Source organism: Sturnus vulgaris, chromosome 3 (genome assembly GCF_052056855.1).
Source record: "Sturnus vulgaris isolate bStuVul1 chromosome 3, bStuVul1.hap1, whole genome shotgun sequence".
Classification (NCBI taxonomy): Eukaryota; Metazoa; Chordata; class Aves; order Passeriformes; family Sturnidae; genus Sturnus; species Sturnus vulgaris.
The window spans coordinates 27,235,873-27,380,051 of NC_142245.1; the positions used below are offsets into that span (position 1 = coordinate 27,235,873).

General features: G+C 44.5%; 2 protein-coding genes and 2 long non-coding RNA genes across 20 annotated transcripts; 1 reads left to right on the forward strand and 3 right to left on the reverse strand.

Moving 5' to 3' along the window:
- Positions 1-15,249: 15,249 nt before the first annotated feature.
- LOC148224241 (uncharacterized) lies at positions 15,250-62,833 on the reverse strand. Of its 15 annotated transcripts, none has more exons than XR_015802222.1 (6): positions 62,759-62,833; positions 48,092-48,176; positions 46,974-47,088; positions 27,246-38,430; positions 21,096-21,191; positions 15,250-17,310 (listed from the first exon to the last, which is right to left on the reverse strand). It is a non-coding gene; the product is annotated as an uncharacterized LOC148224241 (long non-coding RNA). The 15 variants fall into 15 exon arrangements; XR_015802221.1 differs by having other exon boundaries at positions 48,092-48,181; positions 62,759-62,827; XR_015802226.1 differs by lacking the exon at positions 62,759-62,833 and adding an exon at positions 62,037-62,612.
- A 3,014-nt stretch (positions 62,834-65,847) lies between these two features.
- SIX3 (SIX homeobox 3) lies at positions 65,848-81,812 on the forward strand. Of its 3 annotated transcripts, none has more exons than XM_088161256.1 (3): positions 65,848-67,117; positions 69,519-69,678; positions 81,482-81,812. In XM_088161256.1, the coding sequence occupies exons 1-3, from the start codon at positions 66,351-66,353 to the stop codon at positions 81,497-81,499; spliced, it is 945 nt and encodes a 314-aa protein (XP_088017382.1). In that variant the 5' UTR covers positions 65,848-66,350; the 3' UTR covers positions 81,500-81,812. The 3 variants fall into 3 exon arrangements, with proteins under 3 accessions (XP_088017382.1, XP_088017383.1, XP_014738631.1); XM_088161257.1 differs by lacking the exon at positions 81,482-81,812 and adding an exon at positions 70,095-71,019 and having other exon boundaries at positions 65,853-67,117; positions 69,519-69,705; XM_014883145.2 differs by lacking the exon at positions 81,482-81,812 and having other exon boundaries at positions 65,873-67,117; positions 69,519-71,019.
- Positions 74,425-76,348, reverse strand: LOC148224242 (uncharacterized). Its single transcript, XR_015802847.1, has 2 exons — positions 74,776-76,348; positions 74,425-74,697 (listed from the first exon to the last, which is right to left on the reverse strand). It is a non-coding gene; the product is annotated as an uncharacterized LOC148224242 (long non-coding RNA).
- Positions 81,813-129,378: 47,566 nt separating the features above from the next.
- Positions 129,379-133,740, reverse strand: SIX2 (SIX homeobox 2). The gene is made up of 2 exons (XM_014877249.2): positions 133,150-133,740; positions 129,379-130,585 (listed from the first exon to the last, which is right to left on the reverse strand). The coding sequence occupies exons 1-2, from the start codon at positions 133,707-133,709 to the stop codon at positions 130,282-130,284; spliced, it is 864 nt and encodes a 287-aa protein (XP_014732735.1). The 5' UTR covers positions 133,710-133,740; the 3' UTR covers positions 129,379-130,281.
- Between the last annotated feature and the right edge of the window lie 10,439 nt (positions 133,741-144,179).

Genomic DNA, 144,179 nt, shown 5'->3' on the forward strand with positions numbered 1-144,179 from the left:
CTTGGAATTATTGGCTGCGTAGAATGTTACAGTAGAACACAAAATCTTCTTGTCTGAATTACTGTCACCATGGAACAAATTGGAAAAAATATTATTTTGTGTCAACCAGTTGCACCCCACTGCACACATGGATGTCTCTTAAAGCCATCAAGATAATATCTGAGCATGTAATCATAGCTGGAACAGTAAGGAATCCTCTTTTTCTGCAACAACCAAACAGCACATTGAGCCCACAAAGACATGACCAACACTGTCACTCTCAGCCAAAGTTAGAAACTAGATTTCTGCCTTATGGCCTTTGAGATATCTTTTTTTCCTCCCAAATGTGCAGGCAGGAAATTTCAAAGACAACCCTAGCATACTGAGTAATTTGTGTAGCTAAGGCTAAAACTGCAAGCTTTGCAAGTCAGTAGAAATTTCAGGCCAAAAACAAAGATGGCCTAAATTATGTTTAAGAAGTATTTCTAGTCTATACAACTGTCCATTACCAGTTCTTTTTCCAATCTTCTTCCTATTATATGGATTACAAATGTAATCATTCCTGCTGTATTTACTATACTAAAAAGTTTAATTGCTTTAACCAATCTGGCAATATGTATTTTATTCAGCATTTGATGTATAACTCTTAAACCGTACCAGCTATATATATATATCAAATTATGTTTCTAGCTAAAACTCTGCTTCAAGGAAAGCAAAGTGGCTTTTTTTTTTTTTTAAATCTTAATTTGCAAGATGCTGAATGCTCTAAGCACCCTAAAATATGCGATGGGTGCTCAGCACCATACAGGAAATCCTCAGCTCTTGACACCATCCATTTATTTTCTGTTCCATCAACAAGTTTCTGTTACCCCTAATCAACAAAACAACTCCATATTTTGGTTTGGCATTTTTTTCTAATTTATGACATTTCCTATTTTGGTCAAGTTTTGTTGGGGAAAAGAAAAAGCAAACACAGCTTGTAAATATAAGTTGCCTTTACTTTCACCATGTTTTCTTGCTTATGGTCCTGACTTTAATATAAAGTTTTGTTGTTTAGTTCTGCTTTTAAAAGCAAACCAAAAATATTCTACACTGCAAGAAGTCTGTGGGTACCTACATGGAACAAATGCATTTGTTCTCTAAGTGGTCATTTTCCATAAAAGCACATTAAAGTACAATTTATCCAGTTTACAAAAACACTGTAATATTTCTGTGTTTAGCATTATGTTCATGGATGGATGACTATTCTACAACAGAATGTAGTATTTACTGTACTTGCAATTTTCCACACTTTCTGGCCACCAGTAGCTAAGAAAGATGAACTGTGAACAAGTCTAATAGATCCTGGTCTATTAGTACACTGTAGTTTTATTTTTTAATAAACTGGCTGCAAGCACAGAGAAAGAGCATCACTTTGTTGATTTAAATGAACTTTTGCAGCCCAGAATCTGGACTTTGTTTGTTCTGGGCATTTATGAAGCTGGATTAATTATTTGTTACTTCTGTTCAAATATGGTTCTTGTTAAATTGATTCAGGGCAAGATTTTCAAAACCTCATTGCTAGGAGCATTGCTGTCTGGACAAAAGGAGAGGGGAAAGGAGCTGTACTGGCTCAGGAACAAGACAGGGATCAGAGAATGGTTTGACTGTTTTGGTGCACAGTTTGTGTTTCTAGGAACAAAATTACCCACTAACAAAAGCAGTTGCAGCCTAACAATAGTGTTGAAATTATTTTGCCATTAACATAGATAGAAAACATTGTGACTTAAAATTTGCATCAAGACATAGACCATATTCACAGCACCCTTAAAATGCTGAATGTAGCATCCTACTGACTAAACTCAGTCTTTGATGAAATTTCTGGTACATCCAAAGGACTATTATTTGTACTCTCTGTCTACAAATTAGCACTTCAGCCTCTTCTGAGACCAGCAGACCACAGCAGTGTGGACACAATGCATCCAAGCATTGCTATTGTAGGCAGAAATCCAAAGACCTACTTCCTTCAGGGAAAATTGCACAAAATTTTTCCTACTCCATTTGTGCTGGTGCATTGCTTGGATTTGATCAGTGTATCTGAGTTGTTAGTAACTGTTGTCTTGAATGCCTATGTGTGTTTTTAGTTCCAAACAAAGGGGGGGGGGGGAATCATGTGGTTTGATATATTCTGGGATCTCTTCCCACAGATATTGAGAAATGGAACATCGTAGATCAAAGGAAGGAAGCCACGGGATTATGCAAGATCCATAGTGGTGCACCCCCAGCTTTCCTAGCAGCTTGTTTCTGAGATACAGATATTTTGAGCACTAGAAGGGACTCCCCACGTGTAGAGAGGGTAGTACCTTAGAAAGCTAGTGAATTATGCATAGTTTTTAAAAAGACTTTGTCTGCATTTTGTCTTCGTGAAAAATACTATCGTTTTCCACAATTTTCTTTTCTTTTGAGATGCAATTGTACATATTTTTAGTATCTCATCACTGTTACAGGGAAATGGACCAAGCTGGTTGGGCAAGATTTTATAACCTTGTACAAACAGCAAAACTGAAGGTCATATGAAGTAGTGCTACCATGAGCAATAGAGAGTCAGTAGTAATTTAATTAGCTGCTTATAGCAGTCATAGCATGAAAAGCCAGCTGTGTAACTGCAGCCTTTACAATTTCCAGCAGAAAAGTAACACCAAAACAAACTCAAATATATTCTTCAGGATTCTCAAGTCTAAGGGCATTTATTTGCCTTTAGTAACATGAATAGTAAACTCCCCAGAGGAGTTTGCTAATGACTACATACACTTGTTATATTACATATGCTTATGATGTTGGATTTTAAAATAAATAAATAGAGGTGTGGATGTAATGAAGGCTTTCGGCTAGTGTGGAAATGGAAATCCAAAATAACTTTGAGTTTTCACCGCATGGAAGTGTTTTTGAAAGGTTTTTGAACATAGATATGTTCCCCATAGTGGGAAAGTGGGAAAGCAATTGATCATCATTGTAAGAGCTAAACACGGCAGCAATATTCGTCATAGTAGAAGCAGAAATGGAAGCCCAGAGGGGACATGCACTGTGGCAGTGCCTCATGGCAATTCCTGGGCAGTCTGAGGTTCCTTCCTGTCTTCACTTCTTACCAGTGTGACCTAAAGAGCCAGAGGAATGCTGTGAGGTATGATGCTGTTGTGGGATATTTGACAATAACAACATCTTCTGGAAGAGAGGGAGTTCAGGGTTTTTTTTTTATTCCCCCCAAAACTACCAGGTTGGTTTCTACTTTTTGACAAGAGCAGTCTTGTGTGAGCTCCGAGGTCGAAACAGGCTTTGTGCTAAACACACAACTTGGTTTGCTCTTCTCCTTTGGATACTTCTCAGTGGCAAAAATAATATTGCCCCTCATAACCCTGCAGACACCACTGGGAGTACTGGGAGCTGGAACTGTCACTGCCAGCCATGAGAGATTCACAAGTGCACAGCTCATTTTTGGAACTAATTAATTATGTCATGAAAGGGAGATTTATTCTTCCCCCCTCCTTCCAGCCCCCACCTTCCCCAATCCTTGTTAATCTTGCTTTCTGGATAACAGGGGGAAAATGAGGAAGGTGTTTAGCAGTCTCAATTGTCTCTGTGATTCAAACCACAGGATGAAGCCAGATAGCAAAACAAGTGCAGATCAGGCAAAGACTGCTGGCTCTGCTTGTGCTTTCTCTGCAAGAATCAGTTTCAAATATTAGGTGCATTTTTTTTTCCTGTTGCAATTAACTAAGAAAAATGTTTCAAAGCTGTATAATTAAAGGCCAGCATTTTATTCGATTTTAAAATAGCCTTTATGAAATCTACTCCTGCCACTGGTAATTACAATGTACATCTTAATACACCTCTGCTAGGCCTGAGCTGGAGATAACAGTCCTGTGTGTATTGCATTTGGCTTGTGCATAGAAGGTAAAATCCTTTATCTTATCTCAATCTCCAAACAACCAGCCTCTCTTCCAATTCAGCCCTAATCTTCTTAGTAAATAATACTGATATTTTTCACCATAACAAAAATGGAGCTGCCAGATTCAGACTGATAACACCTCTCATTTACACACCATTCTCTGTCAAAATCTGCCTGATTTTTCTTAATCTCTTTAACTCATCAAAAAACACTTTTTTGCATTCAGCCATGGTAAGTTCCTTGCTACCAAATAATATTATTATAAATAAATCTTGAATACAGCTGCCTCTTTGGGTAAATACTGGAACTCTGCTCTTTTCCTGGCTTCTTTCCTTTCATAGATAACAAATTATTTTTGTTGACTTTAATTTTGCTGTAAAATTTGGTATTCTAACAAAATTACCTAAAAGGATTGTTTAACTGAGATCATGCCTAAAAGTGCTTTTTTTCCCCCACAGGATGTCACCTCAGTTCACTTCTCTTGAGAATGCTGTCTTTACACTGCCATCCTTTCCTTTGCAATGGCTTATCTTTAAAACAAGGGAAATGATAACCTAAATATTTGGAATTTTATAGCCCATTAATTATCTCTGTATGATTTCTTAAATTGTAAAAAAACACTGCTGAGAGAACGGCAGGGGAAAAAAGTGGATATCAGGACTTCTGCTTACAGTGACTAAATGGAAAGAATGTACTTAAATGGGACTAGCTTATTTCAGCAGCCACCTGAATTCTAAGTGACACAAACATTGGGAACCTGTCCTAATATGGCAAAAAAATCCATGTTAGTAAACATTAACTCAGTCGTTTTAAACCAAACCTCCTTCCACTCATTGCTGTGCAACAGACTGCAGGATATACCACACCACCAATTTTGGATTTCCCCAATCAGAGAAAATAGTCTGAAAATCTATAGCAGAATATAGCTCAGCATTTCCAGATGTTACAGCTGGCAGGAATAGGTATTTGTCTTCTGTAGAGCCTGTGGACCTGAAATGCTAGTTCTTTCCTCCACTAGAATTTGGTGGGATTTATTAAAAGCATGGCAAAACAGGTTTTGTTCTACTAACTTTAAGGAGGTTTTTCCAGGGTCATTTTTACACCACTCTTTCTTACTTATTAAAGGTTGCAGAAGTGTTTTTCAGAAGCAAGGCTGCACATGTTCATTATGAAGTTATGGGATCCTATTTCAAGGCTTGAAACGTTGCTGATATGCTTCCAAAGTGCTAATTGGGCTATTTTAATTGGAAAACACCTACAACATCACTATCCAGGTCAGGATTATGGAAAGGATGAATAAGATTCTTTAGATAATCTGTCATCATTGTATCAGTCTGAGAGAGGTAAGAGCTTGTGATACAAATGAGTACCTGATACCTTGTAAGGCTGGTGTGGAATGAGGTGTGTAGTTAGCAAGGGATGGGGAACGTGAGTCTTGGCCAATAGATGACCACTGGCAGGGCTCCAAAACTGGTCCCTGGCTGCTGTGGACCACTGCTCTTGCTTCTGTTACTCATTTGGTCACAAAGGTGTGATGCAGTGCCGGAGTTCTTTAGAAGGATGCGCTATATGAAGCTGAGACAAAAAAAAGATCCCTGCCTGACAGGCTGACATTTAGGTCCAAATATTACATATATGTTCCCTGAAAGATGTAAGTAGTTCCCTCAGTCTGACCAGTTGTTAGTACTGACTCCTGATAATATCCATCACACAGGATACACAAAGGGTCAGAGTCTTACTATAGACTTAAAACAGAAAGCTTACATCCTGAATGTGAGTTAAAGTACACGTGTTTATTTTCTAATGACAGCCTCAGCATTTATAGGCATCCCTGACTGAGTTCTTGTTGGTTTAGTCTTTATTTTCTCTCTCATTTTGATTAGCCTTCTCTGCACCTGGGCCTGTTTTGATTTATCTTGCCTGAGACTGTTTAGCAGGACTGTATTATCACTTACAGTGAGATCTCAGCAGAGATTTTCATAATGAAGCTAGTTGTCCTTTATACACCTAAAATACACCTCCTGACGCATTCCTTGTGTGCCCTTCTTTACTGCAGTATCTCACTTCTTGCTCTCAGCTGTACTGTGGCAAGCAGCTAACCCGGGGTCCCCCTCTAGCTCAGTCTTTTCTAACTGATTCCTAATTTTTGTTATTAGTTTCCAAATGCATTATCTTCATTTGGGGAAAAGTGACTAGCTTCATTATCTTCAAAATACTACTTCTCATCCCTTCCTATTACACCTGTCCTTACTGTCATCCAGCCTTTTTCTGTGTGATATTCTTCTCTCCTGTGTATTGATAGTGCCAACCTATGCAGTATCACCACGTTCCAAATATTTGTGTCATGATCTTAATTGAAATAAGAAGTAGATCAGACCCAAGACTGATCCATAAAGAATTCCACTGCTAACTGGTAACCCTCACGTTACTTTTCCTTTCAACACTATCTTTTGCTGTCGTTCCTTGAGACAGTCTTTACCTATCTTTCAATTCCTCTACTAATCCCTATCTTCTCCAGCTTAACAAATAATTTCCCATGTGGCACCATACCATACGTATTACTGAAGTCTAGATAGGTGACATTGACTCCTTTTCCTTTGTCTAGAAAATCAGCTATCTTATCAAAGGAAGCTATTAAGCTGGTCTGCCTAGATCTCCCTTCTTTTATTATATATCCTACTGCACTATATCCAATAGTGCACGATATCCAATAATTCCTTTACCTCCAAGCCTTTATTTATCTGTTCCTTGTTCTAAACATGTTCTAAAATGTGGCAAACTTTAAAGGTTAGGTTAATGAACCACTCCTGGCCAAAATATTATTTTTTCCCCTTTCATTTACTATATTTTATGTTCTCTGATCATATGGCACTATTTTTTTATGCCTCTAGGGTTTGTTCCCACTTTTGGCTTGAAAGACAAACTTCTCAAGTTTTTGACTTCAAGAAATTCAAGGTCTAATTCTAATTCAAGTCTCTCAGTTGTTCATCATTCCACATGATCTAAAAACTCAATTGCATTAGTTCTCTCATTACTAGAGAACATTTGTTCTGTAGTAATAAGTAAAATATTAGTTGCAGCATTTTCCAAAAGCCTGTCACTTAATTCAAATTGCTTAGCTCATTACACGTTTTTGTCTTTCATAACCAGATTTTCATTTGGCCCATAACAGTTTTGATGATGGGTGTTAGTGTTTTGCATTGATATGAAGAGGTGGTTTTTTGCTTCATCCTTCATAAATGATATCAAATGGATCCAGATTACTTCAGACAAGATATATAGGAGTAGTGGGGGATCTGACTGTGAAGGAAAGGAAGCCTAGAATTCCTATGGGATGTTTTTCTAAGGAAACTGAATAAAAATTGGAAGTAAAATTGGGAAAATATTTTCAAGTTTATGCTTACTGCATTCAATTGTTTAAGACTACCCAAAGCAGGGCAGGAATATAATTTGCTGAACATCCATTCATGTGTACATTCGTTTTTACAGCAGGCAAAAAGAAGGACACTATGAAATAAATGACAAAAAATCAGGACTAACCCTGAGGTCTCAAGTCACATTGCTTCTTATTCTGACTTGAAAATCCCACATAAACTATCCCGATTTAAATATAAGTTTGACTATGTACTCTCATCTCACTCAGCATTAACAGAGTTTTCACATGAATGTCTGCAGAAGGCTGGCCAAAGGGCAGATCAGACAACACTCCTTGGATAAGCTTACACTTGCAAACGTTTCTTCTTATTTTAATTTTTTTTTTTCAGCTACTCCATTTGCCTAGTTTTATTGTTCTCCTCTTCCCCAGTAAGCTGTTAGTTAAAGACTATGAATCCAGTTTCCCCTCAACTATGAGTACAGCTTCCCTGAATCCAGTCAGGGAGATATACTCCAAAAACAAAATTATTGCAGCACTCTGTGCTCTTTTAAGCTTCTCAGGAGTTCCAGAGTTAACTGGTCTGTATCTGATATAATGTATGCCTGTTTCAATTGTGTGTGTGGAACTATTCTCAGCCGTACAATCCATGTATGGCTGGTGAGCTGATTTACAGAATACTTTTAGCAATTTTTCTTAATGTGAAAAAACTAAAGCACATTCTCAGTACGGACAGAAATGTGGATGTTCAAAAGTTCATTTCCTGACCAATATTTAAGGATCAAATGCTGTTGCTGATTGGACTGGTCCCGTATTTTTAGAGACTCTTCCACATGTCAAAGAAGACAAGTGAGCATGCAGCTTTTGCATATACTTTCCAAACTTTGAAGTTTCTGCTGCATTGCCACTGAGCAGGAAACATCCAAGTTCAAGTGGGATATAGGATTGTTTTCTAAATCTTACAGTCAGATTAGACCCCAGAGACGTGATTACGTAGCTTTATTCTCTCAGTCCCCATGAAGTTGTGTTCTCATATCAAATGTGATGTGTTTCAGCTTACCACCTACTGTACAAGTATTCATCTCATTGTTAGAAGATACCAACAAAGTGGTGCTTTGTTTATTTTTACAAGTGTCAGTTATTTTTAGCGGTAGTGTGAGTGTGACACTACTGCCTTTTCCTGCGAGTCACGGGAACATGAAGTTCTACATAACATTCCTAAACATTGTAAGGATGAAAGAGCCTCCAGGCTTTTTGTTAAGATCAGGATGGCATTTTGTGTTGTGTCTTGCTTTTGAAGAAGGCTATTTTTGCTGTGAAGTGCTGCTCTCTTCTTTTAAGAGAAGTGGGTGTTCTGAGTGCGAGTTTCGGTGATGGCCCAAAGGCACAAATGCTGATGAGAAAGCAGAGCCACAACACCGTGAGCTTGGCAGGCAGGGAGCACCAGCCCTCACCTGGAAGGCTGCTGCCATCCAGAGTGGTCTGGGACAGAGGGACATCAATGAGCCAAGAGGAATGCCAAAAATTGGTGAGAGGGATTTGTAAGGAACCACCGCCTTGAGAAGTCATGGTTCTGGTGAAACCAAATTGCACGGCAAACGGTCAGCTTGATTTCACCTGAAGTTTCTTTTGAAAGAAATAAAGGAAAAAATATCAAAATAATTCATTTTAACATTGTTTGGGGTTCATTTTTCACTTGAAATTGTTTTTTGCTTTTATTTTCTCTAATAAAATTGATTATATATTGCAGCACAGACGCAAACATTAACTTTGAAATGGGGTATCATGAATGATCCTGAGTGTTTTTCAAATAGTTCTTTTCAAGAAATTTTGAAATATCTGTATTTTAATCCTGGCACAGAATGAAACTCTTGTCACCAGAGCTCCTTCCGCATAGCCTCAAGGTAAGTTTGCAGCTGGTCTGGGAAGTAAGTATTGAATTTGGACTTGTCTCTCTGACTAGCTCAGAAACACTCATGTTTCTGAACATGGTTTCTTACATATTCTGTGATTTCTAAAAAAATCTTGATCTATGGTTCTTTAAAGTCACCAGAAACCTTTTCCTTGGCTGGAGCTTGGAGTATAGACACAAAACTTTTGAACACCTCAGTAGCATCACTATCAGTATTTCTTTAGTAGGGTGATACACAAGGAACTCTGGAAGACATTTGTAAGTAGACGTTACTGGAAGATGAGCTGAGTTGAGTGATTAAGATCCTTCTGGTCTTGACTTTAAGTACAAATGAAATTCAGACTTATTCTCCCTGAGCCATTAAAACAGTATGCAGTTGTGGCTGAAGTACTCCTTCTCCTTAATTTTTTTTTTCTTTTTTTGCAGTGATTTAGCAAAAATGCATTTTGCATTAGGACTTTCTTTCACACTTGTATAATTTATGCTGTTAGGTGGCCAATGTTTTTAAAACAGCATAGCTGTCAATTGCTTGTGTAATGGCACATTTTGTAATACTATCAGATGACATATAACTTGTTTAATTACATTGCAAAAATATTGGAGAGAATTGCACTATAATTAAATGACAATAATAATGAGACCAATATTAGCTGCTGCCATGAATTATGTAAGAATTATATATTTTTCAAAAAACCTTGCCTAGTGATTGAAAACACATTTCATTCAAAACTCTGCTGATGGTTTTAATATTTATAAAGATATCAACCTTTGAATTCACATTCAGATGTTTATACCATGCCCAGAGAACATCAACATGTGAGAAGTTTGCTCAAGCTCTCTGAGGTTCCTTTAAAGACATTTTATTAATTACTTAAATATTGTGCATTTTTGATCACTCTTTTTGTTTGTTTCATATCTCGTTGATTGACAAGTTGTTAAAAAATTCAGGCCTGATAATCTAATAGAATTGCATTTCCATGTAAATTTTTTGTTGACTGTTGAATACCGTTCAGTGCTATTGTCTCTTGATGAGGGTACATCTCTTCAATATAGTCCAATTAATGCCTTTTTCAAACAGCAACACTAGCACTAACTTATTTTCACTTCTGTAATATCAGCACCTACTTACTTTAACACCGCAGCAAATAACTTCTGTTGTGTTTTCAACAGTCAGGTTCTGTTTTTGCCTGTACCAGATCAGCCTCCCATGGCACAGGGTCAGAATTGGATTTGATCAGGAAACCATCCTTTGCAAATCTGTTGGAGTCCTTTGGAGAAACCATGGAGAATTTGCACAGAGGGGGTCAGCTGATAAAGTTTTGGTTTTTATTTTCAACAGCATTGTTCCACAGAGGCTCCTAAGGAATTAAACCGACATGAAAGAAGTGGTAGGAAAAGAGTTTTACCCTCTTATGCTTAAAGGAAACATAGTCTGTGAACGACTCATAAAATTTTTAAACAAAATAATATTTCTGATGAAGTCTCATAAGTTTCTCTCAGAAACTTATTTGTAAGGTACTGCATGTTTGTAAATTATTTAGAAAAGCAGTGGATGCCAAGGTATCTAAGCATGTTATTGGTCTGAGTTTCTCAGGAATGTAAAAAAACTGTATGTGAGGAGCTTCAGGAGGAGGTCATGACACCACATGTCTGAGTAATAAAATGCTAAAGAAAAGCTGTATTAAAAATATATAAAGTCATTGGCATGGACTTCAAATCCTGTAACTTCACATATAATGGGAAGGGAAGGGAAGGGAAGGGAAGGGAAGGGAAGGGAAGGGAAGGGAAGGGAAGGGAAGGGAAGGGAAGTTGATTTAACACTTGTGCTCGAGGAACCAAGAATTTCTCAGTCTAGGAGATAACTAAGTGGGATGTGATGGAAATGTTTAAAATCACAAATGGTGTGGAGAGTTTTCAAGGGTTTTAACAGTGGAACAGTTAAGGGGAACACATGAAATAAACAAATGGGAGTACAAGAAGGCAAAATTATACTCTTTTCTCAGTTCATAAAGTGCTCTTACTCATTTGTACAGCATATTGTGGATGTTCACATTGATTCAAAGCAGTCCATGAAAGCTGTTAAAACAGAGGAGTCACCTCTGTCTCAGAAGTCACTGAGTTGCCAGCTGTTCTAAGGTGAGAAAGCACATCTGTAAAGCAATGCCCTGGGCTTGCACCATGTGAATTGCTGTACTAATCGACTTCAACTGATACCAAACAACTGGTGCCAAAATAACTTCATGAAAAGTGCTGAGGGAACATCAGCCTGTTAAAACTCCCTTAAACCTTTAGCTGAGTTTTGTACAAATTCTTGATAATGTCCTTTTTCTGTAGCAGGTGGTAGAGAATAGGTAATTTCTGAACCAGACCTCAGAAAATTAGCACAGATAGTGTCAGATCTTAAATGTTCTCTGGTTTGAAGAAGGTGAAATTATAACCACAACCCAGAATGGATGTACAAGCTGCAGAGCTTCTCTTTTGTCCTTGTTTTATACTGTCCCCATTGTATAAATTACCAAGGCTGGATCCTATGTCAGAAAAGGCAGCAGGACAGGAGGGTTCAAGTTCTGTGAAATGCAACCCTTAAAATTTCAAAGTGAGAATAAAAAGAGAAAAACCTAATTCTAAAGCTCAAAAAATAGTCTAATTGGAAAAATAGGTTAAAATATTGCAAGCAACTGTTTTCCATGGTGGTGCTATGCTTGATCTTGTAGTATGATGATAATGTGAGGGGAAAGAGTTAACTGGCAGACTTGCAGAATACATTTTCAGAGGAATAAATGATAAGGTAAAGGTTAGGTGCTCATTTTTTAGAGCTGTGGAAGTGGCAATAAAATGGCAGATGAAACTCAGTGCTGATCAGTGATACACATGAGAAGAAACAGCCCTAACTTTATATATGCAATAAGGCAACTAGCACTGGACAGGCAGCTATTAAAAGAGGGAAAATGCTCTTTCGAATGGTAATGCTTTTCTCAGATAAGAAATGTCCTTAGGTAACAATGTAAATGGAAATAAATTAAAACCTGGCTACTCCAATGTTTTGCACTAGTAAAGAGAGAAAAAACAAATAATTGCATGTCAGGATGTTCACTCACCAGGTTACACAAGGAGCATGAGCCTATTTTGGAACCAGCCTGCTCTCTGCTTATTATCTCCGTCAGACATTGCAAATATGCAAAATACTCTGGTCCGTGTTGTTTTTGAAGGATGGTTAAAGCAGATGGATGAATTGGTTTCGGTGAAAATAGAAACTGGCTTCTAATCTGGTCCTTTATTTTTTAAAGTGCTCTCTCTCTGAACCTATTTTTCTGAAGTTTAGTAAAATCTAAGATTCACATGCTTCTGCATTTCCTGTTTTTGACCAATAGAGGAAACAGAAACACTGAAATACTGTAAGATGTTATTTTTAAAATATTTACATTCAGCCAACCAGGAAGTTCTGGAAATCTTGCAAGAAGTCTAATCCTGTAGGCTATGTAATCCGAAAATGGTCGCACGAGTTTGTCCAGTATTTCAGGTATTTATAGTCCTATCTGATGAGGATCAAACATATAGAGAGAACTCTCTGTTAGTGTGAAAAAAAAAAATTTGGCATGTGTTGCCTGTGAAGAGCTTAATTCTCTGCTGGGAAATATGCAGTCACCCAAGCTGCAGCTGAGTGCCAAATGCCAAGGGGCCGTGGGGGAGGCTGGGTTGCCACACGGGATGGGAAGGCTTGGTGGAGGAAACTGGAGCTGCAGCTGAGGACACCCATTGCTCTCTGCAGGGTGGCAGGGAGAGCAGGATATCGGCACGGGAGGGATGGATGGATGGATGGATGGATGGATGGATGGATGGATGGATGGATGGATGGAAGGAAGGATGGATGGGTGACATGTGGAGCCCCAGTAAGAGGATTACTGGGCAGCAGAGGAGAAGCCATCAGCAGCAGTGCAAAGGCTGGGATCCTGCAATGCAGGATGTGTGTGGGACAGCAAGTCCATACATGCTGTGTAGCAGAAGGCAGAAGACCCAGGGAGCTGAGGAAAGTGAGATATGGAGAAAAAAGGATTAGACCAAGAGAATTTTGGACTCCAATGACAATGTTGCAATATATCCAAGGAGTGTCACTCTATAAAGGTGTGCCATGAGGTGGGCGGCAGTCAGGCAATGAGCCTACAGGGAGTGAATGTCAAAAGTAAATGTGATTTACTTTGAAGTATGATAGAGATCAACAATTTAGAATGGAGATATCCATCTTAGAGAAAGAAAGGAATGGACCAAAAAAAAAAAAAAAAAACAAGCCTTAAGTTTATGTTGCAATATTCAACTTTCTTCTTCTGTACTTCTGGCTTCTCAAGGGTATTCTGCTCCTTATCCTGCTGGAAATGGCTATTAAGAGTTGTCCAAGCAGGAGCAAAAAGTGCATCAGTGAGTGGTAGAGTACCAGAGTAGCTGGTATGTGAAAGCTGATATTAATTTAGGGATGGTACTTAACTGCCTGTGTATTTTGTGATTTACTCTTTAGTTCAAACTTTTTCATACCTTGATTACTGATGGTATGAATGTTAGGCTAAAGCAAGCCAATGAACTGTTCAGATATGTTTAACATATTGGAGGTGGATTTGCTTCATGTGACTGATGAAATGTATTCCATATTGTGAAATATCATATGTTTTAAACAAGTTTTTATGGGACTCTATATGGAAATCTCTTCTGGAATAGGATGAAGCCTGCTTTTTTCTATGGCATTAGTAAAACATGAGAAAAACATGAGAAACTGAAAGCACAATAAACCCCAGAACATTTTGTATCATTCACCAGAATAAATTTTTAAGCTGTTTCATCATCTTGCAGACCAAAAAATGTGCCTCACATCAGCTCCAATCTTGTGTATTTCAAAAAATATCTCTTGTAGGATTAATATGTATGAGCACATTGAACTGTCCTTCAGTCGGATATGTAGTGAATGGGAAGGGAAAAAAGGAGGAATTGTTTTTGTTAGTTGTGTCTAAATAACAATAAGAGAACTTGAAAATCCTATGGGCTCCCTAAAACTTGGGTAGTAAGACAACTAGCAGCAGGAAGCCACCAAATCCCTTACAAAAAGGTCCCCTGCCTTCACCATTTCTCTGGGAAGCACATTCTTGACTTCCTACTCAGCCATGCCTGTGAGGCAGAGACCTTCCCCTCTTGAATCACAGGCTATCTGGGATCTCTTTAGAGCCACTGCATCCACACTGCATTTCATTTCCAGGAAGCTGTCACAGATACCTTGAGTCTGTGAGATTATCACAGAGCTCATCATTACCAGTGCCTCAAGAGATGATATCTTCCCCTATTCATAGATATCAGTCCTTAATCGTCTGTCTGTGTGTGTATTTCACCATCGGCACAGCAATACACTCTTATGGATGGCGTTGAAAAGCAAGTCACTTCTCAGCTGGGATGTGACACACTGTTTGAATGCTGGAAAATTATCTAGCAGTGATAAACTTTTATACCTAGAGATTGCCCTTCCCACTACATACTTCATTGCTCATACTGACTCCTTCCAAATGACTTAAACTGCTGGAGCCACCACCAAACCACCAAACGTTCCATTTCAAAACTGCAGGTTCAACACATTGAGCAAGAGTTGCCTTCAGAGATGCCCCTGTTAAATAGTAAGGCCAGGCTCAATCAATATCTCTAAACAGCATTAAATGAGAATTAAACACCATGCAATTGCTTTGAACAGTAAAGTGAACTAGAGTTTCTCTCCAGTATTTGTTAAATTTTGTGTCAGTGAAAAGATTTTCTATAAGCTTTTTAATGAGCTGTACTTTCTGCATGGAAAAACTTTCACCAAATCTGTATTTATGCTATTATAAGTAATACACACAAATCAGAATAGTAATTCCTGTAATAATTAGGCTATAGTATATAGCTTTAATAAACATAATGACAAACATTTTTAATCTGTTCACAGTGGGGTTTTTTAAATAAATATTTTAAACAGGGAAGTAGTTATTTAAGGCAAAATACTATGGAAGAATTTTGGGAAAGAGTGAAAAACGTTAGAAGATACTAAGTGCATGAAAAATTATGACTCATGGTTTTATTGCCTAATAATAAACTAATACAAAGTTGCTTCAAATTTACAAAATGCTCTCTGAAGTTACAGGTCTCCAGAGACCCTGTCACAAATCAGAGATATTTTGATAAGGTGAAATGGAGAAAGAGATGTGAAAAGACAGAATAGAACTATTACCAGTAAGTATGAAACCAATTAGCCATCTATCAGTATGTAAATAGACTATCCTATGTATCAAATAACCATGCCACGAATCATTATTTGCTTTTGTGCTCAAAGTAGAAGTCGGTAATGACTCTCAACAGCATTTCAGGCACTCATTGCCTGCTCAGAGGCAATATGGTAATATTAAACACAGAGGAGACAATGGCAGTGGGCAGTCAGTAGGGTACAGTGTGGGCAATGCAGAAAAACTAGGATGGAGAATTAAGAAGGCATTGGTTGGGCTTTGGAACAACTGGAATTTGATATGGGGGAGGAGGACTTTGGTGAAGAGATTTAAGACAAAGACTCCAAAGTGTGGGAATTGGCTTTGTATGCAGAAGCAGGGATTTGAATGTCAGGGAAACCAAAGAGGTGGAGAGTGGGTGCAGTGGGTGTCAAAGCAGGTGATGGTTCAGAGTTTTTGATCACAGAACCACCAAGTGATTAAGGATGAAAGGAACCACCAGTGTGGTCATCCAGTCCTGCCTCCCTGCTCAAGCAGGGTCATCCTAGAGCACATTGCACACAATTGCATCCAGACGGTTCTTGAATACCTGCAGTGAGACAGACTCCACAGCCTCTCTGGAAAATCTGTTCCGGTGTCCAGTAACCCACACAGTAAAGAAATTTCTCCTCATATTCAGATGGAACTTTCTGTGCATCAGTTTCTGCCCGTTGGCTCCTGTCCTATTGCTTGGCATCACTGAGAAGATCCTGGCTCCTCTTGACACCCCTGATTCAGATACTGATAGTCTTTGATCAGGTCCCCTCTGAGCCATCTCTACTTGAGGCTGAACAGGCCCAGCTCCCTCAGATGTGAGATTTTGTCAGCAATAGAGAGATTTTACATATTATCTGGACACAGATACGGCAGAAGTGTAATGCAGGCTGTATGCGTGGCTGGAGAGTAAGTCAAAGACTGTCCTCAGTTATAAGTCTCAGTGTCAGAGAAAATAGTGGCACAGATAGTGTGGAAGACATCAAAAATATTTGAGGAAATATGAGGGGCTTGTTTTTTTGTTGGAGACAGGCTAAGGTCCAGGGTTATGTGGATGAAGATAAGATAGGATGATACCTAGCAGAAATAAATTTCTGAGCCATTGCCTCTTAAGTGAGGCTTGTTACACATTTGGCTGAAGGAAAAGTTTGTGCTAAAAAGAGACATAAGGAAAGAACTATGAAAACAAAGACAAATATTACTTTGTGGTGGAGAGGATGTCTAAAGTTCTCCAAGGATACATGAAGGTCATGATGATAAAAGCTCAGCAAAGGGTTTATTGAGAACAGTTCTGTGAGATTAAGGAAGTCATAAACATCTCAGTATTGGATCACTGGGGATGAGTTAAAGCAGAAATTGATGGAGAAGTTTAATACTCAAAGTTTTGTCATGCAGGAAGAACACAGAGTTGGAAACTATCTTTAAGAAATGGTCAGTGGATGCATGCAATGGAAAGTAAGCAGAAAACTGGGGAAATAAGAGACAGCAAATATGGCTGAGAGTGGTGGGAGACAACATGAGCAGAAGATATCTGGAGGTAGAAAAGAAGAAAGAATAAAGTAAACGACAAAACCAGAATTGCACTCTTCGTTGCAAATTAACCACGGCTGTATTGATCAGTTTCATTTTCACTCTGTAGCAGAGTTAAAACTTCCATCTGTGGAAGTCCCTGGGATGGGGAAAGCCTAACATCCTTTCCAAATCAACAGAATTTTCCTGACTGAGAAGGTAGCAAGTGTTTTCTGTAAGTGGATATATTTCACTGTTCCCTTCACTGGTATCTTGAGTAACAATTGCTGGCATTTTGTCCAGAAATCAATTTGTTTCCATATGAAGTTTCATAAAACAGGGGTCTTTTTGCCTAAAGGAAAGAAAAAAAATTAAGCCAGTGTTAGAAGGAGTCTTCTCATTGAAAATGGACATGCATATTAAAACCTAAAGCTGAGATGCTTCTAAAACCTCACAATTTCTAAACATACATTGAAGACAATGTATACAAGGCACAAAATCAGGAACCCAGAAATTTTTAATCATTGATTCACATATTCAGAAATGAAACACTGCTCCACTGGCTGTCAGATGCACCTGAGAAGCACCACCTTTGTAAAACTGTGGCACTCCACCTGAGGTGTTAGGAGAGAAGAATAGCATATCCAACTGAAATTACAGGAAGAACTACGGGCAAAATGTAATGAGATGATCAGTGAATGCAAATGAACCCTCTCACTTATGACTGTGATAGAATGACTTCTCTGAGTAGTACAAAAATTTCACATAGGTTTTTAGGCCAATAGATAAGAGCATATTGCTAATTTTAAAAGACAAATTACTTGAATAATTATCCTCCTCTTTGAATATTTTCTTAATTACTCTCAGCCATATCTTCAGTTTTAAAGCAGAAAGTTAAGTGTAGGACTGACAAGCTAGAACATGTTAAAACTCTGCAGGTATCCAAGTCAGAGCTGCTGATAACTGTAGGACCGGTATGTGGGAAAACTTCCATTTACTTTCTAGATTAAAAAAAAATAAAGACCAAAGAATCAGGCCTTACATATTAATTATTCAAAGCTTACATTTTTGTACTGAAGAATCAACCAGCTGAGGGTGTGCATGTGTGTGTAAATATACAGATAGCCAGGGGAGCAGATAGAATAAAAATGCTTTTTTTCTTTACTGGCCGAAGTAGAGACTTTTCTGTCCCTGATCTCCAGGAGGTTTTGCTCATACAGCACCAACACCAGTTGTTAGCTGTCCCTGACAGTGGGCTGAAATGCACCAACATGGCAGGAGCTGGGGACAGGTGGCACTGAGCAGAACAGCTCTGCCACACAATGATACACTTGAGCTTTGACAGAAGACTAACCCAGTGTCAATCATCCTGTCTTTGCCTATCAAATGCACATCCTTCCAGAGGCGCCTGTGGTTGACACTGGCACCCCAAACATAGCAAAAGGTTAATGCAATGACATTTCAGAGATGACACATTGTCAAAGGCCCAGCAAAAATAGCAGAACCAGGCTGTGTTTGGGAAAAACTGGTGTGTTTTACAGGACACACAGGGCGACAACATTCCCAGAGGGGATAGGTTGGATAGAAATACCCTTGAAGGACCTTGTTCAATGAAATCAGGAGTTGGGAATGGATAACAGCATAATAAGATCTGGCCAGGACCCTGAGGTTCTTTCTTTTCCCATCTGTGGAGAAACAAATGTCCTTTTGCCAGAGCTCTGGCTAACCTTTGCCAGAGAAAAGTGCAGGAAATAGAATGGCAAAACTTTTGGAATCTACAAAGCAAGCCCTCCATTTAATTACAGGGATTTCCAGGGCAGCTTATGACTATAAAATGTATAATAACTTATTTTCCTTCTTAGGTAAAGATGTGTGGCACTCCCACCCATTTTCAAAAGGGATAATTGACAATTAAAATATTTCTGGAAAGGCAAAAACTGCATATTTAGAAAGTCATATTTCAATATGTATCCCTACCCAAACAGATGCTATGTGCATATTTTAGCGTTCAATTTCGGTTGCTCCCTCCCTATCTCCATACATTTTACATTGTTTCCATTTTTCCTCTGGCTTGGTTGTTTTTTTACCTGTCTCGTGTAGAAGGGCCCCTCTCCTGGCATCTTCTTCTAATCTCACCTCAGTGAAATGCAATGTGAACATTCATATTTGTCTCATTACTGTGAAGAGCAAGTATGTTGGGAAGAAAGTCAAATTATTTTCTTTGTCCCTGATCATCAGCAAAAGAGAAATTGGAGCTGGGACTTTTCTATCACTTCCCATTGACTACAACTAAGCTCTGTTGACCTATTGCAGTTACAGATAAAGTCAGTATGTCTTATTCATTTATTTGTTATTTCTCTGGCTTGTTTGTTTGTTTGTTTTTGTTTATTGGAACTTCAGTGCTGTCTGAAGACATAATAAAGTCATAGGCAATCACTGGGGCTAATGGTAGAAGAGGAAGCTATTTCAGAAAAATTTGGGAGGTGAAATAGAAATCAAAATGTCCGGTGATAAAGGCAAATAAATTTTATAAAAAGAGCAAGGTTAGAAGGCAGCTGTCTCTTCCCTGGAGACACTGGCAAGGATTTAATGGCTGCTGTTATTGAGCCTGAGCTTCTTTTCCTTGGCATCTGGAGTAAAACTTCCAGTGACCTCAATAAGAGTAAGATTGGAGTCAATATAAACTCTTAATGTTGTCTCCTGCAAAGCAAAGTGCCACAGACTGGCCTTGCTTTGTGCACTGATCATCAGCTACTTTATCCCACCAATGTACTTTTAAAAATGCAAATATTAGGAAGTGTAATTTCCATTCTAATGAGTGTTCCTACTTTAAGAGATAAGCCCAAGCCAGATGTTCATATACAAAAATTGCCCTTGAAATATAGGGTAATGTCTTGTTTTGACAAGACATTACAATATGCTCCGTGGTCAAAGGAGACAAGTGGTCTATCCCTGGGAGGAAATCCCTTCCTCTGGTCTAGGAAAAAAATTCTCATTCTAGGAGGTGTTTTGCCCTTTGGGGTTGCCCAGCTCTCTTGCTTGGCTATGGAGGCAGTCTGAGCAATGCACAGTCCAAACACCTAAGGTGTAGGCACTAACATTCAGGTGAATTAAATCTTAACCTGTACTGAAGTTCCACTACAATGAATTTTCATCTCCCACATTCATCACCTTTCATGTCTTAATCACTGTCCTGTAATAAGATTTTTGTTTACTTCTATCACAGAAACATCTACAGGAGAAATTTCTGCATCTTCCAACAGTTTTTCTTTCTTCCTCTTTGTGACAATTTCAGAAAGAGAGATCATCATCATTTACCAGCCAAGGATCTGTTGATTAAACTATTTAATTAGACATGAAGGCAGGGAGTTATGTCCACACAGCACATATATAGCTGGGTGATGTGTGTTCATACCAGTGGATTATTTTATTTCCACATGTGTGGAACAGTGTACCTTAACAGGTGGTATAAGCATGCTTAGAGTCCTACTGGTAAGAGAAGTGTGGAAATTCTTATTTCTCAGTCTTGCTCCAGGTCTGAAGGCATTGACAGTGGCCTTGTGCTTACCCATTTTTCTGGCGAAAATATTCATGTTGTAGGTGACAAGGAACTGTAGAGGCAGGCTGCAGTTCAGTATTCACTTTTAAGGATAATATTAACACAAAAATATCCGGCATCTAAAAAAGTTGATGTCTATCCTCAAAAAAATCAAAACGTTTCAACTAAAATCAGCCCATCTGTCAGGTCCAAGCAGGAGAGATCCAGTGGTATTCTTGGACCTATTTACATTTAAGAAATTGGAAATTATGTTCCAGACTAAAGAATACATTGATCGCTCTCTTCTCGTGCTTGCTTATGGACTGAGAGATCTACACAATTAAATTATTGTTCCTCAGGAGATGATTCATAATCTCTAGAGTCAATAAAGTTTTACATAGCTTCAGGTTGAAGGCTGTACACTAGCAGTAAATATTTTCTCTCTGAATTATGGAATGTTTCTATAACTCAGCTCAACATAATTGAGGTGTTAAAACTCTCCTTCTTTTATGTTTGTCTTTGTCTATTCTGAAATAGTCATGAAAGTTTGGTAAAGGGCAGGTTGCCCATCCTTGTGCACAAAAAGATTTATGACTTACCATTTGTTTCTTGAAGAGAAACTGTTCTGGCTGCTGAACAGTTCTTCAAGGCAAGCAGAGGGCATTTCTGAGCTTCATGGGCTTAGCTTGCTGAACCTGCAGGTCACAGATGCTCTTGTTTCAGCATTTCATTGTCATGAGAAAAGTGACAGAGTTAAAGGTCTAAGTCATTTGCCCTAATCAAAGTGTTTCCACTGGATTTTCCTGTTTGTGTTTTATTAAGCAGTGCATTTAATTTTGGAAGGAACATTTCAGGGTATACATTCTTAAATTTTGCAAACTGATTTTGGAAAAGAAAAAAGCCCTTGTAGGACTATTCAGCCAAAGAGAGATTTTTTGGTGTAAGATGAAATCAACCAAATAAATAAGGCAACGTGCAAAAAGAAGTTTATAGCTGCTCTCCTCATTGACAAAAAAACCCAAGAGTTATAATGTAATTATAGCTTTATGTCGCTTTTAGCAGGGCTCTTGCAGCCAGTTACAGTCTCCTGTGTCTGTTCTCAGATGTGCTTACACAGTCTACATGTGTTCTGGGCCTGCATTGCAAGCACCAGGATCATCTCTAAATGAAGGAGACATGACTGTGTGTGCCATGTAGAGTCAGTTTTCCCTGGGTTGTTTACTCTCTACGGATATATTATAATGATTAACTAGAAAAGCTGCTACTGAATGAATGTGTAACTTATGTGTCAGGATTTGGGATTGTGAGCTTCTCTTCAGGGGCTGTGAAGCAGTCGGATGCTGCCTGAGAAGACTCTTTGGACCTTACCAGGCCCTGAAATTCTTGGAAGAATTCCTTGGCAATGGCTGAGAAACTGGGTACTTGTGCCTGTTCAGTCTTCCAGAGGGTGGTGTTTAGACAGACCCTTTATTGTGTCTTGTTTATGCATTTTTTTGGTCTGCAGAATATCAGGAATCTTTTAGACTTAGCAATGAATTTTAACTTTGAGTCGCACTGCAAGGAAGTGAATGCAAGTGCCTTTATTAATACAGATTGTGCAGCTGGACAGATGTAATGGCATGAAAACAGCATGCTGCTAACTTGCTTTTGAAAAGAAACTTGAAAGAGTTTGTATACAGTGTGACTATTACATTGTACAAAATTTTCTTTTGAAGAGATGAAAAAAATATTGTTATGCTTAGGATTTTCATCTGCCTATTAACCATTCCAAATACAGTCCTTGTTAAATATATGGGATGGCAAGCTTTTTACAGAAGGAGCTTCTTTTAAAATTGCTCAGGCACATAAAAGGTTGCCTTATTCTACAGACTAGATGTCAGCTAACTCAGAACATGATTTTGCATTAGGATTAATTAATATTATTTTTCACAGCCTGTGTAGCAATTCTTTTCTGTGTATACAAAGAAAATGTATGCATAATTGAAACACTAACTTAGAGGGATGTAGTATGCAAAATCCACTACAAGGTCAAATCCAGCCCAAACTTCCTTTTTCCTTTTCATTAATATTTTTAGAAGGAGTCTTCAAACTTGTAGGTGGTGACTCAATGGGATTTGATATGAAGATGTGACACCTCATCTTAAATTCCTTAACCACATTTCTTAAGTTGACAGGAATGTCAGGAAGTGTGCCTGATAAGGCTTGCTGTCCTCTCCGAGCTGACTAATCATACATGAAGTCTTGGCAAGAGATAACCAGGTTACAGTAGAGCCAAAATGACATCACATCAACTCAATTTCATATCCTGTAGACACCAGTGCCTATCACCACTCCAGGTTGCTAACATCCTTGACACACAAATGGTATTTTCAGTCTCCGATGTCCCCCTTTTACCCTGTGTCTGTCACTCTGGGGTAAATCAGGAACAAATTTGTCACTAAATGTAAAGAACCATTAACTCACGGACACTTTGTCATCTGAAGCATAATTTTCTGTGCACGGCTTGCCAATCCCTGAACTCTAGCTATTTGCATAACAGTTTGCTGTACGAATTTATGACGGAGGATAGTGCTGAACTTGTTAAAATTCCATGTGAATCTCAGCACAGAAAATGGACTGGTGCTTTAAATCTTGGAGAGTTGTTCACATCAATAATGAATTTCAAATAATTTATTCACTTCAAGTGTAAGTGGTTGGCATACAGTCCTTACAGCTGGTTTGTTGAGATAATTGATTTCCATATAGTTTAAAGATGGGGAAAAGAAACATATGACAACTACAGCAGGTTTCGAGGCAATTGTGAATGCCATATCAGTTTAATTATAGCTCCATCTTTAGCTAACATGGGTTCTGTCCTATTGGAATGAAAATATCCCAGCAACTTGAAATGTAACAGTGATGAATTTTTTATGTTCTTCTACCTACCTTGTATGCTCGCTTAGGGCACTGTTACAAGTACACTTCTAGCTTTTTTCAGTGGATAGTTAACATGACATGCAAGACTGGTCTGCATGACACAGATAACTCAAGGGAATAGCAACAAAGTAAATGAGATGCATTAGTATCTGGATGTGAACTGGGGGATATAAGTTCTCAGAACTTCTTGTTTAATTTATAGAATTGGTTTTTTTCCCCTGTGCATAAGATTTCAGAACGGTAATCGTATTCAGGAAATGAGTTGTTCCCACTTCAGGTACTAATATCAATATGTAAAAGATAATCATTAACCAGATGTACTACTCAGCAGTGCCTATTATATGTAAGCAAGCTAGCTGAGGTGATAAAAGAAGCTTTTACTTAAACTGTAGTTATATTGACCATGGAGACACTGGGAAAACTGTGAGGTTTTTTGTTTTGGTGGGATTTTTTAATTGACCCCTCTATGCATGAAACAAGGGCTTAAAGAAACAAAGAGTGTAATAAAAATTTGCTTTACAGCTATGAAACACCCCCGTTGCTGAGGTCCTATCTGGCTGCCCCTACGTGGGACCATTTTAAAGGAGGTGAGCTGCACCTCCATATTCCCACAGGGAGGACATGTAGAGGAGCAGAGAACCAGGACTGCTAGAAACCCCAAATATCATTCCATTATTTCCTTTCAGATAAAAATTGATTCACATAAATTGTAAGTAGAGGACCTTTGTTTCATTCTTACTCCATTAATTCCTAAGTTTCATGGTGTAGTAAAAAAAATAACAGACAGAGTGTCCAGTAAACTTTCAAGCAGTCGGGAATTCCTTACTCTGTTGTTTCTACTTCACCTGATGTAACTTCCCTGATTACAATCAGGGTCCTGTGCTTAAGTTCCAATGTTAAGTTGAAGCAATTCCTGTGGGCTGAGGCCATAGTTTTGTTTCAGTTTAATAGAAAAATTATGAATATATCACAAATATTTTTTCTGGAATCTGAGTATGCTGGAATAAACGAGAAAGGACTCCCCTCTGAAATGAGTTATAAACTGTAGTGGTGAAATACAGGCTTCAATGGTCTAGCTTGATATTGATGGCACAACATTCCCTGCCATTAACTTTTTTTAACATATATATACAAACTTTTATTTTGACATTGTTAAAGACCAGAAAGCTCCCCTCCAGCTTCCAAGATTTCTTTAGGGGTAGCTGTTGAGGAACTGCAATTTAAGGCAAAATACTTGGTAAAAAAAAGAGAAAAGCCCAAGTCTTCGGATATTTACTTCCAGCTCCAATTCCAGAATATTAGATTTCTTTTAAAATGAAGCACAACAAGTAAGATGCTCTAAAAGATCCTGCAGGTCGCTGACAGTCACCATATAAATATTTTGGGATACACAATTGCATTACAACTTTGCTCCCTGTTTGTGGCTCAAATATGTAGCTTTGATTCTGTAAGTGTGCATTATGAACACATATTCATAATTTGGGGTTGGAGCTTGGACTGAGTCTTGTCCCTGTGGGGAGCCACACCAAAACTATCTTATCTGTCTTAAAGACAGTAAAGACAGTTCTGGAAAAATGACCAAGAGCTCTGGGGACTTAAAAAGCACAAATTGGCACACAGATGCATTAACACTAGAAAGAGTTAAGTAAAAAAACTATAATGGGGGCTCTATGCAGAAGCAACTCTCTCCAGCATCTGTTTTTACCATACAGCAGACAATTTTGATTGCATAAGAAATGCTGGGGGTTGATTCTGTTTGCAAGAGGTTCCTGAAATGTATCAAGAAGTGGAAGTGAACTGGAAATTGTAACAGAGAAATCACCAAAGTACCACCAAGACTTCCTACAGGAGAACAAAGTTGCAAAAATACCCTTTCACTGTTAAATACAGGCTCAGGTCTTGTTGATATGCCTGGAGTGGCTTGTTATGGGCAAGCAGGAATTCTGCCAATGGAGATAAGATAGCCAAGTGTGAAATCTACTAGAAATAAAGGAAGTATTCTGCAAAAGCACTGTGCCAAGGGATTTAACCTTCTGCAACTCTGAATGTAGTCAGGTGAGTGGCACACTCTAACTAATAGATGCCAACATATTTTTTGTGTTTCACACTTTCACTACATATTTCAGGTTGCATTTTTGCCTCCCAAACTGGTGAGCTAACTTGAATACTATATAGATAGAGGAGACTGACACTTTCCTTTTTAGTCATTGACAGTAATTCGTAACACCCTGCTTCCTCCCCTCAGCCTTCACAGGGAGAGAAGGGAAGAGCTGGAAAACAGAATCTCTCAATCTCCAGTGATGGATGCTTGCATAGCTCATTGACTTCAGAGGGGATGTGGCCTGTCCAATCATGTAGTAACTTTAGTAGCTTTTAGGACAAATTTTTGTTAGGCCTCAGAGTACCTGATTTACTTGCTATTCTCAGCCATTGAACAGCCATATCCTATCCCAAAGGAAAAGGCTTAAAATCCCAGAGGTATATGTTTTCAAATATCATAAAACAACATTCCTTGTGTGCCATTTTTGTGTAAAACTTGTCACTATATCTAAGAAAAATAACACTATTAATTCTGTATTTTAAAGTCTACATAGAATACAAGGAATTGCACATAAATTTTCTATGACTTCCAAGATATGACATAAAGTGAGTCAGTGACAAGACTTTGTCCCTCTTGGAGTTAGTGATAAATGCCCTTGAATGGTTTGAATCAGATTCCAGACTTCCACCTCTTATTTGTGGTGATGAAAAGTATTTCTTGATATCCCAGACCTGCAACTACAAGGTAGAACATGTCTTTTCAGCTTTTAGAATGTGCTGTGTACCATGGCAAGCTGTCAGGCATGCAACAGGGTTAATCTTTTGGGAAGTCATTGGATAATTATACCCACAATTAGGAAAATTGCATTCAGTAAAAAAAACAACTTGGGCGCATTTGTTGCTTTCCTTGCTGAAGGCAACCCTGGCAGTGTAAGCCTTGAGAAGCTCTGCAATTGCAGCAGAGCAACAAGAGTGGCAAAGTTTGTAGGGATAGGTTGAAAAGCATGGATGTTGATGGGAGAATGACCTTTTGGGCACTTGAACCACACCCTGAATTGCCCCTAGCTTTAGCCAGGACTTTTTTACTTCCATGTCCAACCTGAGCACTTGATTCAGATCCATTGTCCCAGCCAGGTGACATCTTGCTGCCTACTGTCTTTCATTCGAGTGTTTCTATATACAAATAGATGTCATCTGCTGGCTCAAAATCTTAATATTTCCTTTCCATTTCTGGCCAAGAAGTGGTGTTTGATTGTTCTAAGTTGCTGAGAGAATAGTCAAGTGTGTTGCAGAAAGGATGTCAAGACAAATTCATATGAATGAGAATTTATTAGCAGACTCCACAGTTGGTGGCACATATAAAAAATAACGAAGAAATAAAAGAAGTGGGGGGAAGGAGGGGTGCAGAGACAAAACTTTCCCCAGAGGCAAGCTGGAAGGAGAAGCTGTTGTTGGCATCCTGAGACAAACAACTTCCTCAGGCATCCTATCCAGGGCAATAGGCGGTTCCAATACCATGTTTACCCTACAGCAACTACATTGTTTTGTTCAGGACTCTCTCAAACTCCCTACTGATTGTTCCCATTTCCAGTGCAAGCTTTGAGCAGGGGGAGGTGCTGTATGGCTGGTTGGTTGGTTGGTTGGTGAGCTCTGTATTTTTGGGTCCTTTGGTTTAAACCAAAGTGACAACCAGAGGAAAGACAGAGGACAAGGAGTGGGTGATTTTGACAGTTACTTCCACTGGAACATGCCATGCCAACACTATAGGAGTACACAGGCAATATCCCACCGACCTCCAGGTGGATTTTCCTGTGGTCTCAGGAAATCCTGACGCCACTGTACAATTTCCATGGTGCCAAAAGCATCGTTCATCCCTTCCAGCGCCATGCAGCAGAAGACAAGGAATGCTGTGTGTCCCTTTGTTATAAAAAACATCCAACTTTTCAACTTGAGCAGGACACACCAGTCACTGCCCACGGGGAGGACAGGTTGCTGTAGGGACTTTTGTTCACCTAAAATGCACTTGGATGTAGGCAGAAAACTGTTGCTGGTGACCATTTGCACACCTGTAAATACTGTTAAAAAATAACAGCAAGTTTATCAGCAAATGAATTGGTACTCCTGAAGTGCTTGATTAGGTGGTGTGAAAAATACATTAACAAATCCTGCACATAATTCAATTGGCTGTTGCTTAATGTTTTAGATTACAGAAAAAAATGGAAAGCCATGTTTGTCATTGAATATTTACCTCCCTTTACCCAGACTGTGTTGTCTGAAACTTCTCTGCATCAGAGTGTAAAATATTGTTTGTAGAGTAGGGGACACAATGCCACTGCTTCTATGCTAAATATTTGTGTTTGGATCATAGTGTACACAGACTGATATTTGTGGTGATGTTAAGAACCTCAAGATGTAAGAGAATAGTACCATATTTAAATAGAAACTGGATAGCAAAGTTTAGTGGTTTATATTGCAGAAATCCCTGGAAGTAAAATAAAGAATTATTAAATAAGTGCATTTCACTCATCCATATACTGAAATAACCTAATAACCAAATAACTAACTTCACAATTAGTCTGTTAGCACAGAACCGTGCTATGGTGGACATGATAATGGAAGCATTTGACATGTAATCCTTATATTTCCTCTTTTCATATGGAATCCTGCTTATATAGACCATCACACATACAAAAAAAATGCACATTAAACCTGTCTTCTCCTTCCTAATGCATCACATAGAGCAATATCAAAAAATGGCTTTTATCCATACATTTCATTTGATAAAAAATAAACACCCGAATGTCCATGAGCAAGAAAATAAACTAACATAGACCTTTTCACTTTTGCTCTTGAAACTCCTTTACTTCCAACCCTTTGCATTTGTAGTCACACATGAGCTTTGTCTGGGCTCTGCTGTTGCGTTGTGCCAGCTACAGAGCTGCATTGGTGCAATCTGCATGGCAGTGCACCTATGCAAGGTGCAACCTGCTGGCCCCAAGGGACTTTGGCTACCAAGACTGTGATGGAGGCTTAGACACACTTCGTGGCCTTTCTCCAGAACATTTCTAACTTTAAAAATTTTGGTTGATTACATCTGTGTCTCCTGACACCTATTTAAGTGAAACCAACAAACTAACTAGAAACCACCCAAAAGAACCCAAACAAAATAAAAACATGCAGAAGTGCTGGTTTTGTGTTTATACATGAGCAGGAGGCCATGATTGACTTCACATTTGTTTGCATAATCCTAACTAATGTTATTTATCTAGATTATTTATTATTCACAGACCTCTGTAAAAACTGGCCACATACACCATCAATATGTTTGCACTTCTACATCTGCAGTGATGGATTCTGACCAGCCTTTCAGAAATACTTCATAGCCACTTCATCCTAAAAACAGCATCTTGCTCTTTAAGGAAGAAATTTGAGCTCTTGACCCCGTATTCAGTCATTCCTTTGTATTAATGATTTCAGATTAATCATTAGAAATTGTCATCTCCACATAAGTTTACAGCTTGTAACAATGAATATTGTGTAGAATTAACTTTTCACAACTGGACCTGTGACACTCATATTAGGTATACAAAATCTAAACACATAAAAAGTAATAAAATAAATGTTTAGTTGTCTCCTTTTTACTTGTTCTAGTGATAAAATTTCAATATCTTCTGGTAGTTCTGGAATAATACAGAAAACATTTCACTTATCAATGAATATTCTGGTTTGCTGCTTTGTTTCTAATGAAAAAAAGCAGCAGCTAAGTATAGAAAGATTTAATTTCACTTTTATCATTCACTTGCAAGAAGTTATTCTCCAATTACTTATTAGCTGTGGAATAATACTGAAATTAAAATGAGAACTCCAGTCAATATTGCATGCATCAAAAATGATGAAAATTTTCACTTACTGAGAACTGTGAAATGTTTATTCGTTTTCAGACACAGAATCCTCCAGGGAGTGCTACAAATCCACACAAACTCACCTCACCTTCAACGTTGCATTTGGAGCGTTGATTTAGATGGAATATGTGTAAAAACTCCTGTCAGCAGACAGCTCTCTGTACATCTGGAAAGGCTCAAGAACATAAACTCTTGCAACATGAGTCTGGAATAAATTATGCTCACCTCACAAATTCTAGATCTGCTTGGTCCACAGTAACAAAGGAAAAAATGTTGTGTTTTAGAACTGGGGAACCAGAGTTTATTTCATCATCCTGTATATGTGTGTGTAATTTTAGACCGATTTTTTTCCTGAGTAGCAGAATGTTAATGAAATCAGCAAAGAATTGGTGAAAGTAGGACATGAAGTGCTGCATGAAGGGCATGACTGGTACAGCAAGTTCCCTGAGCTACCTCAGAGCCGAAGGTAAAGAAGCTGCCTTCTCTTCAGGAACAAAATGAATTGAGCTTTTTACCCCGCAGCATCCTGCTTAGTTCAGATCCCTTAAAGCTACTCTGTGTTCCCCACAAAAATAAAAGCACTTCTAATTTGTATCTCATAGATTATCAAAAAGATCATTCATATTGGAAGAAAACAACAATAAAACAACAAAACGACAAAACAACAAAACAACTTTTCCCAATATTCTGTCTCCAAAAAACCAAAGTAATTATATGGTGGTTCATCACTTGCTACCATTATAGACCCAGATTTTGCATTCAATAGGTGTTCCAGGATTTGCCTTCCATTAATTTACTAACTCTTTATTAAGTTTACTTAATCTTTAAAGATTTGCAACAACTTGTGGACATGAACAAGTCTCACACTTCAGCTACCTAATCTGTGAAATAAAAGCTCTCTTTCATTTGGTTTATTCCCTGGTTATGTCTTGTGTACCACTTGTTCCTGCATTGTGATAAATTGTCAATAATATTTCATATTTACCTTCTCTGTGTCTCCAGAAGAAATTACATTCTGTGTTAACCCTCAGTCACTTCTTATCCACATAGACACCTTATACTCTTTAAGACATTCTCATTCAGAATTTAATCAATGAACTGACCATTTTCTTTGTCTTTCAGTGTATTTTTCTAGGTTTACCCATATTGTTTTTGAGATGATGTGACTGTACACCACAGGATATATATCAGCAGAACAGTTTCTGATCTGTTCTCCAGTATTTTCCTAATGTTCTTAATTGGATTTGCTGCTGTTGAACACAGGGCTTTATTATAGTTATCAGGCTCTCCAAGATGTCTCTCCTGAAATGAAACTGTTAATTTAGTGATCACAGCCATGTAGATGTGTTCATTTTTTCTACATGCATTGTCATTATTGAAATAGAATATATTGACTATTATTTTATTACCCATGCACTCATGGAATAGTAGAATCACAGAATAATTTATGGAAAAGACCTTTAAGATCATCAAGTCCAACCATTGAACTAGCACTGCCAAGTCCACCATTAAACTGTCCCCAGATGCCACATCTAAAGTCAACTAAATGCCTCCAGGAATGATGACTCAACCACTTCCTTGAGACAGCCTGTTCCACTGCTCGACAACCCTTTCCATGAGGAAATGTTTCCTAATATCCAGTCTGAACCTTCCCCTGGTGCAACATTTCCTCTTGACCTATCACTTATTAGTTAGGAACAGGGACTGACCCCCACATGGCCACAGCCTCCTTTCAGGCAGCTGTACAGAGTGATAAAATCCTCCCTCTGTGCTCCTTTTCTCCAGGCTAAACACCCCCAGTTCCCTCAGCCACTTCTCTTCAGGCTTGTGCTTCAGACTCTTCCTCAGCTCCCTCGCCCTTGTCTGGACACACTCTGGTATCTTAATGTCTATCAAAAGGTGTGTATCAAGAGGTTTTTTTTGTTTCTTTAATTCTTCACATAAGTCTTAGTTTTTCTATCTTGGGTAATTCTGTTCCGGTGGTACAGCAGTACCCTGTTCTCACTAGGAAAACTGGCCATTTATTCTTTCTTCCTTGTTTGGTTTCCTCACACTTTTTCCCAATGGTAAACTTGCTGTGTTTACTTATGAAAGAAGTCTGATTTCTGCTTGCAGCTACAAATACTGTTTCAGGCAATGAAATATAAAATTAATCTTCTTGTCATTTGCCCCTTTTTAGTTTCTTTACACATTATTTTTTATATAATTCTTACATCCTTTCTACTTCAGTTTTCATCTCTAGCACTTTTCCCCCCTGTGTCTTTGTGTGCATTTTCCCATCCATCCAAGTTCCCATACAACATCTTCTCCTGTTACCCTTTCCTGGATGACCTCAACCCTTTCCTCACTACTCACATCTCTTCATGCAGGCTTACTAGAGCATCTGCATCATTTCTCCCATTCCACTCTCCATCTCTCACTAAAAATAGCAACCAGATGTAACCTGTGCATGAGCTAAAGTCACTGAGTCTGGAGAAGTCTCTTCCCTGGAGTAAGGAGAGTTTGGAGTCAAGTTTTCTGTGAAATCAGGCTGACTTATGTATGAGGCTGGCTTACAGACACTGCACTGCTATTCCCAGCAGATTTAAGGAATAGGAATATTCCACTTCCCCTCTCGGGCTGTTTGACCAGGTGGCTTGGACACTATGATAAGAGGGGAGATCTGCCCCAATGGGTTGAGGTGCACCAGGCTGAATCACACTTTTCAGATTCATGTGCCTCTCCAGGGAATTACATGCAGGAGGTGAGTAGCTCTAGGAGGAACGTTGCAAAATCTCAGGAATCCGTGCTTTTCCTAGTATTTGGCAACTAAGGGATAACAGAGCTGCCAGGAGATATAAAGAATGAACAGAGCAGTGCCCCAGGCAGGAAGCTGATTAACTCACCTGGGCATGCTGCAGTTGACTGTAGAGGCAGCACCAAAACACAGAACCCCAAGCATTGTAACCACCCATCATGTGGAGCAACAGAACTGGAACACTATAGTGGAATTTCTTTACAACAGGATGGAGCCTTCCCACATGATGGCACTTCTTTTCTCATACTTCAAGTTTTGATCCTCTTAACTGCCCTTTTTAGTGCCAGCATTTCCTTTTCTTCCTCATATATCAAACATCCTTGTTTTATCCAGTCATCACCAGGGAGCTCTATGGGATTCAAGATTCTGAGTATACAGAAAATTTTGTGGGATGGGAATATCTGAAGATGGGTAAGAAAGTGGAAAAGACCATTTCTGTGATGTAGCTTGTTACCTTTACCATTCTCAAAGCCATTTGTCAAGCACTGTCAAATAACAGTCCATGTCTACTGGACTCTGCTCTTACACTCGCCTTACTCCTCCAGTGGCACTGAAACTAGCAGAGATGTCTTGTGGGATGAGATATCCTTCCCACCAAATAAATACCCTTTGTGAGGAAGAGTGATAGACTGAACCTCTTTGGCACAGAGAGGCAGTCTGAGGACAGCATGGGGGAGTGAATGTGTCACAATCGACCATTTCAGTGAAATAACTGAGTCAGCTCTTATGTGCTAGAAGTGGAAATGGCTGTAATGACCACACCTTGTGGCCACTGCTCTGCTTTTGCCAAGGGTTGTGTTCTATTGGGTGACCTCCTCTTCAGGGTAGGCAGAACACTTCTGCTGTTGCACTGCTTTTGCACACAGGTTCTTTGTGCCAAATAACATTTCATTTTTGTTGGAGGTTCATGGTTACTGTTTCTTCAATGCCTCTCAAACTATTTTGCCAAAGCCATACATCCTCTGCCATCTGTCAGGTGGGAAGAAGAAAGAATGTGGCTTCCACTATACTGAAGGAGAAGGGAATATGTCACCACATAGATGAGACAAATTCACATCATCACCTCACAACAGCTTATTTTATGTGATAGGTTACAAACCGTAAGGGACTATTATATCCATAGTGTAGAAACTGGAATGTTAAAACCCCATAGACTAAAAGTTGCATCAGTGTTATGAAGCAAAAGGTGCTAAAGCCCTTTCTGGTCAAATATACCAGCGACCACAGTAATACAGTTTTTGTAGTGATTCTTTTCAGCCAGTAAGCTAAGTCCTTATGGACAACACCCACAGTTTATACTTCTCATAGGAGAAAAGGTGTTTTATCTTTTCTCTAAGCTGTTTCCACATTTCCGTATGCTTCCGGTTATTTATCTTAATTGTGGAAACAAAAACAAATACACTACATGTAAAGAAATGACTTGACCTTCCTTCCATAGGCCACATCCTATATTCTTTGTGTGCTCCAAAGCTACCTTGCACTCTGATTAACTTGACTAGGAGCCGTGTTTGTGTATATTCTCACACAAAATGTATATATAACCTGCCCTCACATGGCTCCACAGGGCTCAGCTGAAATCCCAGAACTTCAGCTGTAGTATTAATCATGCATTCATGATGGAATGTGGGTTGCAAGAAAATATTTAAGAGTCCATATAAACTTTTCTTTAAAGTATGCAATCCCTAAATATTTGGGTTCATATTATAGTCCTTTAGCTAGGATTTATTAGACTATTTCATATTTGCCTTTCTGTTTATTTTGTAAAAGTATACTTGACTAGCACACATTTTTATGCCAGCCTTGCTTTGCATTTTTACAGTCTGCTAATTAGACCATTTTAACTAATTTGTTTGCATTTTGTATGAGCAAGTTGGGCTTTTGGATTGACTAATGTAATTGCAGCCAGTTTCTGCCAAATACAAATTACTCTTTCTAGTGTGAGCTAGAGAGAAAAGTAAATATTTAATAGCCATCAATACCCTTGCAGCATTCTAGAGTGTGCTTTTTTCCTATGGAAAGTTTAAATAATTTCTTCAGTGCTTGATTGCACTTTAATGTTAAGAAATTATTTTTTAATCTTTTTTTAAATAATAATGAATTAGACATTTTAGCATGTCCGCAAGGGTTTTATTTCTGTGCACTTTGCAGTTTTAAATTCCAAGCTTTAAGATCTGGTACTTTCATGTTTGAAGTTTATTTGCTCAGCTTTTTATGTACTGAGTACCATCCCCTGAAAACATTTTATTGGGATGTACTTGAATTTTAATGTTTCTAAGGGGAGGAAGACAAGTCTTATAGCAAAGTTAAATTGTGGGAGTTTTGCTTGCTTTCTCTTCCCTCCCCCCAAAGGAGCATAGCAGAAGACAGGAACTGGTTACCAAACATCAGCATTAATTGTATCTGTATTTTGAACAGCAAGTCTTACGTGCTTCTTCTCTACACAAGTGTACATAAAGGCATAAGAGCCCCAGAGCCTTAAGCAGGTTAAAGCTCCCCAATTTCCAGCCTGAGTGCTCCTGGGGTACTTGCTATGATGTAGATTGAGAAGAGCACCTGCTCACCAGGGCAGGGCAACCTTCTTCCTTTTCCTCTTCTTCATGCCTCACTCCCTCTGTGACCGAAGCAGAGAACAGGAGTGTGTCTGCCCCACCCAAGGGGCTGCCTCTGCAATGTTATACACAGAACACATTTCTCAGGTCAGGGACATCATAAAAGCTCAAGAGGTGTTGCTCTGACAAAATTTGGTGATGTGCTCCACGTCCTGCTGTGCCCTCCGCTGTGGTAGCTGCGCATTTTCCCTGGTGTGTGAGTGCTTCAGTCTCTACTTTCTTTTCCCACATGAAGCTTTAAAATGCATGAGTCCCACAGGTCTTAGTCCATAGCCTAAGAAGTGGGGCAGCTGTTGTTTTCTGCCACCCACTGAATGTGGGAATAATCCGTGGAAAGCAGGAGGGTTTGAGCAGGAGTGGTGGGTACTGGTTGGCTGGTACCTCGGTTGTGTTTTTAACCTTGCCTTACCTCTTGTGCAGCTGCTACCAGTCCCAGGATGCTGTGGGAAGCAAAACCTGCCTTTGCTCATCTTTCTGTTTCATCTGATGAAGCTAAAATGATTAAAAGATCAACAGTGAGATCTAGCGCCAATCAGAGAGAAATCAAAACACGTTTTAGCCAAGGCCTTGACACATCAGTACTCATTTTATTTTCAGATAGGGTGTTAACGTCATGTCATGCAACATCCATAATTATTAATTAACACAGTGAATATATAATCGCGTCCAAATTACAACAGAAGTCCATATCATCAGCAGGTTATAGAACCAAGTTCTGGATTTCATAATCCCAACAACTAAATTCTTTCTCTCTGTTTCATTCCTGGTACAGCAAATGTGTCACAGAACATGAAGCAACAGGTTTTTGATGTATGCTCCATCACTGTCTTCACAATCCTCTCATCACATGCTAAGAACAGGTGCACTGCAAAAAGTAACACTTTTTTTTTGTTATTTTCATGGCTTAGATGGATGGGCAGGTGATTTGATCAGTGAACATATCATGCTGTTCTGAGAATGTTACTATTAACAGGCAGTCTTATCTGTCCTCCTGGATAAGTTTAATTGTGACATTTTGTTAGTAAAGCCGTTCTTGAATTTCCTGGATTTCTGCAAGCCCCACAAATATGAGTGGCAAATTTGAGCATAAGTCTGTAGTAGGAATTGTCTACTTGGATTATTTTTTTAATGTAATACTACATGTAATACTAAAATTCTATACTGAGAAGCTGTAATTAATTTAACTACATTTAATAAAAGTAGATTTAATACTAAATTTCTGATGTGTATTCTCCGTTATGGATGTGGTTGCTCTTTGGGAATAATTCTCTGTGATCCTTATATACTGAATTTCTGGAGTAAGTGTGTTTTCATGAAAGACACAGGGAAAAGTACCTTCCTGTGTATCCTTATATTTTCTATCTTGGTACCAGTATTTTGGAAATTAGGAGGATGTGTTATTAAATGGATTTGATTATGTACTTTTCTAAGTGTGCCCATCTGAACAAATATTGAAGAGCTGGTGTGATTTTGGTACCCCCGAGAGAAGATAAAAAGATGGAGGCTTTGAAGATGTTGGTACCATCGCATAAGAGGTCTGTCCAAAATAACTGCACAGATCATCTTCAGAAAAGAGAAGGAAGTCAGGTAATTTTCTCACTTCTGACCATTTTACAGTTTTTCCATGCCTATATTCCCTTGCTGCTAATAGGATTATTCACACAAGGAACACTTTAGCCTTAAGCAGTTGGCCTCCACACTGATCCACAAGTGAGCATGTCAGCTGGTGCTTGCTGTGATGCAGAGAACAAACTAACCAAGAACTGGACTGGCTCTGTTAGAAGTCCTAGATAACTGAAATTTATTTTAATCATTTCTGTCACAGGAAAGTATTTTCTAAAATGTGTTATGTCAAAACATCCCAAGAAGTGACATGTAATCCAAGGCACATGTTTTATTCTTGGTTACATTTGCAAATTGAATCTCAGTACTTTCAAGGCATTTTGAATTTAAAGTAATACTGTTAAATGCTTGTGTTCTTAATACTTAACTGAAGCAGTGACACAGGAGTATTCAATAAAGGACTTCAGTACAATAATTCATTTATTCACTGAATACCTTGTCTTAACAACTGACAACTTCTACAGATCTGATCCCTCTCCAGAGATTTAGTCATTCTCCAACACACAACAGCAAGAGATGAGGAGATGATAAAAAATTTATAGTACTTTTCATATTCAAATAAATATCCAACATAAAATACAGGTGCTTTTCACCAGCTACATCACAAGACCTTTCAGTGTTTGCTCTCTGTTTATCAGCTTTTTATTTCTTTAAAAGCCTATGACACTCAATGTCTTTACAATGTCAAGTCCTGGTAAAATTTTGTAGGGAAACAAATCCCATACTTTTAGCTTTCTAAACCTACAATGTTGTTTCTCACACTGACTCAGCCTGAATGCCTCTGTTGTGCTAGGTTGTCTCAGCAATTTTCAGCATTTTATATTTCAATGCAAAATAACTTGTTTGTAACTTTGTCAATTTCTAAGGCCAGTATTTCTGCACTTGAAGAGTAGCTTGAATGCAAGGGGCAGCGCATCAGTTCCTCTGCGTTACTGTAACAATCCAGCAGGAAAATTCTTGATCCAAATGATGGACACAGAATATGAAATAGCAGTTATTTCTAAAACATATACATCCTCTCATAAAATTGTGCTCTGTCCAAGACATTTTTCCACTAAAGACAGACGTACTTAGAAGACAAATTTCCATGTGAATGGCAAAACATTTTGCAATCATTGTGTGAATGAAAAGGGGAAATGACAATCACCAGTTTCAGACTATTTTATTTATATCAAGAAGTAGATGTTTCTAGTGTTAATTAAACTCTGTTTGGATTATGAGAACAGTAAGATCTTGTCCAAGATAAATTCATGGTTCATTTTATGTTATTTGTACCTGTAGTTTGGATTTAATAGAGCAAAATGAAGATATGTATGGGGAAGGCACGTCAGAAAAAAGTGCATGCAGTGATGTGAATAGTGTGAAAGAAAGAAAAGGCAAAGAAGAAGAAATAATGGTCTGACCAGATGTTGCAGAAGTTTTTACTCACCTATGATAGAAAGAGGTGCTAATAAAGCTGGTCCTCATAGAGTTCTCCGTTAATGCAGGAATTCTGCCGAATTTAATGTCTTGATCAACACGTGGGTTTGCACCTCCAAGAGTACAGATCTATGCCTGGCCATCACTTAAATTATACTCTTTGACACAAAGCATTTCTCGTGCTGCTACTAACTATAAAATTTTGTTTACAAAGATAAGCGTCACTTTAAAAGGTGATAAAGACACAGTGAACAGGAGCCAAACTTTCCAACTGCTAACCCAGCCTATAATGCATGTAAAGTATACTTAGAAAACAGGAATGCCAGTTATGTTTGCAAGTGGCTTCAGATTAACAAGGGCAGATATAATCCAAAGTACTGCTTAAAGGTCAGTGAAAGGTTTAAAGGTTAAACCCTGCTCCTTTTTTTTTTCACTTTGGACTCCAAGGGTTTCAAAAACAAAGGCCATTTCTACTCTCAGCTACACTAGTGTGAATTTAATATTCACAAGTGCTTGGTCTTAGTTGAATTGGTGTGGATTTACAGCAGAAGGACTTCCAGCTCTGGCCCTATACTGCTGCTTTGCTGCTTCATTGAAAGAACAGGTTTTGTTCAGCTGCCACTTTCACCTAAAAGAAAAATAGATATAGCTATATCATCTATATCTAACTATCTCCTTGAAAATTTGTCCACAGATTTTCAGAGCAGAGAAGCTACAAAGAATACTCTGGATACACTGTAGATGTTGAAAATACGTATAATTGTGAAAGGTGAATTTTCATATGAAATAACCTTTTTTGATGTTCATTATCTAGAAGCAAGGATAACATACTTCCATCAGCAGTTCTACAGCATTTTTCAATGTGGTGAAAACGCTGGATTTTATATAACTGTTTGTTAACAATAAAAAAAATCATATCCTTAATTCTATAATAACTTAACAGGAGCTATACTGCTGAAAAGAAGAAGGTTTTATCCTAAATGAGGTTTCCAACTAAGATAATCTGAGGAAATGTATAACAACTGTGATCCTAGGACAACTTTATGTTTTCTTTTCTACTTGTTTTTCTACTATTAGAAGTAATAAAACCACGCTATTTAGCAAAATCTTTTAAAACTGTCAGCCAATATACAAGAATATTTACATCTTTTCTTCCTGGAGAAATACTTCAAGTCTCTCCCTTTGTCTCCACACTTCCTCACATTCCCTGAGGACAGAAAATCTTCCAAGGCCTGGAAGGTTCAGGGTCACTCCTGAAACAAATTGCAAAGCTGATACACTTGAGCTCAGGGGCACTGCCTTCACCTGCTCTCCCACCAAAAGTCCATCCACAAAAGTTCTCTCATGGCTGGGTCTGTAAGCAGTCACTGCTGGAGAAAGTTGCTTCAAGAAAATGTGGAGAGTTAGTGCTAAATATATAGAAAGTTTGCATACCACATTCTATAAATTCTCTTTGGATATCTTCCCACAATGTTTTCCAGAGAGGAAGCTGGGTTCACAGCAGCAAGGAGCCTCACAGTACCCCCTAACTCCCTCTTGGTCCTGCAGGCTCTTTGCACTTCCCTGTTCTGCTCCTGTGCCCTCAAGATCATTCTTGCTCATCTCCTTCCATTTTATATCCCACTTCTGTGTTGTCCTCTCAGAATGTCCCCTGCTCCCCAAAGCTCCTGTTCCCATTCATATCACACTATCCTGCCACTTTCCCGTGCCTGAATATACCTTTCCATGGGCATTCTCACCTCAAGGTTCCCTGCTTGGTTCCTAAACCAGATAGCACTATGGATGGCCTTTTTATCAATTAATGTTTTTAAGCCTTTTTTTTTTTTTCTCTTTTGAAGCTCTCTGGAGGAACTGGACGAGATTTAAGCCATCATCTCATGCAGAAGGAAAGATGAAATGTTGCATGAGAGACAAAAAAGAGAAATTGCAGCCTTTTTATAATACATCAAAAAATATAGTATGGTTTTGGGAATTGCAGCTGGTTTTATGACCCATCTGACAACTCATGGCTTGAAAATCAGCAAGATGTTTCCTTCCCTTGATCACATACCTGTAAAAGCACTTCCATCAAGAAGTGTTGCCAACGTGACCTTGTGGGTTTTTTTCCCTTTTCAGCCATTGTAAACAGACATACAAATAAATTCAATTGCTTGGATATGGATAGAAAATGGATCCACAAGAATGACAATTTGGGCAATGTATACTCATTTCAAAAGTCAAGGAAATATTGACGGAAAACACTTCTGCATTTTCCACTGGAATTACTGAATATATTTGATTAAACGTATAAACTTCACTTTGCTATTCAAGTTCACCAAGCATGTTTGGAATAACAATTATTCTATTAACATGCTGACATGATCTAGTCAAACAAAATTAAGCGTGTTTTGGAGTAATAAGATGTAAAGCCTTATTTAAGTATTGCTGCTTTTTTAAAACAATGGAGAGACAGAGATATTTGCAGAATCAAAACAATATTCCCACAAAAACTGTAAATTAAAATCATTAACCTCAGCCTAGACATAAGCATCTTTTTCCTCAGGGGCATGGACCAGCTGTCCTCAAAGAGAAATTTTAGTTTCAGAAAGCTCCTAGGAAAAATAAACAGAATACAATGGTATGCTATTTATAATATAGAACAAGTCATCTCTAATTCTGTTCCTACTCAGTGTAAGGCCAGAAGAAAAAAATGAAATTGCTTTAAAAATAAAAATTCTTATAGTTTTAGAGATTTAGGGAAGCATCTGAAAAAATAAGGCATCACGTTCTAACCATGACATAGGCTTAACAACCTGTACAGGCTCAGGTGCACCATCTTATGCCAGATTTTCCAAACTCTGAAATTCGAATGATATTTCTTACCTTGTTCAGAGCAGCTGGCAGACTTCAGTTAGAACAACACCTGATTTTCTTTGTCCCTTTGCCTACTCTGGTACAATAGGGTCTGAGTTTTAAGCATTTTACTGTGACATCTTCGTTATCTCTTGCCTCAAAGTTTTTGATGGTGCCATGTATATGTACACAATGCTTGGAAAAGGTTCAAAACTGCTGAACTTGTGCACCCAAGTGTTAACCTACATGCAAGAATAATCTAGTTAACGAAAAGATGACCAGGGAAAGCTAAGTCTGTCTGTAAGCTCAGGATGTGAGAGGTAGCATGGGCTGTGGCTGGCACTAAGAAGACCTAAAACTGTCACTGACCCATTGCATGATTCTGAGAAAGCCATTTCACCTTTCTATTGTGCTTTTCTTCTCAGCCGTCATCTCTCCAACCTGCCAGCCCTCCACAGCAAGATCTGTCTCTTATGATATGTCTCACAGCAGGAGCTCAGCTGGGGCTTCCAAATTAGAGCTGATTGGGAATTTTGCAGTGAAATGAATTTTCATTAGAAAATGCAGCTCAGTTTCAGTGCGGTTCTGCAGTGCAGTTGTGGGGATGCTCACCCAATATATGAGGAAGCAAATTCAGATAATGACTCCGAAGAATGTTTTGCTATAGGAAGTAGATCATCTCCAGGAGGAACTGTGGAGTGCACCTTGCCTGGGGATAACTCTCAGGCTGTGGGTGAATTGACACAGTCCTCTGCAGTTAGAGACAGCAAGTCAGGAATTTGAACCCGAGTGTGCATGGGGAGATCACGTGTTCTTTTGGTGGGAGCTGTGTGTGTTTGTTTGTTTGTTTGTATTAAAAACAAACCTTTTAAAAACACTTATGTTTGCTGCAAGAAAGAACTGGAGCATCAGTGGAATGCTGGGAAGTTTCATGGGTAGATTTACTCAGCCTAACTTGGTTCTGCTCTGAACCCTGCCTGCTGTTAACAGTGACATCAGATGTATTTTAACTCGTAAAATACTTACAGTCTAAAGGAGACAAACAACTTCAAAATGAATCATGATCAAATACCTGAGGAGCCTTAATGGCAAAGAGAAAGAGAATTTATTTTTAAAAGAATTCCCAAGAGAAATAGGAAGACCTTCTGATAATTAGAAAAGCACAAGTGGTCCCCAGCACGAGGAAGGAAGCCACAGTGGGTAGGTGTGGGCAAAGGGAATAATCAGATCAGTAATTCAAAAGGAATAGTAAAAAAAAAAACTGTGAGAAAAACAAGACATTAAAGCACAGAATTAGGGGAAAGTGATATGGGTGTCTAGTAAGTTTTGATATGCTCTAATGAGAGAAAGGAAATAACCAGGAATTTGCAGAAGTGATACCACTACTTTTTTAGAACATTTCCTTAGTAGCTTCTAAGTATTACTTCTGGTGAAACACACTAAAGAGGAAAACACTTGAGAAAAAATGTTTTTTATAAAAAAAGCTCTATTGTGATGAAGCTGATCTTCACTATACACCAGTATAATAAGCTGCAACCTGCGTGGAGGATTGCAGCAGTACCAAAATGGCAGTGCTGAAAGGAAGATGTCTTTTCTCCCTTTTCTAGCCCCACTCCAGCTCCTCTTACTGTGTGCTGGCATAAAATACCCTGTGTGTGTAATCCAGAGAGCAGCTGAGTCATGTTCAATTCACATGGTCACTTTGAGCTGAGTATGACTGCATTACTTATGTGGCATCTCTGAAGAATATGCAAAATGTCATTTGCTGAAATGGCAACTCTGTAAACGTGTCTCCAGGGGGCATTTTGTACAAAAGTTAAGAATACTGGGAGGACTATATCACTTAGGCTACAGATTTGTACTGCTCTCTCTCCAGCTTCTGTCTCCCAAACACCAATTCTGTGTGCACGGCTGTGGACCTGGGATGAGGATTCAGGCTCCAGGGTAACTGCAGTCAGGACACAGTCTGCTGCATGGTGTTGGCATTGCCACTGTGCTCACCTTCGAGGAAAGTCAAGGCCTTAAACATAAGCTCACTTTGTGAGATTCCAGTCTCCAATTTTTCACTTTAGACTCAGCCGGAACAAATCATTTTTCCAACTTGCAGAACAATATTTCAGAAGAATATAGGGAGAAACAAGTCCAACCCTGGGGGAAAGCTCAGTCAAAATATTGATTGACAGTACAGCTTACTAACAAACCCATAGATTAGACCTCTTCACAGTGAAGACGGTAACTCTTCCAGCTCAGGGTAATTACCTGCCTTACTTCCTCAGCAACAAACAAAAAAAACTGTGTCCTTTTAAATGATATTGCTAAAAAAAACCCAAGTATGGAGGCTTTTTGGGGGAAAAAATGTTTGCCCCATAATGTCTGTTACATAAATTCAGATTAAAATGAGAAAAATTTGAGAAAAACAAGCACTGACCTGTGAGTGAGAGTTAAACAAACATATAGATTAATTCAGAGATGCAGTCCAGTGATGGGAAAATATCCAGGGTAATAAATGTTTACAGAAGAAAGTTCTGGGGATTTTCAGGCAAGGGAAGAGCAGTGGTTACCTCCTGCTGAAATATCATAGCCGCAATGAAGTGGCAAAGACGACAACTGACATGTCAGAGACACATAAATCTATCCTTACAGGGCTGACAACTCGGTATGATTGCTCTCCAAAGATAACTTTATAACTTGCTGAAGTGTGACTTAAGGATGCCCTGGAGCAGCACTAACCTGTGTACCTTTCTTGTGGGTAACTTTTTATAAGCTCTAGCTTTAGTTAATAGCTTATGCAATTTTTCATTTGACCTACGGGTGTCCCAAGTGGGTGGGATTTTCAAAAACACTCAGGCCCAAATCCACAAAGGGATTTACACAAAGATGATTGCACCCATAATATGTATTAGGGAGCAGAGCAGAAACTTGGCCTCAATTTAGCCTGTAATCTAGCAAGGATACAGGACAGGGTCTGCAACACCCTAAATGTTCACCAGGAAATCTACCCATGCTTATAGGTGTGAAATTGTGGTCATTCCTTGGCTCTGCTCCTACTAAAATGAAGTAAAACTGGGTATTGGACAAGTGCTTTTGAAAAGGCCAGTATGAATATTTTCTTTTCCTTACTGTAATTTTGATGCTTTCTAAAATATCTTTTAGAAAGAAATACTTGAATTTTATTGTCAAGTAGACCACTTCAGTAGGAAAAATATGTGGGGGTCTTATTTCAGTGTTTTGTTTTTCAAGTGAACTATTGAACACACACACACACACCCACACACACAAGAATAAAAAGGATGATAAAAAGGACAATAATACAATATCCAGTTTGGTCCCAGTGATGTTGGCTGTGCTTAATCTGAAGCTGTTGATAGTCTCTGCATGCAACTTGAGATCTTTGAGTACATCCTCCCTTTTGATGCTGGCAAAGAGCAGGGCTGGTATCTTCATATATGTCAAACACTAAGATAAATTTTGTCCTCCATGGGAAACAAGTCACAAGCAGCAGTGTGTCTTATGAATAAGCCCTTAGGGAAGCTGCTTTATTTCCTTTTTTCCACCGTCTTTTCACAAAGCCAAACCATCCCCCATGGCATTTGGACACACAGAAGACAGTTGCATTTAAAAGGCCATAAGCAGTCAAACTAAATAAATAGATGTGAAAAGCTGAATCCCTTGCAATGCCATGCTGAAAAAATATGTGCCATACTGGCAACTTCTGCATGAAGGTTTGGTGCTGGTTTGCTTCCTCAGCCCCAGAGAGTTTTCAGTGAATGTCTCTGAAGAAGTGCAAAGAGCAAGTTGCTGTGGCCTTATGCCTGTGCAGCAGGCAGAGGCGCTCCTGAAGAATGGTGCAGCACCAGAATATTGCAAGCTAAACTCTCAGAGCCATGTTCAGACCCCACTCAGTGGCCGAATTTACCCTCCTCTGAGTGGGGAGAAAGTACCTTTGAAGCAATAGAAAACCCCAAGGCTCTTTAGAGCTCCTGAGGTGCTTGAATGTAGCAGAACATACTCATCTGGCTTTTGCAAGGACAGGGAGTAAAGGCAGTAAACCGAACTCAGGGTAAACTGAGGGCTGCAGAGTGAGCTGGAGAAAAGTCTTTGTTTGTCCTTTAGGAACTATGTTAGGGGGAAGCCTATAAATTTTAGAATTTCTTGATCCAAGCGCAGAGCCTCTGCCGGCTTCCAGAGGAATGTCAACTGCAGATAGTTAGCAGAGGCCTTAAAAACATAATAGGGTTTCATTTCAAAGCATTTTAAGTTTATTTTGCTCACCCCTACAAGACAAACAAAACATGATAATACTGTAGCAGCTTTAGCAGTATAGTCTAAAAATATGATTAAAACTGCTGGAAGAGGCAGTAATTTCTCTTAGACCAACTGAGAGACTTTTAGCTAGGAGGAAAAAAGCTTTCAGTCACAAGTCCTCCTTAGTATACAAAAACCTTCCTCCAGCCGTTGTTTTCAGCTGTTCTGGTAGAAAATGTTTCTTTTCCCTTAAGCTTTGCCTTGGAAACAAAGCAAGGTCTAAACTCTGTTCTAAAGCAAAATACTGGGTGATCTATGTCTACACAGTAAATAAGCACTGAAAATGTTAATTGGGAAAGCTGATGGACTCATGATACTTCTTAAGACTAAGATGATTTTAAAGTTAGTCAGAAAAGAGATTTTTCCCCACTGAGCATATTTTGTAGGCATAGGAATTTAAAGTCATACCCTTGCAGGAAGTCATCACAGATTATGTAAACACTTAAGTCCTAAGAGTGAAATATGGAACCTCTGGAACTGGTAAAGATACAAGAGTGCACGGGCCTTGTAATAGCATGTTTGTAATAAGGTGGAAGTTGGTGTAGGGAATGGGACAAGAGGAAGGTAGATTTTACTCTAAAGCACTTCCACCCTGGCTTCTTTTCAAAAGCCAAGTATTTTGTGCTGCACATGACTTCAAGATTTAAAACCTCTTGTCCTTACTGATAAAGAAAATACCAGCTAAATGCAAGTAATAGAAAAATCATGTAAAAATCATTTCAGCTACTTCCTACTTCATGGCATGATCTAAAGAGATGCTGTTGTCCCTCAATGCCAAAAATACCCTCTTTGTCATATAAATTACACCATTCGCCATTTGCTGCAAAACAAATGTTCTCGTTGGTTCCAGCATTTCGTTCCTTTTGTGCTTTCTAGCTCTTCGATGAGAGCAAATCTGTGCATGATGCTTTATGGTCATAGAACAGGGAAGTAGGATTCGTTTTAAAGAAAAGAAATAAGGAACTAAGACATTTCTTTTAAGTATTCATTGCAAAGACAGGGAAAACTAAGGAAAAGTGACACCAAAGTACCATCTGCAGTCAGATTTAGAGCGAATGTTCTAAAAAACTGCTCTGTCTCACACTAACATATTATGGACTTGAGCATTTTGTCCAAAAAGTTGATCTGCTGAAAAAGAACTGCTGAAAAAGGAATAGGAAACTTAAAGCAGGATAGTCTTCTAGATCCCTGAGCCCAGGGCAGGTATACTGTGTTTCTGAGGATGCTTTAAAACCTAAGTCAGCCTCTCTTGACCCATTTTGGTACCTGAACTAAAAGAGAGTAGTAACACTATGTCCTCTCACCTATTTATTTCCAGTTAGTGTTCATTTTAATCACAGGTGCCACCAGAGACTCTTTCTGAAAGCATTTCATTGCTTTGGCCAGCCTGGAGAGTTTCCCTCAGCACTCCCAGATGTAGGAGCAGTAGAAATATATCCAGTGTTACAGTGATAAGCAAATTCTTTGAAATAACCTAGATCTCAGCATAAGTGCACATTCATACACAAGCAGCAAGGCACATCCAGCATTAGCCTGCACAGAGCACATCAGGTAACACAGCATAAGTGCAGAAAGCAAGCATAAAGTGAGCCTTGATCAAACACTTTCTACTTCATTTATTTTTGCCCTGCTCTGACTGGTGTAACTTATAATTAGTCTCTGCCTGCAGTGCTGTGGTTCCAAAGAATGGTGGATTAGGGAGAAACTCTAGAATTTCTCCGTAACTTGACAAGTTATAACTTGAAAAGCTACACTTAGTCCATTAAAGATTTTTCACAGTGACATTTTAGTGCAGCTAGGGAAATATGCCACTGTGCCATTTATCATTTTCAGGCCATGGACAGTGGAAAGGAGGTTGCTATGAGTAACAAAATAAAATAGATTACACATATAGAAGTGAAGTGAAGAATACTGATAAATATACACCACTGAATGTCAGCAAATGTCACTTGAGAAGCCATTTGCAGCTACCAGAACAGCCTTGCAAACCAGCAAAAGTAGCAAAACCAGGCAAAACAAGTTGGGTGTACTCACTTCCACATGAATAAGCAATAAACCTCTCTGAAGTTACACCAGAAAGTTGTTAAACTTGATAGATGAATATTTTCCAAATTGTTCTGTCGCATACTCTATATGGCTACAAAGGACTCTGGATGGTTTAAAGTGAGAAAGAGAAAGCACTACTGAAAATGCAACAATTGAAGCATTTTTGTTCAAACATTTGTATTCTGCTTTGTATTAAAGGGACAGTATGAACAAAGAAATGATTCATCACACCACTTTGTCTTCCATAGGGCTGGTCTTTTTCTTTTTTTGTCTGAACTTCATTGTCAGAACTATTGCATTACTACCATTTCTCCTTAAATACATTTGCCACTCTAGCAACAGGAATTAGAGTTAAATCAGTTTGGGTTTGGTAGGCAGAAACATTGCAAATTAAAGCTTTTCTGCTGAAAAACTTCTCAGGGTAGCTATCTAGCATGGCATCTAAGTGGGAGTGAAAGACCTGCAAGACATCTATCATTCCAGCAGCTTCTGAGTTCTAGATCTCTGGATCAGCTCCATTTTGGGTTATATACATGCTGACCTAGAAAAAGCTCTCCTTGTAAAAGTTAGAATACTTGAGAGACAATATAAAGATTCCTTCAGGTTTATTTTAATCTGTGCTGTCTGCAGCCTCTTCAACACTGCTCTTCTTTGATAATAAACTGAAGATCTTTGACTCAGAAAAAAAATCTCCCAGGAAAAAATAGGGGTTCTTGAAATTTCAGAAACTCTGTCTGCTTTTATATTTAATTTTCCATGAGATTCTTCCTCCCAACTTCTAATTTATTTTAGCAAAATCAGAGACAGCCTGCATCATTTTGATTTCATGAGAAATCTGTTATCCCCAGACATCACACTCATGTAAATTTCAGATCAGTTTTGTTTTCATTAGTGAAAAGCAGAAACGTGGATCACATAAATGGGGTCACACAGGAACTCCTTTATTCAAAATATTTCATACATGCTAAGATATGCTGATTGTAGAACTATTTCAGACAAATTTCTCACCATATGTTCATGTAAAAGCTATAAACAAGCAGCCCTACAATGGCATCCTAAAGCCAAGGAGTTTAAATCTTTGAAGAGAACAAATTTCTTGTACTTACAAATCCTGTAGATGGAGTGTGGGCAAACCTTCCTTTCTTGGGCAGGATGTTTATATGGTGAATTTTCTTTGTACTAGTCTTCACTCTATTCTTGCAAAATCAAAATCAAAAGTGATCCTTATTAGTCAAACCAAACCCTTTATTAAATTAAGTGTAAAGTCTGGTTTAGAAATTAACAATGAAAATCGGAAAACAAAGATTAAACAGACGGGTTGAACTTTCCTGAACCGCTCCCCATCCCCCTCTCCCCCCGATTCTTTGAAAACTGAAGTAATCTTTGAGGCAAAACAGGCATTTGACAGCATCTGTCTTCCAGAAGTTCTGTAGATGTTGTGCTGCTTCTTTGGTCTTGTTTTGAATCTCTCTGTCAATTTGAATAGACTCAACAGAGTCTCTAGGAGTGATGCTCACTCACAAGCTGAGAAGGCAAGGACCGTGTGGGATGCAACAAAAGGGAAAAGATCTAGCAGTTTGCTACCTCATCATGAATATCAGTCTCCCCAAAAACTTCTCTTTTATGCAAAAGAGTACAGTTTGGTGAAAATCACAAGAAAGCTTATTTATCGTTTATAGTTGAAATTTATTATGTTTGATAATAATATGCCTACTTTTTTTAGAAATTCTGAGGGATAGTATATTTGCACACACTCATCTTCAAAAGAGACAAAAATACAATTTCTTAGAGGGTATTGGAATACTAGAAATGCTTGGCCTAGAGGTTTTAAATAAGTTCTTGAGCAGATAGGCAGCACATGAATAAATATACTGATTTTGTGACAAGTGCTGAAAAGAAACTTCTGGTTAGCAGCCTGCTTAACCTCATGAATGGTTTAGTCCTTCCTTCCTCCATCCCAGGCATGAAAGCTGCTATCCACACCCCAGACTTGATCTAAACTACTGAATGTGATGGAGAAGTGCCTACTGATGCTGGATCAGGCCTGGCAGCCTCCAGGCTTGACCCTGTAGGCCTTTTGTCAGCCCAAAGCCAATCTGTGCTTCCCCAGGGCCAGGAGTCCTTCCAATGCAGATCTTAAGGTACGTGCAAAATATTTGAATTGCTTGATCAGACAGCTCTGGTCCTTTGAAAAAAGTAGACATTTTGCCTGAATAAAACAATACAAGTTTTGCTTTGGTACAGATGGTATTAATGAAGAATCACAGTTTCTGTTATCAGGTTTTTTGATACATTTGTCTGAGTCAAAGGAGCATCTAGTTCTAAAGGGCAGGAGAAGAAGATTGTATGGTTTTGCCCTTTTTTATTTTAATGGCTAAACATTGTAATGCTAGCTAAACACAAATTCTTGTCTGTTAATAGGTTCCTCTAGTTTGCAATAAATAGGAATGCTAATGACTAAAATTTGGTATTTGGTATGCATTAGCTTTTGTAAGTCTTTTCTTTACAGGCTTCATTGACATTCAATATGGCAAGCTTCCTTTGAAATATATTTATAAAATAACTACAGTATAATTAAACCAACAAAGCCATCTTCTAAGTAAGTTTAATAGCTCAGTTTTTCACTCTGTAAATTTTTTATTTTAAAGAGGAAAAATAGTTATACTCAATTCTACTCTATATTTCATTTTGCATATAATGTTTTCTTTTCATTTGCAATCTGTGCATATCTAATTCTTGACAACTGTGATTATTAATAAATGTGCATGAAAAACATGCTTCAGAGATTCTTCCACAAGAATATTTTTTGTTAATGAGAACTAAAACATATCTTGACAAAGACAATATAGGTATATGTGTATATATACATATTTCGATAGCTAATGGTGGTGTAGTTAATACAGAAAAATGGATTAATAGATGTGGCAGGTAATACTCGAAGTGGATGCTGCTTGATGAATGTAACTAAAAATATTTTAATTATATAAAAGCAATAGGTAAATAAAAGCAATTATATTTAATTTTGCTTTCAGCTTGTGAGCATTTTCTGTAAGCTTTAATAGAGGGGAGAGCCTGTGCAGAAGGCTAATGGTACAGCCACTGCTAACATTTCTCATTACAGTTTCTAAGCAATACTTATTCTGAGGTATTTCTCTGGAAGACTACAGTATTCTTCATAAGGGTACTTGGAGCCTGATAAGTCTAATTCATAATAATATCTACCTCATTCAGAAAATTAAAGTTTACAGAGTCCTCAGCAGTTTGAAAATCTTTATACTATTTAGAACCACGATAACGTTTACTTAAGGACAAGGTAAAAAGTGATAACTCGTATTATAGTAAGAAAAGTGGAACCTCATAACTGTTTCTTAAACACTGTCCTCTACAGGCACAATAATATTGAGACCCCATTTACGGTATGATGAATAAAAACAGTTGACATCATTGTTATAACCTTTATTTAAAACTGTTACCAAGGTTACTAATTACCATCACTGTGTGCAACAGGTCCATCTGAAGCGGTATCTTTACAGATGAACTGTAATGTGTAGGGCTATAATAAAAGGCATAAGGAATTATGCACAGGCAAAAACGCTGAAAATCGCACAAACACATTTACATTATACGGCGCATCACTTTGCAAAACCTCCGCTTTCGATGCTGAAATACACAGTGCGGCTTTTTGTTTAATTCGAGCGCTTAGAGAGATGTTAACTGTGCCCTAAAGTGGCTTCACAAATGTCGGGGAGCAGAGGAGGTAAGGGCTACGGTGACCAACAAAACCTGCTGCTGCTGCTGGAAAATGTTCTCACCTCTTCTCCACTCTTCGCGGGGCACCTGGTGTAGGGGAAATCCGCCTGCCTTGTGTTAAGCGGGACTGCAGGGAGAGCAGGGAGCTGGCGGGGGCACAGCCCGCAGCCCCGGGCCCGCACCGCTTGCAGAGCGGGGAACTCGCCCGGGGCGAGTGTCACAGGGCGGCCAAAGGTGGCGGCAGGTGACCCGCTCGCCCACCGGCCACCGCTCCGCTAAGTCACTCCACCCCGCCCTCAACTTAATGACACAAATCCGGGCTCTTAAAGTCTTTGCGACTGATCGTACTCGCTCATTTATAAATAATGATCTCCATATAGATGCATAACAACAACATACCAGAAGTGTTTGGGGAGAAATCCGATTAAAGTCTATAGCTTTTTCCCCCTCTCTCCCGGAGCAAAAGTCTTGCTACAGGTCAGCTGCCGCGGCCGGCCCAAACTGCGGGGTTAAAGGGAAGAAAAGGCTCCGGGCGGGCCGCTCCCCCCCGGGCGGCGGGAGGGGGCTGCCCCGGCCCGCTCGCCCCGCCGCCCCTTCGCTCGCCCGGCCAGCGACGGAGGGAGGGAAGGAGGCTCGGCCGGGCATTCTGGGGGGAGGGAGCCGCCGGCCTGGCTCGAGAGTGAACTCTGCTCCCGGGACCGAGCTCCCCCCGGCGCCAGAATCCCCGGGCGGGGCCGTGGGGCCGCCCCGCTCCGCCTGGACCGGCCCGGTCTGGGGTGGCGGTGACGCAGGACCGTGCCTTCCTTTCCTCTTTCGGGCGATTTAGGGGAACTAAAAAAACAAACATCGGGCCGTTTCATGAAACGGTGGAGAAAACTCCGAAGGGAATGAGAGCGGGGCACATCCTTTTAGAGGAAGGACAAGGGTTCTCTGAGGAGGGAAAACAAAAGATGACAGTGGTGGCTGTAACCCCACCATGAACCAGGGACCTTCTGGCCACGCTCGGAGAGCTAACCTCTCCGGACTTCCCATTACCTCTCCATGACACTTCACTAATGCTCACACAATGGCCAACTGAGCAGTTTAAGTAAAGATATTTTAACCTGAACTAAACATTGTCTCCAGACAATAGGATGCAAAGCAACATCTGGTACCACACATAAACAATGCTGTGCAACAGCATATGCTCGACGTCTGGAAGTTTATGTCAACGCTAAGCAGTCGAGGAGGCTGTCGCTGCTCGGCATGAAATCTTAATAAATCTTTGCTGTGCTTCCGAGATGAGCATCTAGGATCCTTCCTCCCAGGGCATCCTCTTCAGGTTGAGATTGCCCGGCAGCATGTCTTCAGACCCCATCCGCGCCTCTTCCCTCCCGCCATAGAAGTGAGAAATGCCACGGGGAGAGCCCGTGGACCGGCCTAGGGACAATGCCGGGTTACCACACCGGGGTACCCCTCCGCCGCGGTGGCTCTGGCGGGCACGGCTCGGCCGCCGGCGCCGGTGGAAGCGGCGGACGCTGAATGGCCAACTTCAGGGAAGCGCTTCTTTAAAGAGGAGGCTCTAGGCTAATGAAACAACGGGAGGTGACTATTGCAAACAGCTGTTCCTCATACATATTTCATTATACAATCAGATAATGCGTCTTACCACCTTCTCAATTATTCACAGATAAACATTTTCAAGACGTTTTGACATCTGTCTTAGGGCCTGCTATTAATTTAGTAATCACTATGGTTAAAAATGTATGGGGACTGCACCTCACAATATCTCGGATTTTTCTTACGGGAACAACTACCGTAAGAGCTCGCCCTGAGCAGCTCATCAGGTCAAAGAGAGCTCCGAAATGGAGGGAGCACAAGATCTTCGCCCTGCAGCCCTCGGGCTGCCGCTCAGGGGGGCTGCGCACCGTCCCCGTGTGCCCGGGGCTGTGCAGCGCCGAGCCACTCCCGGCGCCCTCCGGAGCTCCCGGGGAGAAGAGGTGGGCGGAGGAGGCCGAGAGGGGAAAGAGACGGCACTTTCCCTGGCAGGCAAGCCGTAAAAACACACAGAAAAGTCTCGTCTGTCCCTTCTGTCGGGCTCTGGGCACAAGCGCTGCGCCTCTCTCGGCCGGCGAAGGGCGGTCGCGGCTGCCTCGGGCCGGCCCGGCAGAGGACACCTGCCCAGTCGGGAGAATGCCAGCCCCCCACCCAGTGTCCCTGCCGGCCGGGGACAGCGGGGCGCCGGTGGCAGCTCCCGCGGCTTCTTTCCCGGCGGAACAAAGCCCGCGGGTCTCCGGCCGGGCAGCGAGACGCGCTCCTCCTTCCTGAGCGTCGGTAAACTTCTGACAGCAAGTTTGTTTCACTGCTGCTGCTGAGCTGGTTCTAAACCCGCAAGGCTGTAGGAAGTTGCAGCATCTTAAAACTGCCTCTTTTGTCTCTTCCTTGGCAATTATCCCTTTTCTCAAAATAAAGCGCACATCACCCCCAAAACCCAATTGTACAAGCACAGTACTAGATGTTACGCATGAGCGTTAAAGGACAAGTTAAACTAGCAAACGGGATAATCAAATCTCGACAACTATTTCAGACATTTTATTGATTAAATTAAGCCACTCGGAGCCTTTCCTCCCTCCTCTTCCCCAGGTTGCCTCTTTTTAACCTCAAAATCCACACACAATCGGTGCCTTTCACGACCACCCCCCTTCCCTCCCATGCCCAGGTAAGTAGATGGAAACGCTTGCGTACTTCCCCGTCCTGCTACACCAGATCTCGATTACTACTAGTTTCTAGAGCTGCGATAAGGGGGGTCGGTTTTGCAGAAGGAGCAGGACCCACGCGTGAGCCCAACGAGGGAGAAATGGTATTTTTAGCCTGGCCGGACTCCTCTCCCCGTCCCGCGAGGGCATGGCCACCCCAAGCCGCCCCCGCGTGGGGATCGCCGCTGCCAGCCAGTTCCACCAGTTCCCAAAACTGGCCGACCCCGCTCTGCTCATCCCGGCGGGTACCCGGCTGCGGGTGGGTTCGCTCTAAAACCTCAGCCGGAGCCCTGGCCGTGAATTTCATTTCAATCGCACTGCCAAGTAAAGTGCCGGCACCCAGGACGGCTGGGAGTGTAAAGGCCTTTCTGCCTCGCGGTTGACGAAAGGCACAGGAGGGTTTGGGAGCAGCCAGAGGAGGGGATGCTCTGTAAAAAGGAAACGAGAACTCTTAGTGCTCCCTTCAAAGTATTGCCCCCATTTGAAGCAAAATGGTTAGAGTGGTAAGCTCTGAGCCTCTGGTTCAGATCTACCTGGAACCCACGATTTTAAAAGCTAGAAATAGGGAAAATCGGGCTGTGAACGTGCAGAGGGAAGACCCTTCCACCTCAGCAGCATTCATTATATTTTAATGTGAAGTGTCAAAAGCCCGCTGGAATCTTTCCGCCAGGCGCTCTTGAATTGGTCCTGCACTCTCTCAGAGCCGGTCTGTGCCGACCTGGCTCTTGACTTCAGCTCTCTAAGTCCTTGTATAGTTTCAACACTGTACTTGCAACTGTGCCCCCGCAGAGCCGTCCTGCTCCCCGTCCCTACCCCAGCCTCAAGACGTCCTTCGCCCTATTGATGTGTGCTACAGCCAAACAGGGCAAAAAGACGAGAATTGTATTCGACAGATGCTGCTCACTCGTGAATAACAGGTTCAGCGCATACGGTATCTCTCGCCATTATCCTGTAAGTTAATATCGAGTAGCAATAGCTGTCTAAATATCAAAATCTATTTATAGGGGATGCAGAGCTATGACCTCTCCATCTGACCTTCAGGAACCGCAGACTGGAAAACAGGGCAAATGAAGAAAGGGGCTAAAAAAAATAATAAGCCCAGGATTACAATGGAGATTCGTGCGTGGCGGAGCTAGGCTGGGCTGTCTTTGTTCCGAAATCCTGAGAGGACTTGAATCTTTAGGACGGCACCGGCCCTGCAGCCCAGGGGAGAAGCGGCTCTGTCCGGCTTCTCTGTGTCCCTGCCGCGATAGCAGTGCTGCTTCCTCCACTTCTGCACAGCTACAGAAGTTGTTGCTGACGGGTTTTGGGTGGGGTTGGTTAGTTTTTTCACAATAAAAAAAAGGGGGGAGTAGGAAGACAAAAGAGCGCAGTTGACTAAGGAACAGGTTTCTGCGAGAGCTGAGGGAGCGGAGAGCTGAGCAAAGTGCAGACCCACAGCTTAGGAAATTTTGCACCGGGAGAAAGGGGTGTTGGGTGTATTTTCTTATTTTGAGCCTCATAGCCTTCCCAGCACAAACAGGGTGTGCGCGGAGGGAGCAAGGCTTTGGGAATTTTCCCAGTCCCTCCCCAGCAAGCAGCAGGATGGGGGAAGCTGGATGCTCTCGGGCTCTGCCCGGGGGTGCCTGGGGCCCCCGGCAAGGCGAGTGTCGGGTACTTGGGCAGGGCCCCCGTGACACCCCGTGTTCTCGGGGATCGCCCTCGCGCACCCCCTTTCCCAGCGGGCGGGGCGGGGGAGGATGCTCCGTAAGGTCCCAGAGCAGGCATCAGTGTTACAAAGCGCATCCCCTCGGGGGGAGTTGGAAAAGGGGGGATAGCGGGGGGGGGCTAAGAAGAAAAGAATAATCCCAAAGTACTTTTTTTTTTTTTTCCTTTTTATGGAGCCATCGAGTGCTCGTCCAGTCTGAATTGACAACTGCGTAAAACTAGACTAACTACGCACCCGCCCTCCCCCCGCCCCAGCCCCGGCTCCCGGCAGTAATATGGCGCCTGCGAGCGAGAGAAGCACTTTTCTCGGTGTTTAGCAGCTGAAATGTGCTCCCTGAAGGTCACACCAGGCGACGCGCCCGTTGGCTGCCGCGCAGGGCCGGGGCGCGGGCTGGGCCGGGCCGGCGGCAGCGCCCGCAGTCCCCGACCGCCATCCCGCCGGCGACAACAGAGCGGCTCGGGGAGGCTCCCTACAGCCAAATATGCCCCGGCTAGGCTTTTTCTTCCCCTTTATGTTTCTGTGTCTACAAGGGAATCGTACCCAGCTTCACTCTCTCTCTTATTAGAAAAAAATAAAATTAAAAACTCCGACCAAAACACCCAACAATCGACAACCTAGACCAAGCAGGGGTTCCGAGGGAGTTATTCCTTGTGTCTGGAAATTAAAAGGCTCAAATCTCCTACGTGACCATGTTGAGACACGGGAGCACTGTTCGCAGCTACTTTAAAGCGCCAGTCCCAGTCGGTTTGGAGGTCGGAGCTACTGTTCTTCTGTAAGAGAAGTGTAGTTCAGGAGGCAAACTCTGTCCCCGGGGGGTGTGCAGGCTCTCTTGCCGCCGTCTAAGTGCACCTACCAAGGGAAAAGAGAGGCAGGGCTGCTCACCGTGCTGCTTAAATGTTCTCTTCCTTCTGCTGCTGGGAGCTAATCAAGGAGCAAGGTTTTCTAGCTTTCCGAATAAAATTAGGAAGATAATTTTTAAAAATGCTATTCTTGGAATCTGCGTCCCACTTGAGAAAAGAGTCTGGGAAAAAAAGAGAAAAAGGATCTCCCAAACTCTTCCCAGCACACTTGGTAATAATCTCCTTTTAAATCTTGGGTCTTGCTACCACATTAGCCTCCGTGATATTGCATTCCAAAGAAAATAGACTGGGTATTAGAAGAGGAATCCCCTCTTCCTAATGAATATTTACCCTGAGGTCATTACATCCGTAATGGTCCTTGCTAACTTACCTTGCTCCCCTCTTTCTCTGCTAGAGACTGGGATTTCAATCACAATGCCCTCGATTTTAAAGTGCCGTGTACCATTTAATGGCGGGGTGCAGGAGAGGTTAGAATATTATTGACTTCATGCAATATATAAGATGGATGCATTTAAGACTTTTAACTTTTTGTTGCAATGACATGCTGTATTTTTATGAGATACCTATTATGCAGACAGAACCATTGTGCTGTAGCTGCCTCACAGTTGCTGGATCGTTTCTATCAGATGAAAGATTTTGAATAGTTTTCTTTCAACAATGCATCCTTTTGGTCTTGATACAAAGAACGTAGGCATGGTATACACTTAAACAGCTCTGTCACAGAGCAAGATTAAATAGAGTATATATCGAACCCTGTCTACAGTATAATACGTAGAGGGAACAGAATGGAGCTCCCTCCGCCGCTGAAGGAGCACATTAAGGTCTGATGTCCTGGGAGCATCTTCCAGATTTCCCTTATCTCTGATATTTCGTTAAACTGTTACAAATCTTTACGGACGGGCTTTAAAATCGGCTGTTTCTCGCAGAAAAACCGAATTTGATAACAGTCTTTTAACAAAACCTACTGCTGGCGCTCCAGTAAAGGGACAAGTTGCGCTCTACCCAGTCCCCCATCTCGGCCCCCGCGCCTGTCCCGGGCAGGCGGCTTTTTCCTGCCCTGTCGCAGAGGCGAAAGAGGAGCACCGGTCCAGCACAGCCCCTGGCGTGCGTGTGCCCACCCCCGTCCCCTCCCGCGGCGGCAGCCCCGGGCCGGGATGCGGGAAGGTGCTGCCCGCGGCCGCCGGTGCCGGGCGTGGGGGGCTGGGGGTGCATCCCGGGGAGGCTCCGCGCCCGCCGCCACCCCCCTCCGGTGCTCACTCGAGCGACTTGACCAAAGTGCACGTGCTGAGCCCAACTTCCCTCTGCCCAGCTTTGTGCTCTCCGCTGATTGAGTCCCCATATTAAGCTCGAGATCCTTTCTAAGCAACTGCTAAGAAGTCAAGAGCATCCTTGCTTGCTTTCTCTCCGTGGCCTTTCATGCCCTCAATTTGTTATTCTACTGACACTTTTCTTAAAGTTAGCGCCTAGCATTGAAACATTAGCAACAAAAGCCCTGGAAAATCTCTCCCTCCTCACCACTAAATCCTCTAATGGGTCTGTGCGTGTCGAATTTTTATTTGATTTCCAATAATCTCTAGCACTTCAATATTAAATCTACCTCAGCCCAGTGCCTCACCTATGGGATATTTTTCAGTGTTGCTTTGGAAAGTAGAGACGCTCAGATTTCCTTCCACGTGCACCCACCAATTTATAAATGAATGTATACAGCTGTCTTCGTGTATATCTGTGTCTCTGTATCTGCAGTAACGCTTTCATTTTGTGTCAAAATAACATATCCTGTCACTCCACGCCAAAAGTATATTTATCGAATGAAATAGCACCGCAAGCTGCATCTTCTTTATCAAACCTTCATTTCTGTTTTACCCAATTGTTAAATATCTTTTCATTTCTTTTCCTATTTTAAAATATGTATTACAGTAATTGTTACTTGGAGGTCTTTTGTGTATCTATAGCTCCTTTGATTCATATCTTTTCCTTTCTTTTAATCTTGTTATGCGAAATTATATACACGTTTCTCAGGAAATCCAAGGAGCATAACTTGATTAAATAAAAACCTTCTAATCCTCGAGGTTTGCAGCAAATACCAATTTTTAAAGTACACGTTCCTAACCCATGGGTTTTTTTGAATGAAGATCCCTAAGTCCTCTTCATTTTATTACACGGATTTGGTGAAATGATTCTTCAGGCTCTCTAATTTAAATAAGTTTTAGTGTGAACTAAGAATGAACATTATCCTCTAACCTGAGGTCAAGTGAAGGGTGATTTACATGACAAAGAATAATTCCCATTTTGTCCAATATGAAACAACTTCACCTTCGGCATCATTAAGAAGAGTTTAGCACTTTTCAGGGCTTTGGGGGTTGGGTTTTTTTGGTAAATAGTTGGCTATGTATAGCGCAATTTCCCTTTTATAAATCACAATACAAAGGCTGACTTCTTGTGCTCTTGAATTTCGGCATTATTTTTATAGCCTTAAGTAGAGTGAATTTGCACCTGCTGGTATTTAAACTTTAACATATTAGCTGTGGAGGACTTATCAACCCAGCGCACTGCCTCGAAGCAAATTAACAATCTTCATTAAATTACAGGGAGGGAGTGGAGGCGGAGGGGGGGGGGGGGGAAGATATGACCATTTAAGACTCTGTCCCGGATCTCTCCGATCTATACAGGTTCCGAGTGGATTATTTGGGGTCTTTACAGCAGCAGAATTACCGCTTTACTCCCCCTCCCCCCAACACATATTTGCTTCCAAATTTCTACTTCTCGCCCGACACTTTAACCCTCTCGATACCTTCTTCGCCTCTGCCTGGAGCGATGCCCTGCAGACGAAGGTTGCGAAGAGGCAGGGGCAGCTCGACTGCGCTTCCCGTCTCAGCCTCGGTGGCCTCCCGTTCCCACCCCACCTCCCTCTAAGAGCACTTCCCCAAAAAAATCAGGTCGTGCTCTTGGTGGTTTCTTCTCTCTCTTTTATGGTTATTTTGAACTAAGCTTGCTCCCTCTCCTCGTCTTCCTCACATTCACATACTCACACACACACTACAGGAGCCCGTGAGGAAGTGATCTAAATCTAAATATCAAACTTACCGTCCGGAGGATCCTGCCTTGGGAAAGTTCTGCTCTGTTGGGTCTCAGAGTTAAAGAAACCACCGTCATCCCTCATTAAGAGCTCAGGTCTTGGGGAGAGGGGCTGCTGGCGGAGGGCCACGGGCGGGGAGCTGAGCTCCCCGGCTCTGCCCGCCCGGCGGTGCCGGCTCTGTGCCCCGAGGGGACCCAGACCCCCATCCCCGCATGCGGCTCCGGCGCTCTCGGGACGGGGAGCCCCGGGAAGCGGCCCCGGGATTTCTCCCGTGGACACGGGCGTGCGCTCCTAGCCGTGGCTCCGCGGGGGGATCCGCATGCTCCCCGCGGCGGGAGGGGGCCCCGGGGCAGCGCACCGGCTCTGCCCGGCCGCCAGCTTCCTTGCGGGGGTGGAGGGGTGGTCGTGTGCTTGTTCACAGCTACACCGGGAAAGTGGGAGCATTTCGTGTTTACAACCGGCTCCGGCTTGTATTGGTGAGATGTAGTTCAAGCAGCGCTCCTGTGTGTCGCGGGCTCTTAACTGGAGCTTTGCTCAGTCATTGAGAGCAATAGAAAGTATATGGAAATCAATATATAGACAGTGTGGAGGGCAGATAATGGATTCGAGTCAGTGAGTGTTATAATCTGCATTATGGGCTTCCTATTGTTTAGACTGAGCACAAATTTCCAAAGGGTGAAGTGTTGGGTTTGGGTCCCCCCCTCCCCTCCTTCTTCTTTTTGGAGGGCTTTGTGTGTATAGGGGGAGGGGGAGTGTTAAATCCTCCAGCCACAATTATCAGAGTACACCCACTCCCCCCTTCCCGCCCGCCCCATCTGATTTTAAAGGTAGTGCTTTCACGGCGAAGCTAATGACTTTCATTTAATTGAACATGCCCTGATGTAGCGGATTGTTCTCGCAGCCCTACGCCTTTGTTGCTTTTGGGGGGAAATAAAGCTAATCAAACCTTTTGTCACGGCCAAATTCTCCCTCAGGGTCTCCCAAACATTTGTTTGAATAATTCACCTCAAGAATTGAAAATACTAATTGATTTTAAAATGCTAGCCCGGAGGGACGGGGAGGTGGGGGGTTGGGGTGGGGGGAGCCTGGAAATTAGAGGCGAAGAGCAAACGTCTACCTGCCAGCAGCGAAGCCTCCGCCGCCGCTGCCCCCGCCGGTAGCCGCGGCCGGGCTGAGCCCCCCCGCAGGCTGCGGTGCCCCCGCCGCCGCCGGCCGCGCTCTCCGCTCCGTCCCCTCCCTCGGCCTCTTGTCCCCCTCCCCACCGCCAAACTGCGCCTGGTCACCTCGGTCCCGGATTCTCCGCTAAAGTGCCGGCGGTGGCAGGGGTGGGCTCCGCCGGGCGGGGAGGGGATCCCGGTCCGGGCGCCTCGGCCCCATTCAGGGAAGAATTTTGATGCGATTCATTAGAAGTAACGAGTTGACATAAGGTAAATCTACATCGAGGGGGCCTTTCTTTGAGTGCATGGGGAAGCTTCATTAACCATCGCTAACAAGGCGTGCAAATGCTCTGATTGGGCAGCTTTCTTGTAACGCCAAGGCCTTAGCAGGATGCCCACCTAATGAGGGTCACTACAAGAGACTGATAAAATATTCAAATTTTCCGTCGCACCAGGAACTTTGTACTAAAGGAGAAAGTTGAGACAACTGTGTGCTTGTTTACCTTGGGAAGGCACACTCGGGGGAGAAGGCATCTGGCTCTGACATCTCCATCTCCCAGAGAAGCTCCTAGCTGGATGGTCGTTGCTTTATGGACATTTATTTGCTAAATTCGTCAACAGATTTCCCCCCTCCTTCTCTCCTTCTCCCCCATTCTAATTGTGTTTCTCTCGGGTTTAATGTGCTGATTAATAAATAACCTGTCTGGGAGGTTCCACACATTTCTTCGCTTTTCTTTCCTTTTTTTTTTTCTTCTTGAAGATTTATTAAAATCAGCCTGATGGCTTTAATGACATGTCAATCATTTCAAAGTTGCTGCTTGTTGCTAATATGTCAGACTCTGTACACATCACCGCTACTTTCCTCTCTGCAACGTTAAAGCCTGTCCCCTCCTCCCCCCGCAATTTGTTTCTTCAAGTTTTCATCGCTAGGTTACGATTTCTAATTAGAGCTAAGTATTTCACTTAATATTTAATTTAGACGCCAAGCACATATATCATACCTAGATCAGTCAATCAAGTGTCCCTTGTTGATAATGCTACATCATTAAGAGTTGTGTTTAATTCAGGAGCAAACGACTGTAAGGCTGATTCTGCTGCAGTGCAGGTAACTTTCGACTGGCGAGAGCTGCCAGCAGACCCAGAGGGATGGGGGAAAGCAGCCCAGCCCAGCCAGAAGGCGGCTGCGGCTCCCTCACCTCCTCGGGAAAGTTTTCTGCTTCCCAAGCCGTCATCTCACCGCGGAGGCGAGCTGCATTCCTTTTCTCACTTTTTAAAAAAAAAAAGTAATTAAAAAAAAATGTTGGTATTTCACGTTTTCCTCATCCAGTCTAGGTGTTTATGCAAAATAAAGCGTGGGACGGGCCCAGGAAGTTTAACTTGGAAGCTGAAGCAGTATTTTGGACCACTAATTGAAGACCCCCTCGACTTCTTAAGCCAATCCAAGCAACTAAAAAATATCACTTGCCACTTGTTTGTTATCACGACCGGTGCAGCACACACCGCATCCACGGAGCTCTATTACGGGAGCCGGATGGGCCACATCTTACACACCCATCAAATGCGCATTCATTTATCCCGGGAAATCGTGACTAAAGAGAGGAAGAAAGAAAGAGGGAAGAAAGGAGGAAGACAAATGTGTTTTTAGAGCTAGCATCCGTACAAATTTGTCAGCGCTTGGCCCTGAAGACTGACAAAAATCCAACTAAATCGTTGCATTAATAATATAAAAAGCCTAACAAGACCAAAGCTGTGGATTCTCCTTTACCTGGCCCTGGCTCTCCCTTTCTCCCCCGCTTGCCTTCCCCCTCGCTGCGGCCGCAGTGCTGCATTTTCCTCTCGCCGGTACCTCGACCGCTACGCCCCAGCCCCTTCTGAACCCCTGCCTCCCCCGATAAAAAAAAAATAATCAGCGGTCGCAAGCGTCGACTGAGTCACTCTCGAGTCAGGATTAAGGGGCACTAACTAGGCAGCAGAAAATCGCAGCCTCCTGGGAGCGACCATCAAAACAAGCAGTGAAATAAAAGAGCTTCTCTCTCTGCTTGCCTTCCTCTCCCCAGAAAAGTCCTCCAGGTTGGCAGCCCGACACACACACACACACACACACGCACACACACACACACACACACACACGCACACAACTTCGTAAGGGCTCCCTCCAGAAGAGAGCATTGGCTTGCCCAGGTTTGTTTAGGGGGAGGTTTTTGGGGAGAAGGGGAGGGTTGCTCCCCTGCCCTGCAGAGCCACATGTCATTCTAGCAGCTGAAACAATAAATCATGTGGGACCAAGTAAGATTGACTGGAAACGGACGGCAGGTTCCCCGGCCTGGAGAAGACGGCCATCGTCAGAGCAGAGGGACCCCGCCTTTCGCGGTCCCGGACCCCGGGCCCCAGCGCGGGGGTGGGGAAGGGCCGGAGGGGAGAAGGGGGAGGCCGCGCACCCCCTGGGCGCTCCCCCGCGGGACCTCCGCCTGCCCGTAACAAACTTACAGGATCCGGAAAGGATTTCCCCAGCCGAGAGGGCAGCCTCTGCCCAGCCCCGTCCGCCGCCGCCGCCGCGCTCCCGCTGCCGCCGACCGCGCCCGGCTCCGCGCCCCGCTGCGCGCGCCGCTCCGCTCCGCGCCGCTCCGCGCCTGCGGCTGCGCCCGCCCGGCGGCGGCGGACGGGGCTGGACGCCCGGCGGGTCCGGGCTCGGCATTAGCCGATCCCATTGACAGTTTGCAGCCAGCAGCTGCAGTCATTAAAAGCCATTTACACCCTGGCCTCCTCACACAAAGCTGGAGCGCCAACAATTATCTGCTTGCACATTTCAGGACATGAGAGTGTGTCCCTAACAGGCTTAGGGGAGCGCTGAAGCCCCGGCCGGGCTGGGCAAGCGCAGGATCCGCTCCCCGAGGTCTGGCTGACGACCACCGAGCCTCGGTGACCCGCGTCTTCCAGCCGCGGGAGCCGGCGGAAACGTCTGAGGATGCTGGCTCCGTCCTCGTAAGAGCCTCTGGCTAGCAGAGCTCCCATGCTGGACCTTCGCGGCAGAGAGAGGAAACTGGGCTTCAGGAAGACCTTGATATTAGCTGATAGGCAGGGTAGTGGGTCTGTTTGGGTTTAAACACACACACACACACACACACACACAAAATACACGCATTGAAATACCCTACAGAAGGATATTGTGGAAGAAGGATTTTCGCCAAAAATTCAGTTGTTACATGTTTCATACGTCTGGGGGGGAAAAGGTAAAAAAAAAAAAAAAAAAAAGAAGGGGGGAGGGGGCGGTGGAAGGAAAAGAGAGAGAGAGAAAGGAAGAATATATGTAGAATCTTTCAGAGATTCATCAGGAATACTAATAGAGGGGTTGCAACCTAAAGCTGAACGACCAGTGTATAATAGTCCGTGAGATTAAAAAAAAACAACAACCCAAAAACAACAGAGGTGGTTTGGATGTTATTCTGGAAATACATTTTAAGGTACTTTAATTTGCAGCTCGAAGGAAAATGGAATCAAATATTAAGAAACTCCCGCAGGAATTCCCCCCACTCTCCCCTCTGTAATCCTTTACATAAAAGGAAAGGATTACAAAGAAAAAGATTTTGTGTGTGTGTGTGTGTATTAAAATCTTTGGCTAAACATATTGTTGTCCAATTAATACCTCCAAGTCGATTTGTAGAGGGACTGAGAAGTCTCTTTCCCTCCTTAGCTGTACGACTGGAAATTTGAGCCAGGAAGGTGGGAGGGTAAAAAGAAGTTTTTCCCAAGTCTGTTAACAGAAGTGCTTAAGCAGATCACTAAAAATTAAGAGGGCGAATTATTTCCATTAGGACTATGAAGCCATGTAGCACACCGATGACAGTTTAGTGGAAATCAGATGAATGTGTAATACAGCGAGCTTCTTCCAGTCCAGCAGCTCTTCCAACTGGACCTATTCATCTGCCACTTGGAATTATTTCACGAGGAGTGCGCTGTGAAAGGATCACAACCAGTTTGGAGCGCAGCTAAAGAACTTCTACCACCCATAGCAGTATTATTATTATCCTTCGGATAGGGCAAGTCACGCTATGTTTTCACATTTTAATTGTAATATCTCACTTCCCCCCCTCCTTCCCTCCATTGATGTCTGAAAGTAGTTTGGGCTCCAAGCCTCACCCCTCGATCTCCATCGGAATGCAGAAAAGATCTTTAAAAAAGTTTTGAATTCCTCAATGATTTTTCTTCTAGAAAGGCGGCTTAGGATAATTATTTCAGCTTTATTGAGGGCAGATTAGTTGAAGTCTGGATGCTGCGTTTCAATACTCGTTGTACATGCCTTTACAATGTCGGTATTGTTTGCTACTGTGTGTGAACCTATTCAAAATATACACTTTTTAACACCAAGCAAAGTCCTGTCTAAATATACACAGTAAGTCTGGAAAGATGTCCATGACCCGTACAAATCTCTGTAAATCACACTTCCATAGCTACAGAAACCAAACAAAAGAGTTACCAGCTCAAGATGCTGATTAAATCTTCTTAAAAGCAACATACCTAATAATAAATATAGTTGCATGGTAGCAAGGTCTGACGACCCAGCTGTGTCTTACTGCTGAGGGATGGACTCAAACCACCACCACGGATAAATATCCCTGCTCTCAATTAAAAAAAAAAAAAAAAAAAAAAAAAAAGGTGGGGGGGTGCTCAAATCCACTTTTGCTCGCATCCCTTTCCTCTTCCCCGCACAAGAGCCTTGCAAGTTGGGGGCAAAATTTGCAAGGAAAAGGAGAGGTACAGTGCAAAGCCCTGGCAGATTTGGGGGTGAGGAGCAGCCTCGCAAGGTCTCTGGGCTACGGAGAAAGGAAGAGGCGAGGGGAGGTGAGGCGAGTGGGAGGAGGAAAGCCAGAATGCAAGAAAAACAAAGTGGAGAGAGGGAAGAGAAAGGAGAGGGAAAGGGAAGACGAGAAGGAGCGGGAGGGCGGGGAAGCCAGGAGTGGGACGGGGGAGGCAGCGAGCGGGGCGCCTCCGAGGTCGGTCGCGGAGCCGGAGCAGATCCAGGCTGGGCGCCCTGGGCGGCTCCCGGCGGAGCGGCTGCGGAACTCCGCGGGCAGCGGATCCCTCCTTCCGCGGAGAGGGGCAGGGAGCGGGAGAGGGGAGGAGAGACTCTTCGGTGAACCAGGGCTAAGCCCAGCCTGTACTGTATGTGCCTGCTTCTGGGAGGGTCACCGGCGTGAGGATGGGTCTAATGATCTCATCTTTCTTTTCTTCCCCGGCACTATTAGTGCTCAGATAGGCAGAATGAAGTGAAACTACGTGCAAATCATGTGTAAATTGTCTCAGTTAGGAGCCCTTTATCCGAACGTGTATCCCAGCCTGGCCCATTTACTTTTCCCCCATATCTCCTTTAGCTTTAACGAGGCTCGTTAAGATCACAATAATATTCCACCCTCTAATTGCTCATCCCATTCAACAAATATGTGCACACTGCTTTTCGCATTATTTGATCCCTTATTTAGGAGGGGTGTGGAGAAGGAGGGGGGAGAGACAGGGAGAAGGGGAAGTGCTGAGATTAGGAGTTGCAAAGATTAAGGAGGAAAAAAAAAAAATCCAAACAACAAACCAGGCTTTTCCACCAACCGCCCGGCTTCCCTCCCCCCCGTGCATTTGGGCGAAGTGGTAAAAACCTTCCTTACGTACTCCGTAATGATTGGCAGGGCTGACAGTGATTGGCAGCGGCTGCCATGGCAACGCCACAACGACACTCAGAAGACCAATAGAAAAGCGAAACAAAATGTTTCAGCGCTGCACTCACTGTGGATTTAGGGGAGATATTATGAGGCTGTTGTCATTAGGGCGATCGCTGTTGAATCACTGAATCCTGACTCGGCGGCGGCGCGGGGCCGGGTGTGTGTGAGTGCGTGTGCGTGTGGGGTGTGTGTGAGCGCGCGTGTGCGTGTGCCCGCGTGTGCGTGTGAGTGTGTGTGCCCCCGTGCCTCTATGTGGCTGTGTGTGCGTGTGCGGGTGTGGATGCGTGCGCGGTGCGTGTGCCCTTTCCTCCCTTCTTCCTCCCTTTCTTTCTTTTCTCCTTGATTTATCTCCCCCTCTCCCCGGTCATCCCATGGTGTTCAGGTCCCCGCTAGAGCTTTATCCCACCCATTTCTTCTTGCCAAACTTCGCCGCCGATCCGCACCACCGCTCCCTCCTTCTCGCCAGCGGCGGCGGCGGCGGCGGCAGCGGCAGCGGCTCGGGCTGCAGCCCCGGTGCCGGCGGCGGTGGAGGCGGCAGCTCCCGGGCACCCCACGAAGAGTTGTCAATGTTTCAGCTGCCCACACTCAACTTCTCCCCGGAGCAAGTGGCCAGCGTCTGCGAGACGCTGGAGGAGACTGGAGACATAGAAAGGCTGGGGAGGTTCCTCTGGTCGCTGCCGGTGGCGCCAGGGGCATGCGAGGCCATCAACAAGCACGAGTCCATCCTCCGCGCCCGGGCGGTGGTGGCCTTCCACACGGGCAACTTCCGAGACCTCTACCACATCCTGGAGAACCACAAATTCACCAAGGAGTCCCACGGCAAGTTGCAGGCCATGTGGCTCGAAGCGCACTACCAGGAGGCCGAGAAGCTAAGGGGTCGCCCGCTGGGGCCGGTTGATAAATACAGGGTGAGGAAGAAGTTTCCGCTGCCCAGGACCATTTGGGATGGCGAGCAGAAGACGCACTGCTTCAAGGAGAGGACTCGCAGCCTCCTGAGGGAGTGGTACCTGCAGGACCCTTACCCCAACCCCAGCAAGAAAAGGGAACTGGCTCAGGCCACGGGGCTCACCCCCACGCAAGTAGGCAACTGGTTCAAAAACCGAAGGCAAAGAGACAGAGCAGCGGCGGCTAAAAACAGGTCAGTGAGGCTGCGGTGCCACGCTCCGGGGCGGGGGGCGAGGTGGGCGGCGGGACCTTGCGGGCGGACGGCCGCGCTCCGCTGCTCGGCAGCCGCCTGGGCGGCAGCGCGCCTCTGCCTCTCCTTTTCTCCTCCTCCTCTTCTCCATCGGGGAGAAACTGGTCCCCTCGCCGGGCGGGTAGGTCTGCTCCCGGCAGCCACGGGGGTGCGACGGGGATAGGCACGGCTCAAAGTTGCCTGATGTGCCTCCAGCCTTGCCCCGGGTCCCTACGGGCTCCCGGGGTGCGGACAGGGCTGGGGCTCCCGGCGGGCGTGGGCAGCTCCGTGGGCTCGAGTGTGTGTGGATGTGCGCTGAGCACATCGGCTGCGGCGGGGGCAGCGCCCGACTCCCCGGCCTCCCTCCCGCCTTGCACCGGCGTCTGGCGCGGGGGAACGGGAAACGCCACGGCTCCGGGTCGGTGGGCTCCGGTTTGGCTTTCGGCTTGCCGGGATCTTTGCCTGGCCGGGCTCTGGCGCGGTTCCCCCGCCGAAAGGCCGAGGCAGGCTGCGCGGTTCAGAGTGGGTTTCGGCGGAGCCGGCGGCTCCGCTCCAATTGTTCATGCTGCTCTGCATGCGCAGCGGGACCAGCACAGGCATACCCCAGAGCTCTTTGGTTCACGGGGAAGAGAAAAAAAAACAAAAACAAAACAAAAAACAAAACCAAAAAAATTTAAGAGACCGGGAATCTTTTCCTCCCCTGCATCTCCATTTCTGTGTTTACACCACATGGCGACCTGGCCTCCTGGTCGTGTGTTTCCTGTGCATTTACACTTGCATTTATTTGCCTGTCTCTCGGTGTCTTTTTTCCTTTTCTTTTCTTTTTTTCTTTCTTTTTTTTCCTTCTACTTTCTGCTTAGCCATGATAAAAGCGAGGTACCTTTCTTTCTTTCTTTTGCTTTTTTTCCTTTCTTTCTCATTACTGTCGTAAAAGTTATTTTGCAAGTGAACACGGACTCTTTAATGTAGTTTGACACATTGGTTTTATTTTAATTTAGGATTCGCTACCACTGTAAGAGTGTAAACAAAAACTTCGTATAAATGCTGTCTCTTAAATTCCTCCTAATTATAGCACTGGTGCTACTGATTAAAGATTCTGTAGGAGAAATGCAACCTAAAAGTGCCTCGCTATTTAATTTCCATTAAATGGAAAACAGATCAGCTTAGGACTGTAAATAAACAGAAGTTGCCTACGGATGCTATTGTTGACTCAAGGCTGTTGACAGCAGATGAAAGCACGAGGATTTGTAAATGGGAGAAAAATCAAAGACCCTGAAATTAGACAACTTAAAATAATGAAAAATGTAGAGTAAATCTGCTACATTTTTCTGTTCTTTGCAGGAAGTTAAATAAAAAATATCCCGGTGAGAAACATTTGAGCGAAGAGTGTGTTTTGATTCACATTGGCAGTCCTAGGCGCTAGAGGTTGAGGCTGGCTACTCAGTCCAGGACTTGTAGCTCTTATCCCTGAATTAGGCTTTCTTTGGGTTTCGACTGGGATAAACGGACCCAGAGAAATATTTACAACATGTTAGGGAACCTAAAAAATAATTATTGCATCTTAAAAAAAAATTATTCAAAGGTAATATTCCCTTAAGCGTTGACAATGAAAGAATAAGCACTGTAAAGCTGATTATGGCTTTCAGATGAAAAAAGGACTTAAATTTCCAGGGGAGAAAAAAGCTGTGTTCCACGTTCTCCTTCTTATATTTTATTTGTAGCACTGCGTCCCTGGGACAGGACCTCCCTCCTTCCCTACCGCAGACCCAGAGTGTCTGTGAGCTGGGAAATATTTAGGCAGGTGTTAGCCAGAGCACAAAATGGGGATCCAGTACGATTGCTGCCCGCTACGGACCGCTCCTTGAAGCTTTTCGCGGTGCCCGAGTGTTAGAGGGGCTCAAGCACACACGGCTTCTCCTAGGCCCGCCGTGCTGCGGGGATGAATGAATGGCACTCCGGGCAAAGAGAAGGCGCCGCTCGCCTTCCCAAACGCGGGCACAGGGAAGCGCTGGTGCCCGCGCTCCCCGTCCCGTTTGGGAGCGCGGCCCCTGTCCGTGTGTGTGCGCTGGGAGCCGTCCCCCGAGGCGGCCGGACCCGGCGGCGGGGGCAGCGCGGCCCGGGCGCACGGCAAGCCCTGCATCCCGCCGCCGCTGCTCCGGGCTGCGCGGGCGCTGCGGGAGAGCGGCCGGGCCGGGCCGGGCCGGGGCCGCACCCTACGGCCCAGGGTCCGCTCCGTCCCGCTCCGGGCCGGGCCGGGCCGCGGCCGTCCCCGGGAGGGCGCAGGGCTGGGCGGGCGCCGTCCCCTCGGCCGCGCCCGGTGTCTGAGCGGGGCTGTGCTGTTGTTTTGTCTCCCGGCGCGATGCAGGCTCCAGCACCAGGCGATAGGACAGAGCGGCATGCGGTCGCTGGCAGAGCCCGGCTGCCCGACACACAGCTCGGCCGAGTCTCCGTCCACGGCGGCCAGCCCGACCACCAGCGTCTCCAGTTTGACAGAAAGAGCCGAGACGGGCACCTCCATCCTCTCGGTAACCTCCAGCGACTCGGAATGTGATGTATGATATCGGAAAACAAACAAACAAAAAAATCCAAATCCAAACAGCCAAGCACCCTCTCCCCGTCCCGAGCAAAACAAACCGAGGCAACCTAGAATCAGGACACACACACGCATGCACGCACACACACAGCCGGGAGGAAAGAAAAGGCCAAACCCGACCCAAACATAATAGCAAACAAACAGACAGGGATCAGAGAATCCACCACCACCACCACCACCGTCAGCCAACACCACCACCAAGAGATGGAGCTAAAACTTCAACAGTCACAAACGCTGGTGCTGCAGCGGGAAGGGTGGGGGGGAGGGCGGGAAATAATAATTATTATATATATAAAAAGAAAGGAAAAAAAAAAAACAAAGCAAAAGTGACAATTGTATTCTTTTTAGGACAAGCACGATTTCTCCTTTGCGCTTTTCCATGGACGCATTTCACCCACTTGCATGATGATGATGATTAAATTTGTATCTGGGAAAAAATATTCTCTATAGTAAAGGAAAACAAACAGAAACCAGACAAACAAATGCAAACTCCGATCGAATTTGTACAAAAATCAAAAATAAAAAAAAATTTAAAAGGAACTCCTTGAAGAGGGAAATAACAAATGTTTATCGCCTTTTTGTTGGTCCTGTTTCTCTCTCTTTCTCTCTTCCTCTCTCTTTCTCTCTCTTTTTTTTTTTTTTTTTTTTAGTCCAAGTGATGGTCCAGCCAAGATGCAATTTTCTGTTTTTTTGTTCTGCAGACAATCATTTTATTCGTAAGCACCTTTTTTTCTACACTTCTGTCACTGCCTGTGTGGGTACTGGTTATAAATGTGGAAAAAGAATAGTTATGACTGTAACAGATTTTTATTTTTATTTCAAAATTTTATATGAATTATGTATATCTTAATGATGCGGTCATTTTCCCAGTTTGTAATATATGTGTAGAAATGCTTGTATATGATATTTGCTCTCCTCTTTCTTTCTTTCTTCCTCCCCTCTCTCTATCTCCCTCCAACCCTTTCTCTCTCTCTCCTTTTTATTTTCCTTGACTCGGTGTTCCTTGCACAAACTTAGCTGTCAAAATCTGACGTGCTAGGTTTCCAAAAGGGACCTCAGCGATAGAAAAAAAAAAAAAGAAAAAGAAAAAAAAAAGCTTAGGGTGCAACTGTAGTTATCTTATGCAAAAGCTATTTTGAGTATTTCATAGCAGCTTTGGGGGGTCTCTTCTTAAACTCCACGTAGGACGCTTAAACTATTGTTTCCTTAACTGCGTGTTTATCTATATGTACAAACTTTCTAAATCAAATACAGTATTCCATTTTCTTATCTACCCAGCGATGTCGGTGTTTCTGTCCGCCACGGAAAATCTCTCCTTCCCCGTGGGCTCCTGGCCCCGCGCTCTGTCCCGCCGCGGGGCGCGCAGCGCTGCGCGGCCCCTCGGCCCCTCCGGCCCCCGCCTTCCCGGCTCGGCGGGACACCCCGGAGGGATTTTACAGGGACGAAGCGACCCTGCGAGGAGGCTGCGGGCGGCAACGGGGACACAGTGCTGCTGTAGCGGCGGTGGCGCGGGGCACGGCCGTGTCCCTCCGTGTCCCCTCCGCCACGGCGGGCTCCATCGTTTCCCTCCACTCTGGTCATTTTTTTTTGTGCACTGCGAGCTAAAAAGCTTTCACCGACCGCCTGTCTGCAAGGACGGTGTCTCCAGAGAGCGGTTAAGACATTTCGGGGTTTGTTTTGTAGCTTTAAATGAAAACAAAAACAAAAACTCCTCGCCCTTAACGGGTTGCAGCTCCTCCCCTCGAATCCAGAGTATATTGTAATGTGCTGAAAGAAGCCTTTATTTGAATGACTAACAGTATTTCAGCATCTTTCTTTCTTTCTTTCCTTTTCCCTTTTTTTTCTTTTTCCTTAAAGTTTTGCTTTGCCCTGGGCAGATTATTCAGCCGTGAATTAGCGAGAGGTAAATTCTAAACTTGTTTTTACTTGAAAATACAATTTTGAATATTACCAGGGATTTAGACAGAAACGTGCCTGGAATTTCTTGACCATTTCCAAATTAATATGGACTTCCGACCTACCTTTGTATTGCCCGAGTCCTCTCTCCCTCTTCCCTCCTTTTATTTTTAGTGAAGTCCGAGCTAGGTCTGAGGAAAGACATAGAAAGCGCCTGAGCTCTTCCCCTCTGCTCCCTTCCCCCCACCCCTCAAGAGGCTACCTGTGGATTTGAGAGAACCGCCATAGGGTGCGAGATTTTAGACCATGCCATTAATGGGTAATTTTAAGGAATAAACTGATGTGTGAATACGTTCACACACCTGAGGTTCCCCTGCGGAAAAGCCGCTGGTGCGAGCGCGGCGAGCACGTCGGGAACGCGTCCCCGCGTGTGGCGGGAGCCACCGAAGGACACGCACGGCCCGAGGCAGCAGCGGGGCCGCCCCGTCGGGGTTCGCCTGCCCCGGCCCCGCGGGCTCCGCTCAACGCGCGGCTCCGCGGCAGGGTCTTCCCCAAGAGCAGCTCTGGCCGTGCCCCTGGCCAGTGGCCAACACGAGTGGGGAGTTAATAGAAAATAAATTCCGGTCGTACGAGGCCGAAATGGACGGGAATTGCCTGGGGGGCAGACACACAATGGGGCTCCCGTGTTCCGCGTGGGTGGTGTGATGGACCGAGTTCTTCCCTTCCCCCATGCGTCGTTTTGAAGGGAAAAATATTACCCAGGAGGGGATAAAAGGTTCCCCAGTGGCCGGCACCCTCGCCGGGTCTCACGCTAGAGCTTGGGCTGCTTTTTCTCTCCCCGCCGGCAGAGAGGCAGCGGAGAGGCCTTTAGAAGAACAAACTGGGCTTCCAGCTCTGAGTAGGGAGATCTTTGATGTCGGTACATTGTTTTTAAGAGCAGTATTTCTGTTCCTCTCTGGTAGCAGTGTCGTTCTCATCCAGCAGTGTTTTTAACGGAATTTAATGTCTGAAAGGATTCAGAGGCGTGAAAGTTTGGGACATATTTTTTTCCTTTCTTTTCATTTTCGCGTCTCGAAGCTGCAGCTAGAAGGCGTCAAGCCGGCAGCAATAATCTACCTCAGCTCAGTCTTACACTGATAGGTTTGGATTTTTCTTCCCTCTGATTAAGCCTCCCGAAGATCGCCCCGTCGTGCCGTGGCTGCTAGGGGAGGCCAGAGATCGCTCTTAACCTCGCCCCACCGGTACCTGGCCTTAAGCTCCAGCGCAGTTTAATCTTAAGGGCAGGCCCTTTACTCTCCCACGCCATTTGTCACCCCATCCCCAAAAAGTTACTCCTTTGGTCGGATCCCCAGCCCAAAGCCGAAGGAGGAGCTGCCCCAGGAGCGCTGGGGGTGTCCGCCCCTCCCTGGAGCCGGCGGGGTTTGTGGGGGGAGAGGACACATCTCATCCAGGGGGCGGTGGTGCCTGCACGGTTTCGGGGTGCCAAGGGTGCAGCTAATGATATGCCGTTTCAAAGCCGGGCTTCGTGATGGATAAATGATGTTGTTTTAGGATTTGCATAAAAAACCTGAATGGCTGATTGAGGTGTAAATCTATGAAAAGCTGCGTTTAAGCCTTCTCACCCACTAAGTCCATCTGCCCCGGGAAGATAGGGCCTATCGAGCCCCGCCAAACCGGAGGGCTGCCTCCTGCCTGCCCCTGGCCCGGCATTATCCACAGGCCCTCTCCAGCATTAGTTTGTTATCCGCGCCGAGCCCGGCCGCTGATTAAGATGAAATTACTCAGAAGCTGAAGTGCGTCTGATCAATATTTAAGAGAAAGCCAGAGGACAGGAGGCAGATGGCCAGAGCCCGGCAGCCCACCGAGCTGGCTCCCCGGGAGCCCCGCTCCCCCGGCCCGCTCCGTCCCGCACCGCCGCCCCTCTCCCACCGCCGCGGGGGCATTGCCCGGCCCCGCCCGTCGGAAGTCGGGCCGAGACCAGCCGGTTCCGGAGCAGTTTGGAGACTGTAGTTAACCCCCTCACCGCCCACCCCTCGCCTACAATACTGCGGTAACACTGCCTTCATCCCCAGCTAGCTCCGATTTGCGGATCCACCGGCGTGCGTGCCACCCGGCGTGGAAGTCTGGGGACCACCGACGCCACCTGCCTCCCTCCCTCCCTCCCTCTCTCTCCGTGGTCGCTGCCCGAGCCCTTTAGCATGACTGGGGGTCCTTTGTGTGCCTGCTGGGCCGCGGCTGCTGCTGGCCCTCCACGGTCAGGCGTGGGCTTCGGTCACCCCCATCTCTCTCTGTCTGATCAATTACAGCAGCCTTTTCGAGGGACTTGAATCTGCTTGCCCGTTGCCCTTAATTTTTAGCATACCCAGATGAGGTTACTGCCCCGGCCCGAAGTGAAAAGAAATGTGGACGTTGGTGCCCTGGTATTGCTCTGATTTCCTCGGTTAGCTGAGCACAACTTTCTATTCGTGTTTATTCATGCAGTTTCTTATTGAGCTCCACATCGCACTGGCCTGGATTCCGCGTGTAGGGAGAGGACAGGCAAACACTGCCTTTTTCTAGAGAGCACACACGCACACGGGTGTGCAGACTGACACACACAACACACACAACACACGCACGCACACACACACACACGAGTACAACATGCAGAGGGTCTGTAGCTACATCACCACCCCGCAGAGAGCCCAGACACACAGAAGTTTGCGAATGGTGTATAGAAAAGGGAAAAGGGGAGAATGAACCAAACCATCCAGTTGCAAACTGACCAAAGGAGGCGGGTGTCTCTGTGTCTCTGTATGTGCAAGAAGGAGTTGGGAAGGGGAAGCACTAAGGATATTACCGACAATCATGGTAAATATTCTCTTCTGGCAGGGTAATGACAAAAGGCAAGGGCTGTCGGGTTAAAGCTGTGATTAAATCATACGAAAGGGATTTGTGTTGCTGTGTCTGGAGGAAGGACGGCTGCGAGGTTTTGTTTTCAACGCTGTTCTTTTTTATTTTGAAAGTAAGGTGGTTTCAGACCAGGAGGCTTCAAAGTGGCTTGACACCTCGCGATCTGTAAGAGAAGAAAGATGTTAAAGAGTATTGAATAAAGTGTAGATGTAGATACCCCAAAGTGCATGGTTAGACTCACCTCGCTGTAAGCGAGTTGAAGTGGCAGAATAATTTCTCTCTGATGTAGACAGGTCCTTTGCCGAACAGGTAGAAAAGTAAGACGAGAACCAGACTAGAAGTGAAGACTTATAACAGCTAAATCCGGACTGCGACTGACTTTATTTCCAGTCCTAGTTATTAGAGGGGAATTGAGCTATACTGCAAATATTTGGTTGTGTTTGCTGTTTTGGGTTTGTTGTTTTGTTTGCTGTTTGGTTTGTTGTTTGTTTTTTGTGGGGGTTTTGTTTTGTTTTTTGGGGAGGGTTGATTTTTTTTGTCTCCATAGAAACATCATTAGGGGAAGTTCATTTAATAATAAGGTCACTTAAATAGTATTTTTCAGAATTGCTTTCCTGCTGGATTAACCTCTCTAGCAATATCTGGCAACAATAAAAGTTACGCTGCAGTTTACCAAACTCACGAATTTCGACAAGACGTGGAGGAGCGTGTGTAATTGCGTGGGTGTGTGTACATGTGGACAAGAGTGAACCCACACACCCACCGAGCGTGGCCGGATGTGTGCACTCGCTGATGGGGTGGAGCTGATGTATACAATGTCCACGCATAGAGAGGCATATGTATGTGTACACACATATGCATGTTTTCAGATTAAAGGAGCTCTTGTAATATCTTGTAGAACACTGAATATTCCCTTTTAATATCTAAATAGGTCAGTAATACAGTTCAATAACATTGGAGGTGTCTGTATATTCTCTCTCTTCAGTCTGCGATAAAACATTCTTTAAGACTATTGGGATTTTACACTGTAATTCTATTAAATAGTAATTGAAGGGGCGCGAGAGGCTATGATACAGGATCAGCAGTGTGTAAGCCATCCGTTTGAACTTTAATTTGGAATCATAGGCAGATGGGATCACGGCCTCTTTGTGGTGCTTGCAGATTTAAAACTAGCCGGCACATGGAGGGAGAAAAAAAAGCCTGCAATGCAGATTCATTCATTAAACATGAAAGGTTAGTGCTAGAAAGGATAAATGTTTAGACGTCTAGGTAAATACAGAAATACACCTCACTTCCCTACCTTCGCTCCTGCCATTACCCCCAACTATATCAGTTACTGATTTTATTGTTATTACAAATAAGTTTTCTTTATATCCCCAGTGGGGATACGCTTACCTGAATGACTTATTTATACCTGCATCACAGTCTGTCTGTGAAACTTTCATTACGCTTGCAGACGGGGGGAAGCGGATTTATTCATTTATTTACTCTTTTGCTGCCTCTTCCTTGGTCCTCCTTGGATCCTTTTAAAGCTCTTTTGGAAAGATTGCTGAAGCCAAGCCCTGCTGTATAGGGCACACGGCAGAGAAGGAGCAAGCTATTTTCTAAAATGGACAAATTAAATTTTAAAACCCCCAAAACCCCAAAGAGAAAAGGTGTGGTATGAATTGATCTGCATAGGCCGGCAGGTGGATGACAACAGCCACATTCTGCAGGAGGAGCCGTGGGTGCTGCTGCTGCTGCTGCTGTGTGGCGGGGAGCTGCTGAGCTCGGGCGAGGTGCCGTGGGTGCGTGCCCGTGGGTGCGTGCCCGTGGCTCTGTGCTGGTGAACTCTTAGGCCCGACGTTGCCGTTCCACCTTATCTGAAAACAAAAGACTTTCCAACTGAAAGAGTCAAATCCGCCCCTCCTCCTCTCTTCCTGGCTGTATCGTATTAAAAAGGAGCTTTCATTGTTTATTTCTAAATATTTGTGAAGCAGACAGTCTATGGGTTAACCTAATTAACACATCCATACTGTATATTAGTGGACCAAACGGTACGACGAATTTCTAATGCGATGGTTGAATGTGATAGTCATTTCTGTGTTACAGGAGATTACAGCAACACTGGAGCATTTCCAGAGTGTAGATGGTTTTAGATGTTGAATTTCCAGATGAGTATTTACCATCATAACTAATTTAAGACCATTATTAAATAGAAATTCTCAGCAGGGCTCTTTAATGATGGAACACGTTACTAATTACAGAGTTTACGCTCTGTTTTGGCTAAGCAGTCTAGAGGGATGGGATTGTGCTCTGCATGCAAAGCCAATATTACTAACGAGGAGGCATCATACCCCTAACATTTCAATCATATTATTAAAGAAAGCCACTTCTTGCCTTATCTGCGCGAGGAGATAGCAAGAGCGTTTTGTTTACCGGGCTCCCAAGCTCTGAAAATAGCTGGAATGGAGAGCGGGATCCCTCCTCTACCTCCCCCTACTCCCAGAGGTCTGGGGGCCGGGGGGGGCTGTGCAAGAGGGCCGCCCCCTCTGTCCGCCGTGCCCCGGGGCTCGCTTCCCGCTGCCCCCGCCCTGCCGGGGTCGCCGCGTTGCCCCCCGTGCGCTCAGCGGGCAGGCTCTGCCCGGCACTGGCGCCGGGGGGAAGCGCAACAGCGAGGGCTTGAGCGGGGAGAGCAGAGGGGGCTCTTCCCCGCTCCCCCAAAAGTCACCGGCACAGGTGCGCACACACCGGGCAGCCCCACAGAACCGGCGTGTGCGGGGAGATGGGTACAAACAGGTGAGTGAGTAAAGGGAGCGCAGGAACAATTTCGGTGTTCTCACCATCCCTCACTGCTCTGCTCCCCGGGGCCCACGTCCCGGGCAGCGGGCGGTGCGTTTACCCCGGAGGCCCGGACGATGCTCCCTTCGACGCCCGGGGAAGCAGATCCCCGCAACGAGGTCTGTATTAAAATGGGAAGATGTGTTCAGGACTGGGAGAGAATGACCCAGGTGGGAACGGGGGAAGTGGGACCCCGGGGTCTCCGTCAAGAGGAGCCCCTGTTCCCTCGGCTCTGTCCCCTGGGCCATCCCGCACGTGCAGGACCAGGGCTCGGCTGCCCTAGCTGTCTTTGAGACTATTAATACTTTTGGAAATAGGAAGAAAAGTAGATCTGTGGCTTATTTACTCATCTCAGGTGTGGGCCACCTAAAACTGCATTTAGTTTTCCTGACAATGGCAATTTTCCTCTTACCCACCTACTTCCTGGCCCACCTCCTTCCCCTCTCCAGGTTATGGAGCACGCTGCTCCCTTCAGTCCCGGTGTCAGTAGCGCGTTTTCGTTGCCCTTGAAAGGACGACAGACGGTTCTCAGCCTACTTTCATTCTCGCTATCCATTAATGTATTTGATCTGGACGACTAATAAGTACCGAGGACAGGTTTGCAATAACCTGCTATTACGTTCAGCGTCGGTTCTGCCCGAGTAGAGACTTTTTGGATTGGCTCGCTCTGCTTGTCTTAAAAAGGTGCAGTATCCATTCTCTGTACAGATGAGATGCACATATATGCATATACAGAGAGACAGGAATACAGAAACACGCATTCTCTTTGTACACGTATCTGCAAGAACAGTTGGATATAATCCACACATCCCCTTGCCAACCTGTCCTTAGAGAGGACGAAAATTGAGGAGGCACAGGAATACAAGCCAGCGTCCAGAGGCTCAATAGGTTTCCCCCTCTCCTATTTTAAAGAACCTTTTTTATGGCATCTAAACAACAATCTAAACATAAAAATCTTCGAATGGATTTGAGCGAAATTAAATTGTCTCCCCCCACTGTGTGCTTGTGAGCGAGTCAGGCTGTGTTAACTTCTAAATGGATTCTCTCAGTTTGTCTACTTATGTATTTTACTGCAGCGTGTCTTGTTCAATAACGCAGGATGTGGCACTCGGTGAAAATTCCGGCCGCTCTTTCGGGGCCTCGCTGCTTCCCAGTGTCGAGGAACTTCCATCTCCGAGGCCGGGCCACTCCTCACCCGGCGTCTGCGGCCCAGGACGGGGACCTTGTCCCTGCTGCTTCGGGGCCCTCCGCACGGGGCGGTTTCTCCCGGGTCTGGGGCTCCCCCATCCTCTGGGCAAAGCCAAGCAGAAGGCAAGCCCGGACACGGACGTGCATCCCCTCGGAGCACGCGTCCCGCTGCCGTCGCGGCTCAGCCATGGCAGGGGGAAGGGAGGACACTCGCCCGGGGCTGCCGCCTGCCCTCGGCGCTCTGACCGGTCCCCGCCAGGCGGGCCCTGCCGGAACCGTGCCGAGCAGAGCCGGGCCGAGCAGGGCCGGACCGGAACGCTGCCTGCAGCTGCCCCTTCCCGACGGGTCCTTCCCGCCTGGCGTCCCGGGCGCCGTGTCCCCGCCGCGCCGCGGTCCCGCCGCCACCGACGGCGCCTCAGCCCGTTTGGAAACTGACTCATTCTGTAAATAATCTTTGACGTCCCCACAAAGCCGCCCTTCGAGAGGAGTTTATTAGCACGGAGCCATTAAAACAGATGTCATGTTAGCTTCCCCGTGACATTTGGGTGACACATCTCTCCCGATGAATTGCTAATTGTCTTCCCGCCCGCAGTAAACATCCCGCTCCATTGTCTGCGCTCAAGAGAGTTTCTGCCTCAAAATACAGTCCTGCGCGGCCGAGAGACCTCGCCGTGCGCCTCCCCGACCCCTGCCCCGGCCCCAGCCCCGCGCCCCGTCCCCCTCGCTAGTACAGCTACCCTTCTTGCGCCCCTCAGACCCCGTCTGCCTCTGCTGCCCCCCCCCGGCTGGAGCCCCGGCCCCTTCCCCGCACCTGGAGGCGCGGCAGGCCCGGCCCGACAGCCTTGGTGCTCTGCCCTGCCCTCCGCCGCCGCTCCCCGGGCTGGGCGCGCCCCTCTCCCGCCGCCGCAGGGTCCCCCCCGCCCCGGAGCGCTCCCGCTCCCTTCCCGCCGGGCTCCCGCAGCGCCCCGCGCCAGCGGGGCCGGGGAGAGGGGGGGAGCGTGGCCCTCCAGCCGTCTCTCCCCTTCTGGCATAACACCCTTTCCCAGCTCCTCCGAATTGTTTATTTTGCCTGGAACAAAAGGTGTGTGTGGCGGGGTCGGGGGAGGCGGCCCGTTTCCAGCAAAGTCCAGGCACGGCGGTGACATATGTCTGTCATTTTCGGATGTGAAAAGCAGGGATGTGCAGCGCCGAGCCTTCTCCTCCTTATTCCCTGGTGAAGGTACTGGGAGGAAGCTGTCAGAGGGCTTTGAGAGGATAAGACAGAGCAGCCTTTAAGAGGAGCTTTGCAGCTGAGTGGCTGACTGAATCCGTCTTACCTATGTACGTAAGGTTTCATATTCATAGCCGTTGTCTGTACGTTGATACATAATCTCTCGCCCTTGTTAATTCTCAATAGATGCAGAGATAACTAATCCTCCCAGATAGATAGACACGGGCAGATTATGCGAGTGCAGTCTATCTACCTATCTGTCTGTATAGTCCCACACGCATATATATAAGCACGTAAAGCGATTTTCTTCCACAGGAGTACACAGGAGTGAACATATACAGAGCCCGACGCCTTGCCTAGCAGATGTAGAAGTGTTCGGCGAGAACAAACATACATGCATCATTCACATATTCGGGGCTATTTGTTGTTAGAGTTTTTACGTCCTGCACCCACTTTCTCTCCCTCTCTTTCTCTGCAGTGTACTCGAGTTTTATACAAACACGTACAAGCTTTCCTAGTGGGGAAAATTACGGAAAGAGGGTGAGGGGGGCTAAAGATTAGGTGTATTCGGAGTCTTTAAAAAACCAAACCAAACACAACTCTCCCCCTCACCCCAACCAGCAAGACGGCACTTGAAATTTTTTATCTGCTGGACAAAGAGACCTATCTGAAGTCAAAGGGGATATTATTTTCATTGCTCAAAAGTGTACCAGTCCTTAAGGCCAGTCAGCATCTATAACGAAGTTACCTGGGCTCGGCTTTGTTCTGATTTTTAGCACACATGTTTTATGGATGCCAGTCGCAAAAAAGGGCGATATTGGGATGCCTGCTGAATGTTGCTCCGAGTGTGCCCAGCCTCTGCCCTCCCCAGTCCGGGGGTGCTCGCCCCCCACTCCTCCGGAAAGCCGGGCACGATGGCGCCGGTGGGGCAGCTCCTGTCCCCGCCGGCTGCGCAAACACCGTGGTCTGAACTCAGCCGGGGTTGCAAACGTCGTTCAGTACCTGTCCGCCTCCGCGGATGGGATGGCTTTGCAGCCGCTTGGGAAGATGCCCGGCTCGGGCCCGCCGGGAGCAATCCCACGGTTGCCGCCGAGTCTCGGTCTCCCCGGCCCGGCCACCCTGCCGGGAGCGGTCCCTGCGGGCGCTGCGCAGCCTGCCAGACACAGCTCTGTGCGACGGGAACCCTGCCCCCGGCGCTGGGCTGGGGGTGGGGGTGTTCAAATGCCACCTCACTACTCCTCAGTGAATATTAAACATCATTGTCTTACAAATGAGGAGAAACCGCTACCGTCAGAATAATAATAAACTACCTCTTGAAACCCTAAGTCTCTTACAGCGGGGCGTTAGAGACGACGAAGCTCTTAGCGCTAAAATCGGATTCCTCCCACCTGCGACTTCCCCGTGTCCTCATGTCCTGAAACTGTCCGTCTTGTACGTTATCTTTGTTCTGCTATTAGCGACACGACGCACACCGATCCCCACAAGAATGATGGGATGATTTCATCCCGTATGAATTCCTGAAACCTTTCTCCGAAAAGGGGCACTTTCACTCTGGTCCTGCCCTTCTGATGATCTCCTTGAGTAGAAACACGAGGGGGACGTGGGACTTTGTCACTGAATCTGGGTCAGAAGGGGAAGGCAGCTTATGTTCCCTGGCCAGGATTTTTCCCTTCGGCTAATGACTTTGTCCTATGTCAGTGAAGTCACTAAGACTTGTTTGTGTCTGCAGGTCCAGAGCAAACGTTGAAGAATCCTTGAATTCTACACCTCTCTGCTGCGGCTGTGAATGAGTGAGTCAGCCACTCGAGAATAACCGTGTATCAGAGGGGAAACAGCTCTCTGCAAACACGGATCGTGTATTAGGAAGCAGCTTCCCGAGTTGTATTATTCAGACTGATGCTTACTTGTCTCATTACAAAATCAAGAGACTCCTCTGTTTCATGCAGCATCCTAGTATTGCATCTCGAGAAGGCAAAGTCCGAAGAAGTGAAGGTGACAAGTCGAAAAACTGAGGCAGGAAACAAACCCCACCACTCTTCCAAAATAAAAACCTCTTCACTCAAATATTGCACAAAATAAACCACAAATCTATACGTAATCAATGCTGATCTGGAACCAATCTGTTCCTCCCCTGCTTTGTGTGGATCCAGGGCTGCAAGTGCTTGTGATTACAGAGAGTAGGAGGGTCATTTTCTAACAAGGGTGCTCACTGTATCTGAGCTCCAAATTATCCAGAGAGGACAGATGGCCTTTCTGATCTTATAATGAGAGCAGGGAGTGATTATCAGCCTGAACCAAAAAATGATGCTCTGCTGACATATTTTCACAGTTCTGAAATCTGTGCTTGCACTTATGCCTCGCTTCATATCCCTCTTCGTTTAATTTAGGCGTCGTTTGGGATTTCGGAGGGCTGTGTGAAATCCGTTCATTTATCTCTGTCTGTGCGTCTGTGTCTCTCTCCCCATGTATCTATCTAGGACATGTGTACAGACACAAAACAAAGGAAAGCAAAAGGTCACTTCACAGGAACTCTTAACCCAAATCACGCTTGGCAAAATATTTATATATAAATATATTTGCCAATAATTAAGAAGCCCAGCTGCCTCTCGGATGCCTAGGTTTTATTCCTGCTTCTTGGCAGTTTTCTGGAGCTGTTGCATTCCATCTTTGCAATTACTACAATACATGGCGAGTCAGACCAGACCCTAGGTCCCTTTGGGGAAAAAAAAAAAAGACATACTTGTGTATGTGCATATATGGGGCTTGTGTTCATGCTTTAACCGTTTGTGGGGGGGGGGGGGGGGTTGGTGTGGTGGTGGTTTTTTTTTTTGTGGTATTTTGTTTTTTTTTTTTTTTTTGTTTTGTTTTTTTTTTTTTTTTTTTTTTTTTGTTAAGATCTCTAGCAGAGAGCAGAATCCCCCACGAAGATAAAACATCATGATGGCCGAGCGCAAAGGGAGATGGTTCTTTCATTTTCCTTTTTCTGTGACTTTTCAGCCTAAAAGCAGTGTTACCCTGCACAGAAAGTATAACAGAGAAGGAGGGCCGGGGAAGTTCCTGGTGACTGGCAGTAGTCAGATCTCCATCCCTCATTCCAAGCCCCTCGGAGGTGAACTTGCAATTGCAGAGAAGTTAGGTCAGTACAAACAAATTAAATCAGGGAGCTATTCAGTGGTTACACAGTCATTTCGCTCTCCTATTTGCACTGTAATATTGCATTACCCTCTAATTGTCACATATACTTTTCACTCTCCAAATATGGAAGACAAATACTGAATCCGTTTAAAGTTGCACGGCTTTCCAGGCTGCCCAGCTGGGCGAGGAAAGCCTTTTCTGCGTGTTCTTGCTGCCATCTACTGGTCCCACGGCTCTGAGCCAGCCTGTCATCTCCAACTTCCTTCTATTTTCGCAGCCGAGAAGAAAAAGGTCTATAGCAAACTGTGGGAAATGCACCAAATGAAAAAAGGCGTGATAATGTCGCCAGTGGCACTGGGAGGTCACGCCGTAAATTTTAAGCATAGGGGAAAACGACGCTTGTAACTACTGGAGCTGTATTCACTACTTGGAACTAAGCATGTGCATGTATTTTTGCAAACTCCAGCTGTAGGTATAAGCTGGTTTTATACAAATAGGGCAGTTATTTCATATTTTTGGCGCTAAGAATTTATAATATATATTTTTTGAAGAGGAAACAAACCTTTTGTGGAAAAAAACCCCAAGTTTCAAGATCCTAAGTCATTACCAGATTTAAGGACAGCCAGTGCTGAAGTTTTCCCTACTCCCTTTTCCCTCTTCAGTATCTATCTGAACTCCACCCCAAACCTTGGCAGAAGAGATGTGTCATACTACATAAGTAACATTAGTTTGGTCCTGTCTGGATTTTGCAAACACTTTCTCTAGAAAATACTTTTTTTTCATAGCAGCAGCATTTTTTCCTGAGGTATCACCTCATGCTATTGTCTATTATTTCCAAATGACTGCTGCTTTGAAGTGATGACACCATCTAATAATTTCATCCCATGAAAATCATACCACATATGCATGAAGAACTTCTTGGAGGAATGTGTGGTTAGGAGAAATTTCTAGAGCAATACGTTCCATTCCCACCTGTAGATTGTCTGGGCCAGATCCACCGAGGGCTTGGCTATCACTTAACTATGGAGGCTTGAGCTAAGTCTCCCAGGTTCCTATGATCCCTCCAGTAAAGCCTTCACAATGCCCATGCTTCAGAGACACAGTGTATAGGAATTTTCTGAAGGCATCAAGAAGCTCTGGAGCACTCTGAGGACAACGAGAAATTTTATGTTTTGGACACATCGGCTATCTTAGGTCAAATATCTCTTCACAGAGCCCACCTGAAGGGCCTCATTCAAGGGTCAGTGATTTACCATCTTAAAAGTACTGCCACCTCCATTGTCCCCTGCAATGTGAGAAATTCTGGTATTGATTTTTACTCCAAACAAGGCAGGGTATAGCCTCAGTTAACCATAGAAAACCTTTCTGCTTCCGTGTGACAGAAATCCAGCTTAAGGAAAGGAGTTCTGACTGGATGGGCCACATCCCTCTAGGGCAGTGACTTATCGCAGTCCTAATTCCTTTAATGCCTTAGATTTAATTTTTAGGAAATATGTTTCTGAGGTAGTCTTTCTGAGTTGCATATCTTGATTCATATATTTGCCTGACTGTTTTAACCATCCCCTGGCTCCATGTCGCAGCTTCTGGGACACCTGAGCCTTGGTAGCAGGGATCTTCACCCAAATGAGGTTGAGAAAGCAGAGTTTAAAACTCCAGTAGGCAAGAGAACACCAACAATGTAAGTGATGCAATGTAGAGACCTTAAGTTTTTCGTGCTTCATTCTGGAAAGCCAGCGAAATAGCATGGTCTGAACACAAGGAAGCAGACTCAGGACACACCATGCCTTCCTTCATACAGCTAATCAATGAATAAAGCACAGCCCACAGCCTCCCATCTGGCCTTGACTTCAGTATCAAACAAAGCATATAGGTTTTTTCAAGGATATGCAAAAATTATAATATGTATTTTGAGACTCTAGATTTTTAAAGTAAGGCCAAAGACATTTATGATGTGTCATGAAACAGGCATGCCCTGGTGATCCCTCTCCCGCTCTCCTACATACTCTGTGGATTTTGACATTTTCTGTGAGGTCTGAGCAGAGGAACAGTCTGGTGTGAGGTATCTGAGGTATTGATCAGCAGAATAAGGCCTTCACACAATGGGAGAGTGTCATATCCATCTCCATGAGATCTCAGAGGGTCACTCCATCTTTAATCGTGGTTTGTTTCTGAATAAGCTGTACTGTGGCAGTCACACCTGTAGAAAGCAGATGTGACAGCTTTTGGCTGCTGAGTGACTAGCTAGCCTTCCTGGGAAGTTACCAGCTATCTGCTTTTCTTTTACTGCTATTAGTCTGGGTTTGCCTATTCAAAGAGATTCTGTCTCAGCATATATGAACATCAAACAGAACATTACCTTTAAAAGCATTTAGCCTTTTTTTTTAGCAGGACATATTGATATTATGTTCTGCTTTGCCAGTGTGACATCCACATGACAGCTTATGATCCACAATCACCCATTTTTTAATCTGCTAGCCACTTCCACTTGCACAATGCACAGATCACTGCAATGTGGGGCTGTATAGAGGCACATTCTGGCTGTGTGCATTTAACCTGTGTGCTGCTCTAAAATACCTGTGCTCCCGAGGTTGAACAGATGGCCACAGAACATGTTACATGATATCTCTGGTTAAATGCATCTCTGCACGTGAGAAAATTATTTTTTGGGCAGTATAGCATATGATCATTTGGGTCCTCTGTGACTGAGATGCAAGCATACCGAGGACACAGCTGGAGTGTGTTCTCAGCTTGAGTTGCAGTGCTGGAGAAAGATTTGTGTCATTTTGCACATGCCAAATGATTTGGGGATCATGGCAATGAGCTTTGTGTTGAGAGTGTTGGCTAGCTTTTATTAAACCAGAGATTAATTTTATTAAAGAGAATGGCCCAGAATCTTGTATTAGGAAGACATCAAGATAGATTCTGCAAAGCCCAGTGGAAAAATTATGTTATTGTTGTTTTAAATAGTGTTCAACATATGACACTGTGAAGCATAATGAGTAGCCTGAACATCTTGCTGCATCACTAATTCATAGTAATACAATTCTTTTTTCTGAGATGGTTTGTAGTACTTCTTGTACTACTTGTAAGTGGTACTTTGAAGTCTGTTGATGCCTATTGTTCAACATCTTTAGCAGATTTCAAAACTGAGAAAATTTATTCCATGCAAAGGTTAACATTTCCAACTTCTCTATTAAGACAACAAAGGCAAATTTTTGAAATTTGAGATATTAATGAATATGAATATTGAACTATGAAATATGAATCATGAACTACCAGAATCTTCTGTTTCAGTAAGTTTGCAACACTCCATGCTAGTATGGATTTCTTTTGACTTAATAATGTCAACTTTTCTATTCTCTTAATATGAATTATAAAAAGAAAGAGAAACATTCAACAACTTAGAAATTAAATGCTCCAGTATTCTTTGTAAAGAACATTCACAGAACTTTCATCAACCAATACTGAAATTGACAACTTAGGACTTTTATAACCAGTTCTAATTATCAGATAATAAATTGACTAGAAGGAAAGGAAGAGTCTGCTCTACAAAATAATAATTTACACTGAAACTGGTAACTCTTATTACTATGATTTATGTGCTAAAATATGTGTATGTATTAGGAAACAAGGGAACTTACATTTAATTTAAGTAGTATTCAGAGGATGACTATTGAGATATGAGTGCCTTAAGTAATACTCCACGTAAGCTGTTATTCCTACAGTCATAAAAAGCGCAATAGGATAAATAGGATTTATTTTTCTTATTTTGTTTTAAGAAGAGGAAAATAATATTCTGTTTACAGTCTAACAATGAATGCTGTTTGGTCTTCAAAAGTACCATGAGGTTAAGTGGAGAGGAGAACATTTGCTATGCACCTTTACACATGAATTGCAAACACTACTCCTGGTACTGAACACTCATTTGGGAATTACTCAGGCTTCCCACATGGATCTGGCCTACTCAATGTAGATATCAGATGATGTGGTTAAAGAGTACATTCTAAGAATTACCTGTGTGAGAGTCAAGTCCCTAAATTCCTTGCAGACCTGTATACCTCAATAAATGGTTGCTCCACTACTTGAAAACTTTTCTTTTTCCTCCAAATTACATTCAGAGAACATTAAATCCTTTCCAGTCTGTTCAACTGAACTATATCTGGTGAACTGCCTTCCTCTTTGATTTTTTCCATGCCTGTGCCAATGGGAAGTATAAAATGAAGCTTTGCTTTCATAGGGGACCAAAGCATTTCTGTGCTAAATCTGATGCTGCAGACTGGATAGATGAATCCTGAATGAATGATGGTCTTACCCCTGTGATATGCACTTTCAGAAAATGCTTCATGGCTCATCTTCCCTTCAAATATATTGAAGTGACATCTTTTCTGGCCTCTGCTGACTTCTGGCTGGACTAATTTGGTTTTAGCAATCCTAAGTGGAGTAGGAAACACTGTGCATTTTAGAACTGAAGCTTTGACATGATACAAGTTAGACCTCATTGAGCAATTTGGATAATCATGTGTTTTATGGCTTTCAGATGTTCTTGCTGCAGCATAAAGGTCCATAAATATTTAGAACAGAGAGTCTATGGCCCATTTATGCCTATTTTATGTAGCATTGCTTTTCTTTATTGAAGCTTGTTATTTTGTGTATGACAGCAGTATTGCAGTTTTCAAATATGAAGGGTTTTTTTTCTGAGGGGTTTCTTGTAACATAGAAGCATTGAGGTGATCAGAAGATGAATTCTATTTTAACATCCACCAACCGGAAGATATCAACAAAGATTAGCTGAAGAAAAATAAAGAAATAATCTATGACAGTGTTGAGAACGATTCTCAGAATTTTAAATACTTGTTAAAGGCTTTGCTGTATTTCACTTCAATAAACATCATGCTCCAGTTACTACTTGAAACCATAGGGGCATTATCCTGTGCAGCACTTATCAATATTTTAACACGTGAAAGTCAAATGATGTTGAAACATTGAACTATATTTCCATCTGTGCAAGCTAAAATGGTACAAATGCATCCTGTGTAATGGAATACTACATCCCCAGTTACTTTCTTACAAGTGATACCTGATTCCTCTGTATTTTCTGTGGTTGTTTCCATTGCTCTGATGGTGCCCAAAGGAAGACTGTCTTTTAAAATTAATGTTTATAGCATTTAAGGAGTTTTAACCCAACCTGCCTTAAGTCCAGAGAAAACAAATTTTTGGAAATTGCTGCAAAAATTAGTAGCTAATTTTCTGTTGCCCTTGCCTCAGTGTTAAATCTTTCTGTGCATTTTGTGTGAAAATGGGTATTGGTACTAAAAAAAAGTCCCTGAGATTGGCTAGAAGACAAATATACTGCTCCCACGAGAGATTCTGGGAGCTCGTGTCCAGTGGAAAAATGTAGTGCTCAGTGGGCAGTAACAGGAAAAGATGGAGGTTGCTGCCAAAGGTTGAATATTTCAGTAGGACTTCTCTGAAACCTTCGGGAAGACAGCTCCAGTCACAGACATGGAACACGATCCCCGCACACCATGGCCCCAGAGCCACCAGCAGCAGGCACAGCTGGATGACCTGTCAAATACCAGACCAACCACCTGGTTTCACCCTGTAAGTCCATGGAGGAGGATCACTGCACTGCAGTTGGGTGTGACACAGGTATGACAGCACAGGAGTGTGACACACACATCAAATGTTAGCTGTATTGCTCAGTGTCACTCGAGAGGCTGTACCCCCACAGGTTCTTCTACCAGCAAGCCATCACAGATTAAATGGTTGATACCACGTCTGTGAACACCCTCCCACAAACTTGTCTCCTTTGCTTATGTTATATCTGATATTGTGAGCCTTCCATCTGGTCACTGAATTCCTTTTCTTGGCTTACATCATATTGGTTTGATTTGTTTCACAATCTCCTTGTTTCTCCTGACTTTTCTACCCAAGGCTTTGGCTCCTATACTTATGTCAACCAGACGTGTACTTCTTTATTTCTTGGAACTATCTGAAGTGTTCTCTCTCCACGCTCATGTGTCTGTGTTTCTTGTATGATCTCTTTCTTAGAGAACCTTGGACTGCTGCCATTTGTTGCTGCTTTAGAAAAGAATTTGAAGACTATGAAACCTGCTTGATTGTGGGGCTGCTTCAAGCATTTTTCTCCAGTCATTCAGGGGCTGCTCATTTAGCTGCCATGTTTCTCTGTCTAGTTACTAGGCTATAACATAAAATGAAGCAGGTTTTGTCTTTTCCTGCCCACCTTGCCTGCACTATTGGGAGGGTGAAATTTTAAATTCCAACATTGCAGGTCTGGACTTCCTTCCCACCTGATCTGATGTTTTCCTGCAGTTGTTCAGGTAGATCAATGAGCCAAAGAGAGAGCTGAGGTAAACAGAAAACTGACAGCTGTCTTTACTTGGCCACATCCCTTCATGTGGCAGTCAGGTCCGTGTTTTGTAGTGCCCTGCTCATCAGCAATGGCCAGGACTCCAAAATGCCAGTTATGCCTGTGTCCAGTGAGAAAGACTCTCTGTTTTCATGGGTTTCCCAGCTTCTCACACTGACCTTAAATTCATTTCACTTAATATAATCAATCACTGCACACATTTTTCCCAAGACTTCACTGATTCTGCTTTATATTTTTAATTCTCCATGTGAGGATAGCTAAAGACATTTTATTACTGTTGTTTAGCAGTGTTTCTTGAAATGGATTTCAGAGGGCTTTCCATCCACCTAGAAGCAACTTGATCCATTAGCCTGTAAGTGGCTGTAAGTGCATCCAGTAGAAGGGCTGCAATCTTTTAGTCAATACATTTCTTCTAGAGTGCATGCATCTAGAGCACCTTCAGAGCTGGTAAAATGATACCAGCAGATACTGCTGCTTCATCAGAAGAGCAATCCTAGGGCAGCTCTCCACTACCACGGGATGATCACGGTGCTGGAATGTAACATGAGTCTTTTTGTAATGTTCCACTGTACCCATAATTGATTATAGGCTGAACATTTTCCCTTCTTTTTTGTCCATTGAACCCTGACATCTGCATTTTTAATTTGTCTGGCTGCCTGGCTTCCTATTTGTTTTGAACTAGAGTGCTTGAGAAGTGCTGTTCTCTGTCAGTACTGAAACCCTTTCCCCAGCAGTTCAGCTGCCCTCACTGTTTGGATTAGTTGCTTCAGACTGGTGTCTCTTTGTATTCTTCTCTCTGAGTTGCAGTGGAGGGTCCCAGGCAACACAGTCATGGTGGTAGGAAATGACAGCAGTGGCTGGACACGAGACACCATATCTGGGAATCCTGTAAAGGCTCATGTGGTTACCATGATCAACCAGGGAAAATTGTTCCATATCCAGCAGTTCAGTAGGCAGCTCTGGGCTGGAGACACGTGGCTTTGTGAAAGATTTTGATTTTTCAAGCTCTTGCACAGACCACCAGCATATAAATCTCAGAAGACTGGATCAAGCATTTGAGTTCCAAGAGGATTGAAGTTAAGCATGGAGATCATAGGGCCTTTTCAAAAAGAAGCAGGGCCTAGCATTTGTGATCTAGATGATCAGGCAGATCTAACTCAATTGTAAAATCAGTGTTTGATCAGCTTTGAACAATAAATAGTAAATATGGTAAATAAATTATTTTAACCAAGACTGGAGCAGAGCTGTTGTGTTTGCATATCCACTTCTGAGTATCTTCAATGAATTACAGATACACAGAGATCATTCCAGCTGAGGTGTGTAATGCCAATGCCACGTGTTCCATGTTTGAGACCCAGGTGACCCTGGCTTCTGGTTTTTGTGTGTCCCACAACTGATTGTTGCTTCCAAATTTACGTGTGGATGCCCATTATCATCTCTGTTAGGTAAGTAAGTGCTAAAATTACTTGTTAAACATTATGATACAACCCAATGGTCATGCAGTATTTTAGATGGGCTTTTGAAACTTTTCCTCCTCAAAAGAACATTAAAAAAATCTTCACATCCTTATATAATTATACTTCATGGCTAGCTCATTATACGGGATACAATTCCTACTTTCATCCTTTTACTAAATTTTTGATCTGTAAATCCTGCATTTTCAGAAGTGTGAGTCCTCCCATACAGGTGTTTTTTTAAAGTGTACTTTGTGTGGTATGTATGCCATGTTTTCTTGCTCAGGACATTCTTTGATGTGAAACCTGCACTAATGTCATGCTCTATAATGTACTAAAGATAAAGTAATTCTGTCCTGAGATGGCAGATGACATTCAATTTAAATAAATGCAAATGCATACAGAGAAAAAGTGATCCATTTGAAGTGATGGCTCAAACCTACAGCATACCCAAAACATTTTATTGTTTTGTACGCTGTTCTGAGCCCCTCTTCTCTAAGACAGTATAACTAAGATGGAAAAGGTTCAGAGAAGGGTGACAAGGTGGCCAAGAATATGGAATAATACTTTATGAGAAAAAAAGGGGAAGATTCAAAACAAACAGAAGAAAGTATTCCTTTACACATGTCTGGAAACCACAGGAACGCTCTGCTGTGGGATGCTGTGAATGGTGAAAGCTGACCTTGATTCAGGGAGAGATAGGGAAAATTAGCAGAAGAGAAAGCCATCAATCAAGACCCACTAAATAAAATTATTTTGGATCTGGAAGTCCCTGAGCAGCAAGCTGTTGCAATGTGGTTATTTGAGTTTTCTGTCTCTCAGAGACATGTTGATGTACTGGATGGATCTTTGCTTTGATTCACAGTGGCCAGTCTTTGCATTTATGTTAGAAGACTCCATATTTCTAAACAAAATGACAGCTGCCCAGTGGCTAGTCTTCCATTAGAGCTCCTGGCCAAAAGTGGAAAATCATATTTGAGCCCCTTCCCTTTGAAATTGGCAGCTGGACCAGACTCTTCCATTTGTGCCTGGAGTTATGAGCAGCAAAACAAATCTACACAGATTCTGCTCTAAAAGATCTGGGTATGTGCCAAGAAGGAGCAAAAACACATTCTGAAATTTTTAGTGTTGCTGCAAAGAGTACAGTGGTATATGGTGCATCTTGCTTCCCAATGACCTCTCTAACAATCTCACCTGCAAATGTGTTTTCTTCAAGATCAGATGGAGGAAAGACCCAAAGCCTTTCCTTCTTCATTGTCCTCTCTGCTTAGACACTGCTTTTGAAGGAGTAGGTGTCTGCTTTGGTCAGCCATTTTGGAGAAATTGGGATGGGCTTTGGGACCCAGGCTAAACCAGACATTTATGGAGTTTCTATACAGTTGGATGTCACATAGTTTGGCAAGACTGTCCTCCACCTGGAAAGGTAGGCAATAAAACTGCAACCTGTTTTCTACCTAACATATGGTATCTAACCCCACTGGAGGCTTGTGCTTGGCAAGCAGAGGAAAAACACTGCAAATTTGATTTAGGCACATATTCAATAGTAGTCATGTGGTTTCCACACACTCTGCTTTGGACACAGGCCAGTGTGTATAAACAAGGGAATATATAATACCAGTAGTATGGAATTTTCTTCCTCTTTTCAGCTTTCACTAAAAATTAGGTGTCTTTGTTAAGGAACACAAACCATTCCTTCTGGCAAAATAACCTCCAAGCCCCTGGCCTTCCATTCATCTTCCTTGGATGTATTAAACAAGTTATGAGGCCTAAAGGATCACAAAAAGGACAGAAAAATACATTCTTAATCTGTCATGATTATTTATGTTTTGTTCACCTCATTATTCACTTCATTATTTATTTCAAGAAACGTTATCTGAAGTTCAGAAATGTGTAGGAATCCTAAAGCAATGCAGCTGTAAGGAGCTGGTGCCTTTGAAAAGAAGTCGTATTGGACATATCTGTTTCAGTTTTCACTGCCTCAGTTTACCTACCTAAAAAGAGGAGAGCTGTATCTGCCAGCTGACTTGGCTGGTGCACTGTGGAATTAAATTGGTGATTGAAATAATGTTTTGAAGTTCCTGTATGAAAGACATTGTGCATATATGAGGTGTTAGTGTTTAAACAATGAGTGATAGCATACAGATTCAACTTATTCACAGTACTATGTAAAAGCAATGCATTCACCTTCTGGATTGAATCACAGTTTCAGCTTGGGATGGATTAGAGATCCCTCTAAATTAATTAATACCCAAAAAATATAACCAGACTGAAGAATCAATTTACTCAAGAGACAAGCTGCCACGGTATCATCATCATCATCAGGAGCCAGAAAGTGAGGAGACTTCACCAGAGTGTGGGTAAAGACAGTGGTTACAGCTACTGTTAAACAATTCAACAGCACAGCAGTTCTTCTTCCTCCTCCTCTGCCATCTGAAGACAAATGGTTACCTGAGACATGAACTGGAGCATTCAGGCAATGTCATAATTCATGCTATTTCATGCTTCCCTTACTGCCAAAAACTCCAAAGACTTAATTTTTCTGCTATCTTTGAGTTTGGGAGCTCCATTCTTTTAATTATTGCACTTGAATCTGAATTCTGAATGAATAGATTGAAGAATAATTGTGAGTTATTTGGAAACAAGATGGTTCTTGTGGATTTATACAGTGAAAATCTTGATTTTATTTGGGAACTGTGCTTCTGGATACAATAAGAAGCAATTCCCCAGCAGTGAAAAACTTCAGAGAAGCCCAGCTGTGGGCAGTCGTCTGGCTACTGAGTGTTCAGGTAGAGCAATTGTCCTGGGGTCTGTGGGTTGCAGCAACAGAGCAATATATTGATATAAGCATTCACTAACACTGAACCAAATCAATTTACTGGCACTGGACCCCATCTCAATCACATCATATTACTGAGGCTGGATAGAGATACCAATATTCAGGAAATTTTGTTGGTGTGGAGGCTCATGAGGCCTCAAGGTACTGAGAATTTGTTTGAGCTCGGATGTGGCCCTGTAACTTGAATTGAATATTTGTTACTGCACCCCCCTAAGGCAATATCTGTGTTGTCACATTGTTGAAGTGGAAGGAAACCAAAGACCATCAAGCAAAATTCAGAATTTGGGATAATGAGGTAAGGTTGTTAAACCACATTTGGTAACTGATGTTAATCTTGGTTTACAAGGCAGTCTTGTCACCTGTTGGACATCTGATGTCATGTGCCCACACTTTCTGTGACAGTTTGGCTCTTGTGACAAGGCAAGAGATTAAAAGAAATCCTAAAGAGACTCTGAAATGTATATTCTTTCTTGTTTTAAGATGGAAGAAAGGAAGAGATGGAGATGAAGAGTTCCTTGCCTTCAGAAACCTTCCTATCTGAGAGCACTCAAGCTTGAGGCCATTCCCAGTGCAGCAGTGAGGCTACCACCAAAATCCAGATCTGAACATGTCTCTGCTGGGTCTCAAGGTAGGTGGGTGCTTCCAGAGCAGCCACTGTGCCCTGTTACATTGATAGACCTATAAAGGAAACAAGGTGTGCAGGCATTGTAATCCTCAGGGCTCAGGAGGAGAACAGGAAAGAACAATTTGGCTTTCTGATGGAAAGCAGGCCCAGGGACTGATAATACTTCCTTGGATCACAGGATAAGGGAAATCTCTCCAAAAGCCATATTCTTGCCTCATTTAATACACTTTATATCGATTCTGGCCACTTTACCGAGGCTGCAGGTTCAGGCAGGTGGAGGGGAAACTCTTAGCACAGCACTGAAGACTTTGACTCACTGGCACATCCCTCTCTCTTGCTGTTTGGGAAGTGACATTACAGGTTCTGTTGATGAATGAGCACTGCTAAATACACTGTACAAAAGCGTGCATCTGGAACAAGGCATTTCAGCTTCTCTCCCCCTGGAGGGTCAAGAAGAAGTCAGAGTTGTGCATGTGTGTGTGAAAAACAAGGGCTCATCGTGGCAGCGTGAAAGGAGGAAGGGATCTTCCACAGCTGTCCTCACCAACAAGTATGACACTCGTTTTGGCACTTCTCCGAAGCCTTTCAGATGGGTGTATTAGAGAACCGTGCAAGCACAAAATCTCTCTGAAAGGGTTATAGTGAGAAACAAGACATCAGCTGGACAGATGAGTCTTGCAGACAACCCTTAAGAATTTTCTGGGGCAGGACGTGTGTGTATATGCATCACAGTCCCAAGGCATTTAAGGAAGAACATTCCAAAGCTGAAGTATTCCCCACTATCTTTTGCTTATTGAACAGAAAAAAATCAGCCCAAAACACACACATGTGCACTCACAACAGGTAAAATTGCAAAGGGTGTGAGTGTTGTTGAAGTATAAATCTCCATTATTTTTGCTCCTGAGAAGATCCTTGCATGTATTAAGATTTCTCTACTTCAGATATAAATGTGGGTACAGATTTTCTACTGGGAGAGAGCAGGTATCAGCAGAGAACTGGACCAGGGAAACACCATCTCTCCATTGCTGATATATCCCATTACAATACACCTCTCTTGGTCATGCAACACAGAGGCAGCCACGTATGGAAGCACCTGGCTGTACAACTTCAGTGTTACAAAAATATTTTGCAGTAATTTTTCATCTCTGTTCCCTGACAATTGGGAATACAAGCTGCAAATGACAGAAGGAAATCTTAATGATCTGAAGACAGCTGTCCCCATCCTTGCCCCTGCAAAGAGGAGCAATGCTGGTGGCAAGGACTGCACCTAGGTGTGGTGGGGCACGAGGAGGCTGCACAGACCCTACAGAGGGTAGGCAGTGTCTCCCCAAGGCACAGCTTGCTAAGGTAGCCCCGTCCCCAGCTGGCTCAGTCTTTTCACATCACACCTGTGCAGAGTCCTCTGCATTTCATTTTGAGGCTTGACACAGCACTAGCACCAAAGTTCCCAGGACTATTTAGGGAGCCAAAATACAAACTAAGTAGTCCTGGTTTAATCACCACAAGTACGTCTTTTGCTCACAACAGTAGATTCCTCCTTCACTACTAAGTACAAGGTGTATAAAATCTCTTTAAATATCATTTAATGGAGCTTTCATTAATTTTCCAGACAATACAGTTTGCTACTTTTGTTTGTAGATGCTGAGACACTACGATTCAGTTGCCAGCTCTCCCAGCCTTTCTGCTCATTTGGTGCCATTCTTTCTCATAGCAAAAATGTTCTTTATATCACTTTCCAGATCAGCCTTCTCCTTAAAAAGATGTTTTTGCTGATTCCTCCATAATGTTCCCTTGTGGTCACTGCTATGCTTACGCTGATATTCTTAATAAATATAAAGAAGCTCCATGTGCTGCTATACTCTCTTGGACTGTCCTGGTGACAATATTGACTGTTCTAAAACTCAGCTTCAGGTGTAAGTGCTTTCTGAGAAATCAAGTTCCAAGCACATTCATAAGCACATCCTAACTGTACATCTGAACAGTGGGATTATTTTCCCTATTGACCAACAATTCACATTTCAAGCACTTTGCTGAAGACTTTAGATCTCACTTTACTTTTGCAACACTGCATGTGAATGGTTGTGAGATTAAATCTTCACTGGTAAAGAGGGGATGCACAAAGGCAGTGTCAACAGCCCGAGCTCTCTGAGCTTTTGAAGGACCACAATTTAATCTAGGTGAGTTAAAGGTGCTAATGCAATGAGTCTCTCAGGTTTGGCATGAAATTTATCCATGGTGATTAGGGAAACCCTATCGTTTGGGCTGTTTTGGCACATTAGGCATTTTTAAAGCTAAATGAATCCCTTATCACCATATAGCTCCACTCAGTCTGTGAAGCTGTGCTGGCCAGCTGCTTGTACTTAGTGTCATCCAGTCTGTCCTATTTATGCTTCAGTGTGCTCTGTTCTGCTTTGGAGATTATTTCTCTTCCATGTTAAAGAGTATTTTGTTCTTGAGGTCTCATTAATGTATTTGTTCCTGACACAAACACACACAAAATCCCAGCAAAGAATGCAAACCCAATTCCTTTTATGACAAAGACCAAAATTAATATGAAAGCAGCTTTATTTTGTTGAAAAATGTAGAGGGATGGAATATAACAGATTAGGTGTTGACATATGAGACAAATGGCCTAATTAATGGCTCATCTTTCCAGAGATTAATTTATTTTCTGTGGTATTTATTAAGGAATTTGCTGATGTCACCCCCAGAAACATCTTGAACAACAAACATTCTACTTTTTAACTGAATTCTTGTCCGGAGACCAAAGGGAGAGACCTAGACTTAGCAGAAATTACTTGCAGAGAAGTGTAATTACAACCCTGAAATTCAGGCCATTTCCTTATGGATAACAGTATGAAAGAGGGCCCTTAAAACTCAGGAAATCTGGAAGAGAGAGTTGCCCACTCTGCCTGTCCCCCTCAATTGTGATCATACCCAATCATTCTAAAGCATGAAAGAAATTTAGGGCATATTCTCTGTATTCTTCTATTAACGAGAAACTCCTGCTTCTTCCTATGGGAAGTAGGCTGTAACTGGACCAATGTCCAGCCAGGGTGAAATAATAGCCATTTGGGAAGGTACAGGGTTCTTAATAGAGGAGCTTAATACAGAGTTAACAGGCAATTTCTGAGATATCCAATAAGAGTCATACCCAGCTCCCATTGAATCCTTTTAGCCTCCTTTAATAACCCTGCCAAACCCAGTGAGGTCTGAGTATATCCCAACACAAATCATTCCTATTCCTACTCCTTATAAGGACAGAAGATGCATTGGAATGAGGAGGGATTGAGTTTCTTTGGTTTTCTGGGACTTAGAGATGCAGATGCAATTTTTCATGTGAAATCAAAGGCAACTAGGTACATCAGCATTTCAAAAAATCTTTCTGTGGCCCTGAATCTCCAGATGACACAGGTTTCTAATTCCATCTAAAGTCAATGGGAGTTGAGCATCAGTCTGAAGACCTAAATCTTAGGGAGAATTTTCAAAAGTACCCAAGGTACCAATTTCCTGTCAATACTGCATGTAACCTGACTGATTTCCAAAGAAGAGAACACAGGGTTTACCATCTACTGCAGTGAAACACGGGGGTTGATTCATTTGTTACAGGCTGAATATGTCTATTAAACCTCCATTCTCAATCTGTTTCTCCACCTGGTTGTCATTGTGCCTAATTCAGTATTCACAAGTTCTTCCCCTGCAGTTACCAAATGTGCTTGTATCTGTACTCACGGAAATGGGAGAGTCCTATCACAAGTTTTTCCAGGCATTACCATTCCAACTTCAAAAAGCTGGTAGCAATGTCAGTCATGAGGTTATCCAGCATCTGAATTTATTTTAAAGTACCAGTACCCTAAAGGTCTTTAGTCGAGAGGAACTCAGAAAACCTATTTCTGACATGAATTCTAGCACAGAGACATATCTGGTTCAACAGCAGCCTTAAATAAAGAAACATGACTAAACAGGAGCACATTCTTATTAGCAAGCAGTTGTCTGTCCTACAGAAAGCAGAACATGCTAATATATGTAACCATAAAGACAGACTCCAAAATATTTAAGTTCATGAGCAGAGGTGTTGACAGTTAAATTGAACTTCTGGCAGGCATTTGCAGCTTGTGAGGGAGCAAACAGCAACTCTTCAGCTTTCAAAACATTTACCAAAGATAATAATTACAAAGCCACATAGTTTCAGAATGACTTTCATTTGTCAGGACAGTTAACAGCAGTGGGAAGCAAAGCCAAGAGAAAAGCCAAATGCTAGCAGGAAAACACTGACAAATCACTTGATGTAAAGTTGAGCCTTGTAGTAAGACAGGAGAGCACAGGACCTGCCATCTAGTCCCAGCAGGCCCACACTGAATCTGTTATGGTTTTCTGACCTGGGGAGGAACCAGGCTGTGCTGGGTTTGCACCCAAGAGTCTGGTGCAGCCCTGGGGCACGATGTCCAGTCCGAGATTTTCCCTTTCCCTCTTCAGCCCTTTCCAATTCTGAGTGGGTATGGGTGGGGCTGCATCATGTCCTAGCCAGCAGACTGAGAACTTGTGCTTCTTGATGACAGGGGAAGGGGGAGAGAGGAAGGAGGTTTCTAGCAGTAGGCAACAGGGATAACCACCCCTGTGGGAAGGGAAGCATCTGGGATATTATCTTTTTCTGCTTGACAGGAGCAGGAAGTGTATTGCTCAGTGGATTTGTTCCACCTTGTGCCTTGGCATCCACCTCCGACTTTCTTCTCCTGCTGCCTTCCCTCTGTACCCTGTGGCCATCCCTCTAGCCTTATTTCTTCTGTTCTGTGGCAAAAGTGGCTGTTGGCAGCCAGCTATCCAGAGTCAGGGCACCTCTTAACTGGCCTTTTATCTGATTCTCGTTAGAGCCACTTCAGCCTGATGAATTTCACACGGGCTCCACAAGCCACCCTGCTTTGCAGGCATTTTTGTGAAAGCTGAACTTGCAATACCGGCTTTGGGCAGTGCAAATTTGGGATATTGGTTCATTTGTAAAGGTCTTGCAAAGAGTGATCACTTACCATCTCTATTATTTCTGTGCAAAATAAAAATTGGCACTAAACGAGGGAGGAGATAGGCAAATTTATTAAGGTTAAATAACCCCTAGCAAACCAAACTGATTTCAGATACAATATAGGTTGCCTGAGTTTTGTTTCTCAGGTTTTTGCTTTTAAACTCAGCTAACCCTGAGCAGCGTTAGTGCTCTTCTGCTTTCTGTCTTGGAACATATCCAGAAATAGAAAAATATATTGCAGAAGAGGCTGTTCACAGAGGAGGTCTGGGAGTACAGAAGTTAGAGAAAGAGAGAAATTTTTAAAGTCTGTTCGTATTCATCTTCTGTTCTGATTATGCCGATTAAGAATGTTTCAATAAGCCTGTATTATTTGCAGTGCAGAAAGAAGTCAGCCAGGATGCAGGCCCTCCTGAGCTCTGTCTATCCACAAAGGCCACAGCAAATACAAGTAACAAAAGTTGCCATAAGATGTGACTCTTGGGAGCAGCCCACAGCTAGAGCAGCTGACACCAACTGCAGTAGCTGCTCAGCTGGGGAGGCTACAATAAGACTGACCACTCTAAAACTAGAGGATATCATACATTTGTTGCCTCCTATGTGGCTCAGAAAAGACAATGTAAAAATCTTCTAATCTTGCTGTCAAGCCACTAGCTATCTTCAGTGCATCTTAGCAGTGTGAGGACAAAACTCCCAACAGGTACTCTAGTCCAGTGCTACCCATGTGGATGAGCTGCAAATAAAGATTTCTGAGCATTGATGAACTGTAGCAGCCTGCATAACATACCACAGCCTTGCCATGATTTGTCAATATCAACAGAAAGATGCTGATGTGTTACCATAATACTTTCCTTTTCATGCTTCAGTAAGCAGTTAAAAGGAGTATTTAACCATCCAGTCTCTATACTGTCATTCCTTTCTAAGACTTCTGGTGATGGTTCTGCAGACAGATAGATAGTGTCATGCTCAGGTGAGGTAGAAACACTTCTGGTAAATGTGTATCCTTACAAAAAATATCTGCTTGAAGAGAATACCTGGTCTCAGAGCAAGAATAAACAAAGTTGGAGGCTTGGTTCATTGCACAGATGTTAAGAAACATAAGGCAATTACAACTCCTTTAGCTCAGCCTTTTTGTGTCGAAAGCATTGTAGATCTACAGAATTATTCATTATGGACTTTTGTGAGTGCAATGCCATACGTGGTGCTGCTTCTGTGTCTCCTGGGAAATGCCATCCTGAGTACATGAAGGCACACAGAATGACACATTGGATATGGTCAGATCAACTCTCCTGGGATAGTTATGAGATATTTTCTAAGATAGAGCTTTGCCACTCAGAATCCTGTGTTTCTGAAGGGCTTCGTAGAGCTCATTTGATCCACAGTTATGAACAATCAAATCTGTCCCTAGAAAAGAAGAGGAAGAAGAAGAAAAAGAAAGAAGAAGAAGAAGAAGAAGAAGAAGAAGAAGAAGAAGAAGAAGAAGAAGAAGAAGAAGAAGGAAAAGAGGAAATCCCATTTCTCCCTCAGTTCTGGATTCCTGGGTGTGTGCTGAAGCTCTTGATGGTTCTGGGTCTGGTCAGGGGTGATGGTGACCATGACGACAATTTTCTGTAAAAACAATCATTAATTTAAAATAAGGGCTGTCCTTTCAGATTCATATTTTTTTGTGGCACAAGAGTAGGTTGCAGTCATCAACATCCTTGGCCCATGTCAGCAAAATGAGTATTTTTTGTAGCCTATCATTGACCAGATGAGTTTGGACGGAAGTCCAAAGAGTTTGACTGAAAACCTGGATCACTTTTTTGGAGTTTACTAAAAGACTTTTACTTCAATTTTACTTCATGTAGACCTTTGGCAAATGGAAGGGAGTATATCTGCACAAAAATATGGGGATGCAGGCTCTACAAAGCAAAAAATCTGTGCTTGGCACAGCATAGAAAGATGCATTTTAGATACTGTACTCGGTAACATCTCACACTTTCTCATATAATTTTCTGAGTCGTTCTCTCTGTTCCCACAGTGACTGCACCCCCTCCTCAAACAACCACACCAGACTCCTGTCCTTGGGACTGGTCCTGCTGTCTTCACTCACCCAGACCGTAATGCCCCAGCTCTGTATGCTCAGCCATCTCCCAGCCTTGCTCAGGGAGGCCCTGTGGCTTTCTCTGCCACACTAGGAAACCTGCAGGGTTTAGGGCAGCCAAGTGACCATCCAGGCAACTTCCACACAGGCAGCAACCAGGGAGCCAAGCCCCTCTGTGTACATGTGCTGGGAGCACCAATGTCAGACGAGCTCCACAGGGCACGTTTGAGCTACATCTGAGCTTCCCTGCACGGGTTTGTTGTCTGCGTGACTGATGCTCCTGGTATCAAGGCAGCTTTGGAGCTGCCCACAGCCCACAGTGGGGGTCCACCCCCAGGGCTTGGTGATCCTTCTCTTCTAATTATTTCTAGAGAATTACACAGATGAAGTGTCCAGGCGTGATATGGCTTACCATGGATTTAAGGAGCACTTATGTGTGTCATGGGGAAGCTGTGGGAAACTACATTCTGCTCAAAATATGTGCAGCAGGAATGGATCCTTTCCTTGAAGGAGTCTAAAAATACTCCCTGTCACAAAACTGTAACTGTGTAAACCCTCTGCATATAGGATTAGAGGACAATATATATTGAAGGCTAAGAACTAGGATTGCCATGGTCACACAGTGATTGTAATACATGACCTGTGAATTCTCTTTTTGTCTCATATCGCTGTAGCAATGCATTAAAAGCATTTTGTCCCTTTCTGTCTTTCTTTTTCTCTCTTAATTCTCACATCATTCTGGTGTCTTCATACATGAAGATTAGAAGAGTTTTTCTTTTCAACTTCATGTCATTATGACATCAGGATTGGGACTCCACAAGCTCACACTGAAATAATTGATGCTATTTGCATTTCACATTCTAACAGCTTCATAACAAGATCTCTGTAGACTTGCACTGAAATTGTTTTCCCACTGAAGTCTTACAACACAGCAGCAATATAATGACATTTTAATGGGATCCCTATAGGCTTGCCATGAAATTGTCAAGAGAAAATAGTGGCGATGTTAATTGAATTGGGAACCAACATTGTTAAAATCAAATGTGAAAAGTAATTGCTCTGTTAGAAGAATCCCAGGAATTTAGGTGCTGATCCTGTGAAGATGTATGCATTTGCTCTTCAAACCAATACCCTCGAAAGCTACTTCTCTGGGGAATAAAGTTAGGAACCAGAAGAAACCTATTCATCATACCTTCTGTCTTTGTAAACAAAATAGCTAACCCAAAGGCAACAATCAAAGGTAGTACCTTAACTGTGACATTCTCTATGCATGTCTGTGCATATGCTTAGCAGAAATTACCTGAAAAGCTTGGCACTTGACATCATGCATCCTCTAAGTGTACACAGAGTAACAGTTGCTTAGCTGGTAAAGCCCTTGGGTAAAACCATATTCGTAATGAAGCTACTAGGAACTGTGTCACTGACTGCAGCAGAGCTAGCTTGCCATTCCCAGTATCACCTCCCTGCAGATCCCAAAAGCTCAACACACACCTGCTTTGGAGGATAAACATACCAAGAGGAAAGCTGTTCACTTTAATCCTTGTGTTTTTCTGAGACATAAAAATGTGTTTGAGGGAAGATTTTCTTTATAATTTCTAGTGTGATGGGGAGAAAAAAATTGCTTTAAAAATGAACCTGAAATTCTCACGTCATCATGTGAGTGTCAGTCTTATGAGTTCAGTTATTACAAATTTCAACAGTGCTGGAATGGGCAATAGCACCTGACTGTGGAAAATAGGATGAATGTTCTGACCTTACTCCCTTGCCTATAGTATTCGGTAAGAATTACACTGACATCAGCTGGCAGTTTTTTGGCTGGTCATTAAATAATCAGGGCATAGCCACAAATAATCCCACCTGAATAGAAGGAGTTACGTCCAACAAATTGAGTTCTGTCCAAAAATAAAGTGTTTTTTTATGGGAGATATTTCTGAGTTCCTCATAAGCAGATGCCAGGAGGAGGTAAAATCGATACACAAAACAAACCATTAGCAATGATAAATAATTCCCTTTCTCTCAGGAGAAGCCCAGAATCATTGATCTGTCATGGAATCCATGCAGACCTACTCCTCAGATGAACAAAAGGCTGAACAACAGAGTACTGATAGGTGGCCTGATAATTCAGGAGATTAGTGCAGGGCTGCTGGGGGAGCTCTGGGCTAGAGGTCCAATCCGTCCTCATGGAAATCAGATCAGAATTTTCACTATGAACATCAGCAAAAGGAAGAGACGTTCTTACATCTGATAATACCAAAACTAGGAACTGAGTTATTAGGGAAAGAATACAGACAGAAGCAGAAAAAAATAGAATTATGTCAGTATTTGAATTCACCTCAAAGATCTCATGCATTTCCGTCATTTCACACTAAGAAACTCAATGTAGTTTATGAAAAAGAAAATTATGTAGATAGAGTAAAATGTTTGATGAGAAGTAGGAAATGGTTTCTGTCTAAGGAGAAATTGAAAAGACCCTTAGGTTGCACTAAGGACTTGAAAAGGATGGAGGGCATAAAGAAGGTGAAAAGTGTGGATATAGTCATTATTTCTAACATCACAGAGACACCCAATGAAAATTATTGCCAAATATAAAATCAAGTGAAGGAAGCTCTTTTCTTCAGACAACACAAAACTCAACTGAGGAATTCACTGATGCAGAATATGATATGTGGCAAAAGCATAAATGAAGTCTGAAAAGGCTTATATGTCCTTATGGATGATAGGTCCACTGGTAGGTTTTAAAAATTATGATCTGGATGCAACATTGAGCTCAAAGATTCCCTCATCAAGAGCTGGGTAGATAAACAAGGGAGAAGGGCATTATGTACCTGCTGGCATTCCTACACTCTGAAGTACTCATCTGAGTTCCTGTCATGGGATTTAACTGGACACACTTGGCTGCGGTGGGATGGAGTGCAGCTGAACTGAAGTATTGCAATGTTCTGTGATGTAAATAAGCAGTCTTTCAGCACTGGACAAGTTGTCTCCTGGTCAAACTGCTGCTCCATCCAGCACCTCTGTGCCTGTCAATTCTACCTGAATAATGAGGACTTCAAAAAACAGAAAGCATGACTGACATCAGGCTCCCACCTATGTGTTCTTCAGGTGGTGTGGGAGCACACTCATACAGCAGAGAGATGCTTCCTATGATGCTTGCCCTGTATCCAAAGAGAGAGTTTCAAGGAGAAATTTTACCAGTCACTATGTTTCTTGCAGAGTAAATGTTCAAGCACAGTGCCAGCATTAGAAACCTAATGGATTCTGAATTGCCATTTGAATTTTCAGAAATTGTATAATATTATTTAGAAGAACTGTCTGTTTTTTTGGCTGTGTTTTAAACCTAGGAACTAAACCAGACAGTGAAGCCAACCATGGCTCCCCTCAGACTGCTCCTGAAATGCCTAAAGATGAGCACATCCGACTAGCTCAGCTGTGCTGGAACTCCTGGCCAAACAGATCTATTTATTATAGGGTGTGATTGTCAAGTTACTTATTCCAGTGGCTCCTCTGCTGCAGTGCAGAAAAACTGGGTGGTCCTCGAGGCCATCGTGAGTGCTCTGCACCTGGGGCTGCAGAAAGTATTAAGAAGTGAAGCACACACATGGCTGGCTTGATGGACTGTGACCAGTTGGTCCAAAGTTGTGGGAACCACTGAACGAGCTGTAATCCTTCAGGGGCCAGAGTCCGTTCTCATGTATTCAGAAAGAGCCCCGTAATTATAACAGCTGAAACCAGATCAGGCACCAGAGCTGGACAGGGGACAAAACATTAAGTTGTTTCATTTCATTCTGACCTCTTTTTATGGCAATAACTGCTAAAAGGAAAACAAATGTTCGTAGAGATCTGCTTTGTTCTGCCTTTACATGTGAAGCACACAAGGGGCCTTTTCATGCAGAAAAATGCATAAATCACTCCCCTAGTTTTACTTATGGGAATGCAGCATTTTCATATTAGAGAAATACAGCCAGTAACGAGATGCACAGACATCCGACAAAGAAGAGTAAGGATTTCAGAAAAAATAAAGGAGATACAATTTAGATATTAGCCAAAATGAAGCAGGAAGCTCACGAGGAAATGTGATTACAGGAATTATGCAGGGAAAGCATTTCATATATGTATACAGGGCCAGATTCCCAGTAGCTATTGCTAGACATAGCTTATTCACTTTCAGAGAAAGTAGTACAAGAAGTCAGTTCAGTGATTTTCTTGGGGTCATTGAATTACTTCTGTGCCTCTCGTCTTCCTTTTTTTTTTTTTTGGTGTGCAGCTTTACTCATGAGAAAAATATTTTATTGCTTTTTACAAGGTCAATTTCAGTGAAGCATCAGACATCCTGGGTGATACAAAAACACTAATGCTGATGCAGGAAGATAGGTGGAACACCTGGAAATGGTGACAAAGGAGATAGAAGCAGACCACAGTTAGGCCAATAATGTAAGGGCCTTCCAATATTCAGCAGCTGGAGATACAGTAGTATGGATACAGCATATGGATAGATTCTTGTCTTCTTTGAGCAGGAAAACAACCAAAGGAGAAGATCAGAACAAATGTTCTCAAGGTACAATCAAAGTAACATGATAATGTCACGTCATATCTGTATCATCCCAATTAAGAGAACTAGATGTTTGCTTTCAGTCAGAAATCAGCTATGTCAGACATTTTAGGACTGCAGTGAATGACAGCAGAGCAAATCTTCATGTATATGATTTTTATTCCACATACTTTGAAGGCAGTTTTGTTATAGCTGGTCAAAACATAAAACTTACATTAACATAAACTAGCTGTGTTTGTTTCAAAGTGGGATTAGAGGTTTTTTTCAAAATGAATAAATGTTAGTATGTTAGAAAGAACAATATTTGTAATAAGCTTTCAATTTGTTAAAATAAATAGTATAAAACGTGATTATATAGTAAGAAAGTATATATAATATGATGCTGTAGAAAAAATGCCTTTAAAACCAGCTCATGTTTCACTAAATAATTGCTACAAATGCTAGGCTTGCTGGAAATGGTTCAAGCTTCCCTAATCAATGAGGAAGTTAAAAAATGCTGATTTTTGGTAGATGGCACCCACTGTGATTGTTTCATTGTTCCATTCACTCTCTTGCCTGCAGCCTGTAGTCTTTAAGTACTTCTTGTAAATCTTTTAGGAAGGAATTATAGATTTATTTCATATTTGTAGCTGACCTGACTGGTTCAGTCTAGATCTATGACAAAGTTGCTTAAAAACTACTGTGCAACTAAACTGCCACTCTGATATCGTAGCAGAGGATTTATAAATAAGCATGTTACAAAATAATCTTGAGTCTTTTGTTAATAGGATGTTGTTTCCTCTCACTAAGGCTCATGCAGCATATAGACTACATAGAGAGGAAACATTCTGAAAAAACTTTCAAGAGAGAAACATTCTCAAAAAAGTGTGGGACATTCATCATATGTGGTGAACTCCTTACAGAAGTCAAATATGGAGACTTACATCGGAGACTCTGTTTGGGAAAACTCTTTAGGAACATTTGTGTATGATATTCCTCCAAAGGGCTAAGCCTCTAGGTCATGTCTGTTCTACATCTTTTTTCTAGTTGATAGCAAATCTGGGTTGCAATCTCCCTCTCTTCTCTAGCTCTCCCAGATGGAGTAAAACATCCTAGACGAAAAATTGTCTGCAAATAGGATGTGTGGATGTCTTTTGGGAAAGAGTATAAAGGGAACTCTCCAGATTTCCCCAGAGGGCTCCAGTAGTAACACTGCAGGAGAGCAGAGCAGTATGGACTCACCTCCTGGTAGTTTGCTTTGTTGTGCTGTGAACATTGAACAATCTTTGTCCAGTGTCTACCACTTGACATTTTCAAAAGGCCTTGGTGATGACCAGACCAATCTCTGTTGAGTCTGCAGGACAAACTCTGCTGCAAATTAGACGATGTTTAACCATTCCTTAGGGTAGAACAGGCTATTACTTTCAAGAGAAAGGAGTTTAAGTTTCACATGAGTTGCTCATCAACCCTAGCTGCTCCTGAGAATAACCTGTGTAGATGGGATACTTTCCTGATTGGAAGTCCTGTCAAAATACCACTTGGAAAGCTGTGTAAAGATATTCAGGGTGGCTGTAAGACAAGGAAAGTGAGGAAGAAGACCAAGGTTTGACCTTAAGTTTTGGGAAGACTGTCATATCTGACTGCAAAGAATTGACTAGAAAATCTTGTAGCCTGAGCGAGCCCTAAAATAAAACAAATATATTCCACATGCACAGAGGAGGACAGAAAATATATTACTATATAAAGGATGATTTCCATTCAGATTCAATTACTATTCCAACCAGTATGTGGCATCCCACCTCATAATGGCAGTCCTGAAGATTTAAAGTAAACTTACCATCAAATAATACACCAAAGCTTTAATGCAAACCTATATTTGACTCAAATTACTCCTGCTGTGGTAGTTTAAACATGCATCCTTCTTTATATGGGCTTGATCAAAACTGGCAGGCAAAACACAAAGAGCAGTGTCAATTGAACTCTCTGGGTAAAGAGGAATGTATGAAACAGAAACAAGAGTAGCAGTAGGTCAGGGATTCTTGCCATCTATTGTTTAGCGTTGTTGATGTACAGTTCAGAGGGACACTTCATCCATGAAGTGATCCTCTAATCAGATTTGCACAGGAAATGCATCATTTTCAGGCATCGTGTGTGCTCTCCCTCAGGATAAAGCACTCTGGGAAAGCATGGTTTAAATAATCATGGATGTCATTTGCTGAAGACAAACCTTGCTATTTGTAGCCTTTTTCATTCCTAGGAAAGGAAAATCACTGAAGGTGCCACAGACAGATACCTCAGTGAGGCAAATGCTGTGATTTTAATGCAATCTCCAGGAATGTTTACTCACCATACCCTTAGCTCAGTTTGGCTAAAGGCTGTCACTGAGGTTTTTTCTCATAGTTACCTGGTGAGATGGAAGGAAATGTTCATCTGGACATCTGTACACATACACATGTGTCTTCAAATCCTCTTTGAGAGTATAGGTAGGGAGCTATTGATCCATTGGGTTTGGAACCAAGTGCTTAGTAGTTGTAATAGAGGAAAATCACTATTCTCCAATAGATATAGGGAGCTCTGACTCTCTAGGGACACTCACTCAGGCATTTTGTGCAATAACAGACAAGAGCCAAGCATTCTCCTGAATAGGGGAGTCAGTGCTGCAGACTTTTATGCATGGAAAATGTCCATGCACAAACACACATTTGTGAGGAGATATATATATATCTGTGTCTATGTGTGTGTGTATGCTTTCCTATTATAAAACAACTGACTGCTTTAATAAACTGCTTTCATTCTGAGATCATAATCACTCTTGCATGCATATGTGCACACACACAAAGAGATGGAGACAACTAGGTCTCTAAATAGAAATGTACACGTTCTGGCTGTTTTTGGCTTTGCTTTTCTCTCCAAGCCTTCCAGGCAAATGGCAGCAAGTCTCTAACTCTTTCCAAGTGATCCTCCTGAGGCTTGTTTGACTGAGTTCAGGCCTCTCACAGGGAGCACACTGAGTTGAGCTACCTAAAAATCTGCCCTGCATCCTTTCTGGCATCTGTGCTGGGTCTGTGAACAAGATTATGTTCCCTTCTTTAGGTAGGCCTAAGAGTTCTGTCGTGTGTTTAAGGGATATCAATAGTGCATGTGAGGTGTGCACACTCCTGCAAACAAAAGGATTGCATTGTGACATGAAAAGTGATAGGAGACACCAGCCTCAGGTTTCCTCAGCCCCAGTGAGCAGTTTAACAAGGCTTCATGATGCATGTCACCTCTCCTGCCATGCCCCTAGGACACGCTGCATGTCTTTATTCCTTGTGCATGCTATATCGCCTCATCTGTAATTATAAATATATGTTTAGTGTCACTTCAAAGTCTTCCCTTGACAGGGGTGTTCCCTTTTCAGGGATTTTGAATCTCTGAAATTCTTTCTTCAGAAACTCTGGAGCAGGGTGTGATAGCCTCCTGGTGACAGTTACCTGTGTTCAAAGGGACTGCCAGAGAAAGCCCACTGCAGAGCAGAGAAAACTGACCTTTGTGTCACCCACCGAAGATTCATTGGCCTCTATAGCAAGAGGTCATTTTCTAATCCTGGCTTTTTCTAACCTGGAAAGTGTTTAAGGATAGGTACAGAGAGTGGATTTGTATGACATGAAAGGGTTAGCAACAGTTTAGACTTTCCATCAGGTACATCTGATGAACAAAAATCCTCCTCTTGGCTATGCTTGTTCATTACATATATTTTATACATTCTAGCTATGGAAGCTAGAACTTGGCTAACCCATTTATTCCTTTTGTGGCATTTTCCTGCAAAATGGCCATTTTTTTTAGAAGTACCCATCTGTCAGTTTACTATATTATTATATTACAGTACCATCTAGAGGTCCCAAATGGGATCAGGGCTGTACATAGTTGGTGTAGCATGCAGTTGTTTTCTGAGAGAAAAAGTATACAACCTAAGGGGATCAGAGAAAAAGAAATAATTATTGTCCCTATCTCACAAATTATATATCTGACCCCATTGTATGAATTATGCATACATAGATGTACACAGTCAGTCAAAGAATACAGACCTGCCAGGTCTGTCATTTTGGTTTTGTTTTTAGAAGCAATCCACTGTCCTACCCAGATTCCACCAGGAATCTACTGGATTCTGTCTGTCTGGCAGCTGTCATGAGCTCCCAGACAAAAAGGCTGTTGTGCAGATCAGCACCTCTCAGACACATCCAGTTACTTCCTTTGGACTGGCCAAGAGGTATGGAAACAAGAGACAGAGCTGGGATGTGAGCAGGATCTGCTGAGTGTTAATCACGAGGCTCTCCTGCCACCTTACTGTTTGCTGGTCATAGCCACTCGAAAATGAGAAAAACATTGGCTGGCAAACTTTCATCTTCTTTGTAAGGGATTCATATTTCTGAAAGACTTTTCATCATGTAGGATTTATGAACATATTTCTGAGAGGGTGAGTTTCCACACCTTTAGGCCCTCACCTGAAGTAAGTTTTCATAGACTTCATAAGAAAATTCCACCATGCAATGTCATTGAAGACAGCAATACTACAAACCTGAACTCAGGGCAAATTTGGACCATGGTTTAGAGTTTATATATGGAGCTAGAAACCATAAGCTATTTGAAGCATCTTTGCTCAGACAGGCTGAGCATTATTTTCCCAGAAGGCAGCAAGGCAATAGTTGATACTAATGAAGGTAAATTTTACTTATGAACAGATCCAAATCACCTAATTTAGGTACAGCAACACTTAACTACAAGCCCCCTTATTTCCAGGAAGAAGACCCACTGCATCTAAAGAAGTCAGACAGACCAAATGCTCAGTTAATAGATGGAATCGCTGGAAGGCAATCCAAAATGTTGGTGTATTGTGTGGGAAAATGTGAAAAGACAAAACATGCTAGGTGCATGGCAGCAGAATATCTGAAAACTCTGCTTCATGACATCAGATGCTTTCAGTCACTTGAGAATTAGAATATTAGAATATTAAAATATTAGATTATAGGATATCACTGCATTGAAACGTTGTGACTCTAAGCTCCAGAAACTTCCTTCAGTCTATCAGGCACTTGTGTCAGTGCCACATTACTCCCTTTTGCAGAGGTTGGCTTGTTGCATAGTTGGGAATGCAAAGTCACAAGGCCAGGAAAAAGGCCAAGAGCAAGGACAAGCCTGCACTAAGGGCAGAATGCTCAGCTGGGAGGGCAGAGCCTCTAACCTGCCCTTGGCTCCTGCCTGTCCCTTTGTTTCTTGCCCTTTCTCTGCTCTGCTAGCATAGACAGAGCCTGACAGGATGTTTTGATGCACAGCATGGAGATGACTTGAGGGTCTGGTGGCATTAAAAACTGGGCAACTCAGGCTTTCTTCTGGGACTTAAATGCATCCCTGAGCTAGGTTGTCAGGGTCTAGTTCAGAATCTAGACTTACAGTATTTTTAGTTGTCAAAGCAATAGAACTATTTATACTGCAGTAGGGTTTATCTGTCCTGTGCCTTTTTGAACTTCCTCTCTGCAGCATGTGACTACCCACTGTGTTGTCATCTGGTTCCTTCTTCTTGGATTTAGATTGCCATTGAGTTACACGCTCTACCTATTTTGTAGTCAAACACTTCACTAACCAATGCATGATGCAACACAGGCATCTGCTCTGAAGAGACATTCTCACAGCTACAATGAAGATACAAAACTATTGCCCACATGACAGAAGAAAAAAACTTGGGTACTGAAAGAGAGATAGAAAATACTGGCTTCACTCCGTACCCTTATTCAGGCTTTGACAGTATGCAGGACAAAACATCTCTTGGAGATATTAATTCCACATGAAAGTGTGGTCTGTTTTTTGCTTTTGTGGCAATGGAAGTTCAAGATTTTGCAGTCTAGCATCATGCCTCAACATCAATTGACACTGCAACAGTTTTGAATTTTCACATTGTGACACTTTGTTTTACACGGTCTTACCTGAATCTAGAAAGAGCTGTGAATGTTCAGCTCTTCTGCTACCAGATGCTTGAGTTATCAGCTCTCCTGGACAAAGTCTTGACCAATGGACTGTACTGTCTGGGGTTTTTGTAAATGTAGAGGGGATTTGGTAACCTGAGAGCTGTCATTTTTCTGTTAAAGATGCCAAGTCAAACTTTGAGCATGGAAAGGAAATTTATTCCTTCTGTCATTGGACATGAGGGTATTTGGGGCCATATGCTAAGAGTGACTATATTGGCATATGTTAAGGAACATTGCATGGCTACATAACCACTCTTTCCTCTGGACTGGGATGAGCTCAGAGCACGGAGTGAGGGCAAGGAATGGGAGCATGAGAGAACAACAGATCCTTCATGCTGGACTAAACTCTGATCTCATATGAGCTATGCAAAACTTTTGCAAGCTTTCCTGTTGAAAGGTTGGTTTTTTTTAAAGAGAAACCAATCCCTGAAAGTTCCTATGGCCCAACAGCATAGGTATTCTATTTTGATGTATCTATCTTTAATGAAACATGGGTGGTGCTAGACACTCATGAGCTTTGTGATTGTGGACCTAAAGTTCTAAGACCTCTGGATAGCTGTGCTAGAGGGCACTCAACTCTGTTTAAATTGCCTGTAAGAGCAAATTCCTGTGGCTGGCTTCATGCCATTGTACCTGTCCCAGTGGAGGCTAAATACTGTGTTGGATGACTGACCTACATATCATTACAGAAGAGAAATGTTCCCTGCTGCAGTTCCTGCCAAGTGCTGTAGAGCTCTGATTGGACAGATGAATGATGGCAAATGCACTCCTAATAAAGCCAATGCCATTAAGTTAGAAAATGAGGCTGCTGTCATGTATGAGTGGTGGCAGAAGCATTTCTAGCTTAACAAGGTCTGACAAGACCTCCTCAACGTGCTCAAATGAAATCAATGTCAACACCTAATCAGTTAAGCAGGTAATGGATTATTTAAAAAAATTTAAACTGTAGCTGCATTAACTCATTTAGAAAGAAGGAACACGTGACTCCTACAGATAATGTAACATATTTTAACAGTTGTCACATTTGCCATGTGTTCAAGGAGAAGCTGCTTTAACCAGAAGGGCTGAGATGTGTACAGCAGCATCGCAGCAGAATGTAGGGCACGTCATGAATTTATGGACAAAGGAATTTGTGAGCTTTATCAGTCACTGCTTGGGTTTGCATAACAGGTCAGCTCAATGAAATATACATGAACAGCATCTGTTTCTGCTTTTAAGAACACAGTGTGCAATGTGAACCATCACCCACTGGATAGAAACTGGGTGATAGGATGAGAATCCAGCACTTTGATGAGCAACAGAAGAAGTATTTGCTGTCGTGTCTGGGAAGTTAAGGAAAGAGTCTGGAAGGAGTGTGGACAAATGACCTGGACTTGAGTGTCCTTAGACCCTCATGAGTTACCTAGAGAAGTTAGAATCATAGTGAACAATCTCAGATAGGAACTGGATATCACTCCTACACATGCAGTTACTGAAATGGACTAAAACAAACCCCTTGCCTCGGGGTCTAGTCCCTGCTTAGGGCACAGAAATGAAGCAGATATTTGCAAGGCACTGACACAAGAGGGTTCCCATGCCTCTCTCTCTGCAGCATGTGCAATGAGTCAGCTTCAGGCCAGGCCAGTGGATTGATTGGATGGCTAATCCTGATTCAGCGTGCCTATTTCTGTATTCCTAAGAAAAACGTGCTTTAGAAAACAGCCTTGAATAAACAGGCAATGTTCTGCACTGACCTGCAATTAGTTCCTGATCCCTCTTTCACTCCCCATCCTAAGGATGCCCCAGTCTTTCCTGCCCAGTCTTCAGTCCCCATGGCAGCAGTGTCAGCAACAGGCTTTTTTTCCCCAGGACTCCCACTCCTTCTGTCTCATGTCTCACCTCTGGATCAGAAAACCTGTGGCTTTGTTGTCATTTAACCCTGGTTTAAATGATGAGCCACTCTGCTGGAACTGATTCCATTGAGAAACTCAGAACTGGAGAAGGTGAAACGAGAATTGGAGGAGGTCAAATGAGAACTGGAGTCCTCTCATCTTTGTTGTTGTTTTGTTTCGTTCTGGTTCTACTGAGACACACTGAAGAGGTGATGGGCATGAGAAATGTGTGAGCCTAAGGCCACCACGGGCGAGCTCTCCTGCAGTTATTAATCTGAGGTGTCTAAATCATACAGGGACAAAGTGTCTGGAATGTGACACCTTCACTACACTTTAATGGATCCTCAAGTGCCATAAAGTATCATTGTATCATAAAATTTGGGGTTTATTAATACACCAGGAGAATGGGAATCGCAAAGTTTTTTGGTTTTTTTCTTTAGAATCCCACCAAGAATCAGTTCCCTGCCGTCTGCCTTTAAGAGTGGAGAACTTTCATTTGCTGATTAGCGTCTCTAACAGCGCCTGCAAATCGAGCAGAAGCAGCACCTCTCTCAGCCCCGCGGTGTCCGGAGCAGCGCGGGGCCGCGCCCGGGGCCGCCGCGGGAGCGAGCGCAGCCCGCGCCGCCGCCGTGCCCGCCCGCCGCCAGCAGGTGGCGCTGCGGCCCCAGCCTGGCCCCGCGCCGCCCGCAGGGAGCGCCCGCGGCGGGAGCGCCGGGATGGCCGCGCTGGGACAGCGACGGCGCTGCCACCCCCAAGGGTCACCGCCACCCCTGCCGGGGCACCGCCACCGCTCCCGTGTCACCGTGACCCCTGCGCTGTCACCGTGACCCCTGCCGTGTCGCTGCGACCCCTGTCACTACGACCCCTGTGTGTCACCATGACCTCTCCCATGTCACCGTGACTCCTGTGCTGTCACCATGACTCCTGCCATGTTACTGTGACCCCTGCGCTGTCACTGCCACCCCTGTGTGTCACCACGACCTCTGCCGTGTCACTGTGACGCCTGGGAACGGCCTGGTCGAGACACGGGCTGACATCGTAGGGACAGATGAGCGATGGACAAATAGCTGAGGGACAAGCGTTTGGCTAAGAGTTTTGCACGAGTGATCTCCACGCCCGTGTGTGTTATCCCTGTCAGGTACTGTGACAGCAGCTGTTAAAGGAGCTGAGCAGGAAGCGAACACCGTGGTGTGGATGAGTCTTCTGGAGGAGGTGATGCTATGGCTCCAGTCAGCACCAGAATCCTGGACTGGTTCTCTCTTCCCAAAGCTACAGCTGGAAACAGTGGAGTAGCTCCCGACACGAGGGACCCCAGCCTGCAGCAGGCTGAGCATGAGGCACCTGGGGCCAACAGGAACCCTGCTGTAAGGAAATGGTCTAGGGAACAGCTCCACAGCTGCAGGTTCCAAGGCTAGAATCAGCTTGGAGCCTGTTAGCCTGCTTGGGGAAGGGGAGAAGGGAGCCAGAATGTGGCGCTGGGTGACACTGGCCCTCCGACAGTGTGGTGTGGAAATCAGCTGCGCAAGAGGCAAACAGAAGAGGCACATAAGAGGACCTATTGACCAGTCTGACCTGTTACTGTGGCAAGTGGGCTTCTATATTTTATGGCAGCTGAAGAAATTAAACTGCAGATGATAGCAAGTGAAGGTGCTAAAGGAGAAGAGATTAGTTTTTGGTACTAGTAAAGATCGTTTCATTGTAAACTGCAGTTGATTGGTGCAGAATTGATGTCCCCGCTGACATGCAAAATTAAAGATTTGGTTTACTTTGCTTTTGATGCCTAGATTTCATAGTCCCAGAAGTCCATTCAAATCTTTTGCATGTACCCTGCTTAACATCAACACTTCTCCCATTTTTCTAACCTGTGATTTCTGGTTACTCCAGGAGGCTTCTCCCAGCCTACTATAAATGGGATGGTTAGAGTCACATTACGAGATAAACCTCTGATGTTGGGAGGAACAGGATGAGATATTCACAAAAAAAAAAAAAATTAATACATGTCTCATCAAGAATTTGTTCCCCTTCTTTCCCCAGGAAGTTGGCCTTTCTTGATTGAATGATTCTGTGTTTTCAAACAGCAAACTATTTTATTGTGAATTCCTCTTAATTTTTGACCACAACGGGAGTTTTTCCAACTTTGAGGTTACCTTGATGACTGTATGCAATCTGCCATGGATGTGCATCCAACCGAAACATTGCCCTGGAAGTTCCAAGGGCCTTCTCCCCAGTTTGACATTAGGTCATGTCAGGGGAAAATGCTGAAATCCTCTAGAAAAAACAATGACAAGGAGCTACCCATGGCAAGACAATTCATGCATCCAACAGGCTGCTCCTTCCTTTAACTCAAACTGTTCCAGGAAGAAGAGGAAAAAAAAAAAGAGAGAGAGAGAGAAATCAGTTGTTTGGGAATGCATTAAATTAATTATTTCACATGACAGCTTTCCCTCACTGCTGTAATCTGTCCTGGATCCTCCTCACACCTGGGGCTTAAAGTTAGTCCTTGTTTTATACCACATGTGCAATAAATTCCTGACTTCAGGGAAGCATTGGACCTCTTCTACATGTGCAAACCGATTACAACAGGATTGTCAAGAAAGAATCCTGACATGAAAAACTAATCATTCATTTTCCTAGCTAATCACAAAACTGGATGTTGAAAGAGATACAATAACTAGATGTGCATTTTATTACATAGTTCCATAGTAAAATCTTACCTGGAAATTAATTTTAAGTTCCTGAGAGAAAGCATGAAGTTGGAAAGGTGCCTGAATGGCTCTGAAAAAAAAAAAAAGCATTAGGGTTAATGGTAGTGTATCAAATAAAGAAATGAATATTTAGTGAGAGCAGTATTTGACATTATCTTTGACATCTTTATTAATAATCAGAGGGAATACAAAGCATATCACTGACACTTTGAAATGACACTGGGTTAGGAAATGTTGATAAATTGAGAATGATGAAGCAAAGAAATTCAGGAAGGAAAATACATGGGTAGAAAAGAACTTTGTGAAATTTGTCTGAGAAAAAAAACAACATAAAAATGTCTATGAAAAGTAATTAATAGATAGTAAAAATAAGGCAAGCTAGTGAATGTCAGGGCGTATATGCCCCTTCATTTCATTGCTGTACCAGTCCAAGCTGTGTTAACTGATTTAGATGTTTGTTTCTCTCATAAAAAAAGAGTTGCAATAGCTCTCATGTGATCCCACTCCACTGCCATGTTATGTTAAATTCAGGACAGTATTATTTGAACTGTAGGGACAAACTGGCAGGACTTTGGGGAAAATCAACAGAAGCGGTCTGAGATGTAACAGAAAAGAGATGAGTATGAATTTGTAAAACACTACATAAAATGTAAGTTGTATTTATGGGGATTTTTTCTTTAGCAGGGTCAAATCAGGATGTGTGTGTTTTCCCTAGTAAAGACAGAGAAGTGTAAAATATCCCATATGCGTAGAACAGATACCTAGACAGTTTTCAAGGCTGTGCCAACAAGACTCACAATCCAAGCACTGGACACTATTTCTTCTGGAGCTCATTATACCTTGTGTTTATGGGTGTCTCCTGTTTAAATTTGGAGGTGGACAGTTCCATCACTGATGACACTGAAAGATAAAGTATAAGCTTACAACAGGGGACTTCAATCTGTGAATTCCATGCAAATGAGAGTGCCAAAAAAATTCTCCCCAAGCCCATATTTATTTCCAGAAGGAATAATTCTATCAATAGATAAAAGGAAATGAGCACCTGTTAGAGACGACGTGCATCAACTGCAAGATTTTTTCATCACAGAAACAATGATTTACTGATAGCATTTTGCCAGTGAAACTCTGCCCAAATCACCATTTCTTTGGTGGCATGACTGGGAATTCTGGGAGAACAGGCTCTCATGAAATGCTAACTGTACACTCTGTTATGTCCTATCAGACCACAAAACCTGCACTATTACTGTATTGTGATAGAGAATGCTGGCGGTAGTGAAAAGTAAAATACAGGGTTTTGGCTTTGCAGTGTGAGAGAACAAAGCTGTGTAATTAATAGCAGCATTCTTCAGAGGTCACAGCAATGCCAGCCCAATGGACAAAGCTAAACTTGATGGGCAGAGGGGGCAGCACATGGGAAAATGTGTCACTGACACTTCCACCTGTCTTTCTCAGATGCTCAGGGAATTTATAAGGCTGTTTGGTTGAGAGTTTTCATCTACAAATGAGTCTTAAAAGGTGTTTGAGATAACACTGGGCTATCAGGAGCTTGGAATTCCAGGCTTGTTAGCCAGTTCCCTGTCCCAGATTGCTCAACTGTAAAACGCTTATGCTGCTTTTGCTTACAGGTGCTTGTAGCCGTACCAGTATCCTGAAGCACACAGGTCACACTTGGTGTTCTTCTCGCTGACCTTCACTCTGTAACTGACAGTCAGATTAGCACTCTGGTCTGTTTTGAAGAGTTGAGTGAGGGTTCTCATAAATATTTTGTCTCTCTTTTTTTTTAAGCATTGTCAATTAGGCCTCCACATCTAGTTAAAAAAACCAAACCCACTGCATCTGCAAATCCGCCATTACAACACAACCATAGATGAGATGCCTTCCACCACCTATTTCAATTGGATAAAGCTTATTTGTCTGTAAATGACAGAAGAAGATTTATGAAATATCAGTGTCACCGAGCTGCTTGTACGCGGTGATTTTGTTTCTGGTTGAATGTAGCCAGAGACTAGATACAGTTGCCACAAAGTTAAAAGGTGAGATTAATTGCAATTATGCCATAAATAAATGCCGAGTTCTATAAGCTCTACCTGGCTTCTGTCCTTACTGCTTCCCCTCTGCTCTTCCCCAGCCAGTACTGCTGCACCAGCTGGAGATGCCAGTGATTTACACCTGAGCAGGAAGCACTGGGACCAGCAAGCACAGGTTTCCAAGCCAGTATTTGGGAAATACACACAAATGTACAAACTCTTCCCACCTACCCAGCTTTATTCACTCCTTGGACAGCAGGGATTTGCAAGAAATGAGAAAACATTGATTATGACAATGTCTCTCCTGGACACACATAAACACAAGCAGATTTTGCAGATGAAATGTCAGTGAGTGCTGGTGGCAGTGGGTCCGTGGGCTGGCACTGGTGGATAAAACCCAACCACCCATTTGCGCCTCCCTCTTGCCCCCTCTCCTCACCTCCCTGGGCTCTGCTCTGCTTGCTGGGTCACTGGTGGTGCTGACTCGCTGACACCATTTCATTTCTGCATGACACAACAAAACAGGCCTCGGAGATTCCTTTGTAATGCCACAGATAGACATAAGCAGATGCTCCAAACAGATGTAATCAAACACAGATGCGATCTGAAAAGTCCCAGGCGGGCTCTGGGGTGCAGCCAAACTACACAGAGCACAGACTGATGGTAAGCTGAAAATGCAGCAAGGGGCTCACCTTTCCCCCCCTGCTGAAGCTGGCTGAGCAGAGGGAGATAGGTATGGCAGATATGAACATGCACCAGCTGCTGGGGGACATCTGGGGGCAGCCAGGCTGCAGGAGGGGCCAATCATCCTCCAGTAGTGCCTGCCCCTGCCCGGTGCTGGATGCATTGTTGTCCTTGGAGAAGCTGGTAGTAGATGACTTTGTCAAAGTCAGCTGTCTTCATTACCAGAATCTACTCGAAGAGCCTGGTCTTCCAGAGAGACCCTGACTCTTGCCTTTTAGTCGGTGGTGAGTGGCAAGGGATGGATGAGTTTTCTCTAATTTGCAGAGGACATTAAAGCCATTCCTACTCATCTAAAACCACTTACCCTGGGGCTTAGTCCTTGAAGGGAGGCTGGGGAGATTGCAGATTGAAGAAAGTAGGGGAGTTAACGCCAGAAATGAAGAATGGGAAATGTGCGTCTTTCTTTTCATGTCGTCGTGCCTTGGTGCTGCTGTTGGGGCTCCAGTGACTCCTTGCATCTCCTTATACATTTGCTGAAGGATTGCAGGGAACACAGGTCAAATAGGGAAAACAGTGACAGAAATAATGGGTTTGTGTAAGAATGGTGCCACCTAGAGCAAGTCCCAAGCTGGAGATGAGAACCTTGTGGGGGTGTGCAGACGGCTGGACCCATTTCAAGGAAATTTTTACTAAAGAATTTCTTCATTTAGGACCCCAGAATATGGGGGTGGAAAATCCTTGAGATGCTGTTATCTAAGCAAAGGCAATGTGCATTTCTATGAGAGAGAATTAATCACTTCTTAAATTGACTCATGCTATGGGCTTGATCCAAAGTCCATGGAAAAACTCTGACTGACTTCACAGCTCCTTGGGGTGTAGGTGGGAACTTTGCCACTGTCTTCAAAAAGAACAGGGCCAGGCTTTAGCCCTTGGCTGAAAGACAAATCAAGGAAAAGATGCAAATCCTTTTCAAATACTTTAGAAAGAATGTATTATTTGAATTTCTGCAGCTATACTGTTACTAATAACATTAAACACCCATGAATCTCTGTTTTAAAGCACATTGTACCTAAATAGAAATTTTACACGTCCATTTACATGTTTGTTGGACATGAGTCACTTAATAGAAAAAATAGTCATAAAGATTGTATAGTTTGAAAATAACATGTTAAATAGCACCTTTGAGTCCTTCAGATTTAGTATCAACTGTTTCCTGGTTAGTGCAAATGACCACTTTTCAGAATAGCTGTTTTAATTAACTTTTCTTACAGAAATGAGCCAGGTGACAGTAGCTATAATTTCAGCCTATTTTTTTTAAAGCTTATACTAATAAACTTAAGACAATGCAAAAAGTATTAATAAGAGATGTAAAATATCCATTTGTCAAAGTCTATATCACCTGCAAAAAAAAAAAAATTAGAATTTTAACAAGCTTTCTACGAAAAACCTAGTAAGACATTGAAATCGTAGAAAAGTTTTGGAGAGGTCGTTTGAAATGAAGTAGTGGTTTTAAATTTAGATTTAGATTAATATGCAGTGCATACACACAGTAAGAATTTTAGAAAGAGGCTGAGATTGTGTTCACGATTATGTGAAAAAAGAAAAAATAGATTGAAGTTCGCAACATTTTCGGAGACTTTTTTCTATGCCCCGTTTCTTTAACTTCTTTTAGATTTTCCATATCTAAAAATAGGTGACACCAAACTAAACTGGTTTTGACCCGAGCTGCCCTTGTCACCAAAACCGTCCTCGGAAAGTACTGACTTTCACCGGCTCCACATTCATCTCAGGATGATTTGAGCATGTGGTCCGGGTTCAGGAATGCCCTGTAAATATAAACAACTATTACTACTGGAGTACATTTAATGACAAAAATGTGCTAATGCCGCGCTGACGACATTCGCCCTTGAATTACATTCCTTATAAGGGCGATGCTGCTCGGCCGGGCCGGCTGGGCTGCGGGGCGGCCCCTGCCGCTCTAACGTCGCCACCCTCTCCTCTTTGTCCGCAGTAAAATAACCTAAAGCAAAGGTGTGCGCCCCCAACCTCCGAGGTACCCCCTCCCAGCCCCCTGCAGGGACGCTCACCGACGGTGCCTCACGGTCGGTAACGGGAAACACAGGGAAGCGCGAGAGCAAACCCACCTCTCACCCTCCTCCGAGCTGCGAATAAATAATAAAGCGTTTTTGGTAAATAATAATAATATTTAAAAAGAAGCCCCCGGCCCCGCGCCGCCGCAGGACCGAGAAGGGCAGCTGGGGCAGCGCCCACACGTGTGCTGATGCTGGGTTCCTGTCCTTCCCTCGCCCAGCTCGCAGGGCAGAGCGAGGTGCGGCATGATCTCCCGGGGGTTTTTGGGGTCAGAAGCCGTGATCTCGCTTGGCAGCCCCCCACCCCGAGCGGCGACACGGAAGAGCTGGTGAGGGCCCTCCCGTCCAGCCCCCGGGATTGCTGCAAGGGAAGCACCCGCCTACTGAGGAACTGCTTTTAATTAAGAGAGGTAATGACCTTCTCCTCGGCCAGGGGAGGCGAGTCAAGTGCTTCTGCACTCCCGGCCGCTATCCTGCGTCAATGACAGCCAGAACTGCTCTTAAAGTTACGGCAAGAGGAGGGTTAAAAAACCCCCATATCCCCTGTGGCCGGAGGGGGCCCCGCCGTGTCACCGACCTCCGATGGTCCCACCGGCACCCGGGCTACGCACCGGCCCCTGTGCCCGGCGTCTTTCCCTGTCACCCCGATACCGCTTCAGGGCGCAGATCCCTGTCCTTCTGTCTCTCCCACCACCCAAAATGACAGAGAGGGGCAACGGGTTTGTTCTCCCGTTTTCACATTTCGAAGAAAAATTCCACTTTTCCTGGCGTTAACAGTTCCTTCCCCCGCTTCTACGTCTTCTCTGACGGAAAAAGAAAAATCCCGGCGAGGCCCCTGGGCCGGCCCAAGGCAGCCGGGTGGGTTACGGCAAAGTGGCCGCAGCCGCTCGGGGCTGACGGTGCCCTCAGGAGGAGCCTCGCAGTGCCCCCGCCGATGTCCCCAGCCTCAGACCCGCCTCTGGCCCGGGCACGTCGGCGTTCGCCCGGCCATCGAGCGCCGGAGCTAGAGCTTGTCCGTGCTGCTTGCTGTTTCGGAAGGTGCCCAGGGCTGGAGGAGCGAGTGGGGACCCCACATCCAGGCGGGTTAAGCGGGGGCACGGCGGCTGCCGGGACCGGACCCCGCCAGCATCAAACCGGCACGCGGAGCTTTGTCGGCTCGATTGGCCCCTCTGAGGGGACATCTTTCGAGAACTGCAAAGAAAATACTGTCTTGCAGTCACTGTAATCCACGGTTTTCATTTACTATTATTCAATCAGGATTTATCTCTGTTTTTTTAGGAGGCTACTTTTCCAGGGCTGTTACTCGATACTGATCCATTAAATCATTCCAGCTGAGAGATTAAATGTATGATTTGCAACCAGCTGGATTTCTTAAATGGTGTCTTCGCCTCCCTTCAGAGTATGAGCAGACCCAAGGAGAAAACACTTTGCTTTGGCATGGAAACTCGCACATTTGCCCGAAAATTACCACACGGAGTTCATTCAATGCCAACAGTATTCTCTTCCTTTCTCTTCACTGGATTAGATTTCCCCCAGACATAAAATGACTCCAAAAGCGAGATACCATCGAAATGGCAACGTATGCCAAGGGAGCGGGTAGGCAGCAGGCTTAAGCCTTCCCTCGTTCTAGCACTGCAGCCGCTTCTCTGCGCTTCTCAGGCTGCCCTGGCTCCGGCGAGCCCATTGAAGCAGGGCCGGCCCCGGCGAGGGGAGTCGGGGCGCGGCTGGGCACCTATGGGGCGCTGGGATCCCTCCGGCACGAAACCCTCGGGGCCGATCCAGGGACGTTCTGTGTCCTCGCAGGGTGACAGGGGACAGGGCAGGCTGGCGAGACTACTCTCCCCGGACAGAGCTCCCCGTTGTGCCCCCAGCGGGGCGAGGCGGGGGAAGGAGTGACCCCTTCCCACCGACACTAGTCTAGGTAATTAATACACCCAATTTAGGGTAATTACAGGAGAGCGACTGGCCGCCCTCCACCTACGGAGATCCACGGGGACGGCATCTCGGAGACCGGCCGTCAGATCTCAAATACCCGATACGTGGGAAACACTATCGCTTTGGCTATGACAGTCTCACCCGAAAAAGGAAAAAAACCCCTGACCCATCCAAGCTAAAAGGGATCTGGGGCTTTCTCCGACCGAAACCACACCGTAGAGACCTCACACCTGGGGGGATTTGCCGCACCTATGGGGGAGAAAGCATTTTCTGGGCACGCTCGGGGAGACGGAGCCGGTTCCGCACACACCCGCAGCAGTAGCAGAGCCCCGTGTCAGTCAGCGACTCCTTTTCCCTCTGACCGCCTTGGTTTCTGCTAAAAGCCCCAGTGAGGTGGGATTACCCCCTGATTTGGGGAAGCAGCTAGGTGACCTGGTCAGGGACAAAGCCCAATCCCACGCCACTCTCTCCACGGCCGCCCGTGGGGCTCGCGCCGCCCGGTTCCGCGCCCCACTCAGCGCTGCCAACGCGTCTCTGCCCCACGACTGGTTTCGTTTGGTTCAGGGAGGTTCTGACTTCCCGGTTTTTGATATTTTTGTTGGGTGTGCTCCCGACACTCTCTTAAGAACAATGTCCCAAACTGTTCATAATTTTTCAATGTCCTCTCATTTCCCCAGCTCCAGCCGTGGCCTCACTCAGTGCGCGGTGCATTGCGCTGCAGATGCTCGCCCCGAGCACTGGGCTCGTGGATGACCGAACATCTCACGGTACAGAGAGAAACCCAGCCGTCCCTGGCCCCGCAGCAGCCGGGGAGCCCCATTCACCGGCTCCAGGAACCGGGGAGCCCTGTTCACAGGCTCCAGGAGCCCCTGTGCCCCATTCACCGGCTCCAGGAGCCGGGGAGCCCCGGGGAGGCCGTGCCCCTGCCCCGCTCCCCCGGTTTTGTCAGTGGATGACAAAGCGGAGCGGGTCAGGAGGACAAGGCTGCAGGGCGCAGATCCCGCTCCTGCCCCGTGCGTGTCCCGACGGTGGGGAACAGCCAGGGCGCTCCGCGGCACGGACAGACCCCGAAAGCCGCTTGGTTTCACGGCGTCGGGGGAAATGGACTAAGAGTCCCAGAGCGGCGCTTCTCGGGTCGGGCCTTCCACGAGGATGTCACTACCTCAGTCTCTGGTGATGGCCTGTCACGCAGTTCTGCGGTGACAGCAGGGGGACCATATTTATCCACTTTCGATTAAACGCATGACACTGAACTGAAGGTGTTCAGTCACCTGCACCCCTCGAGGCAGTACTCCAGGTGTGCAGGGAGAGATGTCTCACCCACGGGTGACTGGCCGTGTACCTTCGCCACCCCCTTGTGAAGGACAGCGTGTCCCTGCGCTGCGTGGGTCCCTCTGCTGCCGAGGGAGCCGCTTTCCCCCGGAGCACCTGCCGCCGGCGTTTCCAAAGCACCGGGCAAAAGCCGGGTCCCGCAGCGGGGACAACAAACGCTCGCCTTCCGGAGGAGGTGGGAAAGAAAGGGAAGAAAAGTGGGGAGCGGGATCAGATGTCCCGTCGGAGCCTGCCCGCACTGTGTTCGGCTCCCCAGACAGGGAGGTATGGGTTCGGGATTCGGAACGATTAAACATTTACTGCCAAAGTGCTCTCTGATCTAGCTCCCTGCTCTCTCCCTCGACCTCCAGCACGTCTACATCGCTTTGGAACGGCGAGGTTGGGAGTACCTCTGCCCAGATCCAAACTCCTGCACGACTAGAAATCGCTCTTCCAATATGATTTATTGGAATGTGTCCAACGTTGCAAAAAACTGTAGACTTGATAAAGTCCCTCTTTATAACTCTTCGTCCAGCCCGGTTTTTCTACCGCCTCCCTGTTGCCAGCCAGTCTTGCCTAGGTTGACACCCAGACGAGCTCCTGACAGTCATTTTTTAACTCAGATGTTCATCTCACACGCGTTAGCTCCAAATGCTGCCTCGGTTTTCAAGCTGCAGCTTATTTTTGGAGAGCAGGGCAGCGCAAATGAATATTCCTGATGAAGGTAGCTTTCAACGGATTCTTTACAAAATCTATTTCTCCTTCCTCCCTCCCACCCCCTGGGTACACACGCACCATACCGAGGTTTGCATTTTTCATGGAGGGACAAGTAAGTCTATAAAAGGCATGTTTGTTTTTCCTGGCTGTTTCAAATATGTATTTCCTGGAGGACTTCGCATCTGATGGGGTCATCAGAAGCACATGTGCGATTTTCATCTTTCCAAGTGATTTCTCCTCTCCTACAGATCTTTCCTTACCAGCACTGTATGCTGATTTGACATTTTACCTGTCCATCCACCTTATTTTCCATTAAACCAGCCTCTCTGTCCCAGACTCTTAGAGAAGTCTCCCAGTTTGTTTCGGTGTGTCCGACTGGGTCGTCTTGGTTTTGTTTGTTTGTGTTTTGTTTTTGTTGTTGTTTGGTTTTTTGTCTTCTTTTCTTTTTTTTTTTTTTTTTTTTTTTTTTTTTTTTTTTTTTTTTTTTTTTTTTTAGGTGCGGGTGTTTAAAAGTAGGTATTTTTTTTCCTACACGGCTTGGGCTCAGCTGCACACCGGGACTCCGGATAAAGGCGGACTGATATTTAGAGCGGGAGATGGAGCGTTCTTACTCAAACTCGGGGGAAAAAATCGCTAATAAACAACCCCCGCCTCCCGTTTATTTTAATGGTAGGAGATGGAACTTCTTCCCGAGCAAGGAGGAGCCTCCTCGATGCATGAAGGGGAAGCTTTGAGCAGCGCTCCCCGCAGCAAAATAGGAAGAAGGTTATCCTGCAGTCTAGCTCCGAGGTTTATGTGTTTTTTCCAAATCCCAGAGCTACTCCTTCAGACAAAACCCTCACCTTTTCCTTGTGTACTGAAGCACTGAAAGTTCCCTTCAGTATATTTTTCTTGGCTGCCTGAGCCTCAGCGTTTTGATTCACTAAGCAGAAGTTTAAAAACTCTGCTGTAAGGGCCAGTGCCCAGTGTTTTCATCGCCACCCACCTACATTATTTGTCATGCTCAAGTGAGGGTTTGTTCAAGGCAAAACCTGCTCATGCTGGGCTGCATTTGTTTCTCCTAAAGAAGGCAAGAGATTTTGTTTCCGGGTTTGGTAACAGGAGCGCCAGTGCCTTACACAAACATCGCTGGGCAGGCAGGGGCACTCCCAAAGCTTTTCGTTCTGGGGCTGCAGCAGCCCCCTCAAACACATTGAGACATTGGTTAGGCCCAAGCTGCTGCACCAGCTCTGGGGAGAAGGGGCAAAGTAGCCTTCGGGATAGCTCACAAAAATATGCCAAGCGGGCGACTTCTCCCGGGTAGATAAATTCGAGTGTCTCCAAAATGGCTTATATTATCCAAAGGAAAATGCAGCCACCCAGCCTTGTAGATGAGAGTCTTGATTACCCCCAAGAGCCTGGAAGGACTCGCAGATGGAAGGTGTTCAAGGAGCAAGCTCTGGCATACGGTCTCCTATTCATAGGAAAGGCTCTTCCTCCTACAAACTTGCTACCTATCCCCAGAAAAGTGTCGGAAATTGTGTCACATCTCCAGTAGCCTGTCGGGATGCTCTCTCATCGCATCCATCAGTATTTCCCCGTGAGAGTGACAAGCTGCGCCTTGTCAGGAAGGACAGAACTGTTTTCTGTCTCAAATGAGCTATTTCTCTCCTGGCTCTCTTCAGCACAGCACTAAGTCCGTGAACGCTCATACAACAAAATACAGCAGAAAAAACCTCTGCCCTAGGACACGTGAATATTCAGCACCCTGCAATCTAAAGGAATCACTCCGTTTACATTCTGGGGGCCGCAAATGCTGAATATATTGTGTATTTTGGTAAGATTTTATTTTGAGGTCAAACACTGCATACATATATATTATATATGGGTGTGTATGTATATGTAGGTAAGTGTGCGTGCATATATGAGACAGAGAGTGCAGTTCTTCCCAAATTGTCCAAGCTGTAGGGTATCTTAAGTGCAGTTTGCCTGCCACATCCTGGCCTCAGTCATAGAGTAGCCAGGGGACGTTTCATGGATAAAAATTGCCAGAACCGAACCTTTTATTTATGTATTATTTATTATTTTTTAAAATTTATGCCCCAAAACCCATGCGGGTACCCCAGGAACAACCAACCATGAGACGAGATATGTCCCATGTAACCTAATGCTAGTGAATCATAACTAATCTGTTTAAAACCAAGGATTAGTCACGTCAGTTTCGCCATATTCCTCTATCGGGAACATTTTTTGTGCGTGGAAAATTGGAGGGATTTGGGCTAATTTACCAAACATCAGTACTAAGGCAAGTATGGTCTGATAAAATGAGTCTTAACATGTTCGGGGTTTCAGGTTGCATTACACACGTCCCATGATTGGGGCTTTGAGCAGTGTGCGTCCTTAATTCCAGATTGACCTGCAGAATTTTTTTCTTACTGCATGATTTCTGTTTCTAGCCATCTTTAAGTGGCTTCAGCGACTCGCCCTCTCTTAATTCATCCATATATAAGTGATCCTTACTGAAACGTACATGAGTTTTCACGGATCCCAGTCTCTCAAAGGGCCTTTCTCACCGTGTCAGCTCTTCATTTACTTTCCCCGATCGAATTCTGCCTCCTCTGTGCAATATGACCTTTTATTAATCACGTAAACCCCATCCTGTTTTCATACTGCCTCTTTAAGTATTCCCCATTTTGGCTTTACTCTTTCTCATTTTTTCTTTCTCTAGCGGGCAAAGCCTTAAGGGTTTATTTCGGTTTCGAGGCCATGTTTTATTAACCCAGACATTCTGTTTTCCTTCCCAAACTCATTTCTATCTATAAAAATACAAAATAATTAACTAGCCAATTAATTAATTCTTTGCCGTATTGCACCACTGCGTGTGGTATTTTACAGGGAGCAGAGATCTTCTGTAGCTCTAGGAAGCAGTGGTTCCTCTACTTGCAAATTGTTTATTTTCAAAGAATTAAAATTCATGGCTAATATTATTAGATGCCTCTCAATGGAAATAACAGGATCTTCTATTTAGACCCTAATGCACGTAAGGCCACAATGGTATGCTCCCACAGCACAGGCATCAGCCACACTATCTCTGCTGCTGAAAAAATCACCCCAAAGTGCAGAAGCAGGGGAATCATAAACCCGAATATGCCACACTGTCGCCGATAAAATATTGCACCCCACTGCAGCCCAGCAAAACGAGAAAACTGGATTTATAACCGCCACTAAGGGAGAGCTTTTTTCCGGAGATCGAACCTCCCCACTACCGACATCCATACATTCCCTTCTGTAGGTTTTTAACGGGACCTCAGAGAAATGTGCTTTTAGGGAACACCCGCAAACTCACAGAGGCGCTAATCCAGACCCAGATTATATCAAATTAGGACACTGCCCGCACAGTATTCCCCCTGATTGAAATTTCAGCCAGCATCTGAAACCTGGACACGGTCTTTGCTGATCTACACATATTTCTATCCCGCTTGAAGTCATATAATTTTCTCGGTTCATTTTTCACAAGAAAATTATTCTAAAGGAGATTTTAAAAAGACCGAAAATGAAGGTATAAAACTGTTTGCAAGTTCTGAGAACATTTTAAGCACATAACACATTCGGCTTCTAGCAAAGACGGACAGCGAGAGTCCTGAGCTCTTTTAATGGGGCAAACTGGCAAGCAACCTGCCTGTCTCTTTTGCCACACGGTGCTTAGAGGAAAGAAAATTAAAAAGAAATAAAGAAAACGGAGAGGAATAGAGATATCCCTTTCCCGCAGCATCCCGCAGGCGCCGGAAAGGAGTTTGCAGCCCAGCCGTGCCGGACCCCGGAGCGTGGTCTGGCCACGCTCGGTTTGCCCACCCGCCCTCGGGGCGAGAGAGGGGATGAGAGGGGGCGGCTTTTTGCCGAGGCAGGCTGACACCGGGGCAGAAAAGCCCGCAGCCTGCACGGCCGAGCCCTCGGGGAGCAGGTGGGCGACCTCTCCGCTTCCCCAGGGCTCGCACCGCCCGTCCTTCCCCGTGCCCTTGGCTCTCCGCTCCCGCAGGGCGCCTTCAGCTGCCCCCAGCGCTCAGCGCGTCCCGGGGCCGGCTGGGGCCCCGAAGTGCCCGGGCTGAACGGGGCAGGGTGGCGGGGCTCGGACCACCCGACGTCGCCGTCCCCGGCGTCCCCACCAGGACACTCGCTCCTCTCAGCTCCGCACTGAGCCCAAAAACACCCCGCGGGCGAGTGAAGCAGCCATATGCCGAGTTAGATTTCTAAATTTTATTATAAAATAAAAGCAGAAATATTTTCCAAAGAATGTATTCACATAATATAAACAATAAACAAAACTAAGGTGAGTGACTTGCGGTTGATACTGTCGTTTAGGTCTAAACTTGAGCAGCAATTCCTGTTTTCTTTTTAAAGCCCGCTCCAGCCCGCGTAGCACACCCAGGGGAAAATCTACCTCTGCCTTCCTTCGGGCAGGAGCCGGGCCATCACTTCCTTTCCCACCCAGCAAACGGCGAAAGCACCACATGGACAAGGCCAAAGAAGCTGTCTCTCTGCATAGCATCAGCTACAAGAAGGTTACAGAGTCTGCCTAGAGCGCGTGTTGCTGCTATATCTTGACTACAACTTTTGTATTCTTAGTTGAAATTGTACATCGTACACCTGCCACGGATACATAACTACAATAGAATAACGGGAGCGATGTGTAACTTTCAAACAGGCATGGCAAGAGCAGCCTTGCGTTCCCCTTTCTTCCCCACCCCCCGAAAAAAATAAAAATATTACGATGTGCCTCTTCCCACACAGACCGGCCCGATCGAGTGACACCACTGAGAAATTTGTGAAGATAAGGCTGGAATGAGCTGCTACACCGATCAGCCTTACAGCCTGCCGTGAAAATCACGGCTCCTGTCCAGCAATCCTTACACGCCTGAAAACGCCTGTAGGCAACCCTTAAGGCTTTTCACAACATCAGCTACCCACAGTGGAGTCCACTACCTTGCAAACCTGCAGCCAGCCTGCTGCCAAAGGGCACAACACATCCACCAAGGTGTTTGTCATTGCTTTCAAAGTCCCTGGTAAGATTAAGGGGAAAAAAGGAAGAAAAAAAAAAATTGAGTAAAGGAGGGCTGGCATGAAGGAGGGAGCGTGTACACGGTTTTAAGAGCCCAGATCGACCAAGTTAGATGACATGGGGTTGAGAATGGAGTCCTGCAAGCTGTGGTGGTGCATGGGGTCGGCGCTGGGCACGGGGATGGCGCTGGGGCCCTGCGGGTGGCCCAGGCCGTGCAGGGGCTGCAGCCCCGGGTTGGAGCTGAGCAGCAGAGCGGGGCTGGACGAGGTGTGATCCGGGGTCCCTGACGGCGTCTTCTCGTCCTCTGAGCTCCCCAAAACTGTCTTATTCCCGTTCATTGACGCCGAGAGCGGGTTGTGGCTGTTGGAGTTGGAATTCTCGTTGTTTTCCCTATAGGAAACACAAAAGAGGGAGGGAAATCACAATGTGGCCGTCGCTCCGGGGTGCGCACCGCAGGAGCGGGGGCGGCGGGGAGCCGGCTCCGGGGAGCAGCGAGCGGAGAGGAGTGCAAAAACAGCAGGTTTAAGAACTCTGCCAACCTCCGAGGCCTCTTCATCTGGCACTTAGGTCTAAGGTCCGCTGAGCTTGTAAACAGTCTCCCACTAGCCCAGCGGAAAGTGTCACTTTGCCAAACTGTAATTTTCTGCGTCCAAAGGGTTTGCACAGCGTGAGGAGGGGGAGGAAGGGAAAGGAGGAAGACATTATTAAAAAAAAAAAAAAAAGACTTTTAAAATGTTTAACTTTTAAACTGCTCTAGGAGCTAAAGAAGTGTTCAGCCATGATTTCTCCTGAGAAGGCCAGAGCCCGGCGAGGTGCAGGCAGGATGGCTCCGTGCAGCAGAACAGCCTCCCGGGCTCACATCAAGAGGGAAAGTCTTTTGCTTAAGTAACTGACATGCTTTTTTTCCCCCTCGCCCTGAGCTTCAAGCTCAAAACATAGCCCAATATGGACGATAAGGTAAGCGAAAAAAGTTAACCCGCTACTTTCCCCGACCCTCTCGAGAAATGCTCCGCACGGTCGCCGCTGCTCCTCCGTCCCCTCCTGGGGCGCAGCCGGGATGGCCCCGCACGGCTCCGCGGCGGGGGCAGCGGCACCACCGGTGCGCCTGCCGACAAAGGCTCGGAAAGGCAGGACATAGTTTCGAAATTCATCGCCGGGTAAATACCAAGAAATAGCTGGAGGCGGGCCAAGCCCTTACAGATATATCTATATATTTATATATCTATATATGTTGGTGGTTTTTTTTTGGGGGGGTGCTAATGTGAGTGGCAAGAAGGGGTCGGGGTTGCCCTCCAGGCAAGGCTTATGCGGCCTCCATAGCCCTAAGCAGAAATACTTTAGACACTGTTCTGCCTGAAATACTGAAGGCAGTGCGGGCATATTTAAAAGCTTCTGCGGAAGTTTTGTAACACACTAGCTGGCAGAGGGGCCCTATCCTGCAGGATTTGGTGGAGAGAAGTTAAGCTATTGCACGGACGGGTTTTCCTCACTAAGGGCTGCAGGATGTGGCTGGAGATACTTAGTGCCAAAAAAATAAAAATAGACAAGAAAGCTCTGTTTGAACAGGTTTCCTTGAGTGGATGGCAATCCCATGAACGGTCTGTTTTCCGACGCCTGGAGTGTAATATTAGTTTGAGTGTATTTTTCAATGTCAAAAATATTATTTGTCTCTGGAGACCTTTAAAATTTGATTCCCCGGGAAAAAAAAAAAAAGGAATGGAATAAATGTAACTTTCATTTCCTTTGGATATTTGAAGGTGAGTCCCTGCTATCAGCAATAAAAAGGATCTCTAACATCTCGTAAAACCAACACTTGTGAGGATTTGAAGGAAAATTAAAGCTCTAGCACGGCTTCGGGAAATGAATAGAGCAAATCCGTGCCCGAATTTGCCGGGCGGCACAGCAGCGCGGCCGCGTCGCTGCCCGTTTCCAAAACACGGCTGATAGAAACCAAAGATAGAAAGAATTCTCCTCGGAGGGACGGATCTACAGGATTCTGATCCGCTAATTAACCGCGAGATCATACGGTCAGACGATTGCCTCTACGGACCGGGCAATTCAATGAGCTAGTGAACGCAGTAAGAGGACCCTTTTTGATTCTTCGAACCGTCTTCCTAAGGCACAGGGACTGCTGATGGAAAAATCATCTCGAATTGCCAGGGATGTAGGCATTTACCTCTTCCCGGCGATTAATGGTCCCTTCACTACACTTAACGTGAAAAACACGGATGCAGAACCATATTCGGCCTAAGAACATACATCTATTGACGTGCGTTCCTGAGCACCTTGCTAGGTAGCGAATAAGAACTGCCATGTCATGAGCGAGGCCACAAGTTGCTCCCCTCAGTCCTTGTCCAGGTCTCCGGCCGCACGCCAGGAGCCGAGGACAGAGGACACATTTGCTACCAGCGTTCAGACACACGCGTTGCCGGCTGCCCCCCGGCTGGCCCTTTCTCTACTGGGGTAACCCTCAAGGACACGCTCGGAGTTGCGCAGGGCGCGGAGCCCTTGCCCTTGGGCCCCGCCGCGGCCGGCCTCTCCCGACGGGCCACGGACCGGCACGGGCACCTCCGGGCACGGCTCCTGGCTGGGCTGCAAGCCGGGCTGCGGCCGGAGGAGGCGGCAACGCTGCTTAACCAGGAGCCGCCGCGGGCCGTGTGAAGCATCCCCGGCAGCAGGGGCTGCCCCGGTGCCCCGGGGCCGCCGCGCCGGCTGTGCGGGGAGTAGGGAGTCGGCGGAGAACGGGTCTCGGCCGCCTTCCCGGGGCTAGTTTTGGTGGACACATGCCTTCACCGAGCGCCCAGCTCGCTCGCCTCTGGTTCTCTCGGGGAACACCCGAGGCGGAGAGCCCGTCCCGCTCCCGGCAGGCCTTCCGCAGCTGGGGCAGATAGGCTCGGGGTGAGCACCGGGGCCGGGGAGCCGCGGGAACAGCGGGGAGCCGTGGGAAGCCGTACCTTTCCTTGGCCTCGGCGGCGCGGTCCCGCTGCCGGCGGTTCTTGAACCAGTTGCTGACCTGGGTGGTGGTGAGGCCGGTGGCTTCGGCCAGCTCCCGCTTCTCTCGGGGGGACGGGTAGGGGTTGTGGGCGTACCACTCTCGGAGCACGCTGCGGCTCTTCTCCTTGAAGCAGTAGCTGGTCTCCTCGCCGTCCCAGATGGAGCGGGGCAGCGGGAACTTGCGGCGCACCCGGTACTTGCCCACCGCCCCTAGGGGTCGCCCCCGCAGCTTCTCCGCCTCGATGTAGTGCGCCTTCAGCCAGAGCTGCTGCAGCTTGGGGTGGTTGTGCGCCGAGAACTGGTGGCTCTCCAGGATCTTGTAGAGCTCGCGGAAGTTGCCCCGGTGGAAGGCCACCACCGCCTTGGCCTTCAGGACGCTCTCGTTCTTGTGGAGGTGCTCGCAGGCAGGGAGGGACCAGAGGAACCGCCCCAGCCGCTCGATGTTGCCGCCTTGCTGGAGCACCTCGCAGACGCAGGCCACTTGCTCTTGGGTGAAGCCAAAAGTCGGGAGCATCGACATGGTGAGCCCTGCCGCGCCGCGCACCCTACGGCCGCATAGAGGAGAGCGGCGCGGGGCGGCGGGCAGCGCCCGGCATGCGGGGCCGGCCCCGGGGCGGCGGCGCCCGGCGGGGCCCGCTTGGGCGTCACGGCCGGGCGCGGGGGGCCGCGGCCATCGGCGGCGCCCGGCCCCGGGGCGGTCGCGGGAGCCGGGGAAAAAATGCGAAGAGCGACGAAAAAAGTCTCGAGAGCCCGAGCGCGGGCGGCTTTTCCCCCCGGCCGCCGCCTCGTTTTTGTAAGTCCAAGTTGCGAGAGTAACTTCGTGCCTCTTTTGTCTCCTATCTGCAGCGCTCGCAGCGGCCGCGGCTCTCACACCCCCACCCCCCTCGGCCGCCGGTTTGGGATCTCCCTGCTTCCCCCCCACCCCCCACCGCCAGATCCCACATAATATAGTGGTAAAGCCCTGCTCACTCGCTCCTCTCCCTCTCGGAGTTTTCCCCCCTTTCTTTCTCTCTCTCTCCTTTTTTTTTTTTTTTTTTTTTTTTTTTTAATAATATTATTCTAAGCTGGCATGAAAAGTGATTATCCGCGCTGTGATTGGTCCGGTTATCTGACCCGGGGACTGCCAGGAGAAGACAATAGTTTTAGTCAAATTATTTGCCATGGTGACGCTGTCAATCAGGAGTAACCCGATCTGTTTTGAGGTGGCTCCCCGGCTGGGTTGACAGATTGCTCAGATCCACTCAGAGGCGGCCCTGCGAGCTGAGATATTAGCTAGCGAGGGAGAAATTTCCGTCGTGATTGACGCTGCAGGCGCCCGTCGGGGGAGAGGAGGAGCTCGGAGCCCGGGCCCCTGCTCCTCGCCGCAGGGCACTGCGGCGCGGCGGGACGGAGCCGCCGGCCCGGCCCGGCCCCGCCGCCCCGTCTGGATCCCGCAGCCACATCCCGGCCCCGCCGCTCCGGACAGCGGGCTCTGCCGTCCCTGACACCCGCGGCTGCGGTGGGAGGAAAAGCCAGTCTCCGGCCCTTGCAAAAATTTTTTTTTTCTAAAAACGTTCCCTTATAGCCCCTCTCCCCAGCGCCCAGTAACAATTGTTGGAGAGTTTTAGAAGGAAGGGGCCTCACATGTACAGTGGAGACCCTGTTCGTGACCTGGGATCCCATTACACGCTTCTCGTACCTGCCCGGGAGCTAGAAGAAGGCATGATGATACGGGGCTGGAGAGAGACTGCCTCTCCATGAATCGCCGGCCGTGCCCCACCGCGCTTCGGCGCGAAGGGCGCTGGCATTTGTGATCACTGGACGCCGGACATTTATTTATACTCGATTTTCAAAGGTATCGGGGTGCTTCATCCAGGAGAGGAACACGCGCAAAAGTGTAAAAGTCAGAAACACTTCGCTTGATTAAACGGACCCTTATCACCCACGCGTGCCCTTTGCGCACCGCGTTTTAAGTTTACTGACTCTGAGGGGCAGGGACCCGCATAATTTCCCGTCCCTTGTCGGTCTACACAAAGTGAAAGGCGAGGGAGTGAGGTTGTGCCAGCTGCAAGGTCGAGGAAGAGGGTGCGATGAGCGAGTGGAGGGAGCCGCGGTGCCTCCGCGGGAGCGGCGCACGGGGTGGCGGTCAAATGGGACCGCCGGGGCGGAGGCTGGCGCCGGGGATCGCCCAGGTGAGGGCATTCGGGAGGGGCCTCCGGGCCACAAGCTCAGCGTAGTTTCCATGGACTGTTATGTTCCCCTTTTGCTGAGAAATAATAATTAATCCCACAAGCTCTTTCTACGGTATTTGCAGTCCTGACAGGAGAGGTCTCTGCAATTGTGGGTTCCTGCCACGGTACCTTTTTAGCCGCCCCGGCGCGTCAGGGATTTAGCGAAGCCGCAAGAGACCGGACTGCGGGCTCGCAGCCCCGCAGCCTGAACCTTGGCGGCCGACGGGCAGAGGCTCCGTGCCGGCCCGGACGGGCGCAGCGGCCGTCCCCGGGGTAGGCGAGGCAGGGGCGGCGGCGCGCAGCCCGGCGGCTCCCGGTGGCGGCGGCTCCCGGAGAGGAGCCGCGCCAGGGCTGTGGCCGGGGGAAATGCGGCGGGGGAGGGCGGCAGGAGGAGGAGGAGGAGGAAGAGGGCGGGGTAGGGGGGCAGCGGATCAACCCTGTCCAGCTCCCAGCATGTCCGAATGCCTGTGCATATCCGCGGCGTATGCCCGTACTTTCTCGAGCGCAGTCCTCTCTGGAAGCTGCGTTGTCCTCCTACCTGTCCGTCCGGCCTTTTCACCAGTGGTGCCATAAGGAAACAGTGGCAAGCGGGCGGTTCCCGCCCTGGATCCTCCGGGGACAAAAAATAGAGGCTTATTTTTCAGCTCGAGAAAAGAACAGCTCAAATTCGTTTAAAACAAAACCGGGCATGTCCGTGACCGGTCGGTAAAACTCCCTCGCATGATGCTCCCTCCGTTCCTTTACAAAATGAGCTCTCGACCGCTTAGTGCCTCGATTCCGGCCGATCTCTGCAGGATTCATAAACGAAAGCATCCCGATCCCAGAGCTTCCTAGCCAACCTAAGCGGCTGAGTAGTTCACAGCCGCAGCTGTAGCGAACAGCGACGGGACGGGACAACCGCGCCACTTCAAAGGTTGCTCTGAGCAGAAACGGCAACAAAAACACAGATCCCCTCTCCTGTCCCCAACCTTTGCACACACACCGTGCGCTCCCTCTCGCAATGGGGACCGTGGAAATAATGAAAAGTAGCGAGCTAGTGAGGTCTGAGCTGTGTCTCCCGCCTCCCTGCTACCATGCTCGGTCTTAGGGGTATACCTGACTCCTCTTCCTCTCTTTCTATCTCACAACCACAGCGGTTGAGTCTGAAGCAGCTGTTAGCCCTAGCTGGAATGGAGATGTCAAAACGTGTTGCACAGATTTAGACCTGAAAAAGAGTCTTCTTAGCACCCTAAAATGTGAGTACAGTGTTTACACTCCAGCTCCTCCGTAGGCGCTTTCACTTTAAGCTGCCTTAGCCGGGCTGCAGCTCGCATGTAACGTAAGTTCACTTTCCAGAGAGCTGGGCAGAAACAGGGCTACCCCCTTCCCGGGCACCCTGTATCAGCTTGTGTCCTAGAGCAATCGTAAATTAGTGACATCTGGATCCAAATTCTGCAGAACTGCTTTTATCTTTAGGGAACGAGAAAAATTTTCCTACGTGCTTTCTAGTCAGAGCAGATACTGGCTGCACAGCCACGGCACGGGGCGAATCGCATTGTAGTGCCTTGAGAGCGAAACAGGCTACCGGGAGAGGATTTTTTTTTGGCATTTAAGAAGGCTCTCGTTCCCTGCCATTATATTTCAGAGCAGGAGGAGCGAATCGTCTGCTCACGTTTGCCCCTGGACCGACGAGATCGTTTCGCCCGGCGGCTGCCAGCTCTCCCCCGTTTAGCTGTCATGGAAAGTTTTAGCTGAGCCGACCCAAATTTTTGCTCGGCTCCGCTGCCGCTGGGCGTAGAAGTCCTGGGTTTCACCCCGCTCCGGGCCCGGTTGTCACTTTGCCGAGGGCCCACTCGGGAAGCGCCTCATCCCTCCGCGCAGCAGCGTGCCAGACCGTCAGTGTCAACCGAATCTCTGGGAAACATGAGTGAAATAAAAAGGTGGCTTTTATTGCGACGCTCCTTTCATTAGCTGCGACACAGACTGGTTGAGGAACAGGGGGTGGGCGGGCGGTTTTCTTCCGAGGAGCCTTTCCTTGCACAGAGCTGCTCCGTGCCCACGCGTCAGTGCCGAAGTAGAGCTGCAGTTTTCTGGAAATCGCCTTTTGGGCTCTGCCTTCACCGTCCCATTGTAGACAACAGCCTTTATGGGAGGCTGCAGGCCCGCATCGTTCCTTTTAAACACAGGAGCCAATTCACCCAAGCTGCCCGACGCCTATCCACCAGCCTCCTCCACCACTGCTTCTGCGGAGCCTCTCATCCTTTTCACCGAGTTGGGCTCGGGGCAAACCTGTCACCCACTCTCGCAGGGCTCTGGACACGTCCTTCCGCTCCTGCCAGCCAGCCAGTGGGCTCGGCAGGGAGACAGGGCCACCTCCAAGGGCGCTTTTATCGGCAGGGGTAGAGAACAAATGATGAACCCCACAACTTTCACATGCCAGAAGGAAACACATCTTCCCCGCACATGTCCACTACTGTGGCGAGGACTGTAGGGAGAGCAACCAAAATGACACAGAACTCCAAGTTTTCGTTTCTTTCTTTCTTTCCTTTCCTTTTTCTAAATTTTTTTTTTCCTTTCCTTTTGGTGGGACTGCAATATGCTTTCCCCTTAAAAGCGGTGGGATTTACCGAGATCGAAAGCCTGCCGCAATTAACCTGCTACTCCAGCTAGGTTTTAATTTAATTTTCTTTTTTTTTTAAAGCATCATAGCGACCTTTGCCGCGATACTGGGCCTACCTGCCCCACACCCTTCAACCCGGGGGCTCAGCTCAGTTTCCCCGGGCTCACAAGTTTTTCCGTGGCGGGACTAGGGCTTCTCTAGGCGGCCAAAGCTCACCCGGGATTCCTGGAGGGAATTTTGCAACCCGGATCCGCGGGTTGTTCCCCACGCCCTCACGTTATTTATTCACGCTTTTATTTATTTTTGAGTTTTGTTGAAAACTCGAATCTATCCCATCAGAGATGGCATTAAGTTCCTGTCTCGACTGAAAAAAAGAAAGCACGGCAGACGATCACTGCACAGAACCAAATTAAGACAAACAACAATTGCTTGTTGTTCCTTGATTTGGGGAGAAAAGAATAATTCAAAGCTTTTGCTGCGCGCAATGCGCCGTTCCTCAAGGGGACGGGTCAAGGATTTCAGATATGTAGCGGGTAACTCGATTATGCTAACAAACTCCGCTTGAAAGAGAGCGCTGGTGGGTGCGGGGCGCGGAGCGGGGTGCTGGGCACTGGGGGGACTCTGCCCCACGGAGCCTCTGTCCCACGGAGCCGCCCCGCTCCCGCAGCTTGGCCGCTCCTCTGCGCACGGAGCCGCTTCCCTGCCGGCTGGACCTGAGATGCTCGAGTAACATCTTCGAAAGAGATGCATTAATCAGGAGATGGGGGCCTGATGAGACGTGACTGAGCCGGTCTCGGTGAACCTTCCCGCCCCCGTCCCCCGGCCACCCCCCGGTGAAATGGGACTCCGGGGGCGGCACTATGTCCCCAGCTCAAGGCGCTGTAACCTCCTGAGCTCCCCAGGAAACACGATAGCCCCCCCAGCCGATTAATGCGGCCGGTCCTGATTACTTCTATATTATCCTTTCTCAATCTCGGGCTAGGGGCTGAGAGTTTTCACCCAGTTCTGCCATCAGCGCCCTTCCTCCCGTTCCCCCCAGCATGGATATTTATTTGGGGTGCTCCCACAGATCCCGCAGAGTCCACAGACGGCTGGGGGGAGGACGGGAGGGAACAGAGGGGGGACCCAGGCCGGTGCCCACCCAACCCCCGCCCCACTCCCGGCTGCGGCGACAGCCTCAGATGCTCCGCGGCACAAGGGGACTCTCTCGGCACACAGCGTACAGCTTACAGACAAGACAACAACAACAACAAAAGGCACATATGGTTAAAATAAAGAGAGAGAGAGCGCTTTCTGCCTTAGGGGATTGGCAATAACTAGCCAGAAATGCAGGGTATTGAATCTAAACTTCTGGTGGGCTTCTGCGGGATTGACAACTTAAATCACTCTACAAGCATCAATTTGACAATATTTGTAAACTTCTTGTTTCCAGGGATCTTCTTGATCAGAGATAGACCAGGTTGGTATGAGCTCCAGCCACGAAGGTCTCTTTTTTTCCCTCCTCCTTTCCCCTCTTCCGAGTTGATGAATAGCGATCATGTTTCTTTTAATGGCTGCCCCCTATTCTCACAGCCTCCCACAACTAACCCAAGAGCCTGTTTCCTCGACCTCAGTTAATTCCGCTGATTATTCCAAGATGATGAGGAACGCACGAAGATTGTTCACTGCTCCTACCGATTCAAGGATTTTTCTTACCATCTCCATCCCTGGCTCACGGGAATTTGACCGGGGGGTATTTTTAGGAAGAAGCTGCCCTCTCTTCCCTCCTGCCTTCCCTCCCCAGGCAGCAGAGAGCTCGGGGGGCTCGGCCACAGCGCTGCTGCTGTGTGTGCGCTATCCCCCGAGCACAGGCACCCATCCGTGCAGCAGCAGGAGCAGCGGCCAGGGGTCCCGGGTCCGGAGCTGTGGCCGGGGGTCCCAGGCCGGGAACACCGCCGGCATCTCCGGGGCGCTCAGGTGGGGCGGCGCAGGTGAAAACCCGCGCTCCCGCGGGGCCCTTTCCCAAAGGGAGCGAACCCCGGCCATGTCCTGCAGCACAAAAGGGAATTTCAGTTCTCCCCGAGGAAGGAAAGAGACTCCTTCGTCCCCACGGGCTGGAGGCGGGGATCCACTCCGAGAAACCTCACTAGAGGGCTCTAATACTCAGCTCCGATGGCTGCTGAGAGGAAACCAGGCTCGTCCTTAACATCCTTTAGTCTTCCAGATAGGTTAAGCCTGGTAAAGTCTTCCACAGTCTGTTAAAGGTGATTCACAGATGTCATCCCAAGGATAAGGAATCCTTTACCTTAGCAGCAGCCACCAACTATCCTGCCTACCTGCAAGTGAGCGGAATTCATGTCCCCTTCCTGGTGCATAATGACGCAAGAGGATTTTGGGGGTCCCTTCTTCTTCTGCATCCATGGCAAGGGAAGGAAGTGAAGCCTCTAAAACCCCAGACACAGGTATCCTTGTCAAGATTTAGGGACAAAGCACTATACACAGATATGTAGATATTTTTTCCCCCTTCACTGTAGAAAGAGCTTGTGTAAGATCTTCCATGGTCTGTGCTATTTAATATGCTCATAAACATATCCATCTTTTAAATTCTGCAAGATTGAGGCAAGCTGAAATGCAATGTAGTGTTAGCAAGTAGCACACAGATATTAATGTCAAATACTGATGGATTTAGTCGTAGTTTGTTCAGTTTTGGGATTTCTTTACCTTTTAATTAATTGCTGTGATTTGACATTGGAAAAAAAATAAAAACAAACCAGACAGTATCAACTAAAACTGAAGCAATTATTTGTTGTAAGGGAAAGTTCATAGCATTTCAGAATGCTTTCATCTTGTTACAACTCCAAACAGCTTTTGTAATAAACAAATAAATTGTCTTATTTGCAGAAATTAGGAAGTGCAATTTAGTTGCTTGTCTTGTCTTGCAATTTTTCTGAGAAGTTTTGTGTACAGATCAAAACTACAGGAATAGCTTTGTGGAAAACTAGATGGTTTATATAACAGTTTAAAACTGATCAACTTTTCTGTGGAAAATTTGCTATTTCTGAACGTGTGACAATATTCTGTATTTTCCTCTGTGGATTGTTTCAACCTCTTTTTTGCTGATTTAATTCTGACTCTGTCCTTTGATGTCTTCTCCGCTTTATTTCATAGGTTCTTGAATCAGCTCAAATACACTGGGGACCTTTTACATCTCAGAGAAAAGCCTGGTATCCCTTTTCATTCCTTTTTTTTTTTTTTAATCAGTTTTATTCTCCATATAAACAAGGACTTTATTACTAGACTAAGATTGACTTTGTTGCTTGTTTAAGATTTAGAAAAGGCCAACCCAGTGAGCACTGAATTGGTTTCAGTCAGTTAAGTCACTTCAGCAGGCAGGACTGAGATTGTATACTGCACTGGTTAAGAAATAATCTGCTGCTGGGTTACCATACCCACATCATCTTTCCTCCAACAGCCAAGTCATGTGTGCACAAGGTGCATAAGGGCACTAAATCTCCCCTGGAAGCAGATGCTGATGGCAGCAAACACTGATGCTACACAGTGCAAGGAGAGGGCATGAGCTAAGCACACCGTTTGGCTGCTACCATGCAACCAGGCACAACTTTGACTGTACCAGATGACATCTGGTTTAGCTCCCTCTATCCTGCACTATTCCAGTTCCCCAACACTCTTCCAGAAGTTTCTGCTGTCCCTTCCATGCTCTCAGTCCGCTCCCTCCTTTGGCTTTCTGATGTGAAAATATCACTTGAACAATTTACAATGCATTCCCTTATATTATCTCTGATACTCAGAACTAGAACTTCACAAGAAATAGTTGCTTTTTTTTTTTTTTAAACACAGAGGCACAAAAAGACCCAAAGAACTAGTGACAAATGTCACTTAGCCTCAGGAAGAGAAGGATTTTCAGCCCTATTTTATTTAACAATAGAGACATAGTTCAAACACCTTTGCAAAATGGGACTAAACTTTGCACTGTCTTGAGACTCAGAAATTCTTTGTTCTTCTAACAGAGTTTAGTCACTGCAGCAGTAATTTTTAGTTGTTTCATTCACACCATAGCTTGCTGAAGAAGCTGATATTAGGCATAGGGCTGAATATTTCATTGAGTGACACTGAGCTGCAAAGCATTGTGCAACTACAATTTTTCTATGTCTGCTATCTGCCACGGGCAGAAAACAATAAGGAAATTACTCTTAAAAGTGTGCAAATATACACACAGACACACACAGACACATAGACAGACACACAGAGGAATTTATGTGTACTTATGTAGTCTGGTTGTTTTAATTAACATTTCTTTAATTTTAATTAATGGAGAAACAGATAATAATTTATTTAAATCCAAAACTTTTTTTAAACAGTAAGATAACCACATCAGAGTGATATAGCCTGGCAAAAATTACCTTAATTTTGAACTCTTTTACTTCAATCGTATAAGACAAATAGTGGAAGAAATGAACAAAATCTGAGACAAGATGGACAAGGAAGAATTTTAGAGAACAAGATGATTTCTCTCTCTCTCTCTCTCTCTCTTATTTTTTTTAAACTAAATCTGTATCCTGAAACAAATACAGTAGTGGGTGAGGGTTTATTTTTAAGTGGAAGGAGGTTATCAGCAGCATTTGGCATGCACTGAAGACGTCTGAGAACTGGGCCTTACAGTCATCACGAAGTGAGCTTCAGCTTTCAAGAAAAGAAGAAATAAAGAAGTGTAACTGGGTGAGTAGTGTGAATTATAACGTGAAATCTGTAAGGTGACGAGCATGCTTAATGCACATAAGGGAAGGAAATGTTCTCAGTGCCACACTGGATGCCAGATCTGTGGCTGGCAGGGGTGAATGAGTGGTATGAGTACATCAAGGAGAGGGATGTGTCCTAAGATGGTTTTCTTAATCTGTCAAAGTGTTATTTGAGACATTTGAATATAGAGGGCAAATGTGGGGCCATTAATTTAAAGGATCAGGGCAAAAAGAATGAACAAAGAATGAAAACTGAAAGGTCCAAGCATGGTCCCAGCAACATCCCAGTGGAGGGTGTAGGCATCACAGGTGATCCAGGGATTGCTGGATGCTAGCCCAGGGTGACTGCAGTGACCTCTGGCCTTAAATGAGATGAAATCTTCAGCCAGGTGAGGGAATTATTGGAGGGCTGGAAGTAGTTGAAAGAGTGGGGGTGGGGGGGGGAAAGAGGATTTGCCATGAGATAGGAAGTAGAAGGAGGTTTATGAAAGTAAAAATTTGAAATTTTGTTGTTGAACCTCTCTCAGGTGTCTACCAATTAGGCATCTGGCACCCAGAGTGGCAGACAGGCTAGGATGGCACAAATCTTGGCACTATTATGGGACTGACATTGTCACAAGGAGGAACAGTTTCTGAAAAATGTATAAACTTATTTTCTTCAGTGTCAGGCAAGCACTTTAGGAAGAGACGTCATATTATTATTAATTACTATAAAATTATGGCTCTTAAATGGATTCTATTCCTTGAAGATAAAAAGATGAACATTTATGTCTCTGGTTATGTCTCTTAGAGTACACTAAAAGCAGCTAAGAAGTGCAAGACTCTGAAGGTGTTGAGATATTGTTGATATTATGTAACCTTCATTAATTAAGTACATATAAGTGTTTATTTTTCTTATTTGATCTCTGGAGACCCATAATGTGAATCTTGCTCAATCATTTTGAGCATAAATGGCACTTTTCTCAGTACTATAGAAGATGCAAAGTTTAAATGATCATGATATGCAGAATTTGATGATGCAGACACATTTCCTGCCATATGTTAAATGAACAACTAGTTACTGTGTACTGTGTGCTGATACAGGTTGATAATCTGATGCTGAATAATATGATGTCATGTGAAGACTTAAACTATTTCCTTATATAGTCCCCAAGAAATATTTTCTTTGCCCACATCTGAAAATTCACAGGCAAATATGCAACCAATCAAATCTTGTACAAATGTTAACACCCAGATGTGTGTGTTTCTGCATGGAATTAATGTATAGCTAGCAGAACTGTTGGATAGAGAAATCCTGTAAAAATACAGATTAGGCACACATAAGTTAAAAATGTCTAACTAGTCTGCCAAGAATGTATGGTTTTATGATATCTGTTTTAGGTACAGAACTCTCAATATTTCCTGCTAAAAACTTTCCATTAACATACAAAAAGGAGAGTGCAGAT

Bases quoted from the DNA above. Each gene is read 5' to 3' on its own strand.
- SIX3 (XM_088161257.1), top strand. From the start codon at position 66,351: ATGGTGTTCAGGTCCCCGCTAGAGCTTTATCCCACCCATTTCTTCTTG. The intron at 67,118-69,518 runs GTCAGTGAGGCT...GGCGCGATGCAG, and splicing joins GCAGCGGCGGCTAAAAACAG to GCTCCAGCACCAGGCGATAG. The intron at 69,706-70,094 runs GTATGATATCGG...TATTCTTTTTAG, and splicing joins CCAGCGACTCGGAATGTGAT to GACAAGCACGATTTCTCCTT.
- SIX2 (XM_014877249.2), bottom strand. From the start codon at position 133,709: ATGTCGATGCTCCCGACTTTTGGCTTCACCCAAGAGCAAGTGGCCTGC. The intron at 130,586-133,149 runs GTACGGCTTCCC...TGTTTCCTATAG, and splicing joins GCCGCCGAGGCCAAGGAAAG to GGAAAACAACGAGAATTCCA.